The 144,179-nt window shown below is 40.5% G+C and overlaps 1 protein-coding gene across 1 annotated transcript; it reads left to right on the top strand.

Annotated features, from left to right (window-relative positions):
• Nucleotides 1–52,133: 52,133 nt before the first annotated feature.
• LOC148018127 (uncharacterized) lies at nt 52,134–111,134 on the top strand. Its single transcript, XM_087661389.1, has 9 exons — nt 52,134–53,379; nt 86,803–86,881; nt 88,166–88,264; nt 102,424–102,537; nt 102,698–102,834; nt 103,038–103,119; nt 104,165–104,250; nt 109,288–109,464; nt 109,747–111,134. Exons 1-9 carry the CDS (start codon nt 53,282–53,284, stop codon nt 111,011–111,013), a joined length of 2,139 nt encoding a protein of 712 aa, XP_087517515.1. The 5' UTR covers nt 52,134–53,281; the 3' UTR covers nt 111,014–111,134.
• Nucleotides 111,135–144,179: the final 33,045 nt, after the last annotated feature.

Genomic DNA, 144,179 nt, shown 5'->3' with positions numbered 1-144,179 from the left:
GTGGGGAGGTTGGAAAGTGGAACTAACAGGCTAGAGATAGACCTCATTGACCAAGGTCACCACATGTTCTTTAACTTGAGGACCCCTAGGTGCAATGTAACACTTAGGGTGCACATACCTTTTCTTGTTTCCTTTTATTATCTCTTTCTCTTTTTAATTTGAATAAATACAATGTTGTACTTTCTAGGCTTTAGCTCCACACTACATGATTTGGAAGTACAAGAGCTTATGGGGCTATTTGATGTGACAAGTAACCTAGTTCAACACAATTGATGCACTTAAGTGAGAACAATAAATACTTATCCAAGCCAATTGAGGTGCAAAACTTGGTTGTCGACATGATTGTTGTTGAAGAAGAATCATAATTATTAGTGAAGGCATGTATTTTCATTGGATTTCATTGCAACTCTCTTAGGAAAGACAATAGTCATTTGATCAGATAGATGTTCAAGGCACAACTTACTTGAAGAAGATGGGGTTATGTAGTTTATGGTCTTTTATGCCTTTGAATCTTGATTGAGGCTTTCACTTTGCCTTTGTCTTGATCATTTTGTAGCTTGAGATATATCAAGAAAGACTTATAAGCTTGATGTTGTTTTCAAGCATTGATTTGTTAATTTTGTAACTTGATTTACTTTACATTCACTTGGTGAAGCTTTGAGAGCTCCATGAAATTGATTCTAACTCACAGTTTTGAAAAACCTCTATAAGAATTTGAGATTTTACCATCATACCTTACATCATAGTTTGAATTTGTAATTTATATTCCCCGTGTAGTAAATAGGCATATCTCCATGGTCTCCATATTTGAGGCTTCATCCTTAGATTTTTCACTGGTTAGCTTATCTTTTGAGTCCCCTTCTTTGGATGACCCTCTGTCTAGGAGAGCATAGTTGTAGATTAGGTTTATGTCATGCATATTTATTCACTTCCACTTATGGGCTCTTGATAGTTCTTCTAGGGGCCTTAGAATTGGCATAGGGTTGTTTCTCAAGGAAATAAGAGAAGTTTAGCAAACCATCCTAGAGGTAGTAGATGACAAGGGGGCTAAGCACTCCAAGGATGAAGCCATTGCAAAGGGTACTTGTGTCCATCTACCTAGCATTTTGTGAAACCTAAGCCTCAACTAGATGAAGGATAGGTTTTTGGATCCTCTTCCTACCCTCATATGTAGGGATATCACTCTACTTTTGTTTGCTACTTCTTAGCAAAGAAAGTTAAGAATGTGGCTCTTTCCATAAAAAACAATAAGTCCTTAGAGTGGTCATTTGCCAAATGAATTTTTCCAAACCATGTGGGATAATTTTGCATGTGATATTGGCAAGCTTCTTAATGAGGTGAGAGATGAGGGCATCACATCTATATCTCTTAAGGTGAGTGTTATTAATATTATAAGAATCTTAAAATGTAGGTCTCTAAGCTTGGAGACCCTTGAAAATTATAAACATTTCATAAGGTCTTAGCTAAGGCCTTAGCTCTCCAATAATCAAGTATGCCCTTGTTGATATGAATATAAAATTAAATTTGGATTTGTTCACAAACGAAGCCATTCTAGATCTAATTTATTCCATTAATCAAGCTTTGCTAATGGATCTTAGCTTTTTCATGATTAACCTTGGCCTTGATAAAGCTTGTGATGATGTTCAATGAGATTTTACTCTATTGACCATGTAGACAATGGTTTGGACTATTATTTCTGGTATAGAAAAATATACTTCTCTTCACTAATGATGTTGTCAAAGTTTATATTCATGTATATCGGCACGATATTTTTACCTTCAAAAGATCTATAATGCAAGGTTGTTCTTTAGCACCTTTTTTGTCTGTAATTATAAATAAACCCCTACTACAAAATTTGGATTTGTGTGTTTCCTCATGTGCTCTAGGCATCTCCCCGTGCCTAAGGGCACCATATTTCCAAGATACATGGTTGATAATAATAAGACTTTGATAGTCTACCATGCTAACATTGTTTTGGATGGATTATCAAGTAACAACTTATTTCAACCTTGTGGATCAATCATTTTATGTGTCTAGCTCTACGGTTAGTGGGAAAAGACAAATGTTTTTTGGCTTTCTATCAAAGATGGCTCATGTGATTTGAGGTATTAAGCTCAATGACATAAGATCAATACATACTATTTGCTATCTTCAATGTGTTGTGATCTAGACATCACCATTGGTCAAAGTTTTGATTGATTAATGTAAAAAATTAGTTATGATGGTATTTGATCAAATTTCATATTATCATTATCAAGCAAGATGATTGTTCTAAGATGTGTGCTTCGATCTCTTATGATTTTGCATTTGAAGTTTTTGTTTTGTAAGTAGTCATGGGCCTAGATAGAGAAGATATTCATGGATTCCTTTTGGGGAAGAGATGATGACTAGACTTGGCATGTTGTAAGCTAGACTAAAGTCACTTGCAATAACATAGATGGTTCCCCTCTATATCACTGACTTATAAAACAAAGCTTAATAGCAATGCATTAGATGATCTCAAAAGATTGACTCGATTCAACCTTGGGCAATGTGACTCAAAAAATGGATTGTTGATTATATTTTTAATGGGAAGAGGTGGTGAGTACTTACTTGGTGTGTTAGCTTAACATATAATGTTGATTAGATGATTTACCATGACAATTAAGGAGTCATTTTGCAAGCCTGATTGTAAATTCTTCGAGAGACAACGGATTAGCAATAAGTATGAAGGTGATTATTCTCTTAGAGATCCAACCTATTTAATGCATCGATTTTTCTTAATAACATCTCATTGGTTCATCCCAATAGTTTATCTCTCATTACTAGAGAAGTAGACAAGCTTAAATAGTCCCTTTCTAGGTCAAAGGAGGACCAATCTACATCTCTAAGGATAAAACTACAACATGAATCATTCGAACTTCAAAGGCATGCCTTAAGGGGAAGTGGAGAAGCTTCAAATAGGTGGATAGATAACCTAGCTTCTTAAAGCTCAATGTTATTAGGGAATGGACTATAAGTTTTTGGATCTCTATAAATGCAATAGCCTTTATAATGCCACTCTTGGATCTAAGGTGGGTGCCATCTCATAATGTGAGAGAGAACAAAAAAAAAAATTATTTAGATGAAAGAGTGCCTTATATAATCTTAGAAAGGTTCATTTTCATTATATTTACATTAGAGATGAGATCAATATGCTTACATCATATATGACCTCAATGTGGATGTGTCAATGCCTTTTACACAAGTCACATACAAGCAATGACACATACAAATATCACATAGGATATGTTCTCATGCACCAAGAGGAGCACAATGCCAACACCTACTTGGAAGGTGCTCCTTTTTGCTAGGATTAACCTTCTATTATGCCTGTTAATCATTATCAAATACCTAAAATAGGTAGATTAACCTTGTGTATGCTATTTATGAGCCGTTTTCCTTTTTGCAAGTTAGACTAGGAGATTGAATTTCACTTATTTTGGTAGCTAGGTTGTCTTAGTCTTCATGACCATATTACTTGGATGCAAGCTCTATGGGGAACAATGAGGTAGAATTCCTTTCATTGTTTGAAATTTGGCATGTAATTAGAGATGTGCTCTTAAGTAGCTTGCATGAACCTATACATAATTTTGAAGGTTTGGCTGACATGATTATTAAATTGTTGTCTTATTTAAGGGAGAATGAGCATTAGATTAATGCTCCAAATGCTTATTAGCCCAATGAGAGCATGATCTCCTATTTAAGGATTGCAAATACTTCCCTTCTATATGCAAATATCCACAATACAAGACTATTGTTGTTTCTTTTTGCTAAGAAATACAAAGATTTTATGAAATTCAATAGAGATAAGGTTACATTGTAGTACCAAAATGAGGCACATCCTCTAACAAGACTCATCAAAGACCTGTTGATCAAGATTTAATTTAGTTGATTACAACTAGAAATATTTCTTCCACATGTATCAATCATCAATTAAAAAGCTATATGTCTATTATGTGTATTTACGATTCATATCATCCTTCTTTGACATCTAGCATCCCTTATGCATATAGAAGTTGTTAGTATTAGTGTACATAAGATTATGAAATTGCTTTGCTTGATGTAAGAAATGTAAGAAAGGGAAATGCTTACATTCATTTGGAATAATATGCATGATGGGATGTTTGCATTCATGTTCATGTCATTAGACACATAAGTGCATCAAAGCTCTTACATATGCATCATTATGTCTATGTGTATATGTTTAGGACATAAATTACAGATAAATAGAAACTTTTAACTATGTATTATATACTTTATTTAACGAAAGTCGCACTTTTTGGTTTAGAAGTTTCAAAGATTCCTACACCATGCAATGGCATGGTGGGTGCCTCATCACTTCATACATTGTATGGTACAAAAGGGCCTTCCAAACATACACAAATCACTTAAGCTTACAATTTTTAAAAAGCAAACAATAAAATGAATTTATCTTTTCTTCTTATGCATATGCTTTTTAGGATGATTTGTTGTAAGTGTACCATTACCCTATTGAATTAACCTTTTTGTAGAGATGAAGAACTCCTTCTAATACATTATAATCTCTTTACATTTTATAGTAGAACCTTTAAAGGTGATGGAACTTATCCCTGAGCCTATTACCTATGGTATGCATAGTTTCCTATATTAAGTTTGCAAACCCTTCTCTCTTCATACCAAAACAAACTCAAGTCTGAACCTTCATTATTAAGGAGATGAATCCTTATTGGTTGAGATACTTGCTATGAGAAATTCTCCCTTACACATGTGTGCTGGATAATATAAACCTAAAGATGTTAATATGTGCACCTCAATAAAGGTAAGGTGCCATTATTATTAAAGGACTTTAAAGGTGTTTAAGAGACCAGAATGTATGTAGGTCTTTACATAAAGGTGTGTGTAGGTCTCTACATAAAGGTATTTTAGAGACCATAATGTGTGTAGGTCTCTACATAAAGGTGTTTTAGAGACCATAATGTGTGTAGGTCCCTACATAAAGGTGTGTAGAGGCCTCTACAATAAAGGTGTTTTTGTGTATAGATGTGGGTATATGAGAGAGAGAGAGAGAGAGAGAGAGAGAGAGAGAGAGAGAGAGAGAGAGAGAGAGAGAGAGAGAGAGAGAGAGAGAGAGAGAGAGAGAGAGAGAGTGTGCTTGATCACATGAAAAGGGATACAAGTTTGGCTTAAAAGAATACTCATGTGCACCATTTCTAGATTTCTAAAGATAATATGAAATATTACATTTTTAAATTAATTGTAAATCTCATGATGAGGTGAAATGCAAGAACCCTTGGGGTATTTCAAAGTCTAGCCAACCAATCGACACCTTTCATGTTGGCATGGACATATGATATTCTTTGAAACCTCAACCAATGAGCTGAAATGGGAAAACTATAACACAATGCAACAAAGTATGAAACAAAGGAATGTTGTACTATTACTACAAATTCCTCTAAAATTGTGACAATTCCTTAAAATGAGTTTTGGGTCAAATAAAAGAGTTGTTACTTCAAGACAAAGCTTTCACAATTATAAAGATGCTTCTTAGACAAAACCTTCCAATCGCAAACACGTTTCTTAATTATCTTTTCAAAGTACCTACCAATTGTTTGTGAGAAGGCAAAAGATGGTAAGGTTGTCATTACGGTGCCAAAATTTGGGAATATTTGCTCCAAAAGAAAGGATTTGTCCCCATAGATGAGGTTGCTACAACTCATGATATTTGTTCTATTATGATGTTATCTATTAAAAAGTATATAGTTCTAGGTGAATCAAAAATTTTAGCAATGTTGTTCCATGTGGTGTCCAATAATTATTTTCAAATGCATACATAGTTATGTGTATTCGAAGCTAGGTTATGTCACATCTTTGTACTAAACGATCCTTAACCAAAGATCTTATGTGTATTAGATGTTAGCTTTATATCTGAATCTACATGTGTACATAGGTGCGTGCGTGCGTGCGTGCGTGCGTGCGTGCGTGCGTGCGTGCGTGCGTGCGTGTGTGTGTGTGTGTGTGTGTGTGTGTGTGTGTGTGTGTGTGTGTGTGTGTGTGTGTGTGTGTGTGATGGTCTTTAATGGAACATGCATGTGATTTAAATTATAGTTGTTTGTTATCTTGGCAATGTCTAGGGGGGCATTGGGGCTTAAGCAACTCTCATTGGTACTTGTAACTCAAATTCATTATAATTTGACTTGCAAGATTGAAGGCAAAACATAAAACCTACATCTTGTTGATAAGATGCTAGAACGTTGAAAGGAGTAGATGTGTAAGGGAATAGGAAGCCTAAGTGTACAATATAGTAAACACATATAGAAGCCTCAAATATGTAAGGCTACCGGAATACATGGAAGCTTGGAGAGCAAGGTGAAGGAGAAAGAAGACATATATTTATCTAATAATGAAAAATCAAGTCCCCGCACCTTTTATACCTGGCCAGTGTAGCTGATATTTTCCCCTATATTTTAATCCCTTGTGTATCCCGTGCATCCCCATCTCTTATATTCCATCCCCACCCGAAGGTTTTTGCCCTCAAAAACAAAATGGGCAACTATGATAGAGTAGGGATAGCAAGCCTAAGTACTACTTAGCTGCATGATTACAAGGGGTTATTCATTGAGTCATATGGGTGAAGTGTGTGTAATGGGATCATATGTATGGTATGAGATATGGGTATGTGTTTGGGAAGGAGTAATTACAATATATACCCATTTACAGTGATCCGTCACCCTCTTGGATCAAAGGGATATCCACCATAATGACCGTCCAAGGGGGAACAATCGTCATCAAATAGGCATTCCCAGCCACCTGGATCAAAGGGGTATGAAGAGGCATCCCCAATCTCCTGCCCCAAGTCATAGCCATTATATATGGGTTCATAGCCATTAATGGCTCCATATGCATCCTCATCATAGGCATCTACATCAAATGGAGTAAACTACTCTACACCTGATAGGTATGAGTCTTCATGGAGCATGAACTGATGCATAGCCTCAGCAAGATCATCATTAGAGGGATCCATGACATTGAAAATGTCAGATTCACCATACCATGCTCATATTCTACCAAAAGTGGCCCATATGGCTCTTCACCAACTAGGGGTCCCTCAGATGCCTCATTGTCCTCTTCATAAACTTCAGGTGGATCATCTTCCTACTGGTCATGATTTGCAAGATGCACATGATCCCCATGATCCTCAACATGTTGTCCATGATTTGCTTCATGTTGGTCATGATTTACATGGTGTGCATGATCTTCAACATACTTCCCATGATCTGCTTGCCCATTCATTTGAAATTGCAGCCATTGCGAAAATTGAAGAGCAAGGTTGTCCATGGTGGCTCTCAGCTGGCGCATCTCTGTCACCAATTCTGCACGGCCTTGGAGTAACTCAATTACCATTTCTGCATGGCTTCCAACAGGTGATGCATGGCTGCCAGTTATCATTTGTGCATGGCTTCCAACAGGTGATCATTTCTACATAACTCAGTTATCATTTCTGCATGGCTTCCAATAGGTGATGCATGGCTTCCAGTCATACCTGACATAACCACATTGCTGTAACAATGTGCTTCTAGAGGCTTATAATAGCCATAATGGCCTAGATACCCTGCATGTATTTCCCTTGCCATGTTTGCTACTGAATGAATGAGTGATCCTCCTTAACAAGGGTTGAGTTGGTCCTATTTTATGCAATAATATTCAGCAACTATACCAATTACTACAGTGAGAAGTTCACTGCTCGTCACTTAACTACTTGCCAAGATAGGTACATGCTTTGCTTTATCTACACTTGTTGCTTAGCACTATGTGAAAGAAATGCTTTTCTCCCAACTATGAAGGACAAGGAGCAGACCACTCTTATCAAAAAGGCTGGAACCAGTAGGACTTTCACTATTGTTGTATTGGATTTTCTTGCAATGATCACCCCATAGTTCTCTTCCCAACACAGTGTTGTCCAAGCAAGAAGTACATACAAGGATTTATAATGGTCTTGTACTCTGGATGTTCAGTTTTCACTGGCAGTTGCCCCCTCCAATTCAGACATATGTCTGCTCATGCAAAATCCATTTAGATTGTACTCTTTGCATTTGTCTGGTTGTTTACTGATAACAAGATCAGTGTATTTGTGGCTCTTCAGATGACATATATAGATATCGACACATGCACGTAACCCACAGGTAGCCTGAAAACATATACTGTAGATGAAACAAGTGTGAGCAGTTACATCAGGCATCAACTGTTAGGACATGAAGTTGAAGCCCAAGCTATTCCTAATGCACTACCTCGTCGATTTGGTGCTCCAGGTCTGCTGGAATCTAGTTGATTACTGCAACATTTAACAGTGGTACACCAAATTGATTGCCTACTACGACATCAGAAAGGCATGCAAAGCTCATCTTCTCTCACCCGGACCATATGAGTGTTGAGATATCGAGCTCCACTCGTGATACGCCAGTTTGACCATTGTGTATTTATGTCACCGACTTGTCAGTTGCAGACGCAGTTGGTACACCGCCCATGAATAATAGCTACATGATAGCTATCCTTATCTACTCTAGTTCGTGGCTCAGTTAGTATGCCACCTTAGTTAGTTGAGTTTGGTTTTGAGACCCATATATAGGGTTCTTCTATTTCTTTGTATGAGAGTTCTTTTGGCTTACACAACTAAGAAGAGGAAAATTGTTTTCAGCCTCCACCCTTGTGTGTATTCCCCCATTGTGCAAGCAAGAAAGCTTCAAGTGAGACTCCTTCCTTCTCTCCAACAATCTTGACATGGTATCAGAGCCTTGTTCGTGGTAAGGAGCTCAAGAAAGCAAGCCAAGCTCGTGGTGTTCTGGTAAGAGGAGCAGTGTTGCTTTCATTTTCTGTTTTGGGAGCAGATCTCTGTAGGCAGCACAGTCGAAAATTGCAAGAGTGCATTGTCTCAGGTTGAGACGCCCTTCGCGGTGAAGCAAGAGGGCAGTATATGCTGCGGGACAGGGCTTTAGCCCTAGGCGGCCTTGTTTTTTTTATTTGAGGCCATTTCGGGGCCTGTTTTGGAGGCGGAAGTTTTCTGCACGCACTCAAAAAAAGGCCCAGTTTTATGCTGTGCAGCCACTGTTCTATAGGTCGGTGAAAAGTTACTGTAGAAATTGCATCATATGCTTGTGCGCAAAGACATTGGGAGTTACAGAATCATCCCTGTTGCCTGTTGATGCAAAATCGTCACTAGGAAGTGACTGTGTGGTCAAATACCACTTTCGCCAGTTTTGCAGATTTTCCCTTGTGAGGGTGAAGCTGTGTTTTTTGCAGTGACAGAATTTTTTGCAGTGTTCTGTAATGGCATCTGATTCTCTTTCACAGATTGTCACTGAAAAGCTTGACAAGAACAACTTCCAAGCATGGAAGTTTAGAATGACAAATTTCCTTATGGGAAAAGGATATTGGGAATTTGTTGCAGGAAATGAAGAAGAACCAGTTCTTCCTTATGTTCCCAATCAACAGCAAATGCAGGCATTTAAAGCATGGCATGAGAGAGCCAGGAAAGTTATGTATTGGCTGTCTATCAGCATTTCAGACTCTATGATTGTGCATATTCAAGATGCAAGTACGCCAAAGGAGGCATGGGATACTTTGTCAAAAATGTATAGCACAAATACGCAAGCCAGGAAAATGCAGCTCAAGCAAGAGTTGCATAATGTGCAAAGAGAAAGTATGAGCATCAATGACTACCACATGAAGGTGAAGAATATTGCAGATGCACTTGCTTCCATTGGGTCGCCAGTGGAAGATGATGATTTAGTTTATGTAACCTTGAATGGTCTAGGAAAGGATTATGCACAGTTTCGGACATCCATTTCAGTTCGTGAAAGATTTCCTGATTTTGAGGAGTTGATTGCTCTTCTAATTTCTGAGGAGCAAAGAAATGGTGGTGCATCTTCTTCAGGAGGAACTTCAAAAGAAGCTGTCTTCTACTCAAATGCTGGAAGAGGTAGAGACAGAGGTAGAGGAGGCCGATTTGGAGGCCGTGGCAGAAATCAGAATATGCAGCAAACTCAAGAAAACCAATCCTATGGAGGAGGACGTGGTAACTCTAGAGGCAGGGGAAGCCAAAGAGGTCGTGGTGGATGGCAAAGAGGGCAAAATGCAAATAGTAATGTTGAATGCTACTACTGTGGTAAAATGGGTCATATAGCTAAAGACTGCTATAAAAAGCAGAATGACATCATGAATGCAAAACTGCAACAAGGGAATTATGCATCTTCTAGTAGACAGGGTGATGACAGAAATGAGCATTTGTTTATGGTGCAGCACATGAACAATTCTGTGACAAGTGCAGAAGAAAGCAATGATGTATGGTATGTTGACTCAGGTGCATCAAACCACATGACAGGTCATGCAGAATGGATGGAGGATGCAAGAAAAATGGAAAAACCAGGATTTGTAGAGACTGGTGATGATACTGCACATCCTATTGTGCAGATTGGAAAATTTCCTTTGTCTATGCAGGATGGGAAAAAGAAATACCTGTCAGATGTATTTCATGTCCCGAATATCACCAAGAATCTGGTTTCTGTTGGTCAAATGGTTGAGCAGGGCTTGCAGGTCAGATTTAATCCTCATGGATGCTTTGTTGAGGATATGAAAAATAAAGGTTGCTTGATAGCAAAAGGAAAGAAGAAGGGCAGAATGTTTACATTGGATGCAGACATGCCTGAATTGAGTGCACCAATGTTTGCACATGGGACTGGTATAGTTGCAGATATTGATATCTGGCATAAACGCATTGGTCATGTTAATGTACAGCGACTTAAATCAATGCAGACCCAAAATATTGTTGCAGGATTGCCCAAATTCAAGGTTGCAGAAATGCATAAGGTATGTGAAGCCTGTTAGTTTGGAAAACAGGCAAGGAAACCATTTCCTAGACATGTTCAAGAGAGTGAGAAGCCATTGGACTTAATCCACTCTGATGTGTGGACCACTAAAGCTGCATCTCTTGGAGGCTGTCATTATTTTATCACTTTTATTGATGACTATAGCAGAAAAGTTTGGGTGTATTTTATGAAAAAGAAAAGTGAAGTTTTTGGGCATTTCAAAACTCTTAAAGCTATGGTTGAAAAAGAAACAGGCCTGCAGATAAAATGCCTAAGGTCAAATGGAGGGGGAGAGTACCTCTCAAATGAGTTTGCAAGGTTCCTGCAGGAGCATGGCATAAAGCAGCACTATTCATGCAGTCATACCCCACAACAAAATGGAATTGCAGAAAGGAAAAACAGGCATATTGGAGAGGTATCTCGTGCCATGCTCAATGAAAAAGACTTGCCAGATTTTTATTGGGCTGAAGCAGTTGCTACAGCAGTCTACATAATGAACAGGACTCCCACTGCAGCAATACATGGAATGACTCCAGAGGAGAGGTATACTGGTAGGAAACCAGATATTTCTCATTTGAAAATTTTTTGTTGCATTGCCTATGTACATGTGCCAGATGAGCTGAGATCCAAGTTGGATCCAAAAGCTGAGAAGTGCATCTTTATTGGTTACTCTCTGCAGCAAAAAGGGTATAGATGCTATAACCCTTCTACTCGTAAGTTTACAGTGAGCAGAGATGTTGTTTTTGATGAGATGAGTAGCTGGTATAAACCAGTAAATGTGATTGATGATGTAGATGCACAAAATGGTAATGCTGCACAGAATTCACAGCAGCAGTCACAAAATATTAGTGGACCTGGAGCGTCCTCTAGCAGTGGTTCACATTCTTCGCCATGGACAGGCAGATTGAGATTAGGAGAATCTTCTCAAAGCAATGCAGATAGTGGTATGCAGGTATCACGAAAAGGAAAAGAGAAGGTTGATCAGCCCATGTTTGATGTGAATGCAGGTCACTCTTATGTGGATGGTGAATCCAGTGGCTTAGAACAGAGCATTGATGATGAGTTGGGTATTCCTTCTATTGTTACACCTGGAGTAAGGAAGACTAGGGATGTTCTGAGAGCACCTGGGAGTGAACCTATCTTGCGCAGGTCTACGAGAGCTAGGTATCCTGTGGATAGGCTGAAATATGATGGATTTACAGCCATTCACTATGCATATATGGTTAAAGTGATACAGGAACCAGAACCCACTTCTTTTGAGCAAGCCATGGGAAAAGAAAAATGGGAGAAAGCCATGGATGAAGAAATGGATGCCTTGGAAGCAAATGCTACATGGGAATTGGTACCTTTGCCTAAAGGTAAAAATGCAATTGGCTGTAAGTGGGTTTATAAGGTGAAGCACAATGCAGATGGTTCTGTGAACAGATACAAGGCAAGATTAGTAGTCAAGGGGTATGCACAAACATATGGCATTGACTATGAAGAAACATTCAGTCCGGTTGCAAGGATGGCAACCGTAAGAGCAGTCATTGCTATGGCTGCATCAAAGGGATGGTCTTTACATCAGATGGATGTAAAGAATGCCTTCTTGCATGGTGATTTGCAAGAAGAGGTCTATATGGAGCAGCCACCAGGTTATGTGCATGCTGTTCATCCTGAGTTTGTTTGCAGGTTGAAGAAAGCCTTGTATGGCTTGAAGCAATCACCTAGAGCATGGTCTGACAAGATAGGACAGTATCTTGTCACTATTGGCTTTCAGATTTCCAAGGCAGATTTCTCACTTTATGTGAGAAAAACAGAGAAAGGTATTATGCTACTTGTCATTTATGTTGATGATTTGATTATGACAGGTGACAGTGATGAAGATATCCTTCATGTGAAAATGCTATTGAAACAGAAGTTTGAGATGAAGGATTTGGGAGAGCTGCGTTATTTCTTGGGCATTGAGGTGATTAGATCACCAAGTGGGATACAGCTCTTGCAGAGGCAGTATGGATTGGACATGCTGTCCAAATATGGGATGACAGGCTGTAAGCCTATTTCAGTTCCTTTGGAGCAGAATGTGAAGCTGAGCATAAATGCAGGTGAGCTTCTAGAAGACCCTACTATGTACAGACGCATAGTAGGAAGTTTGATTTATATGACTATTACCAAGCCAGATTTGAGCTATGCTGTTGGATTGGTAAGTCAGTTTATGCAGGCTCCAAGGAAACCACATTTGGATGCGGCTAGACGCATTCTCAGGTATGTGAAGTCCACATTGCAATATGGACTATTTTATGAGACTGGGGTTCAGATACAGTTGCATGGATACACTGATGCTGATTGGGCTGGTAGTATTTCTGATAGACGATCTACCAGTGGATATGTGTTCTCTTTTGGGAGTGCTGTAGTCACTTGGAGCAGCAAGAAACAGCCTATAGTTGCCTTGTCAAGCACAGAGGCTGAGTACAGGGGTGCAGCAATGGCTGCATGTGAGGTAGCTTGGTTGCATAAGCTACTTTATGATATGCATCAGTCTACAGATGGGCCAGTTGTCATTTATTGTGACAACATGAGTAGTATACACTTGGCAAATAACCCAGTCTATCATGCTAGAACAAAGTACATTGAGGTGCATTATCACTATGTGCGAGAGAGGGTTTTACTAGGTCTTATTGATCTAGTTTATGTCAGCACAGAGGATCAGGTAGCTGACATATTCACGAAGGCATTGGGCGTAGAGAAGCTGCGCAAGTTCAGAGACCTGCTTGGTGTGCAGGAATTGGGATTGAGCTCGAGGGGGAGTGTTGAGATATCGAGCTCCACTCGTGATACGCCAGGGTGACCGTTGTGTATTTATGTCACCAACTTGTCAGTTGCAGACGCGGTTGGTACACCGCCCATGAATAATAGCTACATGATAGCTATCCTTATCTACTCTAGTTCGTGGCTCAGTTAGTATGCCACCTTAGTTAGTTGAGTTTGGTTTTGAGACCCATATATAGGGTTCTTTTATTTCTTTGTATGAGAGTTCTTTTGGCTTACACAACTAAGAAGAGGAAAACTGTTTTCAGCCTCCACCCTTGTGTGTATTCCCCCATTGTGCAAGCAAGAAAGCTTCAAGTGAGACTCCTTCCTTCTCTCCAACAATCTTGACAATGAGGAGTTGATGTCCTTCTGTACTAGTCATTGTGTGCCTAACGGGAAGTGCTGCTCAAATCAAAGCACGGGAGACATGGCATGGTTAAGTTGTGTAGCCAGGACGTGAAGAATGGAACAAGCTACTGAATGAACTTTGCTATCATCACCTCCAAAATGAGCCTCAATGGCACTCATAGCATTTTCTCTTTGCAGCGATCTTTGGTCTCTTTTCTACATCTACAGACATACGCCCCCGCTCGGGGAGAGTAATGGATAAATCCATCATTTTCTAGCTCTGGCAGTTAGACAGGTTATGAATTTGCTGGCATTTTTGCTTTTGGTCCTATGCTTTGGCGTGCCTGTGTGTCAGCATCAAGGCATGGTTTCGAAGAGTTTTCAAAAGAGCTGCTTCTGCGGCCGCTATAGGGGTAGAGTACTACTGTGTTTAGACAAGATTATAGACTCTCTAGTCTATGACAAGCATAAGTCTAAACAGAGATTTTCCTTTTCAAAAGTGATCCTTTAACCTCTACAATCAAAAGGAAAAGTGTGATCATTGCCATCCATTGGATCATCATCCCCAACACCATAAGCAAACAGGGCTAAGTCAATCGGTGTCTTATGGATGTAATCCTCAACCATCAGCATAAAGTGAGTCTTTGATTCTCCCGTGATGCACTCAAAAGCATACAAGGCTACATATGCTAAAACATTCATTGCATCATCCTTTGTATTTACTGTGGTTGGGGCAGTATGATTAGTAATTTGCTCAATTTGATCAACAATCTGCCCACAATCTTCTTCCTTGAGCTGGAGTTCTTCTTTCATTTGACTCTCATAAAGATTACCTTCAGCAATATCTTTTTCATTCTCTGCATCGGCTGCCTTGTCACATTTGGACTGAAGGGTCTCCACATCATGATGCTCCAATGAAATGCTCGCATCTTGTAAAGATGGCTAAAGTTGCCCCTTATGACTGCACCAAATCGCATTTAATGCTAGCATTTGCCTTTTTAATCTAGCATTCTTTAGCAAATGAGTTTTAGTGAACTCCACACAATCTCGAACCTCTTTACTATGGGTATAAAGATTAACAAGTATAATAGCAGCATCTTCCTTGGCCTTAGTAGAACGTGTTTCAAGTATATTGACCAACGGAGGGAGGCCACCTGCACTCGCAATTATCCATGCCCATTTGCTGGCATTAACCTCTACATTAAGAATGGAGAGTAGTGTTGCAATGGATTCATCTTGTTGTTGTCATTGCTTAGATAGTCCTCCTAATAATGATGTGAGCAACCAAACTCCCTTTCTTCCTCGAAGAGATTTCCAAACATTAATACCATTGCTGCACAAGGTTCTTCCATGAGATCTCCTTGAGCCTCTGCATTGACCATGGGTATCAATTTAATGAGCATTTGCTTGGCTTCCACCTTCAATTATTTGGGTTTGCTACAGCACCATGTCTCATGCTCGTGCAAGGTGTTGTAGAGTTGGCTGAGCTCTCCAAGCATCTAATCGCCCTCAAATGGTCCTTGGCCATTATGAGTCATTGCTCTGCATAAGGATAACTAAGATCCTGAAAATGATTATCAGCTGTGGGACTACTTCCAGTCCAATTGTTACTGTTGCTCAGCTCGGCACAATGTTAATGCATCGTCTATTGTAGCTCCCATTGCTACACCATCATCACAATGCATTCACAGCTGCAACCACAATCACAAATGAGCTGCAACCACAGCAAGTCAACAGCAAATCAATGCATTTACTTCTTCTACTTTAGTAGTGACCATACAACCCCAAGCACGTGCATTTACTGCAATTGTGAACAATCTACATCCTAATGCTATTTGTGCATACACAACTGCATCACCGACACGCAATACCCCAAAAGAAGAGTCTATCTTATTAGAAGCGCCTCTTGCAAAAGGGTCAAGCTGGCCTCCAATTAGATCCTATCATAAGAACACCCTTGATGCTTGTTCACTGCTTCCTTCTAGTTGGATTTCCCAAGGGTCTGGTTCGTTGTATTACTAGGAAGGGCTCAGAGATTGATGATTTTTCTACCCCTGCATCCAACCGTCAACTGTATAAACTTCACTAGAGGTGATACGGGTATTGCCATTTCAAAGAAGGCAGGCATGGTTCCTCTACAGATGGAGCTTGGTAGCGAGGATGCCTGCATTGTGCTTGAAGATGTGGGGCCAGTTTCCTACTTGCTTTTGATACCAATTGTCAAAGAGAGGAACTGGGAGAGAGAAAGAGGAGAGAAAAGACTGCAGAGAAGAAGAAGAAGAGCAAAAGAGAGAGAAAGACAGTTACGAGGAGAGAGAAAGACTAAAAATAGAAAGAGAAAGATAGAAGATAGGGAAGGAAGACATGGAAGCTTGGAGAGCAAGTGAAGGAGAAAGAAGACTTGTATATTTATCTAATAATAAAAAATCAAGTCCCCGCACCTTTTATACCTGGCTAGTGTAGCCGGTATTTTCCCCTATATTTTAATCCCCCATGTATCCCGTGCATCCCCATCTCTTACAATTAGGGTTGGGCTAGATCCTACTAAGCAAAGAAAACACCAAGATTGAAAGGGAAAATATAAATTTAATGCCCAACTCCCCTCTTGTACCACAATGAAGAAAACAACAATGTTGATAACAACACCAACAATGAACTAGGCATTTCCTTCCTAATTGTGTTCCTTCTATTGGATATAGTGAATAGACTTGACCATATCAAGCTCGCAAGAGGTTTAGTTGTTATTTGCTATGGAGGCCAACCCCAAGCTCTTCCCTATCCTTATTCAAATGGATTATGGAATTTTACCCCACTAGATCCAAACCTTGAAAGATTCCAATGTGGGTTCAATTTCTAAATCTTCTCCTCAATTTGTAGCAATTTAGAAGAAATTTGACCTCTCCTCTAGAAAAACTATTAGATCAAAGACTAGTAGCAAACATTAACACTAGATTACATCCTTAGGTTTTATTTGAAATAGATGGGAGTACAAAATTGCATATAATGTTAAATATAACTATCTCAAATGGTAATAGTCATAAAAAACAATAAATACTCTATAAAAGTCTATGAAATGCTTGCTTTGAATGTCTTAAGGTGGGATATTTTGTTAGAGATTGTCCTAAACTTGTCCTAAACTAAACCCCCCAAAACTAATCATGTCTAAGAAATTGTTAATTGCTTCCAATCGATAAATAGGAGAGGGAATAATAAAAATCAAAAGTAATCAACAAATGTCAAACAAGTAACCAAAAGCATACAAACAAGTTTACCCCTATTGATGAATCTCCCAATAAATTGGATAGTGAAAATGAGAAAGGGGAACCAACAACCAACCCAGTCATCAACAAGCTATCTCAAAAATTATTGAAGAAGAGGTATTTGGGTAAGAAATTCAATTTGTAATAGATAGAATTATCCTAGACCTAATGTCAAGATAATATGTAGGCAGCTCCCAATTACACCTAATCAACTAAAGGATCCTCAATTATCCATCACCACAAGGAAACAAAAAAAGCAAAAGATCCCCACCAAATCTCTAAAAGAAGATATTCCAAAGTAGGGAGAAGTGAGAATAACCCATTTTAATCAAGATAAAGATAGTCAAAAGAAGGGTTAAGCTCATAAAAGAACCTAATCATGCTAAATTGACTTAAGATTTTATCCTCTAATACTAAGGGGATGACTCTCTCCAATAGAGAGAGTAAGGACAATAAGAAAGTGATTAAATATCTCATAGCCAACCCCTAATATTCTTTGCTTATGAGAAGCCAAAGCCACCTATGAAATACTTCTTAAAAACTTCAATATTATTTTTAGGGAACACATTTGGAAAATCACTAATGATTATGATAGGAATGGGGCCATTGACATTGCCATTAACAAAGATGTATTCCCCTTGATCTCTAAGAAATCTACTAGGGTTGGTGACAAATGGTAGCTACTCATTTTAAGACCAAGGAGGAATGTGCAATTGTATCCTTATATGCTATTGGCAATGCTCAATAGAGGAATACTCTTTATACTTGTTGGGGGTTAAAGGCCTAAGCCACCTATATTTACTTTGTACACAATGCTCACACACACATGTACACTGTAGGTGGTAGCTACCTATCACAAACACTTTATTCTTTATTCTTTATTCTTTCTATGACAATAGAATAAGGGAAGGCATGTCACACATTGTGACTGTTGGAGTTCCCACATAGTGTGTGTGTGTGTGTGTGTGTGTGTGTGTGTGTGTGTGTGTGTGTGTGTGTGTGTGTGTGTGTGTGTGTGTGTGTGTGTGTGTGTGTGTGTGTGTGTCTCTCTCTCTCTCTCTCTCTCTCTCTCTCTCTCTCTCTCTCTCTCTCTCTCTCTCTCTCAAACCTCCATAGATCTTACTTCCTCTTGCTTTCACTTCTACTCTCACTCTTGCTCCACCTTTCAACCAATATCAAAGTGGGAATTAAAGGAGCTTCACTGACGTTCACTTCAACATGTGAAGAGAGCTTCATTCAGACTTTTCATGGCAGCCACTCATTCAAGTACCTATTAGTCCCATTACTTCCCCAATCTATTCCATACATTCCAAGCTTAGTGAGGACCTTCCAAGGATTATTACCTTGAGTCTTCTCCACTAGTCATTGAGATTTAGTGTGATGTGCGCTAGTTTGGTTGCCCCAGTCTCTGGCATCATTCAACTCCTCCAACTATTGTTGAGCTCCAACACATTGGTTACTTGCTTAGCATTCTCCTTAGCATTGCTTCAATACCTTAGTCTTAGTATTTTCATGTGTAAAGTAGTCTTTAAACGCCTCATGTGTGACCTGGAGAGGTATTATGGATGTCCCTTACATTTTTGCTCATTCTTGATGTTCATGGCCTATGTATGATGGAGATTTTAAAAATTTAATAGACAACCTGAATGCAAATGATAGACCTTCTATAGATCTACAATGTTCACACTTTGTAAAGGGATTGGACAAAACCATTGATAGAGTAATTGCTAATGTCAAAGTGTAGGGAAAGAGTAGGGAAATAATACTATAGATGTGATGGCTAAAACAACACAAAGGGTGGAGAAAAGACTTGGAAAAAATAAGCCCAAGAAGAAGAGCAATAAGGATTCTTTTGATTTTGATTCTGAAGATTCAAACTCTGATGTGATAGCAACAATGAGGATGATTCCTTAGCGAGTTCTAATTTGGACTCCAAATCAAGCCACTTGGATGATGACAAGAGTAAACAAAGGTAGAAGCAATATTTAAAAAAATCCAAGCAAGATAAGGGTTCTTTGAAAGATAAGAAGAAATGAAAAGAAAAAGAGGATAAGACACCTTTGGAAAAAAGGTTAGGAATGAAATAAAGAAACAATTCTTGTTGGATATGGGAGTTATCAATACTTCGAGGAATGTGAAGTCATGCAACATATGTCAAAAGATGGGCCATGAGGCTAAAGAATGCTGGTATAACCCATTGTCAGAATGCAAGAGTGCAAGAAACACCACCAATGGCAATGATAAATCAAATTTCACCTAAGATGGCATAACAACGTGGGTTTAGAGGTTTGTGCATGAAGGGTCAGCCACATAAACAATGGGGCAATGACCAACCAAGCCAATGGAATAATGCCCAATAGAAGCAGCAAAAGCCTTGCTACTATTGTGGTAGGTAGGGACATATGTCAAGACCCAACTATGAGTTATGGCTACACCATAGGGCTGAAAGGTGAATGTAGATCATGAATCAATAAGAAATGCAACTAGCAAGAGCACCACATGGACAGCAACCATTGGCACTCACAATAGTGGTCTTAGTCAAAATACTTTGCAAAGGTCACAAGGGTCAAGTAGTAGGCCGAGTAGCTAGAGCAAAAGATTAAAGAAGTTCTACTATAAGATGTGCCAAGTAAGGGTGTTTTAACTGTAAGCTGACATGGGTTAGAGTTGCAGGCCGATTGTGATTGTTCAAACTATATAGTTGTGAAAGATCATTTGGATGAGATGGCACTCTTAACCATAACTAGTGCCAAAGCCGAGCATAATATAAATTGCAATGACTTGGGGAAGGAGAAGGCTAGGGAACTAGCCTCGAAAGAAATTTAGAAGCTGCAGAAGAGAAAGGAGTCAAAACAACTCAATTCCATAGATCCATTGTATAAGCTACAAAGAGGACTCAATTGCAACATGCAAAAAAATAGCTAGATTTGCCACAAAGTTTGGATCTTTATGAATATTCCCAAGGTTCACATGTGTTATTTGTTGCATTAGCTAGATCTTCATTACATCTAATTTTAGAACAAATCCTTGATTTGATTCTGGAATTCAAGGAAAGACTCTTAGCAAAGATTATGCGAAAGTAAGGAAAAGGTTGGAACCAATATGCTACCAATCGCAATGACATTTCCAAGTGTCAAGCTGTCATCCTCCTCACATAGTTTGAAATGGTGGATTACAAAGTGTCAATTGTACAACTGGATTACTCAGGCATTAAATTTGATGATGTATTATTAGATGGAGGCTCATGAGTAAACATTATACCTGAAGAGTTATATCTTCCACACAAATTACAAGGACTTGTACTAGCACTATTTTAAGTCAAGATGGTTGACTAGTAGAGGCTTCAACCTTTGGGGATTGTGAAAAATCAACTCATTTGAGTGGTAGGGATGAAGTTAAAGGTAAGATTTTTTGTTCTCCACATGGGAGGTCTAAGAGATTCATATAATATGTTGTTGGGAAGGCCTTGGTTTAAACTGTCCAAATTGAAGCAGGATTGGGGTGCAGATACGGTAATCATTCCCCATGGTAGTAAGGAGGTAAAGTTATCTATAGCAAATCAAGTAGTATTGAAACCTAAATACTAACCATTGGTTGCTCGGGCAATAAATGTCACACCTGAAATAGAATATGATGAAGAGGAAATGTTCTCACAAGCTAATCCTACTATTGTACCCATTTATGAGGGGGATGTTGAAATTTTTTGTGGTTATAACAGCACCACTGCAGGAAACAAGTAGGCAGAAGGCTCACTACTACAAAGAGCAAGGTCGCCATTGTAGGAAAATTGTGACCTAATACAACAAAACAGAAAATTGAATGAAGTAAAAATTGATTGCCCTTGGAGAGGTAAAGAAACTAATGTGATGACTCAAAAAGAGCAAGATAAGGTTTTATTGAAAAAGAGGAGGCATTGGATTGTTAGAAGTATAGCATGAGAACCTTGTGCGAGCAAAGGTGCATGAGGGAAGGTGAGGTGTGAATGGACTAGAAGATAGGGGGAAAACCCTAATCTTATCTCACTGAGAGGCTATATAAACATGGCCAAAGGTCATTCTCAGCAAATGAGAGAGTACACCAATTGCACTTTGAGCAACTTAACAAGCAAGATATTTTTCTTATACTTGAGCTCCTTCTCATGCTTCTTAACCAACACATTTCTCTCCTTCACCACTAATCCTCATTTTCTTCACATGGTATCCAGAGCTTGGTTGAGGGATGGGAGTTGAGTGTGCTTGCATCTCTATTGTCAAGCTTGAAACTTTATATCCAACAATACCCACTAAGGTTGGAGGGCCTGGTGGAGATGATTGATAACATATCTCTCTGAGCCTCAAACAAAGGACTTGCTCGTCAACTCTGAGGATCCTAGCTTGACACTTCAAAGACCAAACATGCATGCACTTTCAACCTAGTACTTATTTGATTTAAATATCATTTCATTTTCTTCCACTCTTATTGCCCACTTTGTGAAGGATTAAACACTGTCATTGCCATATGCAATCGGTAAGACCTTCTTATCATAGCCTATGATGATGTAAAACATCAAATCTGCAAGTTTGATGGGAGAGATTTCCATCCATGGCAAGTATTAGTGAAATATAAATGACCTTGCATCAAAGGAACCAAGGCCATTGACCCATCCAACCCTATAGATATAAAAGATTATGAAAGAACCCAAGTTATAATAATGTTGCACTTGGATGAATCCTTAATACACAACATTGATCAAGTTGCAACTACAAAAAAGGAGAAATGGAATGAGCTCAAGAAATTGTATGGTGCAAGAGGAAAGAACTCCAAAATCTTCCTCAAAATAGAGTTCTTCAGCTTGGAATACAAGCTTGTAATATTTTCGCCTAAAATATTAATCAACCTTAAAAACCCTGCACATCTCATGCAAAAGCAGTGCAAAATAATCTCCCGCATCGATTAATGTTGGTGGCTAAGTGTTCCCTCCACGCGCAATGCTAAATTTGAGCTCCATGACGTGCAAAAGAGGGCGTGGCTTGAAGACCGCAAGGCCGCACGAGAACACCTCTTCTAGAGGGAAAAAGGGGGATAATGGTTAAAATTTTGACAAATTTTTTTAATAATCCCCTCCCCCCTCAGCCGATGCATGGCAGGGGAAGAGGGAGTGTGAGAAGAGTGATGAGAAGTAGGAGAGCACGGGGCGAGGAGGAAGCATGCAAACTAGCCACATGTGTGGCTATCTCCCCCCCCCCCCCCCCCCCCCCCCCCTTAGCCCTATAAAACCACCCCCTCCCCAAGCTTGAGGGAGGGGAGAAGAGAGAGAGGAATGTGGAGCCCCTGTGTTGCCCGCCATCGCCACTCTGTTGCCATGGAGAGCTGCCACACTGCCGTGCTGCTGCCGCCTGCCCCATTCCATCGCCATCATCATTATAATCATCACCCTCATCTTCTTCGTCGTCATCCTCCCCATCACCTCCCTCATCAATATTCTCTCTCCACGTAAGCTTCTACCGAAAGCTTAGAAGCTTCTTTGGAAGCTTCCAAATTGGAGCCTCCATAAGCCCTGTTCTCCCATGCATTGTGGGTTTTCCTTAAAATCGCATTCTGTAAAGGCCCTGGTCCTACGCGGGAGAGGGAGATAATGGACAGACATCGATTCAATACACGGAATGACTCAGAGGAGAGTTGTTGGAACGAGATTACTGCATCAAATGGCCCCCAAAAAAAAGACGTGAGGCACACATGCAGGAGCTTCTGCTCCGAGTTCACGTGTGGATAACACCCCAAACCTCAATGCCCAAGTTCTTAGAAATTGATTTCGCATGGAAAGAATGCATTTAAGCATGTCTTTGATACACGTAGTCGAGTTAAATACATTCGGAAATTTTAAATGCAATTATCCATTCATTTACGAAGTTAGTGCATGTCATGCCTTTGAAAAATGCTTGCACTTCCAAGTTGCAATCCCAGAAGCATATTGCATAGGTTATAAGGTGGATTTGTCCAAATGCATCCTTGATTTCCACGCAAAAAAGAAACAGTGCATAATGCATTTAGATAGCAATCTCCTAGTTGTGGTTCATACGAGATAATCATTGACGTCCATTAGATGTTGTCCAAGTAGTTGCATGCATGAAAGGGATTTATGTACCTTGCAAGTTGCATGCGATGTTAATTACATCCTAGGCTGGGTTAAGTGTTGTAGGACAGATTAAGTCAATAATAGTCTTATGACATTCGTCATGCATGGACTTCTTTTATCGAAGGTTACATTTAAGGAAGAATGCATTTCATATTAAAGATTAAATTCAATGCATTAAGTAAAGGGTTATGATCGTAGATCTTGTTGAAATTCAACGTCGGTTTTATGTGAGTTAGCCCTAAATTGTCAATCATTAAGATTTAGGCAAGGAAAAGAAATGGTCATTGCAAACCTTATAATTGCATAGAAGGAAAAGTCTATGAATCGCATACTTGCATGGAATGTTGCATCTTGAAATTATTTACATCTTTTAGGAAAAATGTTAGCGTCTCTAAGAAAAGATCACCTCTTGTCGCAAGACAATTAGATTGATTAGGTGATTTTCTTACAATGGTGTAACTCAAAACGATGATTACCCCAATGCGCTAGGTAGAGTTAAGTCGCGATAAAATTCTGCCTAGTATCACACTCGGCAAACCGACTTAATATTTTCAATCCTAAAGACCCTACCCACATTCATGGAATGTTAGGGTTAGTTCAAATGCAAGAACGATCTAGGATTTTACCCTAAGGATCAATCGACCAAATACTAGACTTCTGATTGAGTTTAGGAAACCTAGGGCCAAACGTTGTCAGCCTAGTATGGTTAGGGTTGGGTTGGGTCAAGAAGACATCCCAAAACCCTACATCATGACCAAATGAATTTCTTGACCAAGGAACATCGTTTGATGGGAGAAATGATCCCACAAGTTAGGTGTGACACTTGTCTCGTGCAATAAGTTGCAACATCGCATGGCTTTGTGTTTAAAACACAAGTTAGATTTGCCACCCCTTGGAACAAGGTTGGCAAGTTCTAAGTACAAGTTTAATTTGCAAGAGGATGAGTAGTCATCCTGTTACATCACCCTTCTGAGGCTAAGTTGCCAAGATAGGATAACTATGAATTTCCTGGCAAGCAATTGACAAATCAAGTTAGAACAACAAGGTTGCCCAGGATTTACTGTCTTAGTTTAAGGAACCTAAGGTGTTTGTTAATTTGGGTTAATAGGGTATAAACCCTAATCCAAGGATAAAAGGGTAAACAAACAACAAACCCTTGGGGATCTTGCCAAGTCACAATTGATCTCGGATCGAGTGCTGGATGCATTTGGAGAGAAGGATTTACACCTTAGTAGTTGGCCAAATAAACGACCACTGGATTGATTGTGTTTGTACAGTTATTAGGAGCATTGTTTGTACTTCTTTGCTCAAGGAATTAATGTTGGAAAAACAATTAATGCTTCAGGTTGAAGGCCTGGAGGGAGAGGCAGCATCAGTTACCCCTGACTGTCTGTCTGACCCTATCCAAGGGGGTTGTTAGCAGCACCGGGTACGTGGACTGAATTCCCGTGAGAGGTCTCTCCGTGGGTGCTGCTTGGAGCATGAGGACGCTTGGGTGCCAAGGGGGCTCTGGCCGTAAATCCCTTGCCTCCGGGTCCTACACAAGAGGCCAACATGACTCGGGATTGGATCTCGAGGCCCGCATACTAGTCTACAGGTGAAAACTTGGATTAGTAATCCCTGAGGATTGCTGGATTGCCTTCGAGCGGATTATGGAATTGCCTTCGGGAGAATTATGGAATAGCCTTCGGGCTGGATTATATGATGTATTCCAAAGACTGATAAATAAGATCAATTGTTGAAAAGAAACTTGTTTGACGATGTTTTTCTATGTCAGTGCTTAAGTTACGTGAAGGAACTGGTGATTAATTGGCTAATTAAGGAAGATGTTTTTGCGTGTCAAACTAAATGTGGTAGGTAATTAGATAACTAAAGCAATCCTGAGGAAAGTGCAGAGGATGTGGCCGCTAGAGTGGCACATAAAAGCTTTGATCCATATCTCACTACTTTCATGAGAGTTTTCATAAATTATTTCTATGTGTTTGGTAAGAAAGTAGACCGCCTTTAATATCTCAGGCTTTTTTTTGAAAGATGTTGCCAATTTGGGATGTCTCCCAACCCATTTAACTTAGTTTTTACTACTAAAAGAGGTCCTTTTAGTCCATATTATTTCACATGAAGGTATGTCTATAGACCCAAGGAAAATTCATGCAGTTTAGAAGGTTGCTATACGTGATATAGTTCAAGAAGTGATGTGCTTTGTGGGGCAAGTGAAGTGGCACAACAAATATCTTCAGTATTTAGTGCATATGTGTGCTCCTCTCACTTCGCTCATCACTAAGAAAGGAGTCCAGTTTGTATGGAGGCATGATCAGGATAAAGCTTTTTCTGTATTAAAGAAGATGCTCATAGTGGCAATCTCTGTAGTGGAGCATTCCATTTCATGTCTTTGTTGAAGCATCTAACATTGTGGTGGGTGCAATCCTGCTGTAGGAAAAGATTGTAGGCTGGTTCAAACCCATCTACTATGCTAGTACAAGGCTTATAGTAGCTGAAAAAAATTACACAATGAGAGAGAAGCTCTTGGAATGATATTTGCAATACAGAAGTTCAGGTATTACTTATGATGGAATCAATTAAATTTTCATGTTGATCATCAAGCTTTATTCTATCTCATTAATGAGCCATAGCTTACAAGAATATTAGTAAGATGGATGCTTCTGTTGCAAGAGTTTGATTACAAATAGTGTGTACACCAAGCAAAGACCACGATGTGGCCGATTTCTTAAGTAGGATTGAGTTAATGGACCCTATGCAGGGGGTAAATGACCAATTACTTGGTGGAGAGCTATTCAGTGTGCAGGTACATCAATTTAATTCTTTCTATGACCAAATGTTGAATTTTCTACTTGATGGAGTAATGCCCGCAAAATTGTCTGGAGATTATTGTAGAAGGCTAGCATTACAAAGCAGACACTTTCATGTTATAATGGGTGTGCTCTATAGGAGGGGCATTGATAATGTATTGAGAACATGTGTGATCATTGAAGAACATCCCACTGTACTACATGAAGCACATGTGGGACTAATAAGAGAACATGTCTCCACTAACATCACAAGCTAGAATATTCTTCAAGCTAGTTTATGGTGGCCAATGATGCTTAAAGATGGTCATTAGTATGCAAAGGAGTGCATTATCTATATGCAAGAAGGTCTCAACCTCAAGCTAGGGACAAAATGCAAGATCATATGGTTCTACCCCTATAACCTTTTTAGAAGTGGGGCATTGACTTTGTAGGTCCTATTAATCCAGTAGCTTGTCAAAGTAAAAGTCAATACATTTAGGTGTGCTCAGATTACTGCGCTAAGTGGATTGAAGGTAAAGCTTTGCGGGATAATAAAGTAGCACGTGTAGCTTAGTTTCTCTATTCCAATATAATGACCAAGTTTGATTGCCCTATTGAATTGGTAAGTGATTATAGGAAATAGTTTCTAAATGAAGTAACTAGGGAGTTGACTTCTAAACATGTGATTTTGCACAAAAAGTCAACATCTTACCATCCTCAAGCAAATGGACAAGTTGAAAGCTCTAGCAAGATCTTGCTATGCGGATTCTAAAAAAGATAGTGACTGGTAATCATAAGGATTGGGACACTAAACTAGATTTAGCACTACGATCTTTTCCCATAGCTTACAAGATGACAATAGCTTTGACTCCATTTAAGCTGGTCTATGAACTTGAAGCAGTGGTTTCAATGGAATTTTTAGTTCCCAACCTAAGAGTGGCAGTAACTCATAGATTATCTGAGAAGATTTTAGTACATGATAGGTTAGAGAGGCTAATGCAACTTGAAGGGGATTGGATCATATTTCATTACCTATCAACACAGTAGTGCTCTCGAGACATCAAGCATGGGTCAATTGGTAACTTAAAAAGAAGATTTTCAAGGAAGAAGATATTATGATGGTATATAATTCCAAGCTTGGCAAGCATCCAAGGAAGCTAAAGTTACGGTATACATGTCCATATGAACTGGTTAAGGATGTTGGTCAAGGAACTTTTGTTTTGGCCACATTGCAAGGTGAGATTATCAAGCCAGCAGTTAATGGATTTAGATTGTGGAGATTAGTACAATGAGACTATGATGACTCATCTCAAGAGAGGCACAGGGAAAGTAGGTAGTTGCAATTAATTTGGTTTAGTTTTCAATAGTGTTACTTAATACGACAAGCTATGATTTTCTGCCTGAAGTAGCAATTTATGGATTTCTGACTCTTATGGTTGTTTGCAAGTTTTCATGAATTGGTTCGCTATATGGAATACCACTATATTATTGTGAGATGGTTGCCTATGTCTTTATATTTCAAATTATTTTCTACCCTCATTCGAACGCCAAACAAGTATTAGTTCTATTGTGTGAGGTGCAATATGTCTTTGATATTTCCACATTCATGTTCAGGTGATGCGGGACTTTTGTAAAGTTGGGGTATTTTGAGCAATTAAAGCTTGTTCATGGGAACGTAGGCCATGGTGAACATATTTCTAAAGGCTTTTCACAAACCATCATGACATGGGTGAAGCACTCTTTGAAGAGTTTTTTAAGTTCTAACTATGAAGTCACAATTGATGGGACATTGGATCAATTGACTCCAATTGAAGGCATTTTAGCATTGGAACTATATGAAGTTTGACGTTTCACTTGAATGAGGTTCAACTAAAGGATCAAAGTTCAAGTGTCAAAGCAACTAAAGGTACTACATGCAATCAATGTGTAGATCACTTCCTTGAGTTTGGAAAAGGTAAAAAAAGGGGGGATATGGCCAAAAGGAAACCACACTATCTTGCCCATGCATTTGTAGGCCCGAATGACCAATGCCATCTCTCTATTTATCGCCTTCATCTCTCCACAAATTCTCACCATCTTGCACAAGTTGATTTGTAGCCAGGTGTTGTCATTGAAGCCATGGTTCAAACTAGGGGCAAGAAGGCATAGAAGATGCTTGTAAAGAGGAAGCAACAATAGCATAACGAAGTGGATGTTTATGAAGATGATTGGAGTGATAGTCCTCTTGAATCAACACTTGCAAGAGGAAAGGAATCAACTCCTAAAGTTGTATTGATTATATCAAGTGATGAAGATGGTGAGTTATCACTAGCTTTGCTCAATTGTGTGTTGTATATGGATACATTAGAGCCTAACACAAGGGGATAGTTAATGCAAATTGGGTTGTTGAGCTTTGCCAAGTTGTCATGGGAGTCATAGACCAATAACCCTCATGCAAAACATTAGTTGGCCATTCTTCGTGGGATCGAGAAGATTGGGGGAAAATTAAAAATCACACCATCTCTCTTATCTCAAGTTTTTGCTTTGGAATCAAATGATTGGATTAAGCATTGGCATTGCATAAAAGAAGCAATGCAGGAGGAATTTGTAATGCTACAAATCCCAAGAATCAATATGCACTTAGGCATGATGATCCTAAGTGGAGGTATTTATCAAGTGGTTCATGGAACACTTTCTTCGCTTTATAAAGACTACCACCATCATTAAGGACACATTTGTTATCTTGTATGCCAAGAGTGTGGCAATTCCTAATTGGCCAGGCACACTCCATGATAAGCCTATGGCAAGAGGTTCATGTTCCTACTATCAAGAAACATCAGTAGAAAAGTTGGATAGGCTCAATGTTAGTAGCTTTGTATGCACATCTATAGGTTGTATGTCCTACCATACAATCATCTTTGTGGGATGCATGCAAAGGTAACAAGGTTAATGCCGCCAAGAAGCAGAAATTGGTTGATGGTATATGTATTGATGTAAGATTCGGGTCATTCTAGTGCATTGCTTGATAGTGAGACTGATCACGGAGGTACGCCAATTACTCTTTTGAATGTGGGATTTACTTTGCATGATGTACCACATGGTGATGCCCTTGGTACCATTACGCCCTTAGAATTGGTAAATTGGTTGAATGATGATGCTAAACAAGATATCCCTCATGATGATGTTGTCATTACATGTATGCAAAAAAAGGTCAAATTTTCTAAAATGAAGATGGAAATTATGCCTAAGAAATCAAAATTGCTACAATAGGGAGATGCTATGTGTGGTGATAAGAAATCACCAGTTGCAATTTATGTTCCTCCATAACCTTGAAGAGGCCTTTTCTATTATGACAAGTTTGCCTAAGTTTATGTTTCATATGAATGAAAATGGTGCAATTAGACTAGATGTGATTCAATCATTGCAGTAGCAATTGTCTTGTGAGAAGACAAAGAGGGATACCATGATGATTGAAATGGACAAGATGGAGAAATTGCATGCAAGTGAAATAGATGTGGTTTATTCATTGCAGTAGTAATTGTCTTGTGAGAAGGCAAAGAGGGATACCATGATGATCGAAATGGACAAGATGGAGCAATTGCATGCAAGTGAAGTAGATGCATTGAAAAGGCAAGTTGATGAGTATGGTGACATGCTTAAAAAATGCAAGATATCCTTGGTTGAATTTAAAGAATGGACAATCACCTAACTTTCAACATGAGATTGATTTGGTGGCACTGGAAAATGGTAAGCTTAAAGTCGAGAGGATTCTTTTGGATGCATGGATGGAGCCTTTGTTGAAGGTTGAAAATCAACTTTTGAATGATTTGGAAGTGGACTTAGAAGGTTTTGTCTTTATGTGAAAAGACTTAAGCACTATGAAGAATGCATTGGTCAAAGTTGTGCATGATCATTGGGTTTCTATAACTGGGAGAATGTCTCAAGTAATCTCCCAGCCATACGCAATTTTGTAGCAAGCGTTTTATTCAGAAAATTTGGAGGCCTTGATACATAAGAAGAATGCTCTTAGAGAGAAGCTTGTTGGATTGGAAGCTGAATATAATAGACTTTTGGTTATGTTTTCTAAGTTACAAAGTGTTAAGCAATATGATAAAGCTAAAAACTAGTCCTTGGATTATGATGCTTTGAAGACTAATATTAGTGAAGTACTACAGGATATCAATAATCATGTTAAGATAAGGGAACTTACATTTGATAAACTTCATGAAGTTGATGGTATACCTTTTGTATCATCTGAGCAACATGAACAAGAATATTCCATCACTGATTCTTATGATGATCATGAGGTTCTTTGCCCATCATTGTCAGACTTTGTATTTTACATCATACTTATGATATGTATGCCTATGTTTTGTGGTAGTCTTCTGAGTGGATTATGCAATTGCAATAGAGGGCTATAAGTATCCTACTAGAGAGGCTCTAGTTATTATTTCTCTATGTGGCTACTTCATGATGCAAGGCTATGGGTAAGGCATAATTTATCTCATTCAGTATATTTACTTTTGATACGACATTTGACACCTAACATGTAAGGGTTTGAGTCATGGCTGTTCTAGACATCCATCGGGCCATGCCAGGTGTTAGCCATGGCTTGATGCATTATCTTTGCCCTTAACATGCTTCAATACCTTAGTCTTGGTATTTTCATATGTAAAGTAGTCTTTAAATGCCTCATGAAGTGTAGTTATACAGGTAGTTTTCAAGCATGGCTTGGAGAGGTATCATGGATGTCTCTCACATTTTTGCTCCTTCTTGATGTTCATGACGTGATGTATGATGGAGAATTCTGATAATCAATGAGATCTAACTACAACTAGTGCCATGTCTCTCTATATTTTTTATATTTTTTTAATATATTCTCTAATTTATGTCTCTGATTTGCTATTATGAGTGTTGTAGAATGTATTATCATATTTCTATATCATTATTTCTAGGTTTTCTATTAGTTTCTTGATATAGTATGATGTATTTATCACACTACCTACAGTAGTGTGCTATGTTCCTATATGAGGGTCTGCAATCCTTTTATGCATTCAGCGTATAGATTAGGGGTTGCAACAATTCCAAATAGTGGGAAACTCTTGCCTATGTATCTATGCTTAGTTGGTTTTGGTATATATTGTCCTTGCAAACATTGATAGTTGTGGGATGATTTAGCCTTGGTTGTATAGTTAGTACTTCCTTTTGCCAAATGTGTTTGGTATGAGTTGAGTAAGACGGATGAGAAATTCCAGAAATTTTTGAAAACCCCCAAATTTGGAAAATTAGAGTTTTTGCTTATATTATATTTTGACTTTCTTTCTATCATGGGAGTGTTCTTCCCTATTTGGGTTATTTTCACCAATCTAGGTTGTTTTTACCTATATGGTTGTGTGTGTGTGTGTGTGTGTGTGTGTGTACTAAAGATGAGAGACAAAAAATATGTTATTGTGTGCTTGCTAAGGGACTACATGAAGAAGAGTAATGACCTATTAAACTACATGGATTGCTAGGGGTATTTACTTATAAATAATCTATAAAAATAAATGTATATTTATTAACTTTTTATTTAGCCTTTATATGCATCTAATATTGAAAATTAAGGATATATAGCCAAAAGATTGGAATAGAGATTATTGGGATGAGCTATGCAAGTCCACTATTATCTTGTCCTTATCTAAGTAGGTTTACTTCAATGTTATTGCGACAAAATGTGGTGCTTATGATTTATGGAAAAAGATATGTGATTTTTATGACTGGAAAGTAGAGGGAAAGTAATACATCACAATTGTATAGGTCAAAAAAGCTTGTAGACCTTCGTATGAAGGATGACACTTCTATATCCACTCATTTGAATGACTTCCACTTCATTTTCAACTAGCTTATCTTGCAGGGCATTTAGTTGAGGATAACATTAAGTCTTTATTCTTGCTTGTCACACTACTAAAGGCTTGGGATACATTTTGTACTGCTATGAGTACTAATCCTTCTGAATATGGCTTTAAATGCTCAAGTGTAGATAGTACTTTGCTTATAGAAGAAGTGAATAGGAAGAACATTGATGCAACCTATATTTCTAATGCATATAGTGCACAATTAGATCTAAAGCTTTATTAGATGGATGTGAAAGTGACTTTGTTACAAGGGGACCTGCATAAGGACATCTATATGCAATAGCCTAAGGGCTTTGTGGAAAAGGGCAAGGAACACTTGATGTGTAAGTTGACGAAGAGTCTCTATGGACTTAAGCAAGCACAATTAAATGATACCACAAGTTTGATGTTTTTATGCATTTACATGGTTATTCCCACATTGCTATGGATCCATTTGAGACTTGTGACAATAGCCTTATCATTTTAGTACTATATGTTGATGATATGCTAATTTTTGGGAGTGCTCATGTTGAGTTACGTTTTTCTTGTTCTCTCCTCACTCAAGCACATTCACCTTTAAGGGGGAGGTTGTAGGGGGTTAAAAGCCTCATGTGCCTAGTTGCCTATATACTTTGTACATAGTGCCCACACACTTGTACATTGTAAGTGGCAACCACCTATCACTATCAATTTGATCTTTATTCTTTTTATGACAATAGAATAAGGAAAGGCAAATCACACATTGTGACTATTAGAGTTCCCACATCTTCTCTCTCTCTCTCTCTCTCACCTCCATAGCTCTTGCTTTCTCTTACCTCTACTTGTGCTCTCACTCTTGCTCCACTTTCAACACTTTCATACTGACTTTCAATGTTCTGTTGCTTGAACCTCCATAGCTCTTGCTTTCTCTTACCTTCACTTGTGCTCTCACTCTTGCTCCACCTTTCAACACTTTCATGCTGACTTTCAATGTTCTCTAATTATAGTAGGAGACTTTAGTATAATGGAAACTATCCAAGAGAAGTACTTGAATTAAGGGTAAGTAAAGAAAAGAATGTCTAGAATTAGTGTGAGTCTTTTCATGGGCTTATGGATGCTTGTCAAGATATTGTATATACTTGGGCCAAGAATAAAGACGAATCTATAATGAACAGGTTCTACATATTTGCTGGTTCAATATGAATATTTGTCAACATCAATTATAAAATACATAAGAACATAATATTGCTTGATAACTACCCTATCCATCTTTCTTTGTCCAATAAGGACTATTAAGTTTCACAAAGAACTTGAACCCAATCCATATTAAATAAAGTGAGGGAGAACATTAAATATATCTTTTAAGGGCCTTTTCTAATGGTAGAACCCCTTCCTAGGCTTTGGCTTTGACCATGAATGATCCCAGGAGGCATATTTCATAGTGGATTCCGTGATGTTTTGTGATGGATTTCGTAATATTTTATTTATTAACAAGGCTCATACACAAGGTGGATTCCTTGTGCGAAAAGTCGATGGGAACGCCTATCCTTTTCAGGTGTCTTGTTAATTTAATGTGCGAGTGGGTGATTCCATAGTGGGTGATTTTGCAAAATACATATTTAAATTAATAGATGTTTATGAGTTTAGAGTGCGCACTCGTAATAAATTAAGGTTAGGATTGAGTTCTAACCAACTTATTTATTTTGTAAGCTGAAGATTACTAGGTATTCACTTTTGTCGGTTTAATTTTATTATTTTCTAACAATTGTGAATGCTTCAGTTGATGTGTAGAGCAGGCAGCAATGGCCTTGGGAAGCACTAGAAGATAGCGTGTATTCAAATTATTATCATTTTTTGATGGGTGCACATCTTAGGCATGGTGCTAATATTTTGACACGCTTATTTATTGAAGTGCTTGATATTTATTTATTATTTTTGTATACACATGGGTGCACGATTTAAATATTTGTATTGGACATTGTATTTGGGTACCGCCCGACTCCCTAGGCGCCCAATAGCTTTAATTCTTTAGTGGGACAAAAGCAAACACAAAAGTTAAAGCGTGCTAATTGTAAATTGGGCTATTTTTTGAGCTTGGAGATTAATAATATATCAAATACATGCTTTGTGGAGCGCTCACACAAAGCATGGGGGAAAATTGTACCCAATTAGTCTCTTACTTCATGTCGTGCGAGCTTTCTTCCTTGTTCTTTATGCAAAAGTAGAGTTCTTTTGTTCTTGGGGACCTTCCGACGCTCACTACTCATGCATACAACATCCGATCTGGTGGACCAATGGTATCAGACTGAAGCAGAGATCGAGAGCTTCCAATCGCTTACCATCTCGCACGAAGGTGGAGCTCCTGAAACGATCGAGCTCTACAATCAGTCTCATGGCAAACAGTCGATACCAGCGTGTTCCTAGCAGTCAAGAACCCCCTGCTACACACTCAAATCGTGAAGGACCCGGCTTCTGCAGGTGGAGGACCACGCGAGAAGCTTCTTCAACAAGTCGTTTTTTCTCTGCTCTCAGATAAGCAATTTTCATTAAAGCTTGGATTAGAAGCTTGATAAGCTTTAGAATAAGCTTTTAAAAATCTTAAACCCCCCCAATTTTTCCGTCGACGGTGGTAGTATGTACTGCACGTCACTGAAACAGTCAACGACATCCTCTTGATCCCATGAAATCACGAAATTTTTTAAAAATTTATTATTCTAAAGCTTTAGAATTCAAAGCTTCTAAAGCTTCAAGTTTCAATTCCAACTCTTTACCATAGTGGCAGTTCCTACCCGGTTAAACACGAACCTGTCTTCAACTCTCTGGAAGCCCCTGTTCACATCTGTGGACTAACAGAACCAGATTTCAACGAACAATTGCAACACATAGTATACACGCAAGATTATTTTCGGGAAGACGACCATGATATCAAATTTTGCATCTGCAAAGGAGAAATATTACAAAAAAAGCCATTTAAAAAAAATAAATAAGCCTTGTAAACCCGACTTTGAGCTATGCTCATCCCACTAATGAGATTTCAAGTGTGTGAGGTCTTTTGGAATTTTGCAGGATGTCCGATCAAACCATGGAAGATTTTATGGCTGAAGGTGACCTACCCGAACCAACGATTGAGCAAAAATTGGATTTGATTATGATGCATCTTCAAGAGGAACGAAGAGCACGTCAAACCTTGCAAGCTCAATTGGCCAATCTGCAACGATCTACCGCCGACCAAGATGGACCGCAATCTGAAGATCTTATACGACGTACGATTGATGCAACACTTGAAGTACAATCTATTCGAAAAGAAACAAAGATAAGTAAAAGAAATTTCAAATTTCATACTTTCAATAGGTCACGCGATGGAAAGACTATACTTGCTTTTATCAGTCAATTTGATGATTATTTTCATGAAGAACAGTATGCTAGGAAAGACAAAATTAAGTGTGTCACTAACCATTTAGTTAGCCGAGCATCTCCATGGTGGACTGTTGTCCGCAAAAGCATTGATTGTCCCACTACTTGGGAGACTTTCCAAAAGAATTTTTTGCAGAATTTCCTTCCACCCCAATTCCATGAAAAAACAATCAAACAATGGGATCTTCTGCAACAAAGGGATCGTGAGCCTATTTCACAATATACCAAGCATTTTTGGAACGCTTTATTGCAACTACGAATGCTTGAAGATGTACCTGAGGCAACCCATAAACACAAGTTTATGTCTGGATTACTTGGATATTTTTATGCGGAGGTCAACATATTCAAGCTAGCAACTCTCGAAGATGCAATTTCCTTGGCCCATGACACTGAAGACAAAATTCAAGGATGAGAGAAGCGACCACAACAATTTCAAACTAATGGTAACTTTAGTTCAAAACAATTCAATTCCAATTTTCGAAGATTCAATCAAAGTCGTTTCCTTCCATCTTCATTTCGTAAATCTTAGACACGACCACCTGCTTTGCCATCAAACACAAATCCAAACCCTAAGCCATCTCTCTAGTCAAATCCCAACATTCCTAAACTTCCTACTATTACTAATAATGTATCCAAAGCCAAACTCATAGTCTGTTACAAATGTCATCAACCTGGACATCTAGCAGCCAATTGTCAATTCAAAAAGCCAACTGTTCATATCAATTATTTGGGAGAGACAGAAGATGAAGAACATGAAGAGATGCTGGATTTCACAAAAGACGATGACGACATTGGTACTACTTCAGGGGCGACATCAATACAATCTTGATATAGATTATTCTATGCATTCAATGAAAATTCATTCTAAAGGGAAACAAATCACATTGCATGGTATGCACACTTTCAATAATTTTTCATTGCTTAGTCATACACAGGCTAAACATGCCTTACGAAAAAGTAGCAAATCCTATTTAATATGGGTGAATGAAATCAAAGCTAAAGAAAATCAAATGCATCCTAGGCACGCACAATTTCTATCCCAATTTCAAGATTGTTTTGATGTTGATTTACCACCTGGATTACCACCTGTGCATCCTGAAGATCACAAGATAGACCTAATTCCTGGATCACAACCACCATGTAAAGCACCATATAGACATAACCAAATTGAACAGAAAGAAATACAAGCCCAAATTGAAGATTTGTTAACCCGAGGACTTATTAGACCTAGTAGTTCTCCATTTGGTGCACCTGTCTTATTAGTAAAGAAGAAAAACAATACCTATCACATGTGCATTGATTATCGTGCCCTAAATAAAATCACTGTTAAGAATAGATATCCGATTCTTAGGGTAGATGATCTTATGGACAAGCTACAATGATCTGCCATATTCAACAAGATAGATCTTAAATCTGGATACCATCAAGTAAGATTTGACACATCTGATATATTCAAAACTGCATTTAGAACACAATTTGGACACTATGAATTCCTGGTTATGCCTTTTGGTTTAACTAATACACCAGCCACATTCAATCATATGATGAATCGCATATTTTTGAAGCATCAGTATTGTGTCATTGTTTTCTTTGATGACATATTGGTTTTCAGTAAGAATGAGAATGAGCATTATGAACATTTGACTTTGGTTTTTTAATTATTAAAAGAGAATCAATTATATGCCAATCCAAAAAATAATGAATTTTTCCAAACAGAAATTGAATATCTAAGACATATTGTTTCATCTGAAGGTATTAAAGTTGACCCTAAAAAGATAGAAGCAATTTTGAATTGGTTGATACACAAAAATGTGCATGAATTACGTTCTTTCTTAGGTCTTGCTAGCTTTTACAGAAAATTTGTGAGAATTTTCTCATTACTTGCATTACCTTTGACAAAACTATTAAAGAAAGGCATTGTGTATCATTGGTTTGACAATCAACAAAAGTCCTTTGATTTACTGAAACATGCTTTAACTCATGCTCCTCTATTGCAATTACCTGACTTCAATAGACCATTTTTCTTAGTAGTCACTGATGCTAGTTGATCTGGAATAGGAGCAGTCCTTATGCAAGATTCTCATCCCATAGCCTACTCTAGCTGCAAACTTAAACCCTCTGAACTTAAGTATTCTACCTATAATAAGGAATTGCTAGCTGTAGTACAAGCTTTACGTCAATGGAAATATTATTTAATGGGATCTGAATTCATGATCAAAACTGACCAACAAAGCATTAGACATCTCCTTAGTCAACCACAAATATCTGACTGACACATTAAATGGGCTACTTTTATTCAAAGTTTTCATCCACTCATACAATATCAACCTGGAAAAGAGAATGTTGTTGCCGATGCTTTAAGTAGAAGACCTACTATTCATAATATTTCTGTGATATCTTTTGACTCTCTTCTCCCTATGAAAGATACTTATGACCAAGACCCTACTTTTCAAGCTGATTGGAATAAATTAGTTGCAAATAATTGTATTCCTATTGATTCATTGTCTTACACTGATGGATTTATGTTTTATGAAAAAAGATTATGTGTGACTGTTCCATTTCGATCATTTGTTTTGCATGAAATTCATTGTCCCCCATACCAAGGTCATAGAGGAATTATATCTACTTTGCGTACACTGATTGAAAATTTTTATTGGCCACACATGGAAACTGATGTATCTAACTTAGTATCTGAATGCTTAATTTTTCAAAGAGTTAAAAGTCAGCATGGTAAACAATATGGTTTATTAATGCCTTTACCAATTCTAGAACGACCATGGGAACAGATTTCAATGGATTTTATAATTGGTTTACCTAATACTAAAGCTAATGATGACATGATGTGGACTATTATTGATAGGTTTAGCAAACAAGCATATTTCATTCCATGCAAGAAAACATTAACTGTATCTCAAGCTGCTCAATTGTTCTTGAAAATTGTTTTTACTAGTCATGGTTTGCCAAAAGTTATTATTTCTAATCGTGATTCTAGATTCTACAATAATTTTTGGATTACTTTGTTTGCTAACTTAGGAACAAAGATTGATTTTTCATCTGCATTTCATCATGAAACAAATAGCCAAACAGAAGCTACTAACAGTACCATTTTAGATCTTTTGCGTGCATACACAATTTCAAAACCAAAAGAATGGGATACACATTTACATTTACTTCAGTTTGCATACAATAACACACCACATACAGCTACACAGAAAGCACCATTTGAAATTATTTATGGATATAGATTGCCTACACCTGTTACATCATTATCAAACAAAGTTCAAGCTACTAATGATATTGCTATAACATGCATGCTACTATTTTTTATGAAGTTAAAAATATGATTGCCAAGACCCAACAATCATACACAAAACAAGCCAACAAGAAAAGAAAAGCTATGAGTTTCAAAGTTGATGATTATGTTTGGTTATGAATTGAAAAGCGAAGATTACAAAGTGTTGACAAACACCTTGTTGTAAAATTAGCCCCTAGATTTTATGGACCTTTCAAGATCATTCACAAAATCAATGACAATGCATTTAAACTAGAATTACCACAACACTGGAAAATCCACAACACTTTTCATATCAGTTTATTACGACCTTTTAGAGGACAATTACTTATACACCTTGTATATGAAAACCCTCCTTTGCTAGAAGAAGAAACTGAAATCCTTGAGTCTGAAACTATTCTAGATACTGACTTTATGACCACTAGAACTGGCCGTAGATATTCTAGATATTTGGTTAAGTTTAAAAATCATTCTGTTGAAGAGGCCCAATGGATGCACGCTCAAGACCTAAGTGCTTACCCCACACTGCTGGCTCCACATTGAGCTAATAGCAATTGAGGACAATTGCTATCCCACCCCGGGGGTATGATGCCAGAAAGCATATTCCACGGTGGATTTCATAAAATTTTATTTATTGCCAGGGCTCATATACAAAGTGGATTCCTTGTGCGAAAAGTCGATGGGGACGCATGTCCTTTTCAGGCGTCTTGTTAATTTAATGTGCAAGTGGGTGATTCCATAGCGGGTGATTTCGCAAAATACATATTTAAATTAATAGACGTTTATGAGTTTAGAGTGCGCACTCGTAATAAATTAAGGTTAGGATTGAGTTCCAACCAATTTATTTATTTTGTAGCTGAAGATTGCTAGGTATTCACTTTTGTCGGTTTAATTTTATTATTTTCTAACAATTGTGAATGCTTCAGTTGATGTGTAGAGCAGGCAACGGTGGCATTAGGAAGCACTGGAAGATAGCATGTATTCAAATTATTATCATTTTTTATGGGCGCGCATCTTAGGCATGGCGCTAAAATTTTGACACGCTTATTTATTGAATTGCTTGATATTTATTTATTATTTTTGTATGCGCATGGACGCATGATTTAAATATCTGTATTGGACATTGTATTTGGGTACCGCCCAACTCCTTGGGCGTCCAATAGCTTTAATTCTTTAGTGGGACAAAAGCAAACACAAAAGCTAAAGCGTGCTATTTGTAAATTGGGCTATTTTTTGAGCTTGGAGATGAATAATATATCAAATACATGCTTTGTGGAGCGCTCACACAAGGCATGGGGGAAAATTGTACCCAATTAGTCTCTTGCTTCATGTCGTGCAAGCTTTCTTCCTTGTTCTTTGTGCAAAAGTAGAGTTCTTTTGTTCTTGGGGACCTTTCGGCACTCACTACACGCGCATACAACGTTCGATCTGTGCACCAATGAAAGACACTCAAAACCCCCTAAAAGTGATTAAGTAGGATACACTTGGGGAAAAGGAGATGTCAATAACTCTAAGTATGCTCATTATATCCATGTTGGAAAAAGAGTTGAGTATAGAGAGATCCACCTCCATGAAAAGCTAATAAAAACTAAGAATGACCTTAGAATTTCTGAGAGTGAGGTCCAACATTCACGTGTTTGTTAGAACATGGTGGGAAAGTAAAGTGGACAAACCCACAAAAGAATCAAGAAAGGGGATGAGACAATCAAATGACATATGGTCTTTTGATAGCAAGAATTTGATCATTGGGGACATGATGAAGGAAATGTTGAATATCTTAGATTTTGACACAATTCTCATCAAGAGAAGAATTGATTTGTGGGTCCCACACATAAAGAAATTCCATTAATATTCAAGGGGACTTTAATTCCAAAGGCCTTTGGTGGTTGGATTCCAAGCCTATTCTACCCTTGCTTAACTTTCCCCTCTCTAGCTACTCTTTGATTTCTAAAATCAACAAAAGATGCTCAACTAAACAAAGAAAAAGGGGGCTATGGTTTTGGAAATCCATGGTGCAACACCAATGCCTACAATGACATGCTTACTATGGTTAGTTCAACCTAAAACCCTATGGACTAATGAGAAAGCATTCAATCCAAGTCTACCTTGAAAGAGAATTGGGTGGGAGAGATAAATGCTCCCCCCCTCCAAAAAAAAAACCCTCCTCTATTTGGAAGTGGCTAAAAAGCTATTTTTCTTTGGCATATTTGACTAAGCAAAAATAAAAAAGTATTCAATAACTTTGATGAGGACCCTCCTCATCAATTACATTTTCTATTTTGTTGCGGATGAAAACAAATGTAGAGACCTCGGATAAACAACTAAGAGATAGACTGTAAACCCTAACAAACATAAAAAATAAAATCGTTAGCACTTTTGCATCTTTAGAACTCTTGAATAGAATTGATAGTGCTTCAATTCTCATGGACATTAAATCTAGAATGGCCTAAGTCTGTTTAAAATTGGATTATCCTAAAGATTGTTTTGGCCAATATAAAAGGTTGTTTATGACAACTTAAACATTTTTTTGGATTGTAGAAAAAGTAGAGCATTTTACCTCAGTGAATAAGGGTTAGGCTTCCTTGTCTCCAAAATACTTCATACCTATTCTTTAAAAAAACTTGTTGGCTTTAATATATATATATATATATATATACAAAGTTTCCTTGAAAAGGAAAGGTTCATAAAAAAGATACATAATTCAAGATCAAGCTCATTTGATTGAGTGTGGACACAATTTCTTATTATTGACTATTGAGAGTTGATAGAGTAGAATATTGAATAAATTATTGTCAATCCCTTATTTAAATAGGTCAATAATTTGGAGTGATAGTTAGGGCTACCAAATGTTTTGTATCAAGATGTATTCAAGAGGAGGTATTTTAGAAATTCCTAAATATGCTTTTTTAAAGATATAAAATGTTATATTGTTTAAATGTGCTTTGTTGATGAAGAGAGGTCCAAAATGTGTGTGGAAATAGGGGCTTAAGGCTTCTAGAGCTTGGGAGAAACTTTCCATGGGGCAATCTATTAGGGAGTTCCTCTTTTTCTTCTACACTCATTGAAGTTTTCCCCATCTTCACTTGCCATCTCGCAAGACCTACAATCTAGACCTTTATTTCAAAGGATATAATTTTTAGGCCTTTAGATCCATTAGCCTTCGTTCTTGTAATCATGGAAGAAATGATTGTCCATATTCCACCATTTTTGGCTTTGTTTCAAGTCATAAATAGCTTTTTCCAGGCAATAGGATGAATGTTGGGATAAAAATAGATTTAATATTATTGTAAAATAGAAACATTGATTTTTTGCTACCACATGTGAAGTTGAGATTGTAATATAGTAAATGGGCCAGTCATTGAATACCATAACTTTGTTAGATCAATCTTTATGATTGATGGAAATTCTCTTGGTTTACCATCACCAAAACATGGAGCAATTCTAGTAGGACATGGAAAACAAATGTGAGTGTTTGTGATGGAAGACTTCACTGTGATGAGAAGGTGAAAAAGATCCTTTGATTGGAAACAAGCCTTATAAAAGCAACATGACCAAGGGCCTTTCAAAGGTGTGAATAGGTGCCAGTTTTTGCACAGATTTGACACGATACCATCCACTCCTATGCATAGATTTGAGACACGATACCATCCACTCCTATGCACCACTTCACCACAAGAATGTTCAAATTTTGGTGAATGAGGGTTGCAAATAATTCTTCAGGGGAGCTCTATGCTGCATGTCCTAATGTAAAAGTGACGATTGGTAATGTACAGGAAGAGCAACACTTCTTTGTGCAAGATAATTCCTCATATGCAGTGATTTTGGGACAGCCCTATATTACAGGTGTGCGTATGGAAACAAAGGTGCTTGATGATGGTTCTACTTATGCAAGAGTCAAAAGCAAGGATGGGAGAAAAGCAGTCCATTTTCTTACTGTTTGTGTTAATCATCCTAGAAATCAGGATACACTTCGAGAGTCTCCTTTGGTTCCAAATGCAAGGGAATTCAAAGACTTGGATTTTCATTAAGCACTGCTATGATGCGGGGCTACAGTAGTGATGTTCAGTGGGTGTACTCGCCTCTTGATGAAATGAAGCATGTATTTACTATTGGTAATTCTCAGTTTACATCAAACAGTTCGTGTTGGTTTAAGCCTATGGAAGCTATGTGTAGGGCTAAACGCATATCTATGAAACGGGATACTAAGGAACTGAGAGCATTGGGACTGTTAGCTGAAAATGAAGGCATTTCAAGCATGTTTTATGGGCTAAATATTAATGACACTATGGCTGAAATCTCGGCAACTATACATGAAGAAAATGAGATTGAAAACAAAGTGTTGTCAGTATGTTCTTTGGACATGTATGATGTTATGGCATTGTTTGCTCAACATGAAGGATTACAATGGGTTGAAGCACTTGTGGAGACAAAGTATAAGACAGTTGACAAAAAGGTGAAACCAATTGCTTTGCCACTTCCACCAGAGAGTGAGAGTATGTATGAAAAAGTGTCAAGGCAGCCAAGCTTATGGGATCCTTATGATATAGGTCATCGATTTACATCTGAAACATTATAGGAATTGAAAGTTAGTGCAGAAGGGTTTCTTTTGCCTGCTGAGAGAGACTGTTTTATGCGGATGTTGGCTAGATATGGAAAGGCATTTGCATTTCAGCCAAGTGAAATAGATTATGTGGATCCAAATGTTATCTCTCCTATGGTCATATTTACGGTGCCACATGTACCATGGAAATTGAGGCCTATTCTAGTGCCTAAAGATTACTTGCCAAAGCTGATGGATTTGCTAAATGAAAAGATTTGCATGAAGATCTAAGATCCTTCTTCAGCCACGTACTCAAATCATTGGTTTATTGTGCCCAAAAAGAATGGGGCTTTGAGATTTATTCAAGACATGCAACTGGTCAATAAAATGACCATAAGAAATGTGGGTGCAGGTCCTGTGGTTGATGAATTTGCATAGGCTTTTGCAGGCAGAGCAATCTATTCTTTGGGTGATCTTTACTCAGGTTATGATCAGTTTCAACTTGCAATTGAAAGCAGGGATATCACAACCATGAAGACTCCCTTGGGTTTAGTACCAATGTGTACTCTCTCACAGGGAGCGACAAACTCAGTGGCACACATGACAAATGCTATGAATAGGGTACTCAGGGATTTTATACCACAATTGACTATGCCCTTCTTGGATGATGTTCCAATCAAAGGGTGTGCAGTGGATGAAAAGAATGAAGAGATGGATGCACATGGATACAGACAGTTTGTTGCAGACCATATTGTGGATTGTGAGAGGATTTTGACACGTCTAGAAGAGGTGCATTTAACTCTTTCTGAATAAAAGTCTGTCTTTGGAGTTGAAGAGGTTTTGATTGTTGGGCATATGTGTGGGCCTTATGGGCGAAGGCCATTACCGGCAAAAATAGATGGGATTGATAGAATGCAAGATGTATGCACGAATGTATCAGAGGTGCGTAGATTCTTGGGTGATGTGTGTTCTATTTGATATGGATTCCTTACTTTGCACATGTAGCCAATGCTCTTTATCATCTTCTAAGGAAAGGTCAGAAATTTCATTGGAAAAGGAAGCATCAAAAAGCAATAAAGAAATTGAAGCAACTCTTAAAATCTACTCCTACATTGAGAAAGGCTGACTATTCACATGGAAAGCCTATCATTATTATTGTTGATACAAGCCCAATCGGGATTGGATGGGCAATTGGGCAAGATGATGAGGAAGGGCAAAGATATGCAATTTGCTTTGGTGCTAAAGTATTGACTGAACGACAGAGAAGATATCCATGGGTTAAAAGATAATTATGGGGAATTGTGACAGCCCTTAAATGTGATAAGGAGTATTTTATGGGTGCTCACGTAGTCATTGAGACTGATTCTTTGCCGATATTGGGTATGATTACTAGTTGTGCTACTCCGGGCATTGCTATGCTCTTGTGGATTGCATACATCAAATCTTTGAACCTTGAATTTCAGCATATTGCAAGAAGAGATAACCCAATGGCAGATATGTTATCTTGAGCACATTATGAGAATGAAGATGGGATGATGGATGAGGAGGAAGAAGATGACTTTCTTATGGCTGAAAATAATGTTGCAAGAGTGAATTTAGCAATGCAAGGTGTTGTTACAGCATTAACAGAAGCTTGGACAACAAAGAGGAGACACTTTAGATGTTTTGTATCTTGTGTAGAAGTGTTTCTAGAAGACAAATATGCAGGAGAGTGGCTGAGAATTGGTCAATACCTCAATACATTAACAAAGAGAGATGAATGGTTAGATGATGAGTTTAAGAAAATCAAGAGGAAAGCGTATGGGTTTTTTTTAAGATGGATACTTATGGAAACATGCTAAAAAGAAACATGGTATGCCATTGTGGGCCGACATAACAACTCATAGTATTACAAGATATATGCCTGCAGAATTGATGTATGGTCAAAAACCTATCATGCAGATAGAAGAGATGACAAACACATAGAGTATGTTACCTTGGGAGGAGGAGTTGAATCGAGAGGAGTTGTTGGCCTTACGCATTAGACAGTTGGAAAGAAAGTCCGAAGACATAGAGGCAGCAATTGCAAAGTTAAGGGCAACAAGGATATATAACAAGAAACGGTTTGACAAAAGCCATAGACTGAGACTAAGAACCATACAAGATGGGGATTGGGTATTGGTTTATGATAGTAGTTTAGATAACCAGCATAGTGCCATGCGTAAAGTTTCCAAAAGATGGTTTGGACCCTATGTGGTAAGACATGTGTTTGATAATGCTACTTATGCATTAAATGAGCTGGATGGGACAGCCATCAAGCTTCTGGTAGCAGGGAAAAGAATCAAATTATTCAACAGGTGGGAATCTACTACCTATGAGTTGCTAGAATTGGAAGAAAATAGTGGTCATGATATAGGGGCTAGCCAGGAAGATATGGAAGATGAAGAAGTAAAGGATATGGTTGCAGAGGATGAGGAGGACTCAGAATCCGGTGACAACTAGGATTTTGCCACATATCGGAGGATGTGCAGGTTCAGAGGGGGTGGATGTCGTGATGTTATGAGGACATAGTGTGAAAAAGTATGGAATGCATCACCATTCGACTTCTTTATTGATCTAGAGAGTCAATGTGATCTGAGCCATTAGTACTAGTGTGGGTTGCATGGATTATCCGAAAATACTAGATTTTTGGATAATTTTAGCCTATTTTTGATATTATTTATTGTAAAAATTCAAAAAAGTTAGAAAAAGCTTCTAGATTAGGATGGCATGCAAAAAGCTAGTTGCTTTTTCAGTCAATTATGGGATTTTCACAAGAGGGACAGATTGACAAAATCACGCGCATCGCGATGGCTGAAAACAGGCTGAAAACTGCAGATTGAACTGAAAGAAGAAGAAGGAATGATCTGGGAGATCCGTGAGCAGGTGTCCTGAGGTTTTACCCTCCTTTTGGAGCCAACGAAGCCATCAGATTTGGGTTCCAAGTAGCAGAGAAGGAGTTGTAATTTTGATGCATGTTTTGTTTTGCGAAGAAGCTCCAAGAGATCTAATGCCTGGAGATTGCTTCTAAGTAGTGCAAAGATTCCAGGTTTTTTCAATACATATTGATTCAATTCATTGTGCTTTGTCTTTGTAGTGTTTATCACTTGTGTATTCTCCATCTTCTCTTTCATCTCCTATCTCTACCTCGTTCTACTTCTGATCCTCGGTGGATTCGACCTTTCGACAAAAACCCCTCTGACACCATTACACATCATTTGAATTTCTAGTTTAAACATGCATCATCTTCTTCATTGCTCAGCATGTCCTTCATTGCTTCGATTGGTTTAATTTCTGGTTTAAGCAACCTGTGAACTCTGAATTTTTTGTTTAATTAACCTATGAACTCCAATCAGAAGGGCAAAAATGAAAAAAAGGGTGCCCCCCATTACACATCATTTGAATTTCTGGTTTAATTAAATATGCATCATCTTCTTCATTGCTCAACATGTCCTTCATTGCTCCGATTGGTTTAATTTCTGGTTTAATTTCATGTCCTTCATTTTGGCCTTTCCGATTGGTTTAATTTCTGGTTTAAGTAACTTGTGAACTCTAAATTTCTGGTTTAGTTAACCTCTGAACTCCAATCAGAAGGGCCAAAATGAAAAAAAGGGCGCCCCGTGTTACACATCATCTGAATTTCTGGTTTGATTAAACATGCATAATCTTCTTCATTGCTCCTTATGTTTTTAATCTATGAACTCTCAATTTCTGGTTCAATTAAACATGCACCATGATGCATCACGGCAATCATGCTTTAATTATGTTTTTGGAATGATGCATCATGTTCCGGATTTTTTGAAATGATGATAATTTGAATTTTCGGAATGATTAAACCTATATTGCTAGCGGCATAATCATTAAATATGCATCATGCATGAATGCTCTCTCTCTCTCTCTCTCTCTCTCTCTCTCTCTCTCTCTCTCTCTCTCTCTCTCTCTCTCTCTCTCTCTCTCTCTCTCTCTCTCTCTCTCTCTCTCTTCTGCACAAGAGAGCAATGCATCATAATTTCTAGTTTAATTAAGCATGCACTATGATGCATAATGATAATCATGCCATAATTGTATTTTTGGAATGATGCATCATGGTCTGAATTTTTGGAATGATGATAATTTGAATTTCTAGAACAATTAAACATGTATTGCCCGTGCCATGAATGTGAACTATGCATCATGCATCAATGGTGTCTCTTGCTCTCCCTTTTCTGCATAAGAGAGCAATGCATCATGCATCATCATGAATGGAATGTAACCAGTCTAGGGTTTTTGGATATCGATACAATGCCACTCCATAACTTCAACATATTTGGAAGGTTTTCATGAGAATGTTGTTAGCCCATTGAGCCATGAATGATTATTTGGTGCACAAAGCTCACAAAGATAACTTATTATCACTTACAGTTAAATTTGTTGGTACACACTGGTTATCACAACAATATATTTTTGTAGGATTACGCATTGGCTCTTTTTTGAATTTAAACTAGGCAAAAATTGACGTTTCAAAACATTAGCCATTATGTAAGCGCTCTAAATTGAGGTCAAACAATATAGATAATCTTATCTTTTATACATAAAATATGTTTTAGGAGGCATTCAACAACATGGCATACATGTCAAGCGGAGGAGTGCAACCTTGGTAGGAACTATGGGTTAAGGGAAATGGCACCCACGACAAACCTTTTCGAATGATGACTCTAAGTGGCGACAATAGATGAAACCTTAGGCACGTGTTCATAAGCATGTGCTAACAACATTCTTAAGAATATGTGTCTCGTAAAGTTATGCAAGAATATTAGATAGGTGACATCATGGTTTAGCCAAGCTCATAAAACATATTTGCAAAGTACATTATATTTTTGTAAAAACCTAAGTACATTCTACTTGCTTGATAAGTTTTGACATATTGTAGCTAGTTTTCATTAAAGCTATTTTAATTTTACAATTCATAGTTATGGATAGAATAAAGTTATTGAACAATAAACCTATTTGTCCATTTACGTATTATAAATTATGGATAATTTTCATGCATAAGGTGGAGCTTGATGGATTGTCAAGAGAGCACTCCCATGGAGGAGTTTCATCAGTTCATGTCTCAAATGAGCTAGGATGTAATATGCAATAATGACTTTATATACTTTTTGAGCCAAAGTTTGGGTGTTCCAAGCCACATTCTAAGCCATAGTGTGGTTAGCAGTATTCCTGTAAATGTGTTTCCAAACCGCCCTCCTTTGATTAATCCTCGTCCTCCTCAATTCACACCGTTTCAATGACCAAGACATTCAGGTGTAGAGGGGCCCACAACAATACACAATCATGTAATTCGTCGTCCAGTTGCACATAGTCCTCAACATGGCCCCTTAACACCACCACAACAAGAATCACAAGCAATAAGTTCATGTGATGCAATCCAGGACACATGTGAAGAGGTTGACTTGGTTTAGACTCAAGAACCAATGGTGTCATCTTTCGAGAATGCTAACGAGCAATGTCCACGGCGAACCTCATCTGAGTCCAATGCACAAAAACCTCCTAAAGCAAAGAAGGTGCGGAAAGGAAAGAATCAGGATGACGGACTTGAGACGTAAGATCATTCGACAACCACAAAAAACCGTTTGTGCAGTGGAAGGATGCATGGACAATACAACTCATTCACATTCAAGGATCCATGAGTGCGGCGTTCTTTAAGCCACCGAAGCAAGGAGTGGATATATGGTCGAAGGTAGCCACATAGCTAGCATCACTATTTCCAGAGTTCGACAATGATGGTGAGGCATGTAGAAAATGCTAGGGACACGTTTATGAGTCATATAGAAAGGATAAGGCCCACAATGCCATATTAGGGAATGATCGCAGGATAATTTGTCAATGGTATGATCTTGTGGATGAATATATGTGGAATCGCGCGAATGTTGTCAGTGATGCACATGCCTCATCTATTGGTGGGTTGTCTTCTTCAGAAGGCAACACTACATCAGTCTCTAATAATCCATGTGACCACAGCTAGGAAGACGTTAGATCCAATGAGCCTCCAAAGATCGGGCAAGATCAAACAACCAGCCAAGGAGGACACAATAAGAAGGGTAGAAAAATGGAGGAGTCTCTTAGTGACATGGCTAGCACCGCTCAATCTATGTCAGCCAACCAGAATTCAAACCTAGAGGAAAAGAAAGCATTTGAAGAGCGCGAGCTCATTATCATGGATACACTTGCCTCCTTTGTATTTGGTTTGTTAGATGTAATCATAAGTCTTAAAAAGGAATGATGGTTTGAAATGTACATAAATTTGGAACTTTTTAAAAAAATGTTTTTTACTCTACCTATGCATCTCTATTCAATTGTCTCATAGAGTTTCATCAAATCTTCTGATAGGTGAATGGACGACGAAAGTCTTTTGATAATGTGTGTCATCGGTGTTATATTTGCTGTCATGGCAATGTTTTAGCTATTGTTAAGTGATTTGGATGACGAGGATGATGACAATATGCAATTGCATACTTTGATGGAGTGCATGGCTCGTGGTTACATTGCACGTTGAGCTAGGATAGGTTAGCAAAGGCATGATCGACCGTCATGCTGGGCCTATCCAAGACTACAAACTTTTATGGAGTAGGGGCTTCGGGGGAGTTATTCAAATTGAATGTTCAAAAGCAAGTTACGAGTTAGCAGGAGTACATTTGAATATCTTGTCACAAAGTTAGTACCACAAATGCGACACAAGAACACGAACTATCGAAGAGCAATACCTATGGAGAAGCAAGTCTGTGTGGCTTTGCATCGTTTGGCGAGCGGCTCAAATTTGGGACTCATAGTTGATTTGTATGGAGTCTCAACTTGTTTACATAGATGGCTGTTTTGGACTTTTGCGATACACTAGCCGCATGTGGATTGCATGGTATGTACATAAAGTGGCCAACACTACAACAAATGCAAAAAAATGCAAGTGCATTTCAGGCCCTTCGAGGTATACCTTATGTTGTTGATGCAGTAGATGGTAGTCATATTCCTATCATTGCCCCAAGAGAGAACCATGAAGATTATTTTAATAGGAAGGGCTTCCACTCAATTATTATACAGATAAGTGTGGCAACCAATTGTGTTGTTTGGGACTATGACATTGGTTGGGCAGGTTCTATGCACAACTGGAATGTTTTTCAATGTTCAAACCTAGGAAAACGATGCATAAACAAAGCTTTGGGACAATATTGTCTACTAGGTGATTATGCTTATCCTGCGCGCTTTTGGATGCTTCCTCTTTTCAAGGGTGGTAAGGATGGACTATTTTTAGAACGTTATTATTGGAATTACATACAATCAAGTACTCGTATGCCAGTTGAAAGGGCATTTGGCATCCTTAAAGTGCGATTTCTCACATTTTGTTGAAGAGATGTGACATGCTTTTACAAAATGTCCTGAAGATGGTGGCAGCATGCCTTGTTCTACATAATATATGCATTATGCATGGAGATAGTTTTGATGATGCATGGATACGTGAAGCAACATATGGAACTTGAGAGAGAAAGTAATGCACCTCATCAAGATATGGATCGGTAAAATAGTTTGAGGAATGGATTAGCAGAGGTTGCTACGCTAACTAACACAGGTACCACGCAAGCAATATAAAGAGCTCAAGTAACAGAGCCAACACACCAGAGGCAAGCCATCCTGGGGGGGCATCTCGAAGAGACAACATTGCTCGAGCCATGTTTCGAGAGAGGGTGAACGTAAATGTGAGAACAGTCTTTGGTGATTCTGACTTTGTGGAGGAAATCGACGACGAAGACAATGGTGAGTAAACTTTAGTAGCGTCCGCAGTGTAGGTGGAAAGGTGGAAAGAGGGGTGGTGTGCTAAATTTTTTTCCTTGTTTACACCTTTCTGCAGAGAGCTGGGTAGAGCCATGCCTCAATAACATGGTGAAGGGGTTCTATGGGAGTTGGCCATGCCCGAAGTCGTTACCTCAACTGCGAGGAACTCCCCTACTCTCGTTTTCATTACTAATTTGTGCTAGTGTTATAAGCCGTTTTTTAAAAGTTTGTAATGCTTTTGGTTCTATTAGTTGTTTTTTTATAATTTTATAACACTTTTAGTTTTATGAATCACTTTTTTTCAATTTTAATAGTCACTTAAAAAAAATCTAGCATCAATGATTATGTTTAATTAGGTATTCAGATAGTAATTATTATATCAATAACGATTAACATCCATAGCACCCCTTCATTCGCACATGAGTCGAGAAGTGTTCAATGCATAGGTGGTGGTCGGTGTGTAAACGATTGCGAATAGAAGATGAATGGATACTTAATGACCATGGAAAGTGTCCTCCGCCTAGTGTGTAAGCAGGTGATGGACAAGTGACTGCCCAAGTCGACTTTTCTTGTGCCCCCCAACTGGGCATAGATTGGGCACGCAATGACGATGTGTAACCAGCCTTACCCTAGTCTGTGTGGATAGACCCTAGTAGAGGTGTTCTACAGTTGGCACCTTTACCGGAGTGGGTGTGGATATTTGTCGCGGTCTTGCTCGAGCAAGAGGAGGATATGTAAGCTCATGGGAAGCAGCTCTTGCCGGTAGTGGTCGCCTGCCCCAGTGCCGCCTACCTACCCTCTAGACGTTGAAACGAGACACCATCTTTAATCTCTTTTTCTAACGTTATAATACAGAGAAGCGAGCGACCCTGTAATAAGGAAAAAAGCGAAAAAGGAGGCGCAAATGATGAAGCTGGTAATGTGTGACGTGGCAGGTGATGCACAGGATCGTGTGGTTGGATCGTTGCTGTATGATGCGGAAGGCAGAGCTCCAGTTGCTTCAACATCAACATCAACATCACGGCGAAGGCACCAGGAAATGTAATAAAGAGTGCGCAGAGAGAGAGAGAGAGAGAGAGAGAGAGAGAGAGAGAGAGAGAGAGGCCATTATCAGAGAATCCCTCAAAGGTTAGACCGACAAGTGGGGAGAGTCGGACACCTTAAATCAAAAGGGAAGGCAGAGGAGTGAGCAGCAGGGAAACGCTAGACACAGAGAGAGAGAGAGAGAGAGGTCATTGTCAGACATTATCAGAGTATCCCGCAAAGGAAAGACAGACAAGCGGAAACCATCAAGAACGCAGAAGAGAGAGGAGCTGGAAAACGCTGAAGAGAGAGCCTCAGAGAGGAGCAGGAACATCGTCATCAGAGAATCTCGCAAACGGAAGAAAGAGAGGAGGAGATATGGAAAGAAGAGAGGCGAATTTCAGCTTGAGTTGAGAGAGAGAGAGAGAGAGAGAGAGAGAGAGAGAGAGAGACAGTGCGAGTCGAGAAAATCATCAGAAGCGAAAGAAGAGGCCGTTTTGCGCAATTTATGGCTGCGGCTTCTACTTGATTCATCGGAGCATCACATGCGAAGAAAGTTACGGAAATAATCCTTCTCGCTTTCAACCGCTAAAAAAGAGGCCATTTGGCGTAATCTTTAAACTTATGGCTGTCGCTTCTCCTCGATCCATTCCTTGACTTTGCTTGCCTCCGTAATTTATTTGCGGAAAATCAGCAGCTGCCTGAGAAATCTTTCCTCCTTTCTCATCCGTGAAGGCCACGGTTTCCCTTTTTCATTGTGCTTCACATTCTCTGGCTCCCGTCTCATTACCCGCTTCTTTGTAGGATCATCTTCTTGTCAGGAGAAGCTGTTTGCGTCTTCATTACCTCCTTGGAACTTATATGCCTTTCTTACAGTCAATGAAGCCAAAGTGATCGATACGACGCAAAGCAGATCCAAGGAACTGACATATCAGCTCGATCAGGTATTTGGCTTGGATTGACTTATAGATGGGACGACAGTAGATCCAAGGACGCCAATTCGACTTTTGGGATGACATTGAGCGATCAGAGGATCAAACTGGATTACAATCTCTTGATTTAGATTTGACCACAGAATTTAACTAAATAAAGCACTGCCAGATCCAGGTCGTGTGCTTGTTTGCCTTGATCTACAAACATCCAAGGGAATCAGCCTTCTCACGATTGGATTTACTTCCTGAAGACATCATTTGTGCAACGCCATGGCAAAACTTGTCTGTCGAGCAACAAGCACCAAGTTAAGCGGACCAGACTGGGCCACAAATATGGAGCTTTGTGACATTCTTAATGCTGACCCCGGGTGAGTTACATGCGCTGTGATTATGGTATTATATATACGAAATGGTTTTTGGTCTATGAGAGATTGCGTGCATGATGTATGGATTCTCATGAAATAATTTCCTGTTTTGGTGAACTCAAAACTGAGCACCATGCAAATAGTAGCAGTTCTCACCTTTGTGGAAACGAGTTTCGAGATATGAAACCTTTTGTACCAGAGAAAGCTCATGTCATGTAGTTTCTAGGCATCTTAACCTTCAAACCGCATGTTTGCCAAAACCTGTTTGTCTAGATCCCAAATTTGGTTATATAGGAGGGAATGGATTTCCTTGAGCTGTCAAGGTGCTACTCTCTTCACGAGTCAATTTACAGTTGGTGGTTAGTGGGGCCTACTTTTTCGTTGAAGCTCATGTGCACATTGGATTCCGCTCTACTCAATGAGGTTCATATGGATGTCAAAGAGCATCTGAGCAAAACAGTACTTTGCAGTTGGTGGCTAGTTGAGGCTACCTTTTTGTTGAAGCTCATGTGCACATCGGATTCTGTTCCACCCAGTGAGGTTCATATAGATGTCAAAAGAGCTTCTGAGCAAAAAAATAACTATCGTGATTCATATCCCTTTGACTCCCTTCAACAAATCCTTCAGTGATAGGCTCCTCCTGGAATTGTAAATCTTAAGAAACCTCGATTATCTTGGAGGTATCTAAAATCTTTGGTTTCTACATCTTGGTTATAGGGTTGTGAGATATCATTGAAAGATTGCAAATGTTTGGAGCAGCACAAGTCTTGCATCCTTTTCCTTTCCCTGAGAACTCAGATAGCTAGACCAAATAAACAAAAGGCAAAGAGTAAGAAGATTAAAGATAAGGATTGTCTTGGATACTGTTGAAAGGCTTCCTGGAGTTTTGCAACCTTGCTGGAAACTATTTCTAATAATATGTATAATTTAATCTGGTGCTACACACACACACACACACACACAAAACCGCCCTGCAGGTAAATAGGGCATTCTACAGATTCTTCATCATCTGACTCCTTTCTCTTGTGCATGTCTTCATTGTATGTCACTAGCTTTTATCTTTGGTGCACCTTTCATTTCCCATAAGTGCATCGTCCTTTGGTCAGTGTTCTGAAAGAGAGAGGGAAAGAGATCACACATTTGTACATTTTCATTCACGTTAGTGCATGGTCCTCTGGTGCTCAGGGTTGTTTCTATTCTTTTTCTCTCTTTTCCTCTCTCTTCTCGTCCCCTTGATCACCTTTGGATGAAGCTGATTTTGAACTGCTGCTCGTGCTTAGGTGAACTGGTTGACATTTCTGGTTGTAAAAGCTGTTTTTCCTGGCTGCTTATTTGCTCAACATTGTGCAGGGGAAAGTAGTCACTTCCAGCCCTGTTCATCTGCTGCCTCCAGTCTCCTCTAGAAGTTTGCAAGGAAAGGCTAGTGGTATCCAAAAAAGGGTACATCCTGAGGTGTCTCTATGAATGGATTTTTCCATACCCACTCCCCTGGGTCCCATTGTAGTCTTTGAAGCGGCCTCGTCTTGTACGCCCAATGTCCCCATCTATTTATAATACAAGTCTAAGGGTCTGGGTCTAAGTACCAAGTCCTATCACAATGAGCCACATCTCCAATCCTTTGCTGAGAGCATCTTGTGGACTCTGACTAATCCAGGTCCCCTTGCTCGAGTCTGCCATCCACCTCTACTGAGAATATCTCTCTCTCTCTCTCTCTCTCTCTCTCTCTCTCTCTCTCTCTCTCTCCATTGCTGGTTACCACTTGAAGAAGGATCTCTCCTTTGGTGAATAGCCCAATCCATCTCTGTGAAGTATCTATGTTAGTTCTCTACTCAGGGGCTACCAACTCCTTAATGCTCTCCATTATGGCTCTAGCTCCCTTGATGCCTTGAAGTTTGCCTTGGTACTTGAGCCAGTAGCTTAAGAAATAGAGACCACTCCCCTGCTATAAAGAGAACCTCTCCCAAGATAGCGGGTCCTCTCTCTAATGGTGTGGCCTCTCTTTGGCTTGTGTAGCTGATCAAAGAGAAACCGTTGCCTCAACTTCTTTGTAACAGTGGCCAGGTCAATTTGCTGAAGTCTTGAGACTTGCAGATACTAGTCTCCATGCCTTAATAGATGTAGCAAATTTGACCTCAAAACATGTGCTGAAATATCCAATAGATGCTAGGCTGCCAAGATCCCTCCAAAGTAGTCTCCAAACTCTAGACCACCGAGTAGGTCCCAAAGACCCTGAGATTCAAACACGTGTTGCATGAAGTTCGACCAAGTGATGAAATTTATATTAGCAGTCTAGTTAGCTCATGAGTGGGTTTGGGTCATGCTAGATATTACTAGGTTATTTGTGCGTTTTGTTGTGGCCTTTATGATGCCTATTTGGGCATTTATTGCTGGCCGACCTGTTGCCATTTATGACATTGTTTTGTCCTATTTCATCTGGGCTCCCTCCTCAGTCAATCATTTATCACTTGAGGTTTTGTTGGAGAGAGGGAGCCGGTGCCATTTCCTACACAGCGAGTGACTCACTGTTATACATGACATTCTCGTGTTTGGTATATGGATTCCTTTTCTTGAGCATTCTTCTAAGTTCTCTTCTTTGCAGTGTTCTTCTGTGTTTTTCTCTTTTGTCCTTGTGTTCAGCAGTTTATTATAGCAGCTACTTATGCTTCCATTGTTGTATCCACCTCCGACATAATATCAGATTTCAAGATCTACACTCCTGCTGCTGATTATTGATCCTCTTTGTCTATTGCAGCTGGGTGACCAGTTTCAGGGACCTTTCAGCCATTAGAAATTTGCGTTTTGCTGCTGCGCTCATCTCACAGGCTGTGTTGACTGCATTTAATGCCTGCCTGCGTTTCTAATTTTCTGCATTATATTACTGCTGTTGACGGCATTAATGTCTCCTCTGTCTGTGTTTTGACCTACAGGCTTTGCATTTTCAGCATTGTTCGACAACATTTTCAGTTTCTGTCCATTCCTTTTTGCTGATTCTTCTTGGTTTTTGCAGATTTTGTGATTAAACACTGCGTGTGAACTTTGTTTCATGCAGTTTGTGTGTGCTTTGCCTGTACTGTCTCTCTCCTCTCCTTCGTTCTTTTATTTTCTCTCCCTATCCTCTCTAGATTGCTCCCCCTTGTTCTACTAATGACAAGTGTTGTTATGAAAGCATGCTTTGTGCAGAAGTGGTTATGGTACATTGTATCTAGAGCTTGTGAGCAACTTGAATGTTCTACTCCTCTTCTAGTTGATTTTGATGAGGACAACTACGAAGAAGCTATGCTCACATGGGATACTGATGATGCCTGTGCATATTCTGCTCTTCTTTGCTGCATCTTTAAAGAAGTCATTTCGGCGGTCACCTCTATCGAAGGACCTCTCCAATGATTTGGGCGAAGCTTCAAATGTTGTACGAGGCTCCTTTGCGTATGCATAGTGTCACTTTGTATGGACAGCTCTAGCAGATGAAGTTTGAGCCGAAGGACACTATTCAGTGTTTCTTACTTTTTGTCACACAGACAGGATTGGCTTTGATACATGTAGTTTGCCCTTCCAGTGGCTCATCTTGTTTGATGGAGTGGCCAATGCTTTGTGGGGTTAAATGTCATCAACACCCATCAATTTTCTACAAATGTCCTTGATGTTGCTTGAGCATGAGACGTCTTTGCGGTTATTAGGGAGGCTTCCATCGTAGTCTAGTGGTTTTAGTGAGGCCTTTACAGCTCTAAAGAGGGGTGACTAGAAAAAGAAGTCGAAGGCCCTGTCACGGGGATGTGAAATTTTTAGATGCTTTCCTTATGCTAGTGACATTTGATTAATTTAATAATCAAATGTGCAATGTTGCGATGCACATGTGATGTGCAAGCAAGTGTTTCACAGGAATAGACCCAAGACCTCAAGGAAACAGTGAGTATCAAAGGCAAAAGTTGTAACGAGTTATGCCACCTAGGTTCTAGGTGAATGTTGATGTCAGTTTCACCCTAGGAATAATTAATTGGTCTACAAGTGTTAGTTGTGACACTAGGGACTAGGCATCAATCAATTAATTAATGCTTGTCCATGGGTCAATTTAGGCTTGGGACCAGTTGGGGTTGCAAATGATAGGGATCTTTATGTGGCTTGTCCGAATGTATCCGTAACTATTGGAGATGTTAGGGATGGATATAATTTTTTTGTGTAAGATTCATGTAGCTATCCAATGATTTTGGGGCAGCCCTATATTTCGGAATTTAGATTGGAAACAAAAGCTTTGGATGATGGTTCATCATATGCTCGGGTACGAAGTAAAGACAATACAAAGGTGGTATAGTTTCTCACTGTTTGTGTGAATCATCCCACAATTGGGATAGGCTGCGGGATAATCCTATGTCACCTAATGCACAAGAATTTAAGGGTTTTTAGACAACACTGTTGTAAGTGGAGGTTATGAGAGTGTCTCTAGGGAGATAATTATGCCTCTAAGAAAGGGGGAAACTGTGATTGTGTCTGGATTATAGGAATGGACAGCATATAGTCTTTGTTGGAGCTCAATTGGATGCAGCAGAAGTTTGAGTAGTGAGCGTGAGAGTGTGATGATTGGTGAGAGTGAGTCAGAGAGAGAGTAGAGTGAAAGTTTTACGAAAAAAAAAAGAGTAGAGTGAAAGTACGATGTGATACGAGTGTACCAATGATTGTGTTGGTACACAAAGAGTAAAATGTATTTATACTTAGGGCACGTAAGGGTGCATTCACATGTACAACTAAATATTGTGCGTGTACTATAGACGGAAGGTTAAACGAGCCTTTATCCCAATAACCTCCCACTTAAAGGTCTGAAGTGAACCTCTAACCCACCCCCACTAGTCGTATGCAATGCTCGTGCTGAGCTTTGGTTAGACTTTTAGTGAGAACATTTGCTGGGTTGTCCACAGCACTTTGGTTATCACATCTCAAAACTACAGTGCCCATAGACATGCCGAGTTCCTCTGTAAGTTTGCTCAAGCATATAGCTTCCTTAGAAGCTTCAGTTGAAACCGGTCTATGACTCACATAAAGCGGTAGTTCCTTAAATTAACACCTAGTCTTTTCACACACATATACAGAAAGAGACCTCACTCCCTTGCTCAACACCAGATTGGCCCCGAAGACCAGCGCCCCTCTCGGTATTTCTTTATCAATTAAAATATGGAAAGTTACAGAAATGAAATGTTCCAAAATACATAACCTTGAACAATTGGCTTTCATCTTTTCTGAGTAAATCCCAGCTGTATAAGGACAGTACAACATGACCAGAGCAACATCCCTTTTAGGAAAGCATTTTCTGTGACCATAACTCAATAATTCATGTGCAGAATTGCAGAGTGCAGAACTCTGTATTTACTGTTTTTACTGTCCAGCATATCTAGAACAACATCCCTTTTAGGAAAGCATTTTTTGTGACCATAACTCAATGACTTTGTACTTACTGTTCTTACTATCCAGCATATCTAGAACAACATCCCTTTTACCCTGTCATCATTCCAACAGTAAAATAGTCCCACAAACAGCACTAATCAGAGCTGTAAAATCCTGTTTCTGTGTGGCATGGTCATCACTTTCTTTAGTTCCTACATTGGAGAAGCCAACAGCTGCTCCTGAACTTGGATAGTGCGGCTCTTGCCTCAGTAGAAGTGCAAAGAAGACATAGATCTGCACCTTCGATGGAATCAACCCATCATGCAAAGCATTTCCTCTGAGAATAGAGAGAGAATTGACTAGAGGGAGCAAGGTCTACCTTTGTACATGAGTCAAAGATGAAGTACTCTTCATAGTTGATGAACTTGCAGCAATTTGCCCTCATCTTCTCGAAACTTCATTCTTAGATCTGCCCCTTATGCTTATTATGTTTTTTTTAATGCTCTCTCTCTCTCTCTCTCTCTCTCTTTTGGGAATTTGTGTCACATGGCATACATGTAATAATTTTCCCGTTTAAAGCTTCAGAACTAAAATTCTCTACGATCAGTGCAAAATTTGACCTTGGCATAGACCAAAAAATTAATCCTCTTGCAAAAACGAAGATAATGATACGAACAGATTCTGGGGTCCAAAAATAGTAACTATCTAAATTTTAGGGATGGTGACCCCTGCATTCCTCATGTTGTTCTGAGCAACTTTTATCATTACAACCACATCAAAAAGTGTAATGTGTCTCAGTTATGGTGACTTTTATTCCGTGAGCATTCTTACATGTGCATCTTCTGTCTTGGCCAAGCTCATTGTCTTGAACCATCTCCAGTGGCTAAGCACACAGTCCCAAAATTTCATAGTTGTCAGGTACGAAAGGTACAATACGGTACGGTACGATAAAATACAGTACTATGTGGTACCTTAAGATTTTATAAGGTACGGTACAATATTAGTACGACAAAAAAAATAACTTGATTATTTTGGGCAAAAGATAATAGAATAGAGATTTCAAGTCTATATAGCAATGCTATTAGAGTATATAAGATGAGTACTTGAGGGTAACATGCCAAAACCTAATGCGGAATGCGCAACATGCGCTACTGCTACCCACAACTTATAACTACATAGATGGGAGTGGATACATCATACATATAATCATACAAATAAGAGAAGTGTGGGGTTGAGAGAGAGAAGGTTAAGAGAAATTGTTTGAATCTCAAATAACCTAATCTCATGGGAGAATCATATTAATATAAGGAGCATTTAGCTCGTCCCAAAGTGCAATTCAAATGGGAAAGATGCATCCATTAAGTTGGTACCTTATGGTACTAATACGTAAGGTACGGTACCTAAAGTATGGTATAGTATCAAACCTTTCGTATGTGGTACTAGTGCAACTAGAGAGAGGAAGAGGCTAGAGAGAGAGAGAGAGAGAGAGAGAGAGAGAGAGAGAGAGAGAGAGGCTTGGGGGAGAAATAAGAAAAAAAGAAGAAAAAAAAATGAGAAAGAAAAAAAGAAAGTTCTAGACTTAAAGTAGAGTAGCAAAAAAGTGCCCATTTTTTCGTACTAAATCATACGGATACGTACCGTACTGTACGGATCATACCGTACGGATTAGTCCGTATTACGTACGGAGACAACCCTGTCCCAAACCACTGGCATTCTATTCTTCAATGCCCATTCAATATGGAACCGATCCTAAGTCTCAGACAAACCATTAGTCCACTTTGTCCCAATGGCTGCCTCTTTTGGCCATGCAAAGATCCCGGCTTAATCCAAGAGAACTCTGGGGGTAAAAAGCAACAGCAACCAAAGAAAAGAAAAATAAAATATTTATATAAGTAAATAAGAAAAGCAACTGTAAAAAGTATCACCACCTGGTGACATACCCCCCTCTTGAAAGAAGCAAGCGACTTGATTGCATGCCACATATTCTAATGGATGACACAAGACGATAACAGGATTCTCCATGTTATTAGTGCCATCGCATGTATCACTTGTGTAATGAAAGAAGTTGAGAGGAGAAGAAGAGCTGAGGAGAAAGAAAGAGAACAAGAAGAAGAAGGGAGAAGACTAGAAAAAGAGAGAGAAAGAGAGAAGGGAGGAGAGAAGGGAGAAGGAAGCCATGGAAGCTGGAGATGAAAGTGAAGAGTATGATCTCAATAATAACCGGTTGCCTTAATCTGGGGCTCTTACGCCTTAAATACCCCGGTCAGTGTGACGGGGTGTTTAAACCCTAGTCGGTGTGTATCTCGCTTGTTACAATCCATCCCCACTCGAAAGGTTTTTGGCCTAAAAAACAAGGAGAAATAGAGGGGAGTGATGGGTGGGCTAAGGGAGGGTTGCAGAGTACTACTCAGAGCCCTTTGACAATGAAGATTAGGTGTGGAGAGACTAGGGACAGCATGCAGTCCAGAACCGGTCTGCTGAAGTAAACTGGTCTTAACTTTTGATAGGCTACTCCAAATAGGGCGCACCATATGTCGAAATAAAGCTTATGACGAGTACTTTCAGCCTATGTAGAATGCACATACATGTGATTTGAGTAAGTACAAAACTGTTCTGAAACAGTGTGCAGTCTGCGGGCAGAGGGTTGGCAATTTCGGGCATGACCGGCTAGTCTTCTAGCCGTTGGGGTTCACGGAGGTAGGGAAATTCATTGAGAATGGTTGCTGGGCGCCAAGAGGCTTCTTCCAAGGGTAGGCCTTGCCATTTGATGAGGTATTCTTTGATGGATCGGGATCGTAAGTGCTTATCTCAATGCCCAATGATTGCTTCAGGGACATATTGAGTGATGCCCTCTTCATCTATGGGGGGAAGTTCTTCTACATAGTCCACTGAGGAGCCTACAAAGGGTTTCAGCTGACTGACATGAAACACATTGTGGATTTTGGTGGTAGGGGGGAGTTCTAAGCGGTAGGCCAAGTCGACAACTCTCTTCAGGATTCGGTATAGACCATAGAAGTGATGGGCTAGCTTGTTACTGCTGCTCTCTTTGAGAGTTGAGTAGCGGGACTTAGGCACTTTCAAAAGGACCAATTCCCCCTCTTGGAATTCCAAGTGCCTTATTTTTTCATCAGCATAGAGTTTCATGTGTGTTTGGGCCTTCTGAAGATTCATTTTGCATTGCTGAAGTAAAGCTTGCATGCGATCCAATTAAGCTTGACTCTGAGGGTTGATCTTATCAGTAAACAAGATTGTAGGAAGGGGAACCTTATACCCGTATAAGGTCTCAAAAGGGGAAACTCCAATGCTAGAGTGTGTGGAGTTATTATATGCAAACTCAACCAAGTGAAGCCACGTATCCCAACTGTGCTGTACATCATGGAAAAAGTGCCTCAAATATGTCTCAAGCCATTTGTTCACTCTCTCAGTTTGGCCATCAGTCTAAGGGTGGTACGTAGTGGATGGAGCAAGCTTGGTCCCCATGGAGGTGAAAACTGTCTGCTAGAAGTTGCTCATAAACTTTGCATCCCGATCATGTACTATGACTTGTGGTAAGCCATTAATACTGCCTTGAATGCAAAGGGTACTAGGGCTGGGGAACCTGTCCAAGCATCCAAGGAGATCGAGCAAAGGAAAGTGGGAGGTGGGTGGGATATTAAATCAAGTATCTGTGAGGGAGCACCACCCGGGTCAAAGGGAAACCCATCCTTCGGGTCATAGAACTGCTCATGATCAACATCCTCTGAGGGCTCAGCCTGGTCATTCTCCTCATTGTGCCAATCTTCAATGACATACATGCTATGAACTTTGACCTTAGCTATCTTGTACGGGCATTTGGAAGCATGATCAGTAGTGTACTTATCTCCACACTTAAAGCAGAGGCCCTTTTCTTTCCGTTCCTTCACAACATCTGGGGAGATGAACCGTTGACTACTGGATCCATGGGAAGGTGATGCAGTGGACTGTTTATTTTCAGCATACCTATATTCAGCAGTAGAGTCCGATGCTGTCCCAAAAGTGCCCATTTTTCTTTCAGCATGGAAGGCGGGGTAAGTGGGTACTTTGGACTGTTATTAGGCATAGAAGTGCCTCGAAAACCCCTTCTGTATGGGGCTGATCGTGAAGGAATGCGGGGAGGTTCAACACCTTGCTGAAAATGCTCATTCTTACGGTACTTTCTTGCATATCTCTTAGCCAGTTCGATTGCATCAAACAGTGTAGTGGGTTTTTGGGCCATGATATCAGCCGATAGACTCAGTTCCAACCCATAGATGTACTTGTGCAATTTAGCATCGTCACTAATGCTTTCCACGTACATGGTCAAGTTCATGAACTGATTTGTGTAGTCACGTACAGTGAGGTTACGTTGGTCAAGAGTGTACCATCGTCTTGCCAACCGTTCTTTTTCCACAGGGGACACAAAAACTTGGACCATATGAATTTTGAAATCTTTCCAATCAATGAACTGTTGATTCTCCTGATTGATATAGTGCCACCAAGTGTGGGCAAAACCTTCCAAATGGAGAGAAGCAAAAAGTATTTTCTGATCATTAGTGCGGGGTTAGATGTTGAAGTAGGACTCCAACTTGGACATCCATTCTTCTAGGTCAGATGGTGAGGGGGATTGCCCATTGTACTTTGTTAGGATGACCTTGTCACGCAGATCATGGGGGACATGCTGCCCATGAAATCCTTGTTGTCCATGCAGCCCGTGGTGGCCATACATGCCTTGCTGTCCATACATCCCTTGTGGTGCATTAAGCCCATGTTGTCTATTATAACCATGCTGTCCATGAGTGCCAGACTGGCCATTTGTACCATATTGTCCTTGATGGGGCTGATTCATATGGGGTGCATGGGGGCTTCTAGGTAGAGTGGGTAAAATTCGACCCAAGGTGGGAGAAGGTCTCAAGTAAATGTTGCCGGCATGGTGGACAGGGGAATTCAATAGGGGCTCATCATGCGTATGAGAGGGTTCCCCAATCTCATAGGTAGAAGGGGAAATTCCCTTAGCGCCAAGTATACCCTGTGGGCCATGCGACGGTTCCTGATGTGGAGGACGTCTAGACTCATGTCTAGAGTCATTGGTCTTCTCTTGGGATGAAGCAATCGCTAACTGAGCAATAAGAGCAATGAGCCATTCCAAGGTCTGTTGAGTCTTTGAGTTTGAGATAGCCATGTGCTTGATCGCTTCATCAAACTTGGACATCATTTGGCGGTGGTTGGTGACCACATCATTGTGGCGTTCCATATGACAGAGCTCATGTTGGCAGAGGGTGTGATTGAGAAGGGTATATGGGTCCGTTTCAGGCATTTCCTCTTGTATGTCACCATGGTAATCTTGCATTGAGCTTGGTTCCTCATTCATGGAGGTCCGGGAGTCTCTAATCTCCCTCTGGAGTTCCTCTTGGGCCTTGCTTTTGCCTTTCTGGCCAGCCATCTGGATGCAGTCCACAGGACCTGTTGTCAGTAAAAGGGGCGTAACTCTTTGTAGGAAACTCCGATTGATGAGGTTTTGGGTCCAAGTCGGAGGGGACAACGGCCTCTTCGAGATGAGCTATTAACATTTATGACAGAAAATGATCAGAATTTTTTGTAAGGGGTTTACAGTGCCTGTCCTGAAGCGGTCTGCATCCTGTCCACAGTGACCCTAGTGCACAAAAATGGGCATAACTTTCACACTGTAGCTCCGATTGGGGAGGTTTTTGATTCAAACCGGAGGGGACGAAGCCCTCTTCGAGGTGAGCTATAGGGTTCACCCCCAGATTCAGGACAGAATTTTCTGCAATGGGATCTTTGTGATAGTCCTGTAGGACTTTGACCAAAAACACTGTCTGTCCCTTAGTACCAATGTCTTACATGGATAGATCATAGTTCAAGGGGCCTGATCTGCCACATCAATAACATCTTGAGCATACTGAACATAATCGCGAGCATCATTGCATACCTATCAACTCTGTCATTAATGCATAAGTACATTCACTGTCATACATATCCTTTGACTGCATGTACTTCAAGTGTCATACATGGGTGCTATTAGCATTGTGGGGTATCCAAGAAGGATCATTGGGGCAGGGGAGTGGAGCTAATGGAAGTACTTGCACGTGCATACATGTATTGGGCTCCGGATCACCGGGAGGTGGGCAAAGTTCCCCCCGGGCCGGGTTGTGCACCCCTTCAGGGTCTTAAGTGTAAGAGAGGGTCACCTCTCTTTTGTCTTACTACCTCGCCTGGCATCGGCCTTTTTCCTTAGCCGGAGTATACATGGCAGGCATTTTTAATAAGAAATCAGCATGAGATGCATTGGAAAGAAGACATTGGGCCTTTTCATGAGATGCAAGGAATGATAAAGGTTGGGGTAGGGGTTACCTTGGCAGTCCAGTGACTCACTAGTTGCTATTTACCTAATTTACAATGGCTATTATTCATCCAAGATCACAAGACAAGGTAGGGGGTTAATGTCAGCCATTACAATGAATTTCAGGAAGAAGTATGATGCTTGCACACGAAGAGGATGGAACTATTAAACCTATGCAATCTTGAATCTCTCCAACAATGGATTAAGCTCAGCAAGTGGCTAAATTGAGAGATTAAGATCAGAATGGCATACCTCTTTAGTGCTTGGGAAGACCATTGAAACATGAATCATCGCGATGCCGCTTGCTTCCTTGATCAAGTCCGGTTGTTGGTTGGGCATCTGTGGAAGAGTACTTCAGCATTTGAGTGCTCGTGTTGATGAAGAAAGCTCCCATGCTTATCCCTGAGCTCGAGCTTCAAGAATGGGAAGCTTCAAGTGAAGCTTTCATGGCTGCCCGCAAAGCTCCCATGCATGCTGAACTCAATGTCTTCATCCGGGCAAGAGGAATCATTCACGGGCTGTAGGGCTTGTGGGGTATGAGCTCTCAAGGTCAGGGATGGCTCCAACTTGAAGAATCCATGGCTGCCCCAAACTGTATCAAACAGTCCAGCTGCTGTCCATCATGAAGGTTGAATCCTGGGATCAAAAATGCCAAAGGGAAAGAGGAAGATCAGCTGAATCAATGCCCAAGAGTGGTAGGGAGTGGCCAGGTAGTAGTGGAGGAGTGGCAAGAGGGCTGGGGAGGGGCAGGACAGCCAACGTAAAATGCGTCGAAAATTACAGGGCTGTCCTGCAGGCCTTCTGGGCAGCAAATCCCCCCAGTCCACTACTTGATCAGTAGCTTGGGGGGTTAGGGAAGGAGTCCTGGGGCTGGTTGATGTCGGGGAGCACCCTCAGGTCAGATGTTGGGGTTTCTTTGGGCTGGCAGCCATGGCAACTTGCAGGACAAGAGAGAAAAAGAGGGCTGGGGCAAAAAGTGACTGAGGTTTTGCCCTCTTCTAACTCTTGGGACTCTAAACTTGGCCTAGAACCCTTAAAATTTGCATGAAAAGAAGTGACGATCTGCTATTTTAACCGTTTTACCTCCAGATATGTCTGAGTCTCCAGCCATAGCTCCTGCTTGCTCCAAAAAGCTAAAGTTAACTGCAGTCCTTCTTGCTGTATTTGTACCTGTACTTGTAAATTGAGTAACTAGGGTTTTTGGGATTTGAAAAGGGAGAAAGGGGAAAGAGGAAAAGGACCAAAGCCTAAAGCTTTGATATCACTTGTAATGAAAGAAGCTGATAGGATAGAGAAGAAGAGCTGAGGAGAGAGAAAGAGAACAAGAAGAAAAAATAAGACTAGAAGAAGAGAAAGAGAGAAGGGAGGAGAGAAGGGAGGAGGAAGCCATGGAAGCTGGAGATGAAGGTGAAGAGTATGATTTCAATAATAACCGGTTTCCCTAATCTGGGGGTCTTATGGGGCGATGATAGGAGTTTCCCCACTACCATTTGTGCCATTGCAAGTTCAAGTCGCACATAGGTGGAGGATCACATCCTGTGTCCAAATATGATTACTAGGAGCCTTTCTAATATACATGTTTCCGGATGCAACACATGGCGATAGCACGTATCCCCGAATTGTTAGTGTCACAACATGTATAATCATTCAACTAAAGTGTAATAAATACAACTTCAAAGCACTGAGATTTCATTCAATGATACACATGTTAATGCTAAGTATAAACCATACATTGTGCATTATTCAATGAGATGCAGTATTCAACTGTACAATAGAGAATGCACATTGCTTCAAAAAGCATTCTAAGTCATTGTAGATTCCAGTAAGAAAGCTTCTTGGTAAAGTTGCAATAATTGAGGCGAATCTACCAATTTAGCCTCTTCCATCCATTTGGCATCCATTGGTGAATAGTTCTTGAACTTCACAAAAAATCTTCTTATAAATCTATCTTTCACTTTCCTATCCTTATGTGCCAGGATCTGCTCAGGAACTAGAGTCTCATCTAATTCCTCTACTTCAGGCTGTTCCTCTTGAATCATATCTTCAGGCACTTCACCAATAAAAGGCCTCAATAGGCTCACATGGAATGCAATATGAATTTTCCAATTCTCTAGCAATTTCAGCCTATATGCCACGCCATTGATCTTCTCTGAGACTTGAAAAGGGCCATAGTAACGCATACTCAGCTTTGGAAACAAACGTTTCTTGCCCTTCTGTTTTCTCAAACGTGCCTTTTCAAAACGCAATAAGACCTAATCATCCTTTTTGAACAAGAGTTCCCGATGATGATTATCAACAACTCTTTTTTGTTTAGCTTGTGACTTTTCTAAGGCATACTTGACCTTTTTATTGTTAGCAGTCATGTTTGTCATGCCTTGTCATCTCCTGCCTGTGAGCCTCAGTCTGAGTCAGACGAGGACATTAGGAGCTCTGACATGTCTGTCATGTGTTTTGATGGAGGAGGCTAGTCACTCTCGACTGGCTGTCAGTTTGCATTTCTATGCATTCCCTTTATTTGTCGGGGTCCAGTGTGCATTTTTAGGGCAGTTTTTGCATTTCCCAGGCTGTCCACACCTGCCAGGTATTGTCTCCCTGTTTCGGGATTTTCTGGCCCCAGATGTGCCACGTCAGCATTTTGCGACTGCATTAAATGCAGTCGGCCTGCAGTCGGACTGCATTAAATGCAGTCGGCCCAGTATTTAGGGCCCCTGGGGCAGGTCGGCCAGTTTTGGGCTCTTTTGGCTATATATAGCCAGCCCCCCATACGTGGTAGATCATCTCTTAGTCTTCTTCCTCTTCAGCAGGTGCACACTCCGACATCCTCGTGGTGGTGCTGCCATCGTCATCAGCCTGATCTGGTGCCCTCACTGACGCTTCGGGCTGCGTGCAGGGACTGATCAGTCCATTTCAGTGTATTCAGCATTCATTTCAGTCAGTGTAGATTTTCTTCCTTCATTTTCTGCTGTCTCTCTCTCCTCCTCTGTGTTCGTGTTCTTCTTCCGTTGCGCACTCTCACATGGTATCAGAGCCAAACTGAGAGCACGGAGGTCTTCATCGACTGGAGAGACACCACACCTATCATCTGTTGCTGCCCCCCTTCTCTCCAATAGCCAGGCGGCCCCTCCAGGTGGTCTATACATTTGCGTTTGCTGCATCAGCCCCTTCCAGAGGCTGCCACGTCATCAACCAGCCCCTGTCTACTTGCGTTTTCAGCTGGGCGGCCTTCTCTTCAGCTGGGCGACTCCACTACAGGCTGCGTTTTGCATCCAAGGTGGTCGTTTTCCCTCCTGGCGGCTCATCTCCAGCTGGCGCTTCTCTTCTTGGCTGCGTTTTGGTGCCTGGCAACTTTCTCTCCGGATTTTTGTGCCCTACACAGCTGCGTTTTCACCTCCTGGTGATAGGCGACCTGATTTCCTGGAGTTTGGTGGTTCTTCTGGTGGTTGGTGACCCTTCTGGTGGTCATTCTTCGGCATAGGCACAGTTTTCTTTGGTGTTTGGTGTTTTGCAGATTTAGAAGATGTCTTATCATCAGTTTACGGGCTTTGATGACTCAGATGACGAGCTTTTGTCTCGACACTCATCTGAACGGAGACGTGATTTCTATCACGAGGACCGTCGTCCGGAGTCTATTCCTCTTTCCCGTCCCCCTTCTATTCATGTATCTCGGCGATCCCCTTCCAGTGGGCCGCAGATGCAGCCTTTGGTACCCCCTGTACAGGTACCCGTACTTCCTTAGCTGCCCAAAGAGGACCGGTTGGATGGCTCCAACTTTTCTCTATGGTCCTGCAAGGTGGAGTGTATCTTGGACTCCTTCGATCTTTGGGAGCTTGTTTCTATTCCTATTCCCCGGCCTCAGGTGGATCCCGCAGATGGGACATCTATGGATCGTGCAGCCTTATGGGATCGGCTTAATTCTAGAGCCAGATCTTTCCTCTTTCTGAGTTTGCAGGATTCTGTCCTTGTTCATGTTCACAGGTTGAAGACTGCAGCAGATGTGTGGAGAAAGCTCGCGTCTCTCTATCAACAGAAGACGTTTGCCCACCGGATATCTCTCGAAAAGAAGTTGCGGATGCTCGCTATTGATGATAGTCCTTCCATGAAGGACCACATCAACAGATTACAGGATATGAGGGATGAGCTTGCATCCCTCGGTCGGACGATATCTTCTGAAGAAATGGCTTTGATTCTTTTGACTCAGCTGCCATCGCCTCGGTTTGATGTCTTCTACACCAACCTTCTTACATCGAGGACCCGTGAGAAGCTTCTATGGGAGGAGCTATCCCCGCTTGTCTTGGAGCATGACGAGCGACTCAGAGAGGTCAGTGCTAGTGGATCCGACTCCACTAGAGCCTTTGTTGCAGGTTCGGGAGGACAGAAGAAGAAGAAGAAGTCAAAGGCTACGAAGAAGGATAGTTCTTCAGGCTCTGACTCAGCTTCAGAGAGACCGAAGTGCCCACACTGTGGGAAAGGGACACATCCCGAGGAGAAATGCTGGAAGAAGTACCCTCACCTTCGTCCGGGAGCGAAGGGTGGATCTACATCGGAGCCTTCTTCTACCTCTACACCAGCTATTACCCATGAGTCAGTGTTCCTTTATATCCATGCTTTAGAGGAGGATCCTTCTTCCGTGGCTGCAGTGTCTTCTGCGCAGCCTTGGTTAGTGGACAGTGGTGCTTCGAGTCATATGACTCCCCGAGGTGATTTGTTACAGGATCTCCGTCCATCAGAGGGTTCAGTCACTGTTGGTGACATTTTATCGGTGCCTATTAGTGGTGTTGGCACATTGCCTTTGTTTACCGACCGACCTTCGAGCTCCTTTTCACAGGCCCTACATGTTCCGGATTTGGGCCTTCCCCTCCTCTCAGTTTATGGCCTTACGAGGCTTGGCACACGAGTGATCTTCACCGAGCATGCCGTTGTTATTGAGGATTCTTTTACAGGAGCTGTCTTATCTATAGGTTGGCAGGAGAGCGGGCTTTACAGGCTCCATTCCCCTTCTTTGATGCAGGGTCCTCCGAGGCAGTCTATTGCTACACCCGTTCCCGCTTGTGCACATTCTGTTCCACAGGTTCCTTCCCATCCCCCACCCTCTCCTCCGGTGGTTCCCTCGTACCTCCCATCCCTTTCAGAGGGGGACGATCTCGGTGATGCGGTTGTGGATTCCCTGGCCCCTAGTGTTTTAGAGGGGGCTTCCCAGGATCGTGAGGAGCTCCTTCAGCGGCAGTCTACATCGACGGACTTCATCGACATTGGCATTCCTCTTGCCACCCCAGGATCCATTTCTCCCTTGGCCTTCAGCCACATCCAGGATCTGAGAGGGGGTGTTAGCAGTCATGTTTGTCATGCCTTGTCATCTCCTGCCTGTGAGCCTCAGTCTGAGTCAGACGAGGACATTAGGAGCTCTGACATGTCTGTCATGTGTTTTGATGGAGGAGGCTAGTCACTCTCGACTGGCTGTCAGTTTGCATTTCTATGCATTCCCTTTATTTGTCGGGGTCCAGTGTGCATTTTTAGGGCAGTTTTTGCATTTCCCAGGCTGTCCACACCTGCCAGGTATTGTCCCCCTGTTTCGGGATTTTCTGGCGTCAGCATTTTGCGACTGCATTAAATGCAGTCGGCCCAGTATTTAGGGTCCCTAGGGCAGGTCGGCCAGTTTTGGGCTCTTTTGGCTATATATAGCCAGCCCCCCACACTTGGCAGGTCATCTCTCAGTCTTCTTCCTCTTCAGCAGGTGCACACTCTGACATCCTTTTCCTCCGTGGTGGTGCTGCCATCGTCATCAGCCTGATCTGGTGCCCTCACTGACGCTTCGGGCTGCGTGCAGGGACTGATCAGTCCATTTCAGTGTATTCAGCATTCATTTCAGTCAGTGCAGATTTTCTTCCTTCATTTTCTGCTGTCTCTCTCTCCTCCTCTGTGTTCGTGTTCTTCTTCCGTTGCGCACTCTCACATTTATATGCTTCTTTCCAATCTTTTACATAACGATTTGCTTTAAAAATGCAATCTTTTGTCTGCAAAATGGGAGCAATTTCTTTCCACCTTCCACAATCTCAAAAGGTGCTTTGCCAATAGATGAATGCACTATATTATTGTATGCATGCTCAACCAATGGCAAGTAGTGTTCCCAAGAAGTCTTATGATCTAAAACATAACACTTTAGTAGATCTAAAATAGTCGAATTTTCTTCTTCAGACTGTCCATTAGTTTGTAGATGGAAAGAAGATGAAAATTTCAGCGTAGTACCCATGTTTTCAAACAATGCTTTCCAAAACAAGCTAGTCATTCTTGGGTCTGTATCACTGACAATTGACCGTGGCATTCCATGGTATTTGAAGATATTATGCATAAATATCTTTACCATGTGTTTTGACTTAACCTTTTTCCTTGCAGGAATGAAATGTGCCTGTTTGTTGAATCTGCAAATAATAGTCCAGATTTTGTCATTCCTTGAAGGAGACAAAATATGCAGCACCACCCAACGATTTCACGGGCATACTATATACATGAGAATGCACTAAGTCCAAGACATTGGACTTACGAGAGACACCAGAGTAAAAGGAAAATTTTATTTGCTTTCGAAACTGACATTCATTACAAAAGTCAAGTTTAGAGTTTTTTCCATAAACCCTCTTTAGAGAGATAAGGACATCAAGTCCTTTCTGGCTCATACGGTCTAATCTCTTATGCCATAATTCCAAGTGACTGCAAATTTCAGCAATTGCAAGAAACTTGCCATTCAAGGCTTTACAGCGCAAACAATACAAAGTGCCCTTCTTGGTTTCTTTTGCAATCAGCATGGAACCCTTTTTCACTTTCCACAAACCACCATCAAACACTGTAGTGTAACCATGCAAGTCAAGTTGACCAATAGATAGTAGACTCTTTTTAATGCCAGGCACATATCTGACATCTTTCAACACAAGCTCTTGCCCATTGTCTAAAGACAAGTGTACAGTGCCAATCCCATCAATGCTGCAAGCATGGTTATTTCCAAGATACACCTTTCCATAACTGCTTGCATAGAACATAGCAAAACACTCCAAGCAAGGAGTTACATGGAAAGAGGCACCAAAGTCTACAATCCAAGTCTGAGTGACACTATCATCAATTGACAAAAGTGCATCAATCACATCATCCTTGGTAATCTGCATATCTTGCATGTGGCATACAAGGGCATCGTAATCAATTGCACATAATACATCAGCCTCTGTATTTGAAAGCTCCTCTATGACCACACTAGAGGTCACATTGGCCTTTTCCTTGCCTTTTGCTGCCTTAGATGTATCTGTCTTATCCTCCTTTTTCTTTTTATCTCTTGCATTTTTCTTTCTCTCTCATTCCTTATTATAATACCTGCAATTAGGTTTCTTGTGGCCCTTCCGACCACAATGATAGCAAGTAATGTCACTCTTTTTCTTTCCTTTGCTCTTGCTCTTGTTTCTTTGTCCTGCATTTGCATTTTTCTTTTCGGCTCTGCCTCTTACATTCTAAGCTGAGTTGTTGTCTTCTCTACTAGACATACGTCTAATTTCTTCATTCAAGATTGAACCCCTCACTCCATCATATGAGAGATTGGGGTTATTGTTGAGTGAAACCACCAAGGTCTTCCAAGAGTCAGACAGTGTCATGATAAAAAAGATTGCCCTCAACTTATCATCGAAGTCCAAATTTGCATCCTTGAGCTAATTTAAAATGCTTGTAAATGCACTCAAGTGCTCAGCTACAGGCTTTGACTCATCTAGTCGCATATTCACCAACTTGCGTGCATTAAATGCACCTGATTAAGAGGTGTGGTGATCTCATAGATAGTTTTCAACTTCTCCCATATTGCATAACCTGTATTTAAGCCCTTAATGTCTGTCAAGTTGTCATCAGTGACACCCATCTTTATGTAAGTCACAACCTTTTTGTTTACTTTGGCCCAATCTGAATTAGACATTAGTGCGGGTTTGTCTTCCCACAAAGCATCCTCACGATCCTTTAGAGACAATATGCCGTGCATACGGTCTTTCCAAGGGTCAAAGCCATGACCATCAAACCGTTTGATTTACATCAAACTCTTGATGTCTGAACTGGAAGAAGTTGCAGCCATTTTATCACAAACATGAGTAAATGCCACTCAATTGCAAAAGCACAAGCTGAACAAGCAAAGACACTGCTGTTCTTTTTCAACCAGTAATAAATCTCTACTGTTTGTATATGAACCAGCCACCACACGGGCAAAAAATGCAGAAATTTACCAAATTCTATACAAAACCCCAAAATTTCAGGTCCAAAATTGCATAAATGTCAGCCAATCTGACCCAGCTGAGCAAAATTTTACCAATACATGAAAAACCCCAATTTTCTAGGATCCAATGTCAAGAAATTTTACTCAAAAGAGTAAAATTTTGACTAATTTGGCAAAATTCCCAATTTAATTGAGGTCACCACACGCAATGTCTGCAATTTCTGACTTGAATATCACTGTAGGCATAAACAAGGTCAAATCTGGGAAAAGCCCCAAATTTTCTAGCTCAAATTTTCACAAATCTGAGATCTGTGCCTCTAGCGCGTGAACTTTCGCCAAGGCAAGTGGTAATTGAAAAGATTAAAGGAAAATTTTTTTGATTTGAGGGGACTCTGTTGACCATCGTGTGACTGACAACTATCATGCCTAGTCGTCAGCTGCAAGTGCTTGGTCCTCGTGATGAATTGCCGACTAGTGGTCACAATGGTCTCTTTTGTTGCGTACGTCGTTGCCACGACTGCTGCCCTATCGCCTGCCCTATCACCCTGTGCCACGACTACTACCCTGTCGCGCCCGGTCACACACAACGGACCTGTCCCCTGTTGGTCGGGCAATTGGCACCTATTGACTGTCACGTGCAGTCCATCTGCAGCCCACTCTGAGTTGAGAGCCCGAGACTCCTACTCGACTGACTTCCTTTTGCCTCAACGTTTTATCTTGGGAAGTGTGCAGTTTGTGCTCTGATACTAGTTATTGGAGCTCAGCTGGATGCAGTAGAAGTTCGAGGAGTGAGCGTGAGAGTGTGACGACTGGTGAGAGTGAGTTAGAGAGAGAGTAGAGTGAAAGTACGATGTGATATGAGTGTACCAACAATTGTGTTGGTACACAGAGTAAAATGTATTTATACTTAGGGCACGTAAGGGTGCATTCACATGTATAGCTAAATATTGTGCGTGTACTATACACAGAAGGTTAAACGGGCCTTTATCCCAATAGTCGTGACACCTTTAAGAATATTTCAGCCATGTGTAGAGCTGAAAAGAAATATGTTGGTTGTGCTGAAAAAGAGCTAAAGACATGATGGCTGCAAATGAAGGCATTTCAGGGCTATTTTTAGGGCTGGTTGATGTGGATACTATGGCTGAAATTTCTGCAGCAATTAATGTTGAAAACAGGGCTGAAAAAGAGGTTATCTATGTTGGTACTGTAGAGATGTATGAAGTCGTTCAAGAGTTTGTTGAGCATGAATGTTATGGGCTGCAACATGGGTTGCAAAATAGGGCTGAAGCAAGGGTGGATACGAAGTACAAAACAATTGCAAAGAAGGTTAAGCCTGTGGCTTTGCCTTTACCACCTGAAAGTGATGGGTTGGCTAAAAAAGTGTCTCAACAGTCTAGTTTGCGGGATCCACATGGAGTAGGATATAAATTTACAGCTGAAACTTTACAAAAGCTGAAAATTGGTGGTACAAGCTTTCTTTTGCGTGTAGAAAGAGCTTGTTTCTTGCAGATGTTGGCAAGGCATGGGAAAGCCTTTGCGTTTTAGCCAGATGAAATTAGATGTGTTGATCCAACCATAGTTGCACTTATGATGATCTTTATAGTATCTCATGTGCCATGGAATTTAAAACCTATTCCAGTACCTCGGGCATATTTGCCTAAGCTACTGAAGCTTTTGAACGAGAAGATTAGGATGCGGATTTTGGAGTCCTCTTTAGCTCCATATTCGAATCGGTGGTTTACTATTCCAAAGAAGAATGATTCTTTGAGGTTTATATAGGATTTACAACCAGTTAATAAGGTCACCATAAGGAATGTTGGATCAGGCCCGATAGTGGATGAATTTTTAGAAGCATTTGCAGGCAAGACAATTTACTCTATGGGAGATTTATATTCAGGATATGATCAGTTCTAGCTTGCATTAGAAAGCCGGGATATCACTACCATGAAGACACCGCTTGGATTGGTTAGGATGTGCACACTTCCACAGGTAGCAAGCAATTCAGTGGCGCATATGATGAATGCTATGCATAAAGTTTTGAGGGAGTATATTCCTCAGTTGACCGTATCCTTTCTTGATGATGTGTTGATAAAAGGGTGTGATATCCATGAGAAGAATGAAGAGCTGAATGAGCAGGGATGTAGAAGATTTATGGCTGATCATATTGTTGATTGTGACAAGATTTTGAGCTGTCTTGAGGGAGTGCATTTGACTCTATCATGAGAAAAGTTAGTTTTTGGAGTAGAGGAAATATTGGTTGTTGGGTACATGTGTGGATTGTTCGGAAGAAAACCCTCACCAGTGAAGATTGATGCTATAAGCAGGATGTGGGAGACATGTTCGAATGTATGTGAAGTGAGAAGATTTTTGGTGCATGTGTCTTTTACTTGATATGGATTCCGCATTTTGCTCATGTGACTGAGAGTTTATATCAGCTCTTGAGAAAAGGGCAAAAGATTTGGTGGGGTAAATAGCATACGAAGGTAGTTCAGAAGTTAAAGAGCTTATTGATTTCAGCTCCAACACTAAAGAGAGCAAATTATGAGAATGGGCAACCTATCATTCTCACCGTGGATACAAGTCCAATTGGCATTGGTTGGGTAGTGGGTCAAGGTAATGCTGACGGGAATAGGTATGCCATTCGGTTTGGAGCAAAGGTCCTTAATGAATGGCAACGGAGGTATTCTCAAGTCAAAAGAGAGCTTTGGGGTGTAGTGATAGCCCTTAAGTGTGATAGGGATTATTTTATGGGAGCTCATGTAGTGGTAGAGACTAATTGTCTACCTCTATTGGGTGCATGATAGTGAATTGCTCAACTCCCGATATTGCAATGTTACGGTAGATTGCGTATATAAAGTCCCTTAATCTTGATTTTCATAATATTGCAGGTAGAGAAAACCTCGTGGTTGACATGCTTTCATGCGCAAGGTTTGAAGATGAAGAGGAGTTGATGGAAGATGAAGAGGGCGACATGATAGGTGCTGAAAATGACTTTATGACAGCAGGGAATGAGTATGCAGCTGTTGTTACTTCAGATTCAGACCTGAGAATTGCAAATACAGTTGTCATTAATGCAGGTACAACTGTCACAACAACAAATACAACCGGTACAACTATTGAAACAGGGATTTCAGTAGTAAGAAATGAGCTTTCAGCCATGAAGAAGAGATGGGCAACAAAGAAAAAACATCAATAGTGTTATGCTTCAGTGAGAACTTAATTTTTGGAAGAATTCTATGAGGATGATTGGCCGAAAAAATAGGCCAATATCTCGGCCTCATGACAAAGAAGGTTGAGTGGTCTGAAACTGAATTCAAAAGGATTAAAAGAAAAGCTTATGGGTTTTTCTTGAAAGACGGATATTTATGGAAGCATGCAAAGAAAAAGAGAGGAGCTCCAGTATGTGTATTGGGAGATAGGACTTCTCAACAACAGGTGATGTAGGAGTTTCATAAAAGCTTATGGATTGGACATAGAGGAGTTTGGGGCACATTTGCCAAGATCAAAGAGAAGTATTGGTGGCAAAACATGTATAAAGACGTGGAGCATTATGTGGAATCATGCAGTGTCTGTTAGATGTATTCCATGGTAAAGCATAGGGATGGGTTGCAACCGACTTATCCATTGTCTATGCATTACAAATGGGTAGTTGCTTTGGTTACTATGCCTACAGGTTTATGGAATATGAGATATCTTGTGCTTGCACGAGAAGACTTGACAAATCAAGTGGAAGGTTGAGCTCTGTTGGGTATCACTCACGTCTACGCTCACAAAGGCGTGTTGGTGATCAGTAGGACACTGGGGTACTTTTTACTCTCGATACGAGAGGTTTTTTCCCCCAGAATTATTCTCTTCTTTCGTATATGCCTATGTTACACACTTAAAAGCACTTATTATGTTCGGGTGTAAACATCCCCTACAACCCTAAGGTTTAAGGGTTGTATTTTGTACTTTCAGTTTACACTCTTTCAATCTATTGCATCGGGTGTCGTGCTTCACCCTCCACACTGTCTACTGCACTCTCAATTGAGCTTCGATCCTCTCAGCCTCTCACATTTGGTATCAGAGCTGAGTTTCAGCTCTGCTTAGCCTTCAAGAGTGCCCGCGAGCTACCTTTCGAGAGGCCTGTAGCTTGACCTGCTTGACCCTCAGCACTTGCAGAGTGCCGCTTTGTGGTGCTCTTCCTGGTGCTTGCTCGCCAGTGACAGCTAGTGCCAGCAACACTGCCTACTGTGCCCCTGCGCCAGCCTGGGTGCTCGCCAGCCAGCCAGCTCGTACCTGCAGTGCGCCGCCATGTGGTGCTCTTCTTGCCAATCTGCCTCCAGCGCCCACCAATCAGTCCGCAGTGCTGCCTCCAGTGCCTGCCTGGACTCCAGCCCTGCTATCGCCACCTGGTCCTAGCCGCCTTCAGCCCTTTTTGCGCTGCCTGGTTTGTATTGCCTCCGTCCCCGCCCTAGTCTGTGCTGCCTGGTGTGCAGTGGTGCCCTTTGAGCGCTGCCTTTGATCAGTACAGCACTGCTCTTCTATGCCAAGTACATTTTTAAAGTATCACCTATTTTTTTAATTCTAGATGAATTCTTGGAAGAAGGGGCTTCTGCCCGGGCAGTCACAGTAATCTGGGTATGTGTCTGGGACATGATTGATGCAATATTTCTTAGCAAATAAATCCAGAATTTGGGGCTTTTGGGCTTTGTGAAGACATTGGCAAATGTACTATAGTCTCAGTCTTTGAAATAGACTACTTTTGACAATTTTGGGGCAAGAAATTTTGGGGTTTTGCTCATACAGTGTTGCTGAGCATTGAATGCACGTTGGATTGCGTGCATTATAGACAGTTTTGACAGAGTATACCTCAGTGTACTAATTGTAGCAATCTATTTGCTGTAATTTTTGGAAATTTTGGAGATTTCCAGGTTGGTCCAGCTTGGACATTGCTCTTTTGCTTCTTTTGGCATTGATTATCATGGCAAATCAGGGAGGGGATGTATTTACCTATGTATCCAAAGAGAATAGATTGGATGGGAACAACTACTCACTTTGGTCCCTCATGATGAAGAATGTGCTGATTGCAAAAAATCTTTGGGACTATGTAAGTGGAGAAGAAGTTAGGCCTGGAGTTGTGGCTCCTGCTACTCCTCCTCCAGGAGGATGTGGACAACGGGCATCTCAACTTGTTCAGTCTGCTCCAGTTCAGCCACTTCTCCAAAGATCAGCAACTGAAAAAGCATGGGATACATGAGATGTATAGGCTTTGTGGCTGATTGCATTAGCAGTTCAATGGTCCATCATCCCTCACATTCGGTCAGCAGCTTCTTCACGAGAATCTTGGCTAACTTTGGAGCATTTGTTTGCTGGTTAAAATGAGACCCGCATCTCTTTCATAAAGAAAGAGCTCGAGACACTGAAGATGGATGAGGGTGATTCTATGCAGGATCACTTGAACAAAATTCAGGACTTGTGTGAGCAACTTATGAATGTTGATGAGTACTACTCAGATGCACAATTGATATCTACTACATTGAACTCATTACCTCCTTCGTACTTGGCCTTTCATACGGCCCTAAACTTCACCATGAGGATTGCCACAGTTGATTACTTTTCTTCAGTTAGTCAGTTTGCTTCTAGAGGAGGAGCAAACAAGAAGAAATAGTAGTATGGATGTCATAGCCTCTGAGCAGGCTTTTATGGCAAGACAAAAGAGCAAAGGTAGCCAAGTAAAGATTGCTCCGTAGAGCTTTGGGACTTTAGGCACTTCATAGGGTAATAAAAACAAGGGGACACGCAAGCCAAAAATGGCAAATGCCATTATTGCAAGAAGCTAGGCCACTACATCATTGAGTGTAGAAAGCGCATTGCCAAGGAGAAGAAAAAGGAGTCGGGGATGTCTGTTTCTGATGCTCCTTCCACTGCTATTGAGTCAGCATTCTTTGTTGCAAATAGAGACTATTGCTTTTACACATGGAGTTATGACTCTTCTTGGGCTGATAAAGCATTTAGCTCTACTGAGGATGTAGGTACTTGGTTTTTTGATAGCGGTGCATCTAGGCTTATCACATCTTGCAGAGATTTATTTGCTTCTATTGGTGCAGCTCTAGTTGGCAAGTTTGTTTAATGTGCCAATGATGCATTATACCTTGTTAGAGGTATTGGGAAGATTGTGCTTAGAGCCATTGATGGCTCTATTCTTCGTCTATAGGATGCTTTGTTTGTGCCAGGTATAAAGAAGAATTTGCTCTCTATTTCTTCTTTGGCACGCTGTGGATTCTAGGTCATCTTTGAGGATGACAGATGCATGGTGAGAGATAAGGAACACATGACTTTGGTATTGATTGGCACTTTATGTCATGGGTTATATGAGTTGGATGCTCTTTTAGTTGATCAGTTAGCGTACTTAGCATCTACTCTTACTCCTTCTATGTTACAGGCAGGGTTATGGCATGCTCGCATGGGGCATGTGAACTATGGTAGCTTGATGCTCTTACAGTGTACACACATGCTAGATGGATTACCTCTTTTGGAGAGACCTCTTGAGCCTTGTGCAAATGATGTATTGTGGGGTAAATGCATCGTTTTTCATTTCCCCATGATGTTGCTTTTAGAGCCAGAGCCAGGTTACAGTTAATGCATTCAGATGTATGTGGCCCTATGCAAACAAAGTCATTGGGTGGATGTTACTATTTTGTGACTTTTATTGATGACTTTACTCGCTTCTGCTGGGTCTATTCTATGGTTAAAAAGTTAGAAGTGTATGATGCATTTTTGGCTTTTGTAGCACTTGTTGAGAACCAATCTGGTTGTAAAATAAAGACTCTCCGTTCGGACTGAGGGGGGGAATATATGTTCTTTATGCTGAATTCTTTTTTGAAGCAAAAGGGCATTGTTCATCAGTTCACAATTGCTTATATTCCACAACAGAATGGGGTTGCAGTGAGGAAGAATCGGTCACTCATGGAGATGGCCAAGTGTATGCTGAAAGCAAAGAGCTTGCCACACAGTTTTTGGATAGAAGCTGTAATGTGTGCTTGCCATGTTTTAAATAGATGCCCCACCAAAGCATTAAATAATGTTACGTCTTTTGAGGCTTGGAACAGCCAGAAACCTTTTGTTGGGCACTTTCGTATCTTTGGGTGTCTTGTATATACACACATTCCTTAGGTACTCAGAAAAAAGTTGGTTAACAAGGCTATCAAATGCATTTTTGTGGAATATAGTAGTGGGAGCAAAGGCTATAGACTCTATGATCTTGTCTCTTAAAAGGTATTTGTTAGTAGGGGTGTACTCTTTGATGAAAAATTAGAATCATCCCTTGTTGGTTTTGACACATATCAGGCTGCCCGTGATGTATTTGAAGGGCTGCTACCCATTTCATTTGAAGGGATGCACCCATGGCTGGTCGTACTAGAAGGCAAGCTCGTATGCATGATACTGTACATACCATGGAGCTTGTTATGGCAGCAAGTACAGTTGATGATGAGGAGCCTGAATATTTTGAGGATGCCCATTGGGAAGAAAGCCATTGGAACAAAATGGGTCTACAAGCTGAAAAGGAATGCAAATGGATCCATTGACAAATATAAGGCAAGGCTTGTAACTAAGGGCTATGCAGAGAAGAAAGGCATTGACTATGAGGCTTTGCCCCTACCTCTTGAATGACTACCATCAGGTCTATTGTTGCTTTGGCTGCCCATTATGGATGGACTGTGCATTAATTAGATATTAAAACTACATTTTTACATGGGGAACTTCATGAAGAAGTATATGTATAGCAACCCATTGGTTTTGTAGTTGAGAGATCCGAACACTTGGTTTGCAAGTTTAAAAAGGCTTTATATGGCTTGAAACAAGCTCCTAGAGCTTGGTATGCAAAGATTGATGCATTTTTACTAAGCCAAGGGTTTATAAGCAACTCATCTGAGTCTACCCTTTACGTATGTAAAGAGGGGGGATCCATGCTGATCATTTGTCTATATGTTGATGACCTTTTGCTTACAAGGACACATGCTAATCAGATTTCAGCATTCAAACAAAATTTGCAGCAGACTTTTAAGATGTCAAACTTAGGGTCTTTTTATTATTACTTGGGCATTCAGTTCATACATGATGCTAGAGGTATTGGTTTATCATAGTCAAGATACATTGGTAAACTTCTTGAGAGGTTTGGCTTACAGGATTACAAGCCAGTCTGTACACCAATGGAATCTGGACTAAAGTTGTCATTACATGATGACAGTGATTTGTTTGATATATACACATATGCATGCCTTATTTACCTATGCAACACTAGGCCGGACATATAGTTTGTAGTTTTAGCCCTGAGCAGATATATGCATCAGCCATGCATGTCACGATGGCAAGCTATTAAGCGTGTCTTTCGTTACCTACAGGGTACTAGATTGAAACACATTGAGATACATTATCACTTTGTCAGAGAGAGGCTACATGCAGGGGATATCAGCCTTGTCTATTGTCCTACCACCAGTAATGTGGCAGACATCTTTACCAAAGCTCTTCCTCGTGATAAATTTGAAGCATTTTGCATTTTAAATTTGATCTCCTTTGGTGGCGGATGATCCTTGTACTTTTGATCACTCTTCACTCTAGGGGGGTTTGTTGGATATCACTCACGCCTATGCTCACAAAGGAGTGTCGGTGATCAGTAGGACAATGGGGTACTTTTTACTCTCGGTATGAGAGGTTTTTTTCCCCAAACTTATTCTCTCCTTTCATATGTGCCTATGTTACAAAGTTACAGACACTTATAATATTCGGGTGTGAACACCCCCTACAACCTTAAGGTTTAAGGGTTGTACTTTGTACTTTCAATTTACACTCCTTTAGTCTATTGCGTTGGGTGTTGTGCTTCACTCTCCATACTGTCTACTGCACTCTCAACTAAGCTTCGATCCTCTCAGTCTCTCACAAGCTCTTAGTTGAGCTGTTTGCAGGTTCTTATTGGAAGAAGTCTTTTGTGGGTATGGTTATGTTAGTAAAGTGGTTGCTGATAGAGGAGAATTGGATGTGGATGAGGCTTGTGACTTCTTTTTACGATTGGGTATCAAGCTGGCTTTAACTTCAGCTTATAATCCTGAAGCAAATGGCAAAAGTGAAAGGGGTCATCAGCCTATCATTAAGGCATCAGCAAAGTCGTGCAAGGACAGGATGAAAGAGTGGCCAAGAATGTTACCCTTTGCTTTATGGGCTGATAGGACCACTCATAGTGCAATTACAGGGTATATGCCTGTTGAATTAATGTATGGACAGCGGCCAATCATGCCTATTGAGGAGACTATTGCTACTTGGAGTGTGTTACCATGGGTAGAAGGTTTAAATAGAGAAGAGTTGCTGGTTCTACGCATTCGACAGTTAGAAAGAAGGCCTGAAGACATTGAGATAGCCATGGTAAAGAATCAAGAACAAGAAGAGGTTTGACAAGCGGCATAGACTTCGACCATGAGCTATACATGAAGGGGACCAGGTGTTGGTTTATAACTGCAGTATGGAAAATCAGCATAGTGCCAGTCGGAAGATGGCAAAGCAATGGTTTGGTCCATATGCGGTAAGATTTCTTTTTGACAATGCTACCCATGCATTAAATGAGATGGATGGGACAGTATTAAGCTCTTTAAACGCAGAGAGTCTTTAGCATATGAGTTGCATACTAGGTATGAACATGAGAATATGGAAGAAGAAGAGGTAGAGGATGAAGACATTGACATGGCAGAGGATACTTCTTCTGACATTGCAGATCCATAAGACTTTAGCACATGTCGGAGAATGTGCAGGTTAGGAGGGGGTGGATATCATGGGATTTTATGCTAAAAATGGAGATGCTATGGATCATGTAAGTCTGTATACTTGGTTTACAGGAGCTTCATGACAGGTCATAGGATGGAATGTAGGAACTCTTAAAGTTCATTTTTGTTTGGAAGTCACTAAGTTTAGCAAGTCAACTAGGTTTGAGCACGGGACATGGAATACGACCTGCTAGTGACTTAGGTAATTGAAGAGTGACTGTGTGAAACTTGAGAGTTGTGTGGGATTGAGTAGGGAGATCAACGTGATTTGCACCGCAAATCACGGGCGTGAACTGTAGGGGCAGAGCTGGATCATAGGTGGAGCTACCAAGGGCATGCAACTGGAGTTCCACTAAAAAACGGGCTCTAATAGGAGGAGAAGGTAAGGTGTGTCTGTTATATGCATTTTGGAAGAAGAGAGAGGAGCTATGGTGCTGTCCTGAACATGAAAAAACAAGGTATCCATGACCAGCAAGGTTTCTTCTTGTTTCATCTCCATTCACAAGGCTTTCTTGATGCCCAAAAGCTTGAATCTTGCCCCTGGTCTCTAATGAACCATTTGGGGCGGCCAAAGGAGTGATTTTTCTTGGTCTATGGGCTGTTTTGGACTGTTCAAAACTGTCATAAACAGGGCAGCCCACAGTCCACTCAATTTGGAAGAGCTTGCAAGTGATCTTAATGCATGTATGTATTGGATACGATCCCCAGCAGGGCAACCTTGGGCAATCATTAAAGGAGCTTATGATTGAATTTGTATGCATTTTGAAGCCTTGATTGAGGGCTATAATACTTTGTTATTGATAGGATATTGATAGGGCTGAAGTATTTCATTAGCTTTGACAGGGACTTCTCAGAAGTTTTTGATATATGTCCTAATTGCAAAGGCTTCTATCTCTATTAGATTGAAGCTACATGTACTTTTGAGGTAAATATCTATAAAAGTCAATGGACAACAGCAGCATGGATCATGGATTATGTTATGTATTTGTGTATGAGTTGGGCTATTGTCTCAATGTGTCTTGGGCTTCAATCCTCCCTTGTTTGGATGTATTCGGTTATGAGCTATGATTATGAGCTGACGTCTTCCATGTATGACAGGATGCTGAAATAATTTGATTGGATTCACCTCTATCAATTCTCTTCTACGTCTCCTATTTCTTTAATCCTCTTCTCTTTTGTCTACTCCTCCCCTTGAATGTCCCTTCACCCTACTGTCTCTTACCCTCGTGGTAGACTTTCAACCCCAAACGCTCCGACAATGGGCTCTGATACCATGTGAAGATATGCTAAGGTTTACATAGAGAAAATATAGAATGTAGAAAGACGTCTAAAACACAGTAACTTAGTAACGCAATAGATGGAGAAGCCTGATAAGGCATAGGAGGATTCCACGAAGGAGGAGTTTGAGACACTGTGAAATGGTTATGGATCGTCCACATATCTCACACAAACAAAACCAAGCTCTCCACCATAGCCACAAGATACTCTTTAAAAGAGCACCGACTTTGATACCATTTGAAAATATGCTAGGGTCAGCACAAAGAAAACACAAAATGTACAAGCATGACGAAAACACAATAACCTAGACAGTAATGTAGTAAACCCAAACCCTAAACGTAAGATACAAAGCGCAAAATGCAAAAACACAAATACAAATAGAGAAGAGAGAGAATTCGAAAGTGAATGAATGAATGCTGTAAATGAAGGAAAGAATGTACAATATGCTTAAGGGTAGAGTTGTTTAACAACTAATGGCTCTCATGGGAGCGGTGGGCTGAGGGCAGTGCTGATGTATGTTGTCCATCGGAGATGGATCGCAAGTGCAATAACTACTAGTTGGAGCAAAGGATAACGAAGAAAAGTGCTGAAAACACAAAAAACTATTTGTTGTAGATGCAAATGCAAATTAGGCTGATGCTGGAAATGGAAGGGCAGCAGGCTGGAAACCAGAATGTAGCAATCTCTGGGTCTAGAACTAGTAAATGAAGTAATGTAACTGCTTGAAGATGCTAGCAGCTGATCACCAGCAGCAATGCGAGGTTGGGCGACAGCTATGCATCACGTAGCAATAGTCCTTGGAGGCTCGACAACTAGTGGAAGAGGGATGATGGCTGAAGCCTGCAAGACAAGGATGGGGCAGATTGGTGGGCAGCTTGTCTATTTATAGATGTAGAAGAATTGTCCCAAATTAGGGTTTTGCATATAGGACTTAGAAACTCTCTAGAACCACTCTCCGTTTAATGACACTTTTGGTAATTTACATGTTTGGGGCTTGTTTTAAAGAGCTAATCAATTTGTAATGTATTTTTTATCTCAACACATGGTGGTCTAATAAAGCAACTTGTGAGACCCACTCTTGCTTGAGTCTTTGCATGGAGGGTTCGGGAGACAAACGGTGTGGAAGTGTTCAAAGTCATCTTTTTTTTTTTGTGAATTTGATTTTGATAATGAGCTCTCCAATTATGATACCACTTGTAAAACACAAGCCTCTTATACATGCGCCACTAGAGAGGAAAAAGAGGACCCAAATAGGCAATTGCCCTCTAGTTGTATTTTAAATAAAAGGTCATCTTCTATTCAGCCACCCTCCCATGTCTTGTTGGAAGCAATATAATTAGAAAAATTGGTAATAGCTATTTGTTAGAAAAGGTTGATGTTCGGAATAGAATATAATGCTCCAAGAAAAGTGGATAAATAAAGCCCACATTTATCTTAAATTGGGCTTCTTTAATCAATGCCTAGCTATGAGGGGTTCTCTTGTTTTGCAATGCCTGTGGAAGGCCCATGCCAATTTATGTGATAAACTTCTCCCTAATGTCCCAAAAGGAATCTCTCATGCCAAAGTTACGCTAATGTTGGGAGCATTTTGAAGCAAGAATGTGAACCATAAGCATTTAAATAAGCTCAAACCATTGCAGGAAACAGGGGAAGGTGACCGAGAGACCCAATCAGTCTGGGGATGTCTGCCCAAATTTGAAAAACTTTTGAGGTTTTCTTTTCTCCAGCTTACCATGCTAAGGTCTTACTTTTATTGCAAGCAGTATGACTGTTTGGAAAACACAAAAAGAGTAGATTGTCATGTTGATTTTGCAGAGGAGTAAACATGTTGTTTGAAAGTCAGATTGGAGTGCTATGTAAATTCCAAGCATGAATCATAGGTGGCTAATATTTTCGCTATTTAATATTAAAAGTAGAGAAGATATGTTGCATTGACAACGTCTAGATTTAATAATATGTAGCTACACAAAAAATAACTGATAAGACCTCTTTGTTTGAGTGGACCCAAATATTGCCATGTATGTCACGCACATATGATATGCAAAGGATGACAAGTATGATTCAGCCAATCATACAAATACAATTCCAACTATGCTTGAACCATGCGGTATGTGCGTTTACAGAAAGCAGAATGCGATTACTGCTATAAGAGCTTGACAACCTATTATGTTTGGTTGGCCTCTTCTAAATGTTGCTTTCAGTCTTAAAGCCAGCAATTCAGGCTGCCCACAAAAGTTTCCAGCTTGTTTGATCCATTTGGTTAACAAAGGTTTCTTCTTTTCCTGACTTGTGATAAGTTGACCTGGAACTTATTAGGCTTTTTTACTTCAGGCATTGCTAAAGTGATTGTGAATAGGAACTGCGATTTCTCAAGCTAATCTGTTTCTTCTTATGATCAGGCTTGCAAAGGAGGCTGTCAAAGCTATTAAGAAACGAATGAGAAATAAGAATCCAAGGGTTCAACTACTTGCTCTGACGGTATGCCTCATAATAATAATATAAACACTGAATGAGACCCATTTATCTTTTTTATTTATTGGTGGACATGAGTTATATGAGTGAAAAACCTGAGAGTAATGAAGAAGACTAGACGTTTCCTTATAATTGAGATTTAGGAAGGCAGCTATTCAGCAAATTGACATCAAATTCCTGTTCCTAAAACAGACCTCATGTGTTTGGTCAGTCATAATCTTGCTCTTGCATGGTGTTTTAGACCTCGGTCAGTGACTTGTCACATCCTGACAGTCCAAAAGGTTTTCATTAGCAATCTAGGCCTTGCATGCACTTTTAGATATGTGATCTGCAGCTTGCATCTTTTTGTAGCTCCTATAGTGCATCTTCAAGACACAGATGCAATAGTTTGAGAGAGAGTAATTATTCAGGTAGTGGTTTGCGCAAAAAATAGCGAGAAGAATTATTTGTGTTCATATTTGGTCCTGAAAAATAAGCCGAGCTTAAAATACTCAAGCCAATTCATATGAAATATTCAAGCCGATTATAAAACTCAATGTTTATGCCATCTCTGAATTCATAAGCCCCTTTTAGAGTGAGTAGGCCGGCCATGATGAACTGCCAACTGGGCCTAAATTGTCTAAAACAAGAAACCCTAACTGATGTCCCCTTTGATGGGCTTACAAGATAAAAGATGACAAGGGCCTCTTCAAAACTGCTCCCCCCTACCCCAACAAAAGCAGAATACACCCCACACACACACACACACACACACACACACACACACACAGACACACACACACACATGCATGCATGCACAAAAGAAAGAGAAGCCTTTCTTTTTCTCCCTTCCCCCTTCAAAAAACTGGGAGCCAAAGGAGACATCCTCAAAACAAAAAGGCCATGATGCTTGTAGATTTCGTGGATTGCTAAAAAGGGATCAACTTTGCATTACTTTCCTCCAGTGGTACTGATGACAGAAATGACTCTCAAGGGGAAGGTGGATGCAGTTGTTTAACAAAAACCTTTGTTTTGAACTGATGCGTTGATACTCTAGTATAAACAATTTAATCCTGAAAGAAAATATATTGTTTCCTTCAGTAAGAATGATTTTTTTTCATGACAATGATCGAAACTAAAATGCAGAATGTGTCAGGTTTAGTCCTAATGTTCTAAATATTTTGTAAAAGCAGTGTGTGCCAATTTTCGTATCTTAATGTAGCAAACATGCACCTTGTGTTTTGTTCTGGCTTTTCAAAAGGGAAATAAAAATTAATTCTTGTAAATTAATTGTAGCCCATGTTTTGGCAGGTTTTAGAAACACTGATCAGAAAATGTGGGGACACTGTTCATCACCAAGTTGCTGCTAAAGATGTTTTATATGAGATGGTGCGGATAGCCAAAAAAAGTGTAAGAATTCAAGTTTGAAAATGACTTCCTCCATCAATATTTTTGTCTAATATTTTAAAGATTTTTTAGGAAGGTAACTGGCTGTTTATAACTATTGAGATTGAGGTTCTCTTTCTGTCCATCTGGAACAATCAAGCTTGAACTCCCATATTTCTGTATTTATTGGTTTGTTTATGACATAAGCCTGTTTAAGAGCAAGAAATAAGCTATCTTTTGAGAAAATGTTGAGTTGACTTTCAAAGGTCATGAGAGTTTGGTGTGTTATGTAAAGACAGAGGCTATATGTAACTTGAAATTTATATGAACTTGCCATGTTTCTCAAGACAGATACTGTATCTGTGGAGATGGAAAGTATTGGGAAATTTTGCTCCAACTTGTAAAGCCTTTATTGTTTCCACATATGCATCATACGAGTTTTATTTCTTTTTTAAAAAAAAGAGGGGTTGTACTGGTGAAACAGTCTGTATGATGAATCAATGACCATGTATAGCCGGGGAATATCCATCCCAAGCTGCTACCATGCTGCCTCAGAGTCCTTACAAAAGGAGGGCCAATGAACAAGACACTGATGCACTCCCACTACTGTAACAAGGACACCATTGTGATACTTCATTACCCCTCACATTGTATAGTGCAAGTAGCCCATAAAGCAGTCAACTTTGGGTGGGAGAAAAATCTTATGTTTTCTACTTTTTCTTCATTTTGTGTAGCCACCTGGTGTACTTGTTCATTCAGGCTGAATGAATTTTGGGTGTAGCTTGCTGCCAAGAGAGGTTAGGGTAATTTCACATGGCATTAAAGACCACCAACATGGCCCTTCATCCTACCTCTTTCTACATAGGCTGACCACCCAAGCAGCCAGCAAGGGTGGAGGAAATTCTAAGTCGCCCCTTTGGAGCCCCTTCCTCCTTGTGCTGGTCACCTTTCAAAAAAGCAGGCAGGCCTGTCCCCTCCCTTCTCTCCCAGTGCCTGCCCTCCCCCTGCTCTCTGTCTTCACCTCTTCCTTCTAGTGCAGTGCTGTTGTCCAAACAGCAGTTTGCTGCCTTCTCTATCACCAACTCTGCTCTTCCTTCCTCTGCTGCAGCTGCCTTTCCTTCTTCATCCCCCCTCTCACAATTTCTGCCTCTCCTCCACTCTTCCTTTCTTGCTTCTTCTCACCTCTTCTTCCTCCCTTCCTGCTGCTTCCTGCCACCACTCCCCCTCTTCTTTTCATATCTGGTCTTCCTGCTTCCCTAACCATTGCTGCTCTGTCCTTTGTAGCATTCTTCTCCTAGCACTAGGCAGCCAGTCTCTTGATTTGGGTTGTTCCTCAAGATTCATGCTCATGCAATGTAAACTGATGGTTGAATGGTTCATTGCCAATGTGGCCAACTATTTTATTCGGTACTCATTTACATTGTGCATTGTCCTCTCAGAGGATCTAATTACTTCAGTCACTATGAGCTATGCAAGGCTCAAAGGCTGTTGTCTTCGGCAGGATTGCAGGACATTCCTCCTCCTTCTCTCTGCATTGCTATTAGCTGCAGTCTAACTCTTCTATTTTGTGTTTTGCAGATAGGCAAGGTTGTGCTTCTAGGGAGAGGGATCCATATTTTGCTTTCCACTATGCATGACACTGCCCAAGAGTTGGTCGAGAATTCCCTAATGGCATTTGTGCTGGTGTCATCAATATTGTTTCTTGGCATAGTGGTTTCATTATAACAGGGTTCAACCTATGCTACCCAGCCACCCTCCTCTTCCTAGGCTTGGTGGGGGAGTATTGTGAGCTGGTGGACTTAGATTGCCTCTCTTTGTTGTACTACTTCTAGCATCCTTTTCGGATGCTGTGACTGGCACATGTCTGGAAGGTCAAGTAGCTACTGAGAACTTTTGCCTTTGAGATCATGGAAAGTGGCACCACAGTTTGACAGCTGATCATTATATGCTTGTGGCAATGATGACAATGATGACACAATACTCGGTGCAAATGGGAGCCTCTTATATGTAGCTGCCATGGTTGGAGAGATCTCGGTGATAAAGATTACTTTTACTAGTATAGGATAACGAAGCCAAGCATAGGCCTTCCATGTCTTAGAGGGGGTCCCATCATTGACGAGGAGCTCAATATTTTGTGCCTCGTGTTCACAGCTTGGGAGCCTTGTTTATCTTGGCATTCAGTCTATTTCACTTATTCTCTCTTCAATCTCCACTCACCTTTACACCTATGTGTCCATCAAACGCCATATCTTATTCTTCACATAGTGGGTTGCCAACCTTGGTGGATCTGTACTTCCCAACCCTTGGCCTTTTCCTCTCTATAACAAACCTTTTGTTTATCAATTGTTAGCAAGAAATATTGGCTCAATGATTTGAAATTCATTTAATGCTCATATACTTTGAAAGGCAATTTGTATTATTTAAGTATTTCAAGATGTGATTAAATATTCATCTTTCTACTTAAGGCCGGCTAATGGCTAGAACGCCCTACAATTATACTTAGATCGTCATTGACGAGATATCCCAGAGAAAATTAAAAGTTTAGTTGTGCGGTCAGATTGACCAGAAAGCTCAGATGACTAAGACTTTTACACTCAAATAGTCACATTGATTAGAAGCCATATAATGAGTAGTTTCAGAAAGTGAAACTAGATGCTCATGATTGAAGAAACAAACCATGAACCGGTGAACCTATATAATGAAGCTATTCAAAAGCTAAATTTGGAGACTCCTAAAATTTAGGAGGTTATTATTTTTGGCAGTTGCTCAAATGGAAATTTGGTCGAGTCAAAGGCCCCGGAATTTCGCAAGGAACAATTTTGTCTTCAACAACTATCTCAGATTCTTAACCATTTGAGAGATTTTTAGAATATATGGTTTGAAAGCTTCTTTCTAAAAAAAAGTGATATGTGACATCTAGAAGAGAATGTGTTATTTTGAAAAGACAAGTGTCGCTATATTTCTCATTTTCAGTAAACACTTATCATTTGTAACCTCTATTTTTTACTTCTAAGCACCCAAGTCCCACACCAATATATTGGAGGTCTCTCTCTTCATTTGAAATAAGCTCTCATGTTGAAATTTCAGCTGCATGCTTTGTTTTCTCCTATCTATTTCTCATCCAAGAAGCACTTTCTACTTAGTTTGGTCTAATCCAAGCAGTAAAGAAGAAAATTAGCTTGTTGGCTAAGTTTTGCAAAAATTAGGGTTTTAAAACTCTGATTTTTAGAATTGCAGAAAATTAGCCTTTTGTATATGGTTCAGGTACTTGATGCTTGTGGTTTCGCTTACATAAATTCCTGTAAAGGGGGAGGGGCCAGTTCTCCTCTCAGTGTGGTGTCGACTCTTCTCTCTCTCTCTCTCTCTCCTAATTTTCATGGTGATAATTAATCGAGTTGTTTGAGTTTAAAGTATTATCATTCTTACGTTCTTCCCTGCGCTTATATTGGTATTAGAGCAAAGACTTATTCTTTGCACGAACTTTTTTGGGTAACAAGATCTTTGGGTCCAACTTTGTCACTATGTCAATAGGCAAAGAGAAAAATTTTGGTGAATAATCGGAAGCCTCCCGACGCTCTGTATCTATATGGCACTGTGATTATGAGAAGATACAAAGATACAAGGAGTTGGAAGCCGATCTAGAAATTCAAGCTTTGATGGAGAGAAGTGCTAAAGCACGGGCTGAAGTGAAGGTCTTTGAAGTTTTCCTTACCAAGAAGTCTCTTAAGGCAGATGGTATTATGGCTGCAAAGGCCTATCTTAGCATGAAAGGTATCAATGTTATTGATGTAACTAATTCTATAAAAGGTAACTTATCACCTATCATTCAAGGATCCATCCAAGCGGTGGCTTCAAAGTCTCATTGTATACAAGCTGCCTCCTCTTGTCCCAAGAACCTCTTCATGGCAAAGGGCAAGGAGAAAGATAAAGAACTAGCTATTTCCATGGTAGCCGAATCTCAAAAAATGCTTTTAGCAAAGAAAAACGATGCTAAAAGAGACTTCAAGCCTGGAGAGAAGAGTGTTAAGTTTGACGTTTTCTAGAGTAAGAGAGATTCTTACAAAGCTGTGTCTTTTACTAGACAATTTGATACTACTTTTGGTGGTGAATATTACACAGAAAAATAAAAAATTAGGATGGTTAAAATCATAGTTGCACTCGTATGTAGTACGAACTGGTTCGTACTATACGATATGGTATGAACCGTACCGTACGAATTCGTATAAAAAAACAAGTCTTTTTTTGGCGTGGTTGTTGTTGTTGGTGGTGGTTTGGGTTGTTGACTGTTGTTGTTGTGGTGGTGGTGGTGATTTTGTAGCCTTGATTGATCAAGCGAGAAAGAGGGTGGAAGCTTGATTAGACTCGTCACTCCTCATATATGTTTTGTTATGATTTATCCTAGAGCCAAAGGCCATACATAAGGTATTCAAGCAGTTCCAAACGTTTCTAATTGATGGCTCATCATTTTTCACAATATGTTAGTGTCATCAATAAATTATTTCAGCACTATTTGAGAATCATCAAGTAGCTTAATCCTATTGATTTTACCTTTGTTCACAACTCATTTTGCACCACCCAACCCAAAGCATTAGTACACATTGCTAATAAAACTAGGCCAGAGGATAGCTTGGCCTAATGTACCTTCTGAGAGTACACGAATTAGTGAATGTACCATCGGTAGCTACTTTAGCCTTAGCAATGCTAAACAAAACCATAACAAAATTGATAAATCTTTTACCAAAACCTTTGGTGGTTTGTTTGGTAACTGTTGGTCTCACATGTCATTTTGGCCTCTTGTAGATGTTAATAAAGCATCTCATGTGATTTCATCTCTCTCTCTCTCTCTCTCTCTCTCTCTCTCTCTCTCTCTCTCTCTCTCTCAACCTTCTCTCCCTTAAGCATACATGCCTCTTATTTGTATGATCATTCATGTATGATGTATCTACTCCTATGTATGTACTTGTAAGTTGTAGCGCATGTTGCGCATGCGGCATATGCTATAGAGGTTTTGACATGTTATCCTCAAGTATTCATCTTATATACTCTAATAGCATTGCTATTAAATATCTGTTCTATCATCTCTAGTTCAAAATAATGAAGAAGTTTTTTTTTTTTTTCGTACTAATATCGTACCGTACCTTATAAAATCTTAAGGTACCATTTAGTACTGTATTTTATCGTACTGTATCGTACCGTACTTTTCGTACCTGACAACTATGGTTAAAATGCATATAAAGAATGTTGCTTTAAATTGATGGCTCAAAGTTGTTTACAAGGGAAAGAAACCAAGTCTTGTGAAGAGTTTAAGGAGATGTTCAACAATAAGTTTCTGCCTTCATCCTTTGAAGCCGATGTGCAACAAGAATGGGATGAGCTGAAGCAAAGCCATGGAGACAATGTTGAAACATATATCAATAGGTTTTCAACTGTCTCTCTTAAATTTACATCTCTTAATCAATTTTCTTCCAATATGGAGATGAGAAAGTATATCCATGGATTATATCTGATGGTACGGCAAGTTGTCAAGATGACAAAACTTGATACTTTGGAAGCTGCCCAAGGTGTGGCCTTAGAAGCTAAAGGACTGCATATGCCATGGATGCTTGGTAAATCCTCAAGAGAAGAATTGCAAAGAAAGAAGATCAAGATGTTTGACCAAAAGAAGTCAAATAAACAAGGACTAAAGCATAAGGATGGAGGTAGACCACCTTTGCCATCCAAATAGAAGCTAATATATCAGCAGTTAGCAGAATATACAAGAGAAGCTCGATGTTTCTCTTGTGGAGAAATAATGCCTAAGAATAATCAAGTCAGCTATGTAGTCGACTGATGCAGTCCGACTGTTGCTATGTGGCACTGCTTGCCAGTCTAGGGAATGACTCTAACACCCCCTCTCAGATCCTGGACAAGGCAGTAGACAGAGGGATCTGAAATGTCGGTGAAGTAAAGTCTGGGGAAGTGCCTTCGTAAACAAATCTGCAAGATTGTCTTCGGTCACATAGTATTTCACATCGATGGTCTCATCCAAAAGCTTCTCCTTGATGAAGTGGTACTGGATCTCTATGTGCTTCGTTCGGGCATTGAATACGGGATTCCGTGCCAAGGCAATGCAACTCTCATTGTTGCACCGCAAAATAGTAGGACGAGTCTGGGGGCAGCCAAGCTCCTCCAACAAGCACCGAAGCCACACAGTCTCACATGTGGTAGATGATGCGGCCCGATACTCTACCTCAGTCGAAGAGTTGCTTCCTGCTACTTCAAGAGATAGCACTAGCACCCAAGGTAAAACAATAACCTGTAGTAGATCGCCTATGGTCCACATCGCCAGCCCAATCCGAAACTCCAACATGTAAGAACAAGATCAGTAGCACCTGTATCTACTGGATAGGAAATTCCTAGGTTGGAGGTTCCCCTCAGAAACTGTAGGATCCTCTGAGCAGCTTGCCAATGCACCTCTGAGGTGCACTTATGAACCCAACCAAGAGACCTACAACAAAACATAGATCAACTCGTGTGTTGAGGAGCCAAATCAATGATTCAATCAACTGATGAAACCCTGAAATAAGAAACATTTGGCTTGGACCCAAAGTACGCCTCATAAGGAGTCATACCAACTATGGCGGAAGTAGGGGAATGATTAAGGATGTGAACCGTAGTAGCCACAATCTCAGCCCATATTGAGGTGACTGACGATGCTCCATCATGGTATGGACCATCTCGATTACACTACGATTCTTCCGCTCCAAGATGCCATTCTCTTGAGGACTATTTATATTGGCAAACTCTTGGTGAATACCACTACTTGCACAAAATCAAGCAAACTCATTAGAAACAAATTCTCCGCCCTAATCCAATCGTAAGGTCTTTAGCTTCTGCCCCGATTGGTTCTCCTTAAAGAGCAACCAATCCTTGAAGTTGGAGAAAGCCTCTGACTTCAGCTTCAAGATATAGGCTCATGTCATCCTGTTGTAATCATCTACAATGAGCATGAAATACAAGCTCCCTCAAAGGGATTTCGTCCTCATCGGTCCACAAAGATCGGTAGAAACAAGCTCCAAGGGTGCTGAAGACTACCTCGAAGCCTTGCTGGGAACAACATCATGAGTCTGCTTCCCATGGATGCAGGATACACAAGGTTGCTGACTCACCACAATATTCGGCAAACCTCGAATAAATTGGTCCTTAGACGTCTTTCGAAGGTAATCATAATTGAGGTGGCCAAACCGAGCATGCCAAAGCTCGGACTAAGTTTGAGAGGTAAGAAGAAGCGAAGTCAAGACAGAAGAAGACCGCAACTTGTAGGCTTCATTCTCCTCATAACTTGAAGAAAGAACCGCTCTCGATCCTCGATTACGAATTCGAAAAGAATCCACATTAAATTCGACCAAGAGGCCGAGGGCACAAATCTTGTGCACCGAGAGAAGTTGATACTCCAAAGTCGGCACATGAAGTATCTCAGATGCATGGGCGCCACCACGCCCATCTGGAATAAGATGCATATTGCCGCGACCTTGAATAGGAATACACGAACTATCTCCAATGAGAATCTGTCCATGAGAAGGCCGCAAATGAGTAATACCTGTGGAAGGAGTCATGTGCCTAGAGGCATCACTATCAACAATCCACTCTTGAATAAATGGGGCCGTCAACGTAGCATTAACTGGCAAGGTCGAATCCTCAACTACCTCCAAATGGAGGAAAGCAGCTGATGAGGGAGTAGCCACCGCTCTAGAATCCTTTGAAGATTTCTCCTTCTTCTCCTTCTCCTTCTTCTCCTTTTCAGGGCAATCCTTCTTCCAATGACTTGTTTTGCCACAAATGTGACAAGTAAACTCCTTGTCTTTGTTATTCTCAGATTTGTATTTTTTCTTCTTCTTTTGGTCCTTCCTCTTCTTTAGAGAGGATTGACCAACCAAAGCCTCAGAATTCGAAGCATTGGTTCCTTTCAGTTGCTCCTCTTGGTCCAAGACCATAGGAACCAACTCTTCCCACCAAAGAGTCTCAGATTGCCCTGAAGCAATCAAGGTGAAATAAAAACCACTAAAGCGAGGCGGTAAATGTGAAAGGAGAGTTATTGCCATGCCTTTAGAAGTGATCACCTTCCCTGTGTTTTGAACTTGCATCTGAAGTTGCCTTAGCTTGTTGATATGCTTCCGCATGAATGATGACTTATTGACACTCATGGTCCTCATTTGCACTTCCAAAGAAACTCGCTTCATGACGGTCATCCGATTATACATGTGATCCAACTCCAGCAATATCTCCCTAGCCACTCTCAAATGCTCTATATGAGAGATAACAGCTGTAGTACATGAGAGAAATAAAAATGAGTGAATGCGAGCATTGAGTTTATCCCAATGTGCCTGAGCCTTTGCCAACTCCGCCTTCTCACTGGAAGAGAGTTTGGACTTGTCTCGCGAAGAAGGACGATTGATAGCCTTTGTAACAAGCTCGGACAAATCATAGGACTCCAATATGGCAAGCATCATAACCTGCCAAATGCGGTAGTTCTCACCATTGAGCTTTTGATCTAAAGGAAGAGCCGGTACAGGCATCTTCCGGTCCATGATCGCCTGAAACTTTGTCTTGGCCTCAAAAGACATATTTACCTACAATGCCTGTACCAAAAACACAAAGAGAAGTTCTCTCTGATTGTGAAAATATAGCTTGCTAGGGCTGTGGTTCGCTCATTCTGCTCCTTCTTTACTTGCTGGAGGCGATGAAAAGGTAAAATCTGCACTTGAAGGCCCAAAACACAACCTTGTTTCTTCTCTAACAGCAAAAACAGTAGTAGGTTCAGCAAATCTTCTCTTTTCTCGCACATCCACACTTGCCTCATCCTTGTTCTGACGCGCAACCCACCTGCTCGCACTTGAATGCTGAAAACGCAGCCTTGTGTCGCGCTGAAAACTCCTCTTCAGATGTGTCCACTCTAGGTTCCTTCAATGCTTTGATACCATGTCAGAGTGAAGCAATGTAGAAGGAATGACCGTGACAAAGAGTGAATAGAGAGAGAGAAAGAGACAATGAAACATAGAAAATCTGCAGCGACGAATGCTGTATAAGGATGTAGAATTATACACGGGTACAGAGAGAATATCTGCGTATGTCTCCACCTTGAGGACCTCGATCTCCGTCAGCCCGGAGAGCAATCTCCGCAGTCTACAAGGCTGAAATCTGTGAGACACAATTGCCAAGATTGCTGAAAACATAGCCTATTTATCGGCCGAAAATAATGCAAAAACTAATCAGGTCGGTTGCATTTAATGCAGCTCGACTGCTACCACATGACACTTGCTTGTGTGGCACTGCCTGTCAGTCTAGGGAATGACTTTAACATACATATAATTGTATTTATCCTCCGATTGTTGAAGCTCTACATCTACCAAAGGAGAGGTTTGGAACATCAGAACTGTCAGGTGCTGGTTTTCAAGGAATGGAGTTTGAAGTTAGTCCCATTCTCTTGGAAAACTACGAATTGAGGTAGGAGGTTATGTAATGTAGATCATGAGAGTTTTGTCATGGGAGATCTTGGTCATGGTGATATTGTATTAGGAATACCTTGGTATAGAAGAATAGATCCGGCCATTGATTGAAATTAAAATAAGTTCAGATTCCCTTTCAAAGGTAAAAATGTATCTTGGGAGTGGAAGGAAACTCTATTCACATCTTATCCCATGTACAAATTTGTAACGCAATGAAAAAGTCTATTGCCTCATTCTTGATTCTTGTCAAAGATTCTAACAAAGAGTTTAGAATTGAAGATTCCATCTCAGATATAAATGAGGACCAAATGGGTTTCTTAAAAGAGTATAAAGATTGTTTTGCAAGCACTTTACCTGACGAGTTATCACCTGAGAGACTAGAAGATTATCACATTGATCTCATTCTTGGGAGCTCATCTCCAAATAGGCCACCCTATCGTGTGAGTCCAATACAACAAGAGGAGATTATGAAGCAATGAGCTCTTGGAGAAGGGTTTGATAAGACTCAATTCCTGATCTTTTTGCTCTCTAGTCCTCTTAGTGTAGAAGAAAGATGGATCTTGGCATATGCATGGGGACTACAAGGCCCTCAACAAAATTACAGTTCGGAATAGATGTTCAATTTCAAGAATTGATGATATATTGGATAGATTAGATGGATCCAAAGTATTTAGTCGGATAGACTTGAAGAGTGGCTATCATCAGATAATGACTGCTTCTCAAGATACTCATAAAACAACTCTTAGGACAACTTTTGGTTTGTATGAGTATCTTGTGCTACTATTGGTCTCACCAATGCTCTTGCAACCTTTAATAGAATGATGGAAATAATCTTTAGAGCTCATTGGAAGTTTACAAGTACTTTCTTTGATGTTATTTTGGTTCATTCAAAAGATAAAGAAGAATATAAGCAACACTTGAAAATAGTGTTTCAAGAACTCCAAGAACACAAACTTTATGTGAATAGCAAAAAGAGTGAATTTTTTCTAAAAGAGATTCACTACTTGGGCCATATTGTATCCAAAGATGGGATTTATGTGGATTGAGAAATAGTAAAGCTATTGTAGAATGGTAGAATTGACTAGTGTTCATGAAGTTCAAAGTTTCTTGGGATTATGTTCTTATTACAAGAGATTCATTAAATGGTTTGTAGTGGTTGCTGTGGACCATTGCATGATTTAACCAAGAAAGCAGTGGTATTTTGATGGATCAAACTAGAGAAGTAAGCTTTTGAAACTCTGAAGTTCTATATCAACAAAGGACCTATTTTGAATTTACTTAATTTGTTGAAACTTTTCTTTGTAGAATGTGATGCTTTAGGAGACTGTATTGATGTAGTCTTAAACTAGGAAGGACATGCAGTTGCTTATACAAGCAAAACGTTGTAAAATGCAAAAAAGAATACTACTACCTATAAAAAGGAGTTAATGGCTATCATTCAAGTTTTAAAAGATTGGATACACTATATTTTAGGTGGAGAATTTCTCATAAAGATAGACCATGACAGTTTCAGACATTTTCTCATCCAACCAAAGATTTTTGAAAGGCATATTTAATGGAGAATAAGTTATGTGTTACTAAAGATTTCAAGCCTAAAGTAATGGAAGAATGTTATGCAGCTTCTTATATGGCTTATCGTGGTATTTTGGCCATAACCAAGGCACTTGAAATGTATTTCTTTTGGTCAAGTCTTCGATGAGATATTGAGCAATTTATCAAAGAATGTCTTGTGTGTCAAAAGATGAAGTTTGATCGCCAAAAGCTTGTAGGGCTTTTGCAACGATTACTGATTGCAAGCCAACCTTGGGATAGCATTGCTATAGATTTTCTTTTTAGCTTGCCAAAATTAGTAAACGACAATGATGACATATGGACTATTATTGATAGGTTTAGTAAACATGCTTATTTCATTTCAATCAAGAAGACTATCAAGTCTCAACATATGGCTAGAATATTTATTCAACAAATCTTTAAGTATCATGGGTTAACACAATTCATCGTGGGTGATAGAGATCTATGCACCACTAGTCTCTTTTAGTGAAAATTTGGATACAAAGCTTACATTTTCTTATTCTTATCATCCTTAAACATATGATCAAAGTGAGATAGCCAATCTTACAATATTAGATATGTTGAAGTGCTATTGCCATGAAGCCAATTAACAATGGAAAAAGTATTTACCTTTGGTAGAATATACTTATAACAATTTAGTTCATACTTTTATAGGTAAAGTACCATTTGAGATCATATATAGAAAACCACTCTTATTATCTATTCTTAAAAGAAAGGAGGTGATATTTCATGACGAGCTATCCAAAGATCTAAAAAAAAACAAAAGAAAGCGGCAGATAAGCATTGAAGGCAATAGATTTGATAAGAAGGAGAGGATATGGCTAAAATTTGACAAAGCTCGTCTAATAAGCTTTAACAAGCTTTCATCCCAAGTCACTAAGTTTGCAGCAAGAAATTATGTGCAATTTTAAGTTACTAAAAAAATTAATGATGCTTGTTATAGGTTATAACTTCCAAAGCATTGGAGAATTTGCAATGCTTTTCATATCGATCTTTTGAAGCCTTATGAAGGGCCTATACCATTGAAACACATAATAGAGGATCCATTTGAAGTAGATGAACAAGAGGAGATACTTTAATCAGAGCAAATAGTCTTTCATATGATGAGAAAATGAGAAAGAAACATTTTTGGAAAATTTCTTTCGAAATTAAAAAATTACTCTCATTTAGATTCTAAATGGATGCTAGAAGAGTATTTGAAAGACTATCCAAAAATACTTGTAACTTATGAAGAAGTTGCAGGATTAGAAATACTTCAAGCAACGTCTTGAGGACAAGACTGATTTCAAGAGGAAAGGATATAACAAACCTTTTGTATATAAATTATTATCAAAACATATTGGCTCAATGATTCCAAACTAATTTTATGCTCATATACTTTGAAAGACGATTTGTATTATTTAAGTGTTTCAAGATATGATTAAATGTTCATTTCTACTTAAGGGTCGCTAATAGCTAGAACACTATAATTATACTTGGGTCGTCATTGATGAGATGTCCAAGAGAAGATTTAAAGTCATATTGATTAGAAAGCTCAGGCGACTAAGACTTTTTAGGCTCAGATAGTCATATTGACTAGAAGCCCATATAATGAGTGGTTTCAGAAAGTGAAACCAGATGCTCATGATTGAAGAAAGAAACCATGGATCGGTGAACCTATATAATGAAGCTCTCCAAAAGCTAAATTTTGGCACTTGGTGCTTGTGGTTTTGTTTCAATAAATTCTTGTAAAGGGGCAGGGACTGATTTCCCCCTCAGCGTGGTGTCGACTTCTCTCTCTCTCTCTCTCTCTCTCCTTCCTAATTTTCATGGTGACAATTGATCGAGTTGGTTAAGTTCAAAGTATTGTCATTCTCACATTCTTCCCCGCGCTTACATTCGTCTTCCTCCCGGACCACCTTGAAAGGTTCCAGCACTCTGAGCTTTCTCACTCGATGCTCCAGCTCTGCTGTTGAGTCCATGTATTGTCATACTTTTTTCCGAGAAATATAAATAGCCTCCCCTCTTTTGTGCAAAAAAAGTACCTAATGTGAGAACAGACGTGAAGATTATATGATTGACTGGGGACTTCAGCTTAAGATTTGGAACTTACTTTTTGACAATTGTTTAACCATTTGCACAACTTGTTGATTATTCTAATTTAAAAACCTGGATCTCATTATTTAGCCTAGTGAGATAGAGTGTTGGAGTAAGCCTCTTTTGGAAGTCATCAGCAAAGGCAGACAGCTTGTACCAGACTAGTTGTATGGTTTGGTGGGCATGCTTGACAGGTGATGATACCATACCCATTAACTTAGGCATTGCATGTGGCTAAGTCACCCTCTCAGTTAATGCAAGTCATTTCTTCAAGAATGAACTGACAAGGACGTGTTAAGACACATCTTAGTTACATGTTAAGTGTCGTGTAGGGCTTATACATCCAATGACATCATAATATATTGGAGTTGCTGTTTGATAAGGCTCAACTGCTGAATAATAGCAGCACTAAACACCTGCATAGTGTACTACAAGCAAAGTCGGCTCTAGGTTTTTCAGGTTAGCTGAGCTGAAATCAATCTCCTACAGATTCATGCAGTGAAGTCTAATTTACTGTAAATGTCTGCCTTGCAAGCCTTTTTACATCAACCTAGTAATTCTGTGGGCTTCTCAAGCTTCTTATATGTTGCTTCACTATTGTTGAGTGAGTGATCTGTTCTGTTAATAAACAAAGGCTCAAACTTGTAAGTGTACTTTAAATGGGTAAATGGTATGTGCATGTCTTTAAAATGAGGTTTTCCATATGGCATGGTGTCATTGTATGTTGATTCCTGTGTTCCAAATGGTCCACGTCAACAAATGTGATCTGTGTGGAGATAGCATAAATAATAATGGTTGACTGCATGAGAGCTTTCCCCTTGGATTCCAGTTTAGTAAGGCTTCTGATAGAAGAAGTAACCTCTGGGTAAATATTCCTATCTTGCTTAGAATTCACCTGAAGTCATGAGTCCACTGTTATGTATGACACTAGCATTAACTGTATCTTTCTGTAACAGTACTTATCAGTCTTGTAAAGACAATTTTGGAAACACAGTCTGGCACATGTGCATTATGTAGTGATTTTCCTCTATTTACTATTTCTCTTTTCAGAAAGATACACAAGTGCGAGACAAGATTTTAATGCTTGTTGACTCGTGGCAAGAAGCTTTTGGTGGAGCAAGAGGGCAACAGACGCAGTACATGCTGGCTTATGATGAGCTGCGGGTTGGTGGACATTTGACTGTTTTTCCTACCAAAATTGTAGCATTATGTTTAAACATCATGCTAATCAATATTGTTCTGATATTGTATGATGGTCCTCACATTAACCAGTTTTGGATTCTTACATGAAAACTGTTATGTACTGAAGCCATAGCTTTCACAGCGTGCAGGATTCATGTTTCCACGGCGGACTGATACACTACATACACAATCTGTTTCAAATGACCCTTCTGCTCCACATTTCAATGAAGATTCAGAATCAAGAGTGGATGCATCTAAGTCTTCAGAGCCCGGCTTGAGGTACAGATAACCTTAAGATACAGGAAACTTGATTTGTTATTATCTTAGTAACGTATTCAGTGGAACTGCAAAAAGCATGCAAAACTCTTCTATGCGCCTAGCTTCTCTTCTTTATGCTTCATCTTTCTATTTCACATGTTTTATAGCTATATAAGTTTGAGAGATTTCTTACCAGAGTTTTTCCTTGATGTGAATGAGGAAAGGTTGACAGATATACAGAACATTCGAAGTGGGCTGGAGGTTTTAGTGGATATGTTGAATGCATTGGACCCCCGCAACAAACAGGTGATTTCTGGTTCTGATATTTTTTAGGCTCAGAAGTACATATGCCCATTCTATAGTCAGTTCTAGTGATTAATTAGTTGCAAAAACTTCTTCTATCGATTAGAAAGGGGCCAGGCTTGAGAGGCAGGCAATACTCGTCTTGCTATTTTGCTTACATTCAGAGCTACACATGCTCATTCTGGCCAAGGCTTGAGAGGCAGGTGAGAAGTGGATGCTCAAAATTTCTAAGCAGAGACTTCCAACAGTGTTAACTTAACGCTTGTAATGCAGTGAAGGGTTGGAAGGGTCAAATAGCATGAACAAGATATCTCCATGGTCCTATGCTTTCATATATATGAATTAGCCAGTTATTTGGCCCATGTAGCATGAGTTTATCTAGTATGCTGTCAAAGTAGTGCAGACAAGTTTTACCATAAAAGAAAATTTTAGTTACGTTGAAATAATTTTGGTACTGGTGAAATAAATTTCCAGGTGTTCGAGTCTCTAACAGCATTATGAGGCTTTATTATAGCTAAGTCAGTGATGCTGTTGGTTTGGGGATTGTCATCCTTGTTGTGAAGTGTGAGTATGCGCTTTGGCATTATTTCAAACAGGAATGCCAATGGTATTAGTAGATGTTGCTTGTCAGCCAATGGCTGGTAATTTTGTGAGCTGATCAGAATGATCCTATTCAATTAAGAAGGCTTTTCTAATCCTCTCATCCTAAAGTTGTCAGAAGCTAGCACCATGTGCTTCTTATTTTGTGAATCAGATGACAATGTGTCAATCTTCCTTTTGACAAGCCCCTTTTTCACCAGCAGAATGAGAACTGATCTTGTGTAAGAGTTGTGAAGGCTTTAGTCTGTACATGATATTCTGGCGCCATTGTGGATTTTACAAGTTTTGTGGAATTTCTCAATTGTGTGATGACACATACTTTCATAAAGATGCCTTCTTGATTGCCATCTATTTATGATTCTGACATGATGCTGGTGGAAACCATAATGTATACTCCTTGCTTGTACATCACTGATTGACAGATTGGTTCTTTAACATTCTAATGTAGGCTCTTCATGATGAAGTGATTGTGGAGCTTGTAGAGCAATGCCGTGTGGCAGAGACACGTGTGATGCAGCTTGTGAATTCCACATTGTAAGTAAAAATTTCTGCTTCAATGCGAGTATGTATAGTAGGCTCTAAGTTCTTGTGGGTTGTCATAGACAATGATAGCTGTGTTATATGTTAGATTGCTTTCAGTATTGCAGAATGAATTAACTGATTAGAGCAGTAATACATTGCTTTCATCAGCGAAGGAAATTCGTGATACATCACAGAGAACTATGAATCCAGTAGTGCAAGCAAGACATAATGCCATGTAGCATTCATATTTGGATATATCAGTGCTATGATGTTGTTGTGGAACCATGGATTCAATACCATCACTTGTAAAGTAACTTAATCATGACATTGATTCCCAACACAAAAAATTGTGTAAGAGAGCTTGAGGTCCATTAGACTTTATATGCAGGATTCATGCAAGAACCCCTGTCTTCAGTGCTATGACATTGCACCAGCCTAATTTTGCTTTTCATTAACAGCCGCAAAAAGATTTTTTTCTGATGGCTTTTATTTTACATAGTAGGACAAATGGGCAAAAATTTATTATATAAGGACATGCCATGATCCATCCCTCCTACCTTTATCTCACTCTCATACCTGATTCACCCACTCTTATTCTTCATTCAGATCAGCTCTCTCGTTGATCAGCTTCTCATCCTTAGTGCTGACCACACCCCTTTTGGAGGACATGTCCAGTTTATGGAGGATTTTTGGAGTGCTGCCCATCTGTGCATGAGGTCATCAGCAAGTATCAGATTCAAAGGACACCTACTGCATCATCTTCACCATCTCCAATGACCTCTGCCCACACTGGCATGGAGGTAATACCGGCTGTGTTTTGAAGCAGGCAGGTTTGGACAATAGTGCCTGATGCTGTGGCAACAACAGGATGGCTGGAGCGGTCGGTGCATACAACTGAGGCTGGCAGTGGTTTGGGGTAGGACAGCAACGTGCAGCAGGAAAGGTTTCCAGGGCAGCAGACAGTCAAAAGTGACACAAAATGGAATGGGGACGGGGAGGAATCACTGTCACTTGTGTCTACATAGTCACATAGAATGGCATGTGGGATAGAAAGAAGCTACTGGCTCCGCAATCCTCAAGTCCAAAAATAGGTTGCAAGGTGATGGATTTGATGATGGTGCTGAGGCACAATGATTGGCTGCAAAGGGATGAAAAATAGCTGTACCCTTTGACCCCTTTTTTATAGGGTTTTGTTGGAACTTGGATTGTTTTCCTACTGAAACTCAAAAGAAGGAAATTTAATGTCTTTTTTGGGGCTCTTCTAGAGCCGAATAAAATGTAATGGAGGTGGCAGTATGTCTGGAATTCTGCCTTAGGCTCATCACGTAATTCAGCAGGAGTTAAAGCTGATAGGAAGTGAAGGTTCTAGTGCAGTTCCAACCATTCTGAAGTTGTCAATCGATGATCAAATTATCTTGAAGACTGATATAAATGATCCATGAGCATAAGAAGCATTCAATTTTTGATCACCCATCAGTCTTGTATTCCTTAAGTCCTTGATCTTGTAATCCTTGTTCTCAAAGCCAAAGCATGAGAAACCTTAGAAGAATCCAATGCACATAATGCAATCATGTGAGCCTCTAATGAACTTATCGAAACATCTTGTGAAAGGATTTTGATGTCTTTCGGATTCTGTGTTTATCTTAGGTTGAGTACTCTTCATCATTCTTTGCTCTCATCTTGAAGAGCGTCCCTGCGGCGAGCGACTTCCGCGAACTCCGTGCGTATTACATGCGACAACGGAGTGTTGAGAAACTCTTCACCCTTCACTTGTAGTTTGCATTTTTGCGTTTCTGCGTGTTTTGCGTTTAGGGTTTGCAGTCCCAAAAAGGGGCGCCATCCTAGACTGACTGTGCCTATTTATAGGCCACTCTCTCATTCATTCGTTACGGCTGATTCATTCAGTTTGTCTCCTCTTCTCTCCAGCCTCTCCACTACCCTCACACCCCTTCAGGAGGACATTGCGGTTCGTGGTTCGTGGCTGTCTTCATCATCTTCCTTGTGCTACGGCACCCTTGTTCCCTTGTATCACATTCACTCCATGATTCAGAACTTCATCATTCCATTCATCAGAGTTTCTTCTCTCTTCTCTTCCCTTCTCCATGTTTCTCGAGTTCACTCCGTGTTCCTCCCCGCCAACCCTATTGTCTCTCTGGTACGTCATCTTTTGATATGGCATCAGAGTTGGATCTTGCTCAAAGAGCGGCAAAGATCCTCCACTCCAGTGAAGGCAAAGACCGGTGGCGGATTCGGCATCCACTTCTTTTCTTCTTCCGTTGTATCAAAATCTCGTTTTTGTAGATTTCAGGTGTTTCAACTTGCTGCCCACACCCCATTCGCGGAGGATATCTCAGCCGAAGCTGTTCATTGCTGTCTCCATTAGTTGGCACCTGATTTTCAGCCCTCTTCACGCAGTTTGGAGCTGATTCCAGCCAGACGACTGTTGTTCTTGTGCAGACCTGCCTGCCGTACAGCCTGCCACGTCATCACAGTCCTGCTGCCTGCGTTTTTAGTCTTTCTCTCTCCTGCAAGCTGTCCTACCTGCGTTTTTAGTATTTCTCTCACTTGTTGCCTACGTTTTTAGTCTTTCTCTCTCCTTACCTGCGTTTTTCTACTGGTTACAACCTCTTATTGCTGGTCACATTCTCCTCCCACTGGCAGCTCACTTCCAGCCCTTCCATTACCCTCCCACCCCTTGAGGCGGACATTGCGGTTCGTGCTTTACACTGCTCTCACACCCCTTGAGGCGGACATTGCGGTTCATGGTTCATGGTGGCTGACCTCTTTCTTCTTCAGCAAGGCACACTGGTATCCATGGCTTCTTTACCAACACATGACCAGACTAATGGGTGCTCCTATTGTGGCATCATTGGACACACCACTGATACTTGCCGACTTCGACCTCTTGCTCATTCTGAGCCCCACCCTTTCCCACCCTCGACTACTTAGGTTCGAGAGGCCACCTCTGGCAGCTCTTCAGCATCCTAGATACCACCTTCGGCATGACCGGCGGCACCTCCTTCGTCATCAGACATTTCAGAGCCCATGATCCATGAGTTTTTGGATTCCCTATCTACTTCAGAGGGGGATTTTGAGAGGGATGTTATTTCTTTGCCCTCAGAGGGGGTATCTACTTCTTCTTCGACTTTAGCAGGGCCCCCTCACCTTCCACCTCAGTGGGGGAACCTACTCCACATGAAGTTCTTTACTCATCCTCTACTTTCTTGGGGTGGCTGTCTTCGACCAGTCATCTCTTCTACTGATACCTAGGATCTTTAGGTACCACCTAGATCGGGACCTCGGAGGTTCAGCCGCGACTTGGTGACGAGGCTTTTGTATCCCGTCCAGCATGGATGCACGGAGCTAGTGGCTTCTCTCCCAAGGTTGAGTTTCGGGGTTCTCCAGTTCACTCTGTCTATTGTTCTTTACTGCAGGTTACCTTTCAGGTGGAAATCTTGGATCTTCGGGATTCCCTACGTCTTCTTCCTCCTCTTCTCTTCTTGCCTTGGTCACTTGGTCAGCATGGAGCTACCTCCCGAGATCGAGTATGGGCATATCCTTGTGGTTCTCGGCACCACACAAAGCCCAACATTCCTCCTATGCATTGCATGTTTTCATCATCTTTATACTAGGGCGCTTGGGCAAGTGACCCATTTCCCCACGAGGGACACTGTCCAAGTGGCACCTGTTGCATGAGCATTCTTCAGCATGTAGCATTGCATCTCCACCTCACTATTCTCTTGTTACCCTTTTTGGGCCTGAGAGGGGGTGTTGAGAAACCCTTCACCCTTCACCTGCAGTTTGCATTTTTGCGTTTAGGGTTTGCAGCCCCAAAAAGGGGCGCCATTCTAGACTGATTGTGCCTATTTATAGGCCACTCTCTCATTCATTCCTTACGGCTGATTCATTTAGTCCGTCACCTCTTCTCTCCAGCCTCTCCACTACCCTCACACCCCTTTAGGAGGACATTGTGGTTTGTGGTTCGTGGCTGTCTTCATCATCTTCCTTGTGCTATGGCACCCTTGTTCCCTTGTATCACATTCACTCCATGATTCAGAACTTCATCATTCCATTCATCAGAGTTTCTTCTCTCCTCTTCCCTTCTCCATGTTTGCCGAGTTCACTCCGTCTTCCTCCCCACCAACCCTACTATCTCGTTGGTACGTCATCTTTTGACACGGAGGCCATCTCTCCTCTTCTTTCCTATGAAGGGCTGCCAAGGTAGCTCTACTAGTCCTCCCTTTCTCCAGAAAGGCACCTTTGCTATTTGCCTAGCTTTGGAAGAACATTCTAATCTTTTGCAAACATTCCAATCCAGAAGAAGGTACTAATCTTTGTCTTGACCTTATGGTGAAGGCAATCAGGATCTTGTCACTTTTAGAATGACCCTTGGTCTCTCACAACTGCTATAATTCCTATTATGCTATCTACTTTAAGAGTTTGCAAAAGCAATTGTGCATGCATTTTCCTGCCCTGGTCTTTCGTGACACTTATAGCTTCTGAAAAGTAAATAAGTGCTCAATTTAATTCTTATTTTAATGTGAATTGTGCATCCAGCTGGCCCAAAATAGTTGAGAATTAATATGCTTGTTGATATTGCTGCTAGGATGTTATCAAAGTTCCTCATTCTCATCAGTTTACGTGTGAAAATAAGTAATTTTATGATTCTTACTGTGGTATCTAGTGCTTGAACCAAAAACTTTATTCATCTGCATATTTCAAACTTATTATTCATAAAATAAAAGAATAAAATTGACAATGGAGATGCATCAGAAGTTTTAGAGGAATATGGCTGTGCACTAGTTCATTCTCATGACAATTTTGCCTCAATCAATCCATAACAGTGTATATGCTTTTGCCTATTGGATCTAGAACCATGCTTATTTGAAAACAGATTCCTGTTTGTCTTTAGTTTTTTGTGGATTATATTACTAGTGTAGGTGAGTACTGTGGAGGCAAAGATAATCAATCCACCATGATACCATTTAGCTTATATTATAGTTTGTGAATGTCGTGTTTTCATGAACTTATCACATTTTTTTGCAACAGGGATGAAGAGCTGTTGCGTCAAGGTTTATCATTGAATGATGATCTGAAAAGGGTTTTAGCCAAACATGATGCAATTGCGTCAGGCATTCCTCAGCCTCAGGACATCTCAACCCAGTCAACTCAAAGTAAAAATCTTATTGAAGGTCTGGATGATGATTCATCTCAGCTGTCTCAGAGGTAATTTTTTCCTGCCAGACGTGAATCAAAGAAGTTGAGGAGGACTGACATGCATTTACTGGTTGAATTTGTACTATTGCAATGCAGTATGCTAGTTTTGGAGGCAGAGATGACACAGACATAACTTTATTTTGAATTTTCTCTTCTGCATGCTAGCTGATTGCTGATGAAAGTATTTTTACACCTTTGACTCCATGCAATTGGCAAAGGTGCTTGTTAGCTAATGAGAGAATAATTTGCAGCACCACCTCTGATTGCTAGCCTTCTTTTATCCCTTTGCAGGCGTACTACGTCCCAGAGAAACTCCGAACCTTCAAGTTCTACCAAGCAAAATCCATCAAAACCACTAGAATTGGCCATGACTATGGCTCCTGTTGGAGATCTCTTGAGTGGTGACTCTTATCAGGATACCTCACAATCTTTCACATCAATCGCTGCTGGTAATGTGCAACCTCAGGAGGGTAAGTCTGGTCAAAGCCCACATATGCAAATTCTAGCCCAATTGTCTGAGCAGATACAAACCAGTTATGTAGTACCCTGGGCCCAACCGAATGGGCCATCAATTGCTCCAGAACAGCAATCCTTGATATATGGCCAGGCAAGTGCACAAAATATATACCAGCAAACATCATCAAATGAGCTGGACCAGCAAAATGCTGCATCTCTATTAGGTTCACAACAAGCTACCCCTTCGCAGCCTCCTCAGGCAAGTGGGCAGTCAATCAGTCCACAGCAACAGGCTTTGATTTATGGGGGAGATCCTTATGCCCAACCTCAGCGGGCACAAGGCTCACAACAAACTTTTCTTCATACCCATTTACAGCCTCCTCAGGCAAGTGGACAATCGATCAGTCCACAGCAACAGGCTTTGATTTATGGGCCAGACCCTTTTGCCCAACCACAGCAGACACAGCATTCCATGGCTTTTCAAACACAACCTCCAGCCATGTCTGAGGTTGCGGCTTCACAACATTTCTCAGTTTTCCAGATGCAGCATCCAGGCTTAACTCAGCCTGCACCTTCACAGAGTTATGTGGCCTACATGCAACCTCCACAGCAAACACCTCTGTCTTCCCAGTTCCAGAATCAAGAAACAGCAAACACATCTGCTTACTTGTACAGCTCACAAGCAACACAGTTCCAGGACAATGTCAGTCTCAACCAACAACAGGGACATAATTATTTACCATCGGCACCTTGGAGTATGCATACATACTCCCCTCCAATGACACAAGTTCCACATATTCTTGCAAATGGCAATGCTTCATCCTTCATACAATCTTCTTCCCTCCAGCATCACTATTTTCAACAGCCTCAGACCTTACCTGCTGGGCAGGCTGGCTTGGCTGCTCAAATGCAAAATATGTCTCTGCAAACAGGGGGTTACAGCTCTCATGTCCAGTCGACCAATACATACATGCAGCTGCCTGAGTTTGCCCACGTCCAGCGAAGGGCTGCTCCCATGAAGGCAGCAAATGCAGAGGATGGAATGTTTAGAGATCTGTTTGACTTAGCCAAGACAGGAAAAGTAGGGGCATCTGCTAAGTGACAATTTTCTTTTTGCTATTAACGTGTTGTAAGACATTTTTATTCCTCCATAGTTTATAGACTATACCTCAGAGGCTGGACCATTTTTTATAATGAAACCCTCATGAGGATGTTAACAGCAAGCGTTTTTAAAATTGTCTGCCCAGCCTCACACACTTTGAAATCCAACTGCACTATGCTCTTGCAATTGATCCTAGGATGCTTTTGTTTTTTGGGGTTGACAGAAAAATTGATAACCTTTGCAGGCAAAATAATCATAACATCTGGTTTAGGGGGCACGGTTTATTTTCTTCTTCATAATTCTTTTCATCACGACTTATCTGTGTTAGTTTAGTGTGTTCCTGACTTTTAGTTTGTTTTGTAGACTGATGTTATGTTTTGCCATGTATCTGTTTGTGGCAGTTTTGGTAGACTTTTGTGGGTGCAGTGTGTTCACAGTACTTATTTGTGTGACTGATTGCACTATGGAAAGGGAACTGAAGGTGACCGTGATTTTCGGTAAGGTCCTAGGGCACTCTCCCTGCAACCCTGCACATTGGCATGGCGCAGATTGCAGAGGCGGTACTGAAGGATCAGGGTATCTTTATGGTCCGCCGACTCACCTCAGGGGAGGTAGTTTTGGAGCTTGTAGGCAGCTCCCTCATCATAGCCTCCACGAAAGGCACCATCTACATTGTCCTATGGTACAATGGCTTCACTGTCAAGCACTTCGAGCTCCACACAAGACTCCCCCGTTATCCGGCAGTTGAATATTGACAGTTGGTAGAGGATTTTGGGTGCCTGCTTCGGCAGGGTCCTCCCCCCTTCGTTTTTGGTGCAGTGATGGCTGCAAGGCTCCTAAAATTTTGGTTGGCAGTGGAAGATACCAAGAAAATACCCAAGTTTTTAGAGATGGAGGTTGGTAGGCACGCCTTTAGACAACATATCATTGTGACAGGGTATCCTTGTTAGTGCTTGTGATACCATGGCTTTGGGCACCATGCCATGGAGCGTACCTGCTTTGGTGCTAAGGCAACACAACTAGTGCAGAGTGTACCCATGTTGGTGCTAAGGTGACATAGTTGGGGGTTGCATAAGTGGATGATGAGGGTTTCATGAGGGTCCAATGATGTCAGAGGGGGAGGTTGCAGAATGGTGGGCCGTAGTGGGTCCCTTAATCTTAGTCTCACCATTAGAGGGTAGGGGGCCAGGAGATAGGTTATTGCCAAAGAGTCCCCCTTTGCAGCCACCATGCCCTGTTGTGCTAAGAAATGCACTTAGCCACTTAAACAACCCCAAAACGTGCTTATTTTAGGCTTATTTTAGCCAAAACCCTAAAACGGGGAGTGGATCGAGAAAGTTAAGTGGGAGAGGATCTAGAATCCTAATTTTCTATAAATTGGCAGCCAGCCCTCCACTCTTTTACTATCTCGTTTTTGCAGGTTTTAGGTGTTACCAGCTTGTTGCCCACACCCTAGTCACGGAGGACATCTCCGTCGTTGATGTCCATCATTGTTCCCTACAGTCTTGCGCCTGTTTTCAGCCCTCCACACGCTGATTACTACTGTTTCTGCTTGGTGACTGACTGTTGTTCATCTGCACTGCTGTCGTATAGCCTGCCACGCCAACAAACTGCTGCATTTGTAGGCTCCAGCTGTTGCCCTGACAGTTTTTTCTTTCTTGTCTGCAGTCGTTGCAGTCTCTCTATCTCATGCATGCTGTCTTGCTTGCATTTTTAGTCTTTATCTCTCCTCACTATTGTCTGCATCAGATCTAGCTTCTCACTGCTGCGTTTGCTGGTGTTCGACATCCGGAGGCTGCCTTGCTGTGATTCGGAATTTGTTTGGAGTACGACACACTCTCTAGCTCATTATTTCTGCCCTGATCCTAGATATACAGGAGTTCGAGGTTCAGTATTCATTCACTGCATAGTAGTCATATCATTTCATTTATTCACTGTGTTCATTGTCTCTGAGTTACTCTAACCCTAACCCTAATTGTGTTTTTTTTATCAGTTTGTGCTTTGTCGTACGGTTTCTGTTTATGTTTCTGTGTTAGGGTATTTTTCTTTACATGGTATCAGAGAATGGTACTCTCTGAGAAACCTAGGCCTTTGATCTGAAAGCTCTTCGTAAGAAGCAAGAACAACAATAGGTTTAAATGACTTCGAATACATCAACACCGATTCAGTCTCTAGATCAATCAATACTGAGAACTGAGTGAGAGTGGGCCGATCAGCTTGCTCCACAAAGTTCCGACATGGTGGGAGAAACATCTGAGTACATGGAAGAAAAGATAGGCAAGCTGATCTCTGAGGAATATAAACTGATCATAGCCTATTGACAAAAGAAGATTGAGGAGCTCGATCGAAGGATTGTCCTTTAATAAAAGCTTCTAAATGAAGATATGCATGGATTTCACTCTTCAGATGTTGCGCGTAAGTCTGATGATGTTGTAGGGTTGTCGAGACCTCCATCAGGGATGGGCCCCCCTCTTGGATAGCAAGATTCGGAGTATGTTTAGTTTTTCAGACTCTTTCATCCTCTCCGGTGCAAGGTACCTTTGATTCGTCTTTTGTGTCTTCTTCTTTTACCTCTTCTGTTTTGAAATATATTGATAGAGATCATGTGGAAGAAAGAGTCTAGTCTGTTGACTATGGAAAAGATCCTCTAGAGGACAAATTCTTGTATGTTAACACATGTCGCAGGGATTATAAGAAAAAGCTAGCTAACTCTTCTTCTGTCCTTCCTTCTTTTCTGTCTACTTCACGTAATCAGAATGAATTTGGTGTTCCTTTCACTTCATTATATGGTGTATCATCATTTTCAGTCTTTAAATGATAAAAATTAACAAAAAGAATCTGCATCTCATATATCTCACTTTCAAAAACCACCCATTCCACCACATTCTTCCATTGCTTCACCACTTCCATTTATACCATTTACATTTCCATTTCAGACACCTCATGTCGCACCGCACATTACTCAGGGGGGTTATGAAAACATAGGCACATCCTTTAGGACCTCATCCTTCCCTCAGCCGAGTGGTGTTCCACCTACCTTATACACACTTTCAGAATCATTGCAGCTTGGGTATTCCACTCAGTCTCTCCTAAGTGTGGATCAGTTGCCTTCACAGTTTGCCTCCACGGCATTGCCTAGTGGATCTTCCGGTCATAATGCTGTGTCCTAGCCTTACTTTGGACAAGGCTAATGTGTCCCAGTGCCTCCACCTACACCGGCACCTTATGGAAACATTCATTATCCAGTGTCTCCTCATCAATTTGCACTCATTGGACACTCACAGTCTACTTCTGCCTACCCACCTCTTTCCCCTCCTTACTCTTATCAGAGACTCGCACCTCCACCATCTTTCCCACCATCATCTTACTCCATCCGTCCGACACCTCATGGTTCTAGCTCATCTTCTGCTAAGAATGCATTTAATGACAAGGCTCGTTTTAATGGGTCAAACTTTACTACTTGGTCGAATTTGATGAGACATGTCATTGATTCACAGAATTTATGGGATCTAGTGCAGGGGTTGGAACCCTAACCCGATCACGCATTTGTTCCACATGAGGTCGTCTGCTCATGGAAGGCTAGGAATGCCTTCGCTATTGTCGAGTTGATGCATGGCTTATTGCTAGAGTTTCATTCTCAACTTCAGCATTTTGACTTAGCGTCAGAGTGATGGGTACACTTGATTGACCACTATGCGGCTCGAGATAGGACCCGTTGTATTAATCTTGACCATGAGCTTCAGCTTTTCAAAATCACTGACCGGGATGACTTGAAAGTCAAGTTAGCTGAGTATCGGCGTCTCCTCGCTGAATTCTCCACTACGGGGACTTCCAAGTCATTTGACGATCAGGTCACATTGTTCCTAAATAAATTTACCAAGAAATACTTCAATTTTGTGGAAGAAATAGCTTCAAAGGCTACCATGCTTACATTCTATAAATTTGAGTGTCAGCTGTTGCGTTACGTACGGCTGTTCGATCAGGTTTCATATGAATTCCTCTTCAAAGGGGGCTCTTTTTGCTCATTCTCAGAAAGGGCAAACTAAACAAAACCTCCACTCAAAATCAAAATAAAACTTAAAAGCAAAATCAATCTGGGGATTCTCAAGGAAACTCCCAGTCACAACTCAAACCTGGGTGGCAGAATGTACCTAAAAAGAATAGGTATTGTTAATATTGTCAAAAGGCTGGCCATTTTGACGACAAGTGTCGATCAAAGGTACGAGACATAATACCAAAACCTAAGTCTCAGACCCCCGTCTCTCAGTCGGGCAACACCCAACAAGGGAGGCAGGGTGATGGTGTTAAGTGTTTTTCTAAAAACTGAAAAGCCCTAGTCAAATTGTAGTTAGGTTTGCTTTTTGCTAGCTTATTTGTTTGCGTGACAGTTTGTTTTATTGTTTCGTAATTGGATTTTTTGTGTTTGTCTAGCTTAGGATTTGTTTCTGTCATTTTGTTTGATTGTTGAGTGTGAAATTTGATAGCCTTGGTCGAGCTTGGTATTTTTTTGGACAGGATGAAGCTTGTGTTTGTCAATAGCTACTGAACATTGAGAAACTAGAGATGTTTTCTTGTCGAGACTCTTACATATCACGGGATTATGGGTTTACGAGCACTTCACATTACACTTGATACACTGCACTCGGGAATCGTCTCTTATTCTTATCAAATACTTTCATGCCATGGGTTGGGATTATGCACGCTTTGCACCATCGTTGAGCACTTGCACCGCATGAGGTCCGTTGCAACTATATGCAATATATTTTAGATGCACACGCACATGAGGAGCACTTTTCATTGAGCACACACATTTCTTGCATGTATGATATTTGGGATTTTCATCATCAAGTTAGGAACCTCTGGTTGAGTGTGTAAGGAGGTTGGGTGAGTTTGAGGGTCCAGAAGAACACCGCCAATTGTGAGATGGGTTGTTCTTATTTGGTCAACATCTTGAGGACCATCATTTTCTTAAGAGATTGTGAGAATTGGATGGGAGGAGTGGAGTATATCATATCTTTTTGAAGAGAGTTGAGAGGAGAGGATAATGATTTAAATAATCAAGGAACTATGTTTGTATTTTGCATGACGCACGATCACATCTAGATAGGCTAGGCACAACTTCTTCAGTGTATTCATAATTTTTGCGTGGAACATTGATTGATTTGTTGCATATCATGGATCTGACTTTGCATATTTTTTCAAATCATGAATGATTGGACACGAAGTTCTATTCCAAAGCATATACACTTGTTAGGGCACATTGCATGAAAAAAGAGTACATGAGAAGAAGCATACGGGTTTTTGAAGTTACATGCTTTGTTAAAGATTGTCGTAAAATCAAAAGTATGGCACGATTCAAAGATGGGGGTGGTCTAGCTCTAGAAGAACTTGCTCTTGGGAATGCAAAATCCATCACTTTCAGTATTGAGTTATTAGTAGGTAAATTTGGAGAAGTGTTGACAAGTTTATAGTTGGAGCCATTTCACAAGCAGGCATTAAAGAAGCAGACTTGACAGCTGTGGCTGTTACAATTGGTCCTGGTTTGAATTTGTGCTCACAGGTTACTTCATGACAAATTTTTTTTCCAAACATTGTCAAAAATGGAGAAATTTGTGTTAACACTCTGAAAAAGGATTGGAAGCCTACACTTTGGTTGCGGCATGTTCTCTTAGTGGTAAGGTGCTTGCCAATAGAGCCATTCCCAGAATCAATTTTGAATGAAGAGGCTAGAAGATGCTGATGGAAGATTATGGAGGCTATGCCAAACATGCAAGGATAATGACAAGCATTCATGCCATGAAACCAAAAGCAAAGAGCAAGGGAATTATTGGTGAATCAACGGCAGAAAACACATGACCTGGAGCACAAATGGTCTATTCAGGCACGTTGAGCTGAAAGAGGGTTGAAGGTGATCTAAGCTCTAGTGGAGTGCCTGAGGACAGAAAGAAGCTGAAGGTTTTACTTCCAGATCACAGTCTTGAGCTACGTGTGAAAGTTGTATCACGGAACAGTGGCAGCTTCTTGAAGTGTGATTGCGGGCAGGAAACGACATTTTAGAGATGCAGGGTATGAGGACGGCATTACAAACAACAGCATACGAAGTATTAACGGAAATCAGGGTGGTCGTCCGTTGACTTAGAATGATGGTATCCTGAAGAGACAGCTTATTTCTGAGAAGGTGGCAGCGTTCTATTGACGTAATACGTTGATCGAGGAACAACAACGGCATAATACACGAGCAATTTGGCGGCTTAAGAGCAGAGACAGTGGTATATTTGAAGCATCACAGGCATAAAACGGCATAAAGGCAGTTAGACTGAATATGGTGGACCGAGGCTCAACGACTTGAAAGATGGAATATAGCGATAATGATAGTAAGATTAGCTAGATGTCCGTTAAAATTTCACAAAGCATAAACAGATTTATTCCAGCCACTGCGGGAGGAAGGCATTACAGACAAAACGACGGCAGATGATGAGGAAGATCATCAATAGGAGGAAGTCGAGGTTGATGAGGAATCCCCTTGCTCTACATTTCTCGAAGGATCCCAGTATGGGAGACTGCATAAATTATACTAGCTATCACGATGGGACTCTGTACATGGTTCCGGGACATTTGAACGGCGTCCACGCAGCTGATTTGGTCTCTGTAATAATGCTGGTCATTGTATCTAAAGTTTGGAAAAGATTTCGGACTGTGCTTTTGCATAAGTGGTGGCAAAACGACTTAATGGCGATCGTTGATCGTGACGACGTTCTGTGCTGGGTATGTGGCAGTTCATTCAACGGTCCACGCCAGGTTATTTAAAACCCTTAAGGCTAAAGACTCATTGAGTTTTTTTAAAAAACGTGGAAGAAAGCAAGGCTTAAAAAGCCTTCGCCTTGTGAAAAGCCAATTATGCTTTTAGAAAAGCACACTTTACTATGTAACAAAAAAATTATAAAAGGAGAAGAGAGTGGAGAGCTAGGGGCTTTCCCCTTTGTTTACAATTGAGGAGAGAGGAGGGTCGCATGTTAGAGTGAGCTCTTGTCATGTCAATTTGAAAGTTGGAGCTTTTGGGTATCAAAGCGTCGAGCATCGATTCAAGGTTGTTAATGTATGAAAACATATCTCACTTGGTTTGCTTTCGAATTGTTGGTATTTTCGTTGTGTTGTGGTTGTGTGATGCTCTACTCACATTCGGGTTTTTAGTTGTTTTGAGCTTCAAGAGGCATTGTGTGTTATCTTGTTTTCATGTGTGGTTCATGGTGTATTGTTGAATATTTAAATTTTTCAAGTTGTGTTGTGCATCCGACAAAGTCAATTATTTCAACCGCCAGCACTCCTTAACGTCTCGTTATCGGGTTGTGAGTGAGGCTTGCTCTCGATCACCGATCGTGTAACAATGGCAAGGGGTAGTTTAAATGTTAGGCTTACACTGCCACCGCACAGTCATCTCAGTTGACAACGTTCTTAACTCTAGAGGGCTTGTCTGACTAGTCTGCAGAGGACCATATCGTCTCTATAGAGACATTAGATGCGAGTCTCGTCCATATCTATGAGTTGCCTCCCGACGAGGTTATTGTAGATGCCCACTCGTCACAATTGAGCACTTCAGCTCCTGTTTGGATTGTGGACAGTGGAGCTACACATCACATGACTCCTTTAGAGGACATTTTCCGTACTCGAGCCCCTGCAGCCGGGCGGATCCGTATAGGAAACAACTCCTCGGTTAAGATTCAGGCTTAAGGTTGCGTCAGTTTTGCCAATGACAAGGGTCCGGATCTAGCTTCGTTGGACAATGTATATCATGTCCCTCAGCTTGGGGTGAACTTGTTATCTGCTCAGCAGCTTTGCCAGTTGGGGCGAGCAGTTTTCTTTACAACGACCATAGTCGAGGTCCTTGACTCTCTGACTGGTTTAGTGATTGCTTGTGGTGAGACACAACCTAATGGCCTATACCACATGACACATTTTCTGACCAAGCCAACCGCCAAAGGCTCCGTGTTCCATAGCTTTTAGGTCTTAACCACATCTCGGGAGCCTACGCAAAATGAGCGTCTTTGGCATTTTCACTTAGGGCATCTTCGTTATAACTCACTTTATGAGTTGTCATGCCATGAGCTGGTTGAGGGCCTTCCACGGCTGAAGCTAGCTCGAGATGTCTGTAAAGCTTATCAGCTCGGGAAGCAGCACCGTACCCCATTTCCTCAGCAGTCTACACATAGAGCTGAGGATCCTCTTAGACTGATTCATGTTGATTTTTGTGGGCCGACATCCACTGCTGCTTTGAACGGTGCACTGTACTTCTTTTTGATAGTGGATGATCATTCTCGATACATGTGGGTGTACTTCCTTAAGCATAAGTCAGATGCTTTCACATATTTTTTTGCTTGGGTGCTGCTGGTTCATAACCAGACTGGTCGTCATGTTGGGTGCATGAGGAGTGATAGCGGTGGTGAGTTTATCTCCCACGAGTTTTTCGAGTTTCTATAGAAGCATGGCATTTCTCGCCAACTCACCTCTACCAACTCCCCCTCTCAGAATGGAGTCGTAGAGCATAGGAACCGCACAGTGTTCGTAGTAGAGCTTCTTGAGCACCTTTGGGTCGAGGCTGTTAACACTTCAGTGTACATCCTCAACTGGACTGCGGCTCTTCCTCTCAGAAGACCCCGTATGAGGCATTTTTGGCTCTTGGCCTGTTATTTCCCATTTCAGAGTCTTCGGGTGTCGTGTACACACACACACACGCTTGATGACAAGATATGAAAGCTTACTCCCCGAGCTGATCTCCTTATTTTTGTGGGATATTCCTTTGAAGCGAAAGCCTATCGTTTGTTCGATCCTCGGACAAACAAGGTGATCATTAGGCGGGATATCGTCTTTGACGAGAGGGATATTGTGCAGTCTCCTACACCGGATTCCAATTCGCTTCCTTCTTCCACATCATCAGAGATCGTGCCTACTGAGCCTGGTCTACTTCCCGCTCCTGACATTCCCGCAGTTTCTTCACCTCCCAGGCCCCCTTCACGAGACCCGTTACCTCGCTGGTACCTGCAAAGCATGAGGGATTTGGGGATCCTACCACCGGATTCCACTCCAGAGGGACCTAGAAGATCTGCCCGGCTTGCTCCTCAGGCATCATTTGCATTGATGTTTACAGCTGATTACATAGCGCATTTTGAGCCGAATACCTGGTAGGAGGCTCTTCAGCACCCTCAATGGCGAGAGGCCATGGAAAGGGAGCTAGAGAGTATTGACCGAAATGAGACTTGGAAATTGGTGGATCGTTCGAGCCACAAGAAAATCATCGGGACAAAGTGGATTTTTCGGACAAAGCTAAAAGATGATGGGACTTTAGTCAAGTACAAGGCTTGCCTTGTAGTATAAGGGTTTTGACAGAAGCACGGCATTGATTATGAAGAGACCTTTGCTTCTACTGCACGGTTGACTTCCTTTCGGTTGCTACTTGCACTCGTCGGTCACCATGGTTGGCCGATAGATCAGATGGATGTCAAGAGTGCCTTTCTGAATGGATACTTGAAGGAGGAAGTCTATGTGGAGCATTCACTGGGCTTTCACTTAGGGAAACCTAGGGATATGGTATTCTGCTTGCAGAAAGCTCTTTATGGGCTGAAGCAAGCGCCACGGTCTTGGTTCCATAGAATGGATGAGTTTTTACAGACTTATGGATACCATTCTACCCCTTATGACCTGAACTTATATGTTCGATCCACTCTAGAGGGGGTTAGCTATGTCCTGATATATGTTGATGACTTATCATAGGTTCAGATTCTGCTGCCATAGCAGAAATTAAGGCTAATCTTAAAGCTACATTTGAAATGACAGACCTTGGTTTGTTGTATTATTTTTTGGGGATGGAGGTAGTTCGTTCTAGAGGATGTATTTTTGTGTCACAGCAGAAATACGCACTTCAGCTTGTGGAATAGTACACTTCGGATCAGACACGGCCAGTGGCCATGCCTATTGATCCTACTATCCACTTATCGAAGGATACCCTAGGACAGCCCTTTGATGCACACACCTATCGTTCTGTTGTAGGAAAACTTCTTTGGTTAATTCACACTAGGCCAGATTTACCTTACTCAGTTAGTATACTCAGTCAGTATTTCACAGCACCAAGGATGTCACATTGGATTGCATGTCTTTGTGTGTTGCATTATTTGCGGTGTACTTTTTCTTATGGCTTGACATATGGTTCTGGTTTATGTTTGTAGGGGTATATTGATTTTGATTGGGTAGGAGATCTTGACACCCGGAATTCCCATGGCGGCTACCTCTTTACCTTGGGCACGGCTCCCATTTCTTAGTCTAGCCGTAAGCAAGAGACGGTGGTGGCTTCCATGGCCGAGGCTGAGTACCAGGCTCTCTTCGATGGCACCACCGAGGCCATCTATCTGAGAAGTTTACTAGCGGCACTTCATTTTCCATGTGACTCTCCCACAGTTGTCTACTACTGCGACAACCAGAGTGCCATTGCCCTTGCGGGCAATCCAATCATCACACCACGGACAGGGCATGTGGGACTCCACTTCCACTTTTCCAGAGACTAGGTTGAGCTAGGCACTATTCACTTAGAGTTTGTGCCTTCATTAGATAATTTTGCAGATATCTTGACCAACACGGTCAACCGGCCGGTTCTTCAGTACTTGCTATCCAGGATCAGCTTGGATACACCCTCCTCTACTTCTTCAGGTTGATGGGGAGAGGGTGCTTCCCTCTTGCTTTCCCTTCCAGTTTGAGAGGAGACGGCTCCTACTCTTGATCGTGACAGTGATGATGCTTAAGTTTTTTAGACATTACATTCACTTCTTCTTTTGTATTGTATTATGGGCATTTGTAACTTCATCCGCACTATTAGGATGACCTGATTGTAAAAGGGCACTTGGACAAGTGAACACTTCCCCTGCGAGGGCACTGTCCCAGTGGCACCATTGCATAGAATATTGCATGAGCATAACATCTTACATCTCCCTTTGCATTACCATATGCATTGGCATTTTGTTCATGTCAACATGCATCTGTGCACATTTATCTCTTTTCGGTCTTTTGGAGTGGTCGACTCTAGGATCCACCATATTCGTAGTATAACACATGGCAATTCTCCTAAAGGCAGTTTCCCTACCCTTGCTTGCTTGCTTGCTTTGCTTGTCTTGCTAAGCCCATCGTTTTTTTGCCTCTCACATATTCAACACATGATTGGTACATACACTCACTTTTATCATCCTTAGGCACTTATCCTCGTCAGTGCGAGAGATTGGCCTGCTAGTTTTGTGAATAACTTGGGTTTAAAACTCTCTTTATCTTTTTCTATCTATCACTTAATCGGCCACTGTCCCTATATTACTTATATATATTTTTTTAAAAAGTCCATTGTTGATTCCATTCGCCTTTGTAGGCCTTGGTAGGCCCTTGGGCAGCTGACGAGCACCCTTGGTCCGATATCCTGACCTCTCTGGGGTGATTACTTTGGGCTCCCTTGGTAAGATATCCATCGCCTCTATAGTCGTGGTAGGCCACTAGGCAGCCGACGTGCACCTTTTGTCCGATGCCCTGGTTGGTTTGGGGTGGGACGCCTTGGGGTAAATCAAAATTTAGGTTGGTCTACTTTTCTCGCCCTATTTTGGACCTGAGAGGGGGTGTTGTGCTAAGAAATACACTTAGCTACTTAAACAGCCCCAAAACATGCTTATTTTAGCCAAAAACCTAAAACCAGGAGTGGATCGAGAAAGTTAAATGGGAGAGGATCTAGAACCCTAATTTTCTATAAATTGGCAGCTAGCCCTCCACTCTTTTACTATCTCATTTTTGCAGGTTTCAAGTGTTACCAACTTGCTGCCTATATCTCGGTCATAGAGGACATCTTAGCCCTTGATGTCCATCACTATTCCCTACAGTCAACCCTCCACACGCTGATTGTTGCTGTTTCTGCCTGGCGACTGACTGCTATTCATTTGCATTGCTGCCGTACAGCCTACCACACCAGCAAACTGCTATGTTTGTAGGCTCCAGCTATCGCCCTGACAGTTTTCTCTTTTCTATCTACAGTCGATGCAGTATTTCTCTCTCATGCAGGCTGTCCTGCCTGCGTTTTTAGTATTTATCTCTCCTCATTACTGTCTGCGTCAGATCTAGCTTCTCACTACTGCGTTTGCTGGTGTTCGACATTCAGAGGTTACCTTGCTGCGATTCGGGATCCATTTGGAGTACGACATACTCTCTAGCTCATTATCCCTGCCTTGATCCTAGAGATATAGGAGTTCGAGGTTTAGTATTCATTCACTATATAGTGTGTTTACTGCATGATCTCGTATTATTAGTAGTCATATCATTTCATTTATTCACTGTGTTCATTGTCTCTGAGTTACTCTAACCCTAACCCTAACTTTGTTCTTTTTATCAGTCTGTGCTTTATCATACGGTTTCTGTTTATGTTTCTGTGTTAGGGTATTTTTCTTTACATGCCCCTCTCAAGAGAGCAGGACTCCCCTAACCTCCTCACCCAGGCAATGCAGCCCACACCACCACCCCCCCACACAATGCCCCCTCCCCTTCCCTTGTCTATCTCAAGGATCCCCCCATGTGCTAGCAGACCATCTATCCCCACCACAGTTTGCATCACATCTCACTGCTTGCCTCTTGTCCTTTGCATAGCTGCCCACACCCCCCTGTCCCACCACTTTGGTGCTAAGGCGACAATTGGCAGTTGTGTAGGTGGATGATGAGGGTTTCATGAGGGTCCAACGGCACCAGAGGGGGAGGTGGCGGAATGGTGGGCTGTAGTGGGTCCCTTAACCTTAGCCTCGCTAGTAGAGGGCCGGGGCCAGGAGATAGGTTCTTGCTAAAGAGTCCCCCCTTTGCACCCACCACACCCCCCCTCGTAGGAGAGTAAGGCTTCCCTAACCTCCTCACCCAGGCAGTGTGGCCCACACCACCACCCTCCACACAATGCTCCCTCCTCTTCCCTCGTCTATCTCAAGGCTTCTCCCATGTGGTAGAAAACTACCTACCCCCACCACAGTTTGCATCACATCTCACCCCTTGCCTCTTGTCCTTTGCATAGCCAAGAAGAAGAAGAAAAAACCCACTTCCCCCCCTCGTGTTGCATCACATCTCACCCCCCCCCCTCTCCCAAGAAGAAGAAGAAGAAGAAAAAAGAACCCACTACCCCCTCTTGTGCTCCCTCATCCGCCTCACTTCCCTAGCCATAGCCTCCTCCTACTGTTACGGACCTTCACTTCAAGTCAGAACTTGTTATGAGGCACCAAAAGGCACAACAGAATGGCACACAAGATATATTAATAATGAACTTTTATATTCATTATATTGAAAGATACAACATTGAGGCACATTCAGGACTACAACCTTGTGACGCTGCGCATGTGAGGGTTCACCATTGAGTATAGGGAATCACACATAGAGTGGAAACCAAATTAAGCTTAGAGTCACTACTACTCTTATATAGGTGTTTTTGGCTCCAACGCCATGGTATAGCTATAAAGCCCATACCCTTACACTCACCCTTGCTTAATGAATTGTTGTCCTCAACAATCTAAGGGTGGTTTTTTGACTTATTATGGGGTCTTAACACAACTTATGCTATCAAGCTAGTTAGTTTTAGCTGGTCTCGGACTTGACTCATTAGTGGGGTCTTAATGCAGCCTTTTCTATCAAGCTGGTTAGTGTCTGTTGCACTACGATTTGGGGATCTTAACATAACTTATTCTATCAAGCTGGCCAGGTCTATCCATCTAGACTTAGTTCTTTTATCTTTTGCATTTCAGTCCACCCTCAACTCAATTGCATTCCACACTACGACTTAGGGGTCTTAACACAACTTATTCTATTAAGCTTGCCAAGGTCTATCCATCTAGACTTAGTTATTTTATTCTTTTGCATTTCAGTCTACCCTTGACTCAATTACATTTGAGGAGTAGAGGCTTCATAGTCCTAACTTGAGGTGGCTTGGTACTTATGGCTTTGCATGCCAAGCTTTGTAGGCGCAATCCCAAGTTGTTGCATTGTTGGGGTCAAGGTGTGGTGGCGCGGTTGTCACCATGTTGTGCCACACCTTAAGGGAGGTAGTCCATTGAGTGGCTTCTTGCACCGGTCCTCCCTTTCTTTGTGCGGTCGCCTTGGGCCTTGGGGACTTGGGTCTCTTGGTTTGTTTGCCAAGATGCTTTGCCCTCATTGCCAAGTCAAGAACTTGGGTTCTTTTCCTTGGCCTCCTTGCCGGATCTTTCTTGCTTGCTTTGAACCTAGGCAAGATGGTTGGTTAAGCTTGCCTTCTCGTACGGAAGGTGAGGTCTTGGTGCATGGCACTTCTTTGGCTCTTCTTAGCCTCATTTGGAGTTGAAGTTCTTAGAGAGGAATGGACCACGTCGTCACACTTAGACCGAATTTTGGTTTGCGAAAGTAGAGGTATCCTTGAAGTTCTTGGGGTGACGCCCATATGTGTGGTGCTTGGTGTGTCACAGATCCATAGGATTGGGATGAAAACTCCTTGCATTGCTTGCGGCTTGAATAGCAAGATCTCAATCTTTGCTAGCATTGAGTATGGTCCCAATGGGTTCCATAGTCCAAAGACATTCACCTTACAAGTGAGTTGGAGAGCTTTCGAAGGCTCAACTAGCAAGGTTCCCTTCCATGGCACTAAGTTACCTTGATTGGGGACCATATTGCAAGCACTCCCTCATGCTCTCCCTTCTTTGAGGCTTTTTCCTTTGACTCATTCTATCCAAGCTCATGAGGGTTTACATCTTCGAAGGAGGCGTAGCCAATGGACACCATTGTTGAAGTGCACTTGATTCCTACTTTGATCTGAGTTGGCTAGGATGGGATGTGGCCTTGGATCAAAAACTTGGGTGGCTTCGTCCTTAGCCACTAGTTGAGTTTGGGGGGTTTTGGAGGCATCTTCATTCTCTTCTCTCATCTTGGCTCTAGCGGCCTGCCTTTGTTTCTTGGCGTTTGGTTTCGCCTTCTGTTTCGTCTCATTCTCAGTCTCTTCCTTCTCTATCTTTTACTCTTCTTCTTCCTTCTTGTCTTCTATATTTTCTTCTTTGGTCTTTTTGCCTTGATCTATATTTTCTTGCTCTCCTTGTTCTAGCCTATCTTCTTCCTTTGTCTTCCTAGCTCTCCATACTTGTTCTTTCAACTTGCTTTCTTCGTCTTTTTCTACTTGGTCAATCTTTTTCCTTCTTGTTTTCCTCTACTTGTTTCCTCATATCTTGCTCTAACTTTTCTCTCTTCTAGTTTCTTCCTAGCTAACTCTACTTGCTCTTCTATCTCTTTTCTTTTATTTTTTTCTCATCTTTTCCTTGATATTCTCTATGGCTCCATCTAATAACTCTCTTTCTTCTTCTTTCCTACCATCCTCTTCTATCTCATCCCATATTTGCATGATTCTCTCCTTCAACTCTTTTCCTAGACTATCATCATTGAATTGTGAGGGTTTGGTTGATTGTTGGGGTTGGGCTTGTCGAGGTTGAGGTGTTCCAAGATTTGGGTTGATTTCCCCTTCTTTCTTCTCTTCTAATTTTTTCTTCTTTCTTTTCCTTCACCTATATAATCATCTAAAGTAGAAATATTGACTCCATGTAGTAGATGCCCTGTCCCAGGTGCTTTCGCCCTTCCATTCTCATCTTCTAACTCTATCTCTTTGTCTACTTCTTCATCTTCTTCCTCATCAAAGCCATGCCTCACAAGGGGGGGCCAAACTAGCCTCACCTCAATCTTAATGGGTAGGGGTGTTCCAAGGTCAGGATCGAGCTCATCTTCCCCCTTCTCTTCTTCCAACACTAGGTATTCTTTAAAATGGGCCACAACCTATGGGTGCAATGGTTCATCCTTTTGACATGTCCACCTTGCTTCATCTTCCTTTCTGTATCCTAACTTCATCATAATACTTTCTACTTTTGAACTCACATCCACTTTCCATCCTTCTCCCTTCACATAATATTTCATCATTTCTTCTTCTTCTTGAACTCCTTCGGGTTGATTGTAGAGGTGTTCTCCTTCTGGGTGGTAGTCGATGGAAACATCTTTAGGGTAGTCGTATCCCTATCCTTTATGAGGGAATTCATTGTAGAGGTATTGGTATGCTGGGTAGCCTTCTCGGTAGTGGTCTTGTTGGTAGTAGCTGGGATATTAGCTGTCGGCTTCTTGTTGGGGACGAGGTGTTCCAAGTTCTGGGTTGAGCTCATCCTTCCCCTTCTCTTCATCTTCATCTTCATTTGACCATATTTCTTTTTCTTTCACCTATTTCTTCTTTTCTTAGCTCCTTGGTCCTTCTTTGGGTGGCTTAACTCCATTCTTCAGCTCTTGGACTCTTTTGTTCCACACCTGCTTCAAGTATGGTTTTGACCCTCTCTTTGGCTCTTGCAACTATAGAGACAGTCTCCCAATCTCACCTTAGTATGATTTTCTCTTGTAATTTTGTATCGAGGTCTCGGGCCATCTTCACTTGCCTCAATCTGGCTCTCTTGCACCATGATCAACTGGTAGTCAACCTCTTCCAAGTCTTCATCTAGCTCTTCAGCCTTCTCTTTGAGATTGCACATCACATCTGCTCCTAGACTATTTTACAACAATGGTTGCAGATTGCAATATTTGAAGGTTTTGGATTTGTTGTTAGTTGTTGTGTGCAACTGTTGTTTGTTGGAGCAAAGATTGTGATGTATGTACTATTACCACAGAGCGTACAACTTGCATATACTATTAGCTGTGACATACATTCTATGATTTTCACAACTTTTGGATTGTATTATATGCCTCATTGCTCATCGGTGGTTCATTTGGATTATTGCAGAGACTTTGTTAGTTTTTGGTGTAGTTTTTTTGACTTGTTGGTTTATTCTCCTTTATAGTTAGTTGCAATTTGTGAAAATGGCTTCATCATCCTCTATGGACAAGGAACTCTATAACATTAGGAAATTTAATGGTATAAATTTTAGTTTGTGGGAAGAGAAAATCATGGATGTTCTTATACAAAAGAAACAGTTGAGGTTGATAAGAGGTAGAGATGCAAAACTTGTAGATATATTTGAAGATGATTGGATGGACTTGGATGCACTGACTGAGTCTACTATCAGATGGCATTGTGGATGTTGGCATATGACTCATGGAAAAAGTTATGGGATTATGTATTGGGACTACGTTAAACAAAGTGTACCTAATGGAGCAACAATTGCAGTTGCAAATGGAGGGTATTAGTATTGCCTCCCATAACAATGAGTTCAACATAATAATCACTCAAACGCAAGTGCAGAAATTGAATTTTGAAGATGAGGTTAAGGCGAGCATGTCATGGGATACCTTTAGGAAAACCATCAATAATTTAGCTCCATATTGTGAGCTAAAGTTCAACAGTGTTGTGAGAAGTTTATTAGCTAAAGAAATACGTAGGAAATCCATGGACCAAGGCAAAACTAGCTAGGCATTGGCTTTTTGGTGTAGTGTTTTTGACTTGCTGGTTTATTCTCCTTTACAGTTAGTTGCAGTTTGTGAAAATGGCTTCATCATCCTTTATGGACAAGGAACTCTATAACATTATGAAATTTAATGGCATAAACTTCAGTTTGTGGGAAGAGAAAATCATGGATGTTCTTATACAAAATAAGTAGTTGAGGCTGATAAGAGGTAGAGATGCAAAACCTGTAGATATATTTGAAGATGACTGGGCGAAGTTGGATGCATTGGCTGAGTCTACTATCAGATGGCATTGTGAGTGTTTATATATGACTCATGGAAAAAGTTATTGGATATGTGTTGGAACGGCCTCAAACAATGTACATAATGGAGCGACAATTGGAGTTGCAAGTGGAGGGTATTAGTATTGCATCTCATCTCAATGAGTTCAACATAATACTTAGTCAAATGCAAGTGTAGAAATTGAATTTTAAAGATGAGGTTAAGGAGAGCATGTCATGGGATATCTCTAGGACAACCATCAGTAATTTAGCTCCACATGGTGAGCTGAAGTTCATGATGTTGTGAGAAGTTTTTTAGCTAAATAAATACATAGAAAAATCCATGGACCAAGGCAAAATGGCTAGGCATCGGAAATTCGTAAAGAAAGAGGCAAAGAATGAATAGTATAAAGGCAAGAAACAAGACCATGGGCATCATGTAGCAAATCTAGATCCACAAAAGATATTGAATGCTTCCATTGTGGTAAAGTATGTTATATAAAGGACTGATATAAATAGATGCAAGAGTAGAAGAATAGAAAGAAGGATGAAAAGGATGCTGATAAGAAGGAGAGCAAAGGTAATGTGAAGATGGAAGAAGTGAATGTAGTAACTATACATGAAGATGATGGTGAAGTACTATTTACTTCTAGTCTTATTGCAAATGTGTTGGTTGCATCAAATTGGCACTTGAACCAAGATTGGATACTCAATGTTGGTGCTTCTTTTTATGTAACTCCTCATAAGGAGTGATTTTGTCTATATAATAATAGTAGGTATGGATTTGTTTACATGGGAAATGATTGTGTGTGACATGGTACAAAAGATGTACAATTTTCATTTGTTATGGCTCTATCTTCATTCCTAAGAATATATGATACGTACCAAAGCTCATAAAGAGCTTAATTTTTATTGGTTAACTCGATGCCCTAGGATATTCCACTACCTTTGGTAGTTAGTCATGGAAAGTCCGCAAGGGCTCACTTGTTGTAGCTTGGAGCCAAATGTGAAACCTTGTATCCTCTTCATGTATTCACAGTAAAAGATCATGTAATTGTAATACTGAGTATCCAAGTGTATCTTTGTGGTATTGTTGGTTAGGTCACATGTCTAAGAAAGGAATATAAATGCTTTCTTGTTTTTGGGATATTTGTTGGTCTTTGATTTTACCAATTTTCTATATGTGAGCATTGTATATATGGTAGACATGCTCATTTAGTCCATAAATAATACTTAAACAAGAAAAATTATGAGTCACTTAGTACACAGTGATCTATATGGACCTATGCCTACAAGCTCTTTAGGGGGGGAGTTCTATTTTATCATGTTCATTGATGACGTGACTAAAAAAGTGTGGGCTTGTCTAGAAAAGATGTTATATTATTTTTCTTCCATAAAATTTTAGCACTTGGTAGAAAATCAGTTTGGAAAGAGACTAAAGTGTCTTAGGATTGGTAATGGTGGAGAGTATATCTCTTGTGAATTTAGAAAATTTTGTGAAGCATGTGTCATTAAGAGAGAGCTCATTGCACTTAGTAATCTAGTGCAAAATGGTGTGGCAGAATGCATGAATAGGATGTTCAATGAAAGGGTATTGAATATGTTTTCAAATGTTGGTCTTACTCAAGGTTTTTGGGCTGAAGCTACAATCCTGTCACACGCAAATTCCTAGAATCATTTCCGTGCTCTTCTATTTCCTACGGGGGTTAATAACTTTCCCTAATGAATCATTACAATGAAGATTTGTGTAAAAATACGACATGCGATTAGTCTTTCCATGCCTAGTCAAAGGTGCACTTAACAATTCAACCTTATAATGATAAGCAACAGTTGTTCTAGGCTCATCACTTTGAAATGCACGGAAGGCAACTACTGATAAGGTCGTAAGATGCATAGACAACTTATGTTTTTTCATTCATCACATTGAAAATACCAATGACCGATTTCATATCATGAGCTAATTTTAGTAAATGTTCAAATAGTCATATTATTTCTAATTGCATTTAACTAGGCTAGGTAAATTCGACATGCGTAGGTGCTTCCTAGTCCATGAAATTATCGTGCATAATGCATTACTTTTGTGAGGAATTAAAATAGTAAAAAAAAACCTAGGTTTGTGGGTTCAGGGAAATATCCACGTGAATATTAGGAGAAGATCCTCCCGCAGGCGCGACTTGCGACTTCTTGGGGGCCATCGTAGGTGTGACTACGGACTTCCGGTTTGCCTTTACCCTTACGCGATCGGTGAATTTGCTTGCCTTGGTAAGTAGCCTCAAGATCTTTTCCTTCTCCCTTGTACGCAGGAGATCCCTTCCGAAGTACGGATCCTTGAGAATACTGGCTTGCAGGATTTGGGCTTATGGAAGGCCTTGTGGAGCTTGGTTTGTGGAAATGGGGCTCCTACAAAAGCTCTTGGGAATAGGGGCTTTTAGGAATGGAGTTTCGAAAATTGAGGCCTTACGAGGGGGTTTGCAGAAAGGACTATTACGAATGGAGCTTGCGAGAATGGGGGCTTTATGAACTTCTTTTAAAAACCCGGGGTGGCTAGGAATGGATTTATGGGGGTCTTGTGGGAATGGGGTTTGAGAGAGCCCCCTTTGAAGCTTCTTGTTACGGTCAAAACCGACATGGAAGAGGGAGGGGGTAATAACGAGGTGGAAGATGACGTCGATTGGGAGTTGGCTTGATGGTGGCTCAGCATCAGCACGCTACAATGGCGGCACGGCAGATGGAATGGCGGCAGCCTGCTTAGCCCGGCACCTGGCGGCGGACTTGGCAATGGCAGCAGCGGCGCCCTCCACCTCCCCCTTTGCTCACTGTGTAGCATGGCATCAACAGCAACTTCCCTCTCTCTCTCTCCATGCATCACGGTGTCCTTTGCTTCCTCCTTCTTACCGCCCCACAAGGCTAAGGCGGGTTTATATAGCCAAAGGGGGGGAGTGGGGAGCTCCACCATGTGGGTTGTGCATGCAGCCCACGACTCCCTCCTAGCCCCATCCCTCCCCTCACTCCCTCTCCTCCAGCCATGCATCGGCTGGGGAGGAGGGATAAACATTAAAATTTTTTTGAGTTAATATTATTCATTTTGCCCCTCCCAAGAGGGTGTTTACCCGCAGTTTGCGGATTTGAACCCCCGGGCTCAGTTTGCCAATGCGGAGGTCTTGATTTCTCGCGTGCAGGTTACAGATTAAACTACCGGCAATTTCAATTTAGAAGATAACCTTTGCACGAGTTTTGTACGGCGTGCGGGGAGTCAAGTTCGGTAATATTTCGAGCAGGAATATTACATCATATGTATATGAAATCTCCAACTTGCTATCCCAAATACTATGTTCCATAGAAAACCCGTTTGCATAAATTGCTCCATTAACTTGCTGACTAATAACTATCTCCAAGCTCCCCCGCATCCGTCTTATAACTTGCCAACCATGAAAAGAACCTATATATATCTAAGTAAGAAAATCAAGAAGTTCTAAAACGAGCTTTTGCATCCTTGTAGGCATGTATATAACAATAAGCACAAATTCTTCCATTGTCTTGATCTCCACAAAGTAATAGATATGATTACACCTCAAATCCCATACTACTTCCTCATCAAGTAGTAATCCCACTAGCATTATACTGACATCTTCTTTGTCACATTGGACACCACATATTGTTGCATACATCCAACAAACACTTTGCCAAATACTAGGAATAGCCTCATCTATTAGCATACCTTGGTCCTCTTTGATAGGCACACCCTGCGCTTCCTTTTCCATCAAGAACATTGTACCGACATCTTTTAGAACATACTCATAAACATACTCCAATAGATGAGAGCCTCCACAAAAAACATCCATGTCAAGTTCTTTACCAAAACTATCATTTGTATAGTCATCTGATAGCATACCTTACAAGTACAAGTCATGAAATGTATCTTCATCAAGAGTAGAGGAAAACATAGCAAGAGGAAATTCTACTCCATGAACATTACTTTGCATGAGCTCTTGGCATACAACAAGCTCATCATCATCATCACTTCCCAAATTATCCAAAAATATCTTCTCAATACAAGAAGCATCATCCAACTTGAAAGAGTACTCATCAAGAATTCCCTCATCCTCTAGCATACAGGTTAGGCACTCTAATCTACTTCCTTCATCAACTATCTTTGCAACCAATGCATCACCATCAATACCAAAAACATCACCACAATCATCATGGATACCTTCATCATGATGACTAACAACATCACTCAATACATCACCAAATCTAGAAAAACATCAAAATCCTCCTTATAGACCAAGGAGTTTTAACCAAAGTCTGTAGGCATAACACCTCCTGTATCACCACAAGATGTAGGGGACTCATAGAAGCCCTCCCCCTCGTCTCTATTACTGCCAAAGATTATCATACTTGCAAAAGAATGAGTTTTCTCCAAAGCAAAAGAATAATCCACTAATGTCCATCTTTCTCTCTCTTCTATATACATGCATGCCTTCTCTTTAACATATCGATTACTGCTTTGTTGATATACACCATACCCTTGTACTTTTTGCCAAATTGGATCCAATGTGTCCATGTAATCCTCATAATAGCATCCCATATCTCTAATGTCATTGAGTCGAAGCTGATACAATCCCTGAAACTTTCTATATGTCTGATCACTCATGCCAGAACTTGCAAGACGAACAAAGAAAAAACTCTGTATAAACAATGAGAAGCTTTTCCAACTAGTGATAATATCATCTGATACACAACTGATAACTTCCAAATCATAAACTTCAAATCATTGTAAAGCAAAATCCACCATATCTTCATCATCCATAATATGTGTATATACGCTTCTCCACATAATCAACCCAATCATTAACATCTTCTTCCAATCTCCTGTGGAAAGTCACCATTCCTGTGACCGATAACTTCCTAATAAGAAGAGCAGCAAACCACTATCAACACTCCTAATAAGGGCACCAAAAAAGATGTTTCACGAGTGGTGTTCAGAGAGAAGCATCTCACACAACCCAAAAACGAGACAAGAACGAGTCGGTAAAGTAATTAACTTTGATTGAATACTACACTTAACAAGAATTTTTGACAAAAAAACACTAGCACACCCAAGCTACAAGCCAACACCATAACCTCTAATGACCACAAACATATTTAAAATCACACAAACATTATAGCATCTACAACCTCAAAAAACAAAGTCCTTTTGAAGAAAACTTCACACAAAATCGTCATACATTAAAATTTGGTTGTGGTGACACTTCGAGGTTTGTACATTAAGCTTGTAGAGAACACATAAATTGCTTCTAACATTTGAGTGTGACCCTCCTCTCCTCACCAAGATAAGAAAAAAATCGCATCTGTGGGCCCCTTCCTCTAATTATTAAGGAGTTTATATAGTTGTCTCTCATTCACAAACACATCCAAAAGCTTTTGTGTTTCATGAAAAGCTTTATTGCTTTTCCTTTTCATTTTTTTCAATGAAAAGCATTAAGCTTTTCTTTACATTTTGGTGCTTTTGCTTCAAAGGTAGGTCGTCACCTTTAAGCATCTTTTCCATAGTCCCTCGTTGCTGCTGCTTCTCTGCCATCATCAAGTCTCCTCATTTCTCATCTCACATAGTTTCAAGCATTTTCACATAAACTGAAAACCCCTAGAAAAACATTAGATAGGTAGGATGTTTTGTAGGTTAGTTATTTGTGTGACTATTTGAGCTGGATGTTTTGCACCATCATTAAACACTTGCATGACATGATGCTTGTTGCAGCTATGTGCACTAAATTTTAGATGCACACACACTTGAGAGAGCACCTTCATTGTGTATGCACTGTTCTTTGCATGCACGACTTTCATTTGGGATATTCATCATTGAATTAAAAATTTCAAGATGAGTGGGAAAGGTGGTTGGGTGAGTTTTGAGGGTCATGTAATAGGACACCTCCAGTTATGAGATGGGTTGTTGTTGAGTGATTGTGAGATTTTGGGTGGGTGGAGTGGAGTAGAACATTTTCTTCCTTGCTGAACAACGAGAGGTGAGGTTAAGGATTGTAAAGTAATCAAGGAATTGTATTTGCATCTTGCATATCAAATAGGCACATGTAGATAGTCTAGGAACTATTTTTTCAATGCATCCGTCTTTTTGTGTGCAGCATTGCTTGTACGATTGCATAGCATGGATCCAATTTTGCATTTCTTCTCAAAGTCATGTATGAGCGAGCACGGAGTTCATTTTCAAAAGGATAATTTGGGTTAGGACACATAACATGGCATTAAAGCATACAACATAAGCATATGTAGAAAGCTTACTGGAACAAAAGCATGGAATTGCTTGCCGTATATTCTCTAAGGCTAGTGTTGACAACACCAAACTACTTCAAGTGATAGAGTTGTTTTTGACTTGGGGAAGATGGCAGAAGATAAATCTCTAGTTTTCATAGAATTGTCCAGTAGACTTGCATTGTGAGAAAACATTTAATGGAAGCGCAAACCAAGGGGGAAGGTTTCCTATGCCTTCATTTTTTTCAAGACAAGAGCATTATCTTCCCTTCTACCTTCAAAGGATGGTTCTCTCTCGTATAAATCAACAATCTTTTGAAGAAGAAATTGCTAAGCATGCAAAAGATGGCAGTGCAATGAGAACAAAAAGAGTGCAAAACATGTTTCAAAGGTGACTAGTCTGACGCACTATTCTATTCGAGTCACAGGGTTGTCAAGCCTATGTATTAGGCATGGCACTTGGAATTAGCTAAAGTATCCAACTAGTAGATATCCTATGTATGCAATAGATGGGAGCTACAAATCTATGATGACAATTCTAAGCTAGTGACAAAGGGCAACACAAAGCCCTATTTTAACTCACATGCATTGCTTATCAACTATCTTTTCCAAGGTGGAAAGGAACTAAATTTGTGAGACGCTGTCAAAGGGGTTCGAAAGGTAGTATCCATTGGGGATTAGATAGAGAATGAAGTAGAGAATAGAAGATAGAAGATAAGAAAAAGAATAGACAAGAGGTACACAAGATAAAGCTCAATGAATCAAGGCACTCTATATTGATAGAACCTGAGAAGATAAACAAAATCCTTGTCTGGGACTACTTGAAAGCAATCTCCAAGCATTAGATCTCTTGGAGCTCTTTGGTAGACCAAAAATGTGCAGCAAACATTAACTTCTTCTCTGCGTCTTAGACCACAAATCTAATGATTCCGTTGGCTCCAAAAGGGGGGTAAAACCCTAGGACACTTGATCTAAATTATCCCAAAGCACTTCTTCTTCTTCTCCCCATTCGGAGTGCTATTTGCTACCTGTAAACTGTGATCGCACACTGTGCAATTTCGGAAGGCCTTCTTTTTGCATAAGATCTCCCAAATTGGCTGAAAAGCCACTTGCTTTTTACATGTCACCCTATTCTAAAAGTTTTCTATAGCTTTTTAGGATATTTACAATAAAAAATATCCAAAATAGGCTAAACTTGTCCAAAAATCTAGAATTTTTGAACCTTTCATACGATGGACACTGAGATTAATGACTAATATGGCATTGACTCTCTAGATCAATAAGAAAGATGGATGATGATGCACTCCAAGATTTTTCACACTGTGTCAATGTAGCAACATTACATCCACCCTCTCTAGACTTGCATATCCTCTAGTATGTGCCATCAATGCACCACTCGGGTCAAACACCCATAGCGTCAACTTGTCTCTTATCATGCATATAAGAAGGCATCCCCCTCGATCACATATCAAAATGGCTAGCATTTTCACATCTCTAACACCATTCCAAGCATCCACTCTAGAGTCTTCAGGCCTTGGGTATGCATCATATACCAAAGGTTGTTGAATCTCCATATACATGCTATCAATGTACCCATCAACAAATACATAGCAACATGCCTGCTCTTTCAAAGTCCAGTGCATAGAAATCTACTTATACTGATAATTTTGTACCACATCAAACATAAACTAAGTCTCACTTACATCCAACACATGTTGATCATCACCGAAAATAATGAAGTAGCCCATAGCTTAAAGCATCTTAGAATTGCCTATGAAGGCCTGTGACAAACAATCTGAAACATTCTCCATTTGTGGGGCATCACATCTAACATCCTCTAAAGGCATATCCTTGAGCTCATGAACTCTCTTAGAAATGATAATTATATCCTACAAATCATGTGCATCCAACACTTCATCAACTCCCTTTGTTGAGTCCTTACATCAAGTAAAACATGAGCTTCATAAACCTCTTTAAATGCATTAAGAAAATGTACAAATGCAATTGTTGACTCTTCCACTATAGGATCTTCCAAGGCATCTGTGGCTATCTCAATATTAGACTGCAACTTATATCCTAGCTCTTTGCCCTCTTGCTTGGTATCCTATTTCTAATCTTGCCCAACCTCTTCCATAACATGCTCGGGAGGTGGCTGGTTTGTAGCTTTAGGAGGGTCCACACTTCTTCTTGTCACTCTCTTAGATATCCCTCCATTATCTTCATCTCTCTTTTTTTTTTCTCTTCCACAAGTACATCCATGTTTTGTCCTTTCGCTAAATATGCATCTACTAAATATTCATTTACTAGTGATTCCCAACTAGTTATGTCACAAATTTTTTGCCTTGCATAAGACATTTCACTATTATTAGCTTTCCTCTTTTCAGCTGACAAACCATGTACCCATATTGTAGCCTTCGAACGAACCATCACTTGGCCAGGCCTTCTATCCAACTATAGACCAAAAGTAGTAGCTTGTACATCCGCATAAGCATTTTGGACAGCCAAGTATTCCAACAACTTTTGCACACCTCATTTTCCAAAATTCAAAGCAAGAGGCACTCTCATTTCTTATGCATGGATCTTTCCATCTTTCCAAAAGATGAGCTATCGTGCCAAGGCCTCCTGGGATAAGTAGCACAATCCTTCCTTTCATGCTACAAACTATCACACCACATACATATTTTCCCGGGTTTAGGGGCTGTTACCCATCCTCTTTCCTCTTGTCATTTCTCATCCAATTTTGCAACCTTCAACTGAAGATCCCATATGCATTTGACCAATTCATCTAATACGTTGTTACGCGAGCGGTGATCGAGAGCAAGCCTCACTCACAACTCGATAATGAGATGTCAAGGAGTGCCGAATGGGGTAATTGACTTTGTCGATTGCACAACTCAATTTGAAAAATTTAGATATTCGACAAAACAAGACTAAAAACAATGCCTCTTATAGCTCACAAAAAATTTAAAACCCGTATGTAGGTAGAGCATCACACAACCACACAATGGAAATACCAATAATTCGAAAACAAACCAAGAGAAATATATTCTCGTACCTTAACAAACTTGATCCGACACTCGGCGCTTTGACATCCAAAGGCTCCGCCTTTCAAATTAGCATGACAAGAGCTTACTCTAGTATGCGACCCTCCACTCTCCTCTCTCACATAATACAATTATAAGTAAGGGGGAAGGCCCTTAACTCTCCATTCTCATCTCCTTATATAGTTTTCTATCCACACTCACACACATTAGGCTTTTTGCTTTCAGCTTTTGGCTTTTGCTTTTCTACTACTTTTCACTATTTTCATTTTCTCTGCTCTATGCCTGTTTGCAACTTGTTTGGATCATAACTTCGTCATTTGAACTCCAAATATAGTTGTTCGGGTACTCAAAATGATCGGAACGCATCTGGTCGACAAGCTAGCGTAAGCAAAATTATGAAAATCTATCAAAAATGAAAAAAATACTAATTTTCGTAAATCGCATCATTTTTCTCCATCTTTTATCTTGGACGACTTATTCCCTTCCTTGGCCTATTGTTCTTGTAATTGCACACACTTTCACCACACATGTCCTCTTTTCCTTCAAGAAATACTCGCTGACGATGTAAAACATACGACCTTTTTCTTTGATCCTTGAGTCTTCAAAATATATATTCTCTGGATATGAACCTGTTTTTTATGCAGTGTGCCCCAGTAGGAGTATCGTTTTTTTTAAATGAACTCCGTACCCAATCATTCGTGATTTGAAAAAATATGCAATGTTGGATCCATGATATGCAACCAATCAATCAATGCTACACACAAAAATAATGTATGCATTGAAGAAATTGTGCCTAGTCTATCTACATGTGATCGTGCGTCATGCAAAATGCAAATAAAATTTCTTGATTAATTTAAAATTCCTTATCCTCACCTCTCAACTCTCATACAAAAGATATAATATGATATACTCCACTCTATCCATCCAAAATCTCACAATCACTCTAAAAAAAGATGGTCCTCAAGATGTTGACCAGATAAGAACAAACCCATCTCACAATTGGTGGCGTCCTTCACGACCCTCTAAACTCACCCAACCACCTTACACTCTCAACCAGAGGTTCCTAACTTTGTGATGAGCATCCCAAATATCGTGTATGCAAAAAATATCGGCTCCATGCAAGTTGAGCCACCCCAAAGAACTCCATCTTTTGAGCATAGGTATGCAAATATGTAGATACATTTCTGCCATTAAACAACTCCATCTCATGCTCTATTGCAAGCAAAGCATTTATCACAACGGTTTTTGTTGAGCAAAGGCATGCATCACCTATTGGTGTTGTTGTACTTGCATAAGCATGTTCATATTCAGCACTAATTGCTGCACATCACTAGAAATTGTGCTTGAAGGTTCTCCCATCTTGTCTTTCCTTTCGATGACCTTTCACATTGGGTTCATCAATGTCGGAGGAGTTTTAGTCAAAGGGTCATATCCACTGGGAATCAGAGATAGAAGGAAGTAGAGAATAGGAGATAGAAGAGAAGAGAAAGAACAGACAAGAGGTACACAAGATAAAGACAAAGCTCAAAGAATCAAAGCACTATGTATTGATAGAACTGAGAAGATAAACAAAATCCTTGTCTAAGGCTACAAAGAAATCTCCAAGCATTAGATCTCCTAGAGCTCCCTTGTAGACCAAAAACATGCATCAAACATTAGGTTCTGCTGCTCAGACTACTCATCTGATGGTTTTGTTGGCTCCGAAAGGGGGGTAAAACTCTAGGATACTTGGTTAGAAATTTCCTGGATTGCTGCTTCTTCTTCTCCTAGTTCGAAGTACTATTTGCTACTTGTAAACTGCGATCGCACACCACGTGATTTCAAAAGCCCTTCTTTTTGCATGAGATATCCCAAACTAGCTAAAAATCCACTTGCTTTCTACACGTTACCCTATTCTAGAAGTTTTCCATAGCTTTTTAGGATATTTATAATAAATAATATCCAAAAAATCAAAAATAGGCTACAGTTGTCCAAAAATCTAGTATTTTTTAACCATCCATACTATGGACACTGACAGTAAGATAAATAAGAAAGATGGATGATGATGCACTCCAATATTTTCCACACTGTGTCCGCGTAGCGGCACGACAACACAAGACCTTTCTCTTCCATGAAGATTGATGGGCCATTGAAAGATTCACAAGCGAATTTGGCACATATTCAATTGAAATATCACATTTTGAAGAAAGGGTAGCCCCTTGGCTACAACCAACATGTTAGTTTATTTAGGTTGTTGTTCAAAAAGTAATTGGAGGTTTGAGGGATGCTAAATTATGCAGATAGGGTTGAGTTGTGCGCATTCCTGGTAGACGCCAATACAATGACGTCTAGTTGCAAATTTTGAAGAGAGAGAAGGCATTCAGTCATCAAGAAGGGCCATTGTGATCAACGTTTTTATCAGTCTTCAAGGGGGGGCAAGCTTCTAGCTTTTTGATTTGATTTTCTTTTGGAGGATACTATAGCATGGTTGTTATCCAAGCTGAGATAGAGAAGGAGATTGTAATAAATTTACACATCACATTAGATGCGTGTAAGGACTAGATGATGCTTGTCGACTAATGACAGAAGGAAAACTATTGACCATGGGCCAATCAGGAAGCACAGGGTGAGGCCGACCATCACATGCATAAGAAGAAGTTGTTAATGATTGCAAGAATTACTTTTGCTAAGAACCACAAAGGTTGAGACGGAAGCCACAAATGTTGACATAGAGGAAACAAAGAGATGATAGCCAATTTGCAAAAAGGGAAAAAAAAAAATGAAAAAACCTTAAGGCTTTTTGAAAACAACAAAATAAAAAGGAAAAGCTTAAAGCTTTTCATGAAACACAAAGCTTAAAGATTTTGGGTGTGTTAGAGAAAGAGAGACAACTATATAAACCCCTTAAGAATTAGAGGAAAGGGCGCTTCTTGTGTTTTTGGTTTTTCTTGCCTCTTATGTGAGAGAAGAGGAGGGTCATACATAAGCTTTCATATTTTAGTGTGTGTTCGTCGAACTTCCACACGCCTGATGTTTAAGGCTTGATGCATTACCACAACCCCGATGAGTTATGAAGATTGTATGTAGTTGTTTTTTCCGCACTCTTATTTTTAACTTTGTTCAAGGTTTTAGATGCTCTACATTGTGTGTGTTTTCGATGTAATTGAGTCTACAAGAGGCATAGTTGTTGTATATTTTGGATTAGTTTTGCTGGTGTTTTGGTTGTAAATGATCAAAAATCCTCTTTTAGTGTAGTATTTGGACAAGGTCTAATTGGCACTCCTTGTCATTCATTTTTGGGTTGTGTGAGAGAGTTATCATCGATCACACCACTCGCAAAACAACAATGACATGCACAAAAAACTGCATGATTTTTGTTCTTTCATTGTTGGCAATCCTTAGTGGTTCCGTTGTCTGAGAGGTTCAAGAAATATGAGGCTCATTGTTATCATTGTTCTGAATAGTGGAATGAATAGAAATTGATGTTATATCTAAGAAGTTTTCAAAAAACACAAAAGAAGCATGGGCGTGTACTATCTTGGAAATGGAGCTGAACTGACATTAGCCCCTTGGTGGAAATAGTTCTTCCTCTTGGCCCAGTTCTTCCAAGGGAATGACCTGTTGAGCGAGATGGAGGTCTCAAAGGACCCCTACCTATAGCAGTTGGAAAAGGATACAAACCAGGAAGAGCTTGTGCTTTCACAAATGGAGCCAAAAGATAGGCCTTGCAAGGACAATGCTTCATATTCTTCCAGCAAAGATTGCAACCCCTCCATACTAGAATCCTAGTTCATCAACTGCTATTGTTAAAACTATCATCCATCCAATACTAGAACCATTATCTAGTCAATTGGCTATTATGCCCATTCTCTAATATGAAGTTTAAGTCACAATCACTTTCCCCTTCCCTTAATGGAACATTGGAAGCATGATAATGTTTCTTGGGTGCTCTTGATTTATTTTCTTCTTTCTTCTCTTTCTTTTCTCCTTTCTTTATCTTTCTTCCTTCTCTTTCCTCACCAACCTTACTAGTCACATGTTCATCTTTCTTTACATCTCTCCTCCTTTTTATTGTGGGCATCATATCAAGTGTCTTATTTTCCTCACTTTATTTTTCTAGAAGAATACAATTATGGCACTTTTCCCTTTCTCTTCTTCCATTGGCCTTGGTGCTTGTGATGTGGTATGGGTTTTATTTCTATCCCATAATTGTTTTATCTATTTGGAAGATTTTGAGGTAAACGATACATATCCCCTCATGTTCTAGGTGGATAAGGACAATTCGTACTTATATGACCTATCTCTCCACAAGAAAAACAAGTCAGCATTAGTCTTTAGAAATATCCTCTCCCATTTCCTCCTCTTCCACTTCCTAAATTTTCCTAACTGGTCTGTCCTATAGGTCCCCCACTTCCTTTTCCCCAAGGTCTTCCTCTCCATGCTCCTAATCTCATGTTTTGCATTTTCCCAAACAATTGATCCTCAACCTTTAGAGCTAATTGAGTATTCTGTATTGCTAAAATCTGATAATTTTTTCTATCCCCTTTCCAGTTTTGGTCTCTATTTTTTATGTTTGATTCTCTCAATGGTTCTCTCTTTTGTATTTTCTCAAATTTTCTTTCTATTTCTATGGTGATCATCACTGCTTCAAATGTGCTTGGTTCGTTAATTTCTAATTTAGTTCTCAGTTCTCCTTGTAATTTTTCCACAAAATGTTTTATTTTTAACATTTTGAGTGCTCTCTCTCTCTCTTGGGCCTAATGATGTGTTCCAATGGTCCCAAAGTTGGGTGTATTCTAGGGTGAAAAATTCTATGGTCTAGTCTTCTTTTTTCTGGCAAGTTTCTATTTTTCACCAAAGGTCTTGGAAAGTTTTGGTTTCTTTAAATCGATTAAGAAATGCATGTTTAGTAGTTTTATATTTCATAAGAACAGGAGGATTTCTCAATCTGAGAGTTTTTTCATAATCCTCAAACCAATTTCTACCTTCATCCAACAACCAAATTTTTAAACTTTGAAGTTTCAAGGTCGAATCAGTTATTTGCTAGATGATGCATCCAGGCTCTAATTTTTTGAGGAATCACTGCGGATCCTCTCCTTTCATACTGTGAAATTCTGGAAAAGAACTAGCCATTGAAACATGGTCTCAAGCAAAACAATTTACAAATACCAAAAAAAGTCAATTTTTGGCACTCAATGGGGGCACCAAAAAAGATATATCAGGAGTGGTGATTGAGTAGAACCCTCTCTCACAACCCGACATCTAAGCAAAGGAGTGTTGGCAAAGATTTGTGGCTTGTTGTTAGCCTCTCCAAACCCAAAAAAATTGGCTAAAATAATTTGATTAACTGTAGAATATTCATGATAATGTCTTCCATAAAAAACTTCAATCATTTATCATAAGGTGCATATGGACAAAATAGACATAAATAACCTAAAGATAGATCAACTCTTATTTGTCAGCAAGGAAAAAAATGCCACAATAGCCACCTTAAATCAAAAGGTCTTGACTCCAACTAAAATGACCTCTTAGAAAATCATGACCAACTCGTGAACTACAATCCATAACAATGCTTCTCCTCCCTTATTTCATCATCATCATATGTTTGCCCTTGTGGTACTATTTTGTGAACACAAGGGGAGGGGCACTGCTCACATGCTTGGACCACATGGGGGGGCAAGCTATAGAGGCATCCTCATGTAATACTTGAAGAACAAAAAAAAATAAAACTTGCATGTTGCTAGTGGATTCAGCCTATCTTGTGCAACCATAAAAGGGGCTTTTATGCAAAAACCAAGATTTTGAATACACAAAACTATTGTAATCTTCTTGGACTCAAGCTGTCTTGTGAGACCTTAAAAGGGCTTGTTGTGTAGGAAGCCAAAAATTCAAAAGCCCAGGTACATAATCACCTTCTGCTATAATGATCTTATGATCCTTTGAAGCTCCTTCTTGCATGAGAGAATGATAAGAACTTTGCATTGAATCACATATACATGGTATCAAACAAGTATCAACTCCTCGACTGTATAGCACTTGGTTTCTTAAATGTTGATCCATGTTGAAAGCGTAAGGAGTAAGGTGTCCCATGTTGTGGGATATTATGTTCATTCCCTTCGTGGTCCGATTTGGTAAGAATTGAATTATCTCTTGGAATGAATATAAAGAAAGGACTATGTTACACATGTG

Source organism: Lygodium microphyllum, chromosome 21 (genome assembly GCF_053477565.2).
Source record: "Lygodium microphyllum isolate KBCC chromosome 21, Lygodium_microphyllum_v1.1.10, whole genome shotgun sequence".
NCBI classification, from domain to species: domain Eukaryota; kingdom Viridiplantae; phylum Streptophyta; class Polypodiopsida; order Schizaeales; family Lygodiaceae; genus Lygodium; species Lygodium microphyllum.
This window is presented reverse-complemented; position numbering and strand designations above follow the sequence as displayed.

Coding starts and splice junctions, on each gene's coding strand:
- LOC148018127 (XM_087661389.1), top strand. CDS start 53,282: ATGGCAAAACTTGTCTGTCGAGCAACAAGCACCAAGTTAAGCGGACCA. Junction 102,835..103,037: donor TCTTCAGAGCCCGGCTTGAG/GTACAGATAACC, acceptor GAATGAGGAAAG/GTTGACAGATATACAGAACA. Junction 109,465..109,746: donor TCATCTCAGCTGTCTCAGAG/GTAATTTTTTCC, acceptor ATCCCTTTGCAG/GCGTACTACGTCCCAGAGAA.